General features: G+C 41.0%; 1 protein-coding gene across 2 annotated transcripts; it reads right to left on the reverse strand.

Annotated features, from left to right (window-relative positions):
* Positions 1-522: 522 nt before the first annotated feature.
* On the reverse strand, positions 523-114,868 carry GAB1 (GRB2 associated binding protein 1). 2 transcript variants are annotated; one of them, XM_008143820.3, is made up of 11 exons: positions 114,100-114,868; positions 33,703-33,997; positions 26,852-27,068; positions 22,141-22,742; positions 20,603-20,688; positions 20,104-20,407; positions 11,114-11,203; positions 9,361-9,454; positions 7,234-7,357; positions 4,659-4,781; positions 523-2,500 (listed from the first exon to the last, which is right to left on the reverse strand). In XM_008143820.3, the coding sequence occupies exons 1-11, from the start codon at positions 114,169-114,171 to the stop codon at positions 2,342-2,344; spliced, it is 2,166 nt and encodes a 721-aa protein (XP_008142042.1). In that variant the 5' UTR covers positions 114,172-114,868; the 3' UTR covers positions 523-2,341. The 2 variants fall into 2 exon arrangements, with proteins under 2 accessions (XP_008142042.1, XP_008142051.1); XM_008143829.3 differs by lacking the exon at positions 11,114-11,203.
* Between the last annotated feature and the right edge of the window lie 29,311 nt (positions 114,869-144,179).

Genomic DNA, 144,179 nt, shown 5'->3' on the forward strand with positions numbered 1-144,179 from the left:
ATAAATGAACATAAATGTGAACTTCAAACGCATTTATACTGATGAAATAAACTTTTCAGGCTTTTGGTATTGGGGGGTACACAAAATTTTATTTAAAAAAGGTTCTAGGCTAAAAATGTTTGGAAAAGAGTGCTCTACAAGAAACTGCCTTTTAATTTGATTTGTTAATACAACGTTCAACGTCTGAGACAAACTTAAGACATTTCAATTCTTAAATGCTTCTGCACAATGGGAACATTTCTACAAATCAGAGCGCTGCAGACCTTCAAAAACGGTAACTTGTAATAAAGAAATTACACTAAAAAATTCATAGTTGCTTCGACTCTTTTGATAGGCAGCTTTAAACAAGATTTCTACTTTTGAATTAATATGTGTTGTGTTTTAATCTCAAAATATGGCTCTCCTCCACGTAACACAATTTCCTATCATCACACACCAAACTGCATCGTGTTCAGGCACAGTTCAATGATTTTAGATTTTATTTCATGGTTTCATTATGAAAACAGCTTGTGCACGCCAAACTCAAACAATCTTTTTATTTAAAAATCCACCTCAAAATTCACTTCTGGGTTTTAGCCTTTGTTTGAAAAAGCAGCAAACATTTAAAAGCATCAGCTGTTACTAATCTACAATTCAACATCTTGTTATGAACATTTTTAGTTTGGAGATCGGGGAAACAAACCCATTACATTGATTAGGCACAGAACTATGGCCAGAGGCCAGGAATCAGGGCACATCTGTGTACTCAGGCAACAGAGGTCTGAACGGAGGGGGTCCTGCCTCAGCCATAGGCACTGCGATCTCTATGCCCCCTCTAACAACTGTTAGTGTATCTCAAATCAATACGTAAGAGACTGTATGTCATTTAGTTAAAAAACAAACAAACAATTCTATCTGCTTTCTAAATTACATAGCAAAGCCAAGACAGATACATATAATTGTAGCTTCACTATAATTTGTGGTCTTGATATCATGTTATAGGTGAGACAGAATTATATGATTCCTCTGGTGGTTTCACAAATCTGGTTGAAAGAGGTCCATGACTATAAGATTTCACATTAGAGCAAGACTCCAATATTTCCTGAACTGGGACAGTGAATATAAATCACAGTACAAAATCCTTATTTTATTTATTTTTACTGGAAAAGCAATAGGTGCTACATATGAGAATCACTTAGATAACATCTTTTTTTTTTAATGCAGGTATAAAATATTAATTGCATAGGAATTTAAATATAAGGCTAAGAAGAATATTAAGTAAAGTTAAAAAATCATAGAAAGGGCACTATGGTGTCAAAAGATAGAATTTCATTCTTAGAGTAATAAATCTGAATTACTGTCTAATTAAAAAAATCACAGTATGTTGCTATAACTAACAGTGAATGTCAACTGTGTCATTAATTCCAAATTGGAAATCAGGACTAACAAGAACAAGCTAAAGCTCACTGTCTAAACCTGATTGGTGTAGTAGCACATCAGTGCCTGGTACGTACCTGATTATTTACATAAACTACGATCTGCAAATAACATAAAGTTTAATACATGTTAACACGTGTGAGAGCACATCATCACCTCATGCCATCAGTGATCTGTAGGCTTACTTGGTAGTGTAATTATTCAGTCTTTCCGAGGTACAAGATCCCACCCGGCAGAATCTTTACTCAGTGAACTAAGAACACTGTAATTAACAAAATATAATAAAGTTCTACACTGAGAACTAACTGTACATGAACCAGAGAACTAGGTCCTAATACCAGTATACATATTATTCTTAGCATTTGAGAAAGCAATGAGTGATGAGTCCAACTGTACTCTGTAGTTTAATGACTTCCACCTGCAGTTTCAGGTAGAACGGTAAATTGTGACTTTACTTTCTCATCTTAACGTTACACTGAAGTTGAAAGAGAAATTTACAAACCTAAAAGTAGCTTAGTTAACTTAGTATTGCTATCTAGAGTAGTGTGAGGAAAAACAAACACTTCCCAAAGGAATTATGGTAAGGTACATTTGCGAATACCCCAACCAATGTTTTAAATGAAAAAGTGCATAAATACAGTAATACTACAAGTGTGTTAACTACGGAACCAATTTTTTTCTGGGAGCTAAACAATACTATTTCCCTACGTTTTTTTTTTTTTTTTTACAGGTCATGAACTGTTCAGATACCATAAAGCACCAGTGACAGTGTAAATTGCTTGATTATGTCTGAAAGGTCCTTTGTCTTCAATTAGAGTGTACTCCAGGATCTACCTGGAGTTTAAGTGTCAAGTCTTCTTCAGTCAAACAGGATTTATCTTTGCAATTCTGTTCTCTTTTGTTCAGACACAGCAGAGCAATATGTTCATTTCACACTCTTGGTTGGTGTTTCGGATTCTGTGGACTGTCTCCCGTCTGTCCAGGCTTCTCGGGTGCTCTTCAGAGCTAGGGTCTTCTGTTGGTCAACCACAACATAATCCACTCTCTCATCTGCTACACCACTTCCTGAGCCGCTGATCTTTTGCTAGAAAAATGCAAATTAAAAAAAAACCTCATAAATTTCCACATAGAAAGGTGTGCTTCTGAGTGAAATTTGGTCTTACGCCCTGGCTGGTGAGCTCAGTGGTTAGAGTGTCGACTTGTGCACTGAAAGGTTGTGGGTTCCATTCCCAGTCAAGGGCACATACCTCTGCTGCAGGTTCAATCCCCGGCCTCAGTCTGGGTGTGTGTTGGAGGCAGTCAATCGATGTGTCTCTGTCACATCGAAATCTCTCTCTCTGTCTCTCTCTCCCTCCTCCCTCCCTTCCACTTTCTCTAAAAATCAATGGAAAGATATCCTCAGTGAGGATTAACAACAATAACAAAAAATTCAGTCTTTAAACTCAGATAAACATGCAGAATACATAACTCTTGAAATTCTATTTGGTCACACACACAAAAATAACATCACCTCAATTTAACAATGTTGTCTGTCTCTTTACTGTACACTGTTTTTCCTTACATTTAAGATTATCATCTATAATAATTAAAGCATAATATGCTAATTAGACCGGATGTCCTTCTGGACGACCTTCTGGACGAAGCCAGGGCTGAGAGGGAAGCCCGGGTCCCAGGTGCCTGAGGGAAGCCGGCAGCCGGGGGAAGGATGGCCTACTCTTGCACAAATTTCGTGAATCGGGCCTCTAGTATATAATAAGAATTCAAACTAATGCTCCCCATCACAGATGAAATTCTTATAAAGTAAGGGATAGCAGACACCTAGTTCATCTTAAGACACACAACTTGCTTCTAGAACCTTTAGCCTTTACCTTAAGCTTAACTTTTTCAAGTCCTGAGAACATGTGTCAGTGCTTACTTTCAGAGTTGAAGAACAGTTTTTTTGAAAAGCAGTATTTTCAAGAATGACAAATTATACAGGCAAATGGGCTAACCCTCTTACTCCTAAAATACAACTAAATATTAGCTAACTTAAAACAAAAATAATAATATTATTTTTAAAAAATATATATATTTATTGATTTCAGAGAGGAAGGGAGAGTGAGAGAAAGAGATAGAAACATCCATGTTGAGAGAGAATCATTGATGGGCTGCCTCCTGCATGCCCCCTACTGGGGACAGAGCCTGCAACCTAGGCATGGGCCCTTGACTGGAATCGAACCCGGGACCCTTCAGTCCATAGGCTGATGCTCTATCCACTGAGCCAAACCAGTTAGGGCCAAAAATAATTATTAATGCATTGTTGGGCTTGCTAGACAATAAGGAAAATCCCCAAGGTGTGAGGGAAGCAGAGGCAGCAGCGATCTGCTAAATGGTAAAGGCAGTGCTGTCTTTAGGATGAATGTCAATCTCAGCAAGGTTAGGAGGCGCTGGGTGGGAGGGCATGCTGAACCAGGTCTGTTCTGTTAAGCTCAGGAGCCTTGAAGGGAACTGACTTGGTCCTAGCATGGAGCACCACTGCTTCCCTAGCAGAGGCCGATGCGAGGTTCCCACAGACAGCCTCGGCAAAATAAATTCACAGTAACAATGTATAAAACACACAAGGGGCCCTGGCCGGTTTGGCTCAGTGGATAGAGCATCGGCTTGTGGACCGAAGGGTCCCAGGTTCGATTCCGGTTAAGGGCACCTACCTTAGTTGCAGGCTCCTCCCAGGCCCGGGCCCTGGTCAGGGCTCATGAAGGAGGCAACCAATCGATGTGTTTCTCTCACATCCATGTTTCTCTCAGTCTTTCCCTCACTCTTCCACTCTCTAAAAAGCAATGAAAAAACATCCTCTGGTGAGGATTAAAAAAAATAAATAAATAAAAACAAAACACACAAGGGAACAGGCCATCAGGAGTGCGAGTTAGCAAAAACAATAAGCACAGATTCAGACCTCCAAGAACTTCAGATATTGAAATTATTGCAGAAACATTATAAAACATATATATGTAAAATGCTCAAAGAAGTTTAAAAAATAAAGAGAAAATATGAAAGATTGATAAGAGGTACAAAAGTTAGAATGAGAAGTTCTAACTAATGTCTAATCAGAAACCTCAAAGAAGAGAATTGGTATAGTTTTTCATATGGAAAATAATACAGTAACTGATAAATAATGATACGAGAATAAACTCTAGGTTTCACGTATTGACAACCGTAAACCGATTTCCCCCACCCCTGTATTTACAGAAGGAGCTTCCACTTACTTTGCGTGGTGGCGTGGATTTTCCAGAATCTAAATCCAGATCGAGGTATTCCACTTGTTTGTCTCCTTTGGGCTTGATCATAGGGCTGCTTCCTCCATCAAGACTGCTACTGCCAAAAAGGTTCTGAAAGGGCAACACAACAAAATCAACTGCCCAACACTCATGAGACATATTGCTTTTCTCCCTTGCCATCTACTAAAGCCTAAATATTTATTTCAAGAGGACACAGCTTGCCGAAACCGGTTTGGCTCAGTGGATAGAGCGTCGGTCTGCGGACTGAAAGGTCCCAGGTTCGATTCCGGTCAAGGGCATGTACCTTGGTTGCGGGCACATCCCCGGTGGGGGGTGTGCAGGAGGCAGCTGGTCGATGTATCTCTCACATCAATGTTTCTAGCTCTCTATCCCTCTCCCTTTCTCTCTGTGAAAAATCAATAAAATATATTAAAAAAAAAAAAAAAAGAGGACACAGCTTGAAAAATGTCTGCTTAGAAAATTAAATAAGTTTTTAGGATTGGGGGGAAAATAAGTAATGTCTAAAAAACTTACTTTAGAATAAGCTAAAAGTAGTATCAAATGTCAAACTTGGTTCAAACCAAGACTGGGATGTCAAGCTACTATAAGTTTTGATAGCTCAACCTGAATATTATTAAAATGATATATGTATTCAATTACATATTTACTTATTTTTAAATATATTTGTATTGATTTCAGGCAGGGAGGAAGAGGGAGAGAGAGACAGAAACATCAACGATGAATGAGAATCATCGATTGGCTGTCTCCTGAATGCCCCCTACTGGGGATTGAGCCTGCAACCCAGGCATTTGCCCTTGACTGGAATCGAACCCAGGACGCTTCAGTCCTCAGGGTAACGCTCTATTCACTGAGCCAATTATATTTTTAAACTACAGGATCCTTATGCACCTTGCCTTCAAATTAATTTTTTTTTAAAGTTCTGTATTTTATTTAAAGGCTTTCACACTGAAATTAGTTTTAGAACAAGTATGTTAATTAAAGCTTCTAGAATAATGACCCTATTGGCAAACGGTATTTTATTCCAACCATCTGGAATTTTTACCACTTCATTTCCTGTCTTCTCTTGGTCTTATCCCTTCCACCCTAATAGGATTTGTACAATAGTAGGTCTAGTCTCTAAAAAAAAAAGATAAAGAAGGGAGAAAGTGGACAGCAATTTTTGCTCAGGTTAAACAGAGTAAGCTGTGAGTTAGGGCTAAGACAACTGCTAGGAAAACAGTTTATCCCTCATTTGCAAGCAGGGCCGCTGACAGGCCGTGTGCAATGTTTTTGTGAATTAGAAAAAGATGCCCTCCTCCTCTCGGGTGTCACGGCTCTGTGCCGGGCCCCGCCGCGGGTGAACGGGACATGGTCTGGGTTGCTCGATAGCTTGTGAGTGCGGCCTGTTGTACATACTACACACGGTAGGCAGGGTGATTATGCAGTAACCAATCTGCACCACCGAATGTGATGGCTCTGTTAGTAGGAACAGATTTTTAAACCAAATTTGTCAACTATTCCTAATACAATATTGACAGTAACATGCAGCAGACAAAAAACAAGCAAGTTTGGGTACTCAGTACAAAGAGCCATTTTCCTCCTGCCTTTTTCCCCTAATTCATAAAGAAACTGATTTTTTCCCTCTAAATGAGGTGGTATTTCATTCTAACATAAAAAATCAAGCAGGAGTGTGTATGTGTGAAAATATTTTTGTATTCAAATGTGACCAGTGGAAGAACCTGTACCTGGAATTTCCCTAATTGGAAACACCTAGAATTCACAGTATCACAGCCTATGAAAGGAACCCATGCGTTCATCTGATGTACACGTTTAATCTCAGTAAGTTGTTCCCAAAATGTATTTCTCAGAATTTCTAGGTAAACTGTTTTCTAATTATTACTGGAACTGGAAATTTTTTCATCTTGAAGTATTGTTAAAATTTATGCCCCTATTTGCTCCTGATCTAATCTCAATTGGGAACAGCCTGTCACTGCGTTCTAGCCTTTAACCCAGTGTTTTCTCAAAACAGTTTAGAAAAACCCTAAGATTCCAGGAGTTATTATGAGTGTTCTGTGAATTAGAAGAATAAAATAAAAACAACTTTGTTTTCCTAAAATTATTTTTAAAATGTGCAAAATTATTGAGCATATTTTTGTTGTTATTGTTACATAACAATATTTGTCTTTAGTAATGATGTATTTGTCATTCAAATGTCAGGAGTCACATTAAGGGCTCAATTCACGAATGTTTGACTTTGGATCTGTGTATAAATGAATAGGCAGCATCCAGTATAAAATATTTTCTTGCATAGTTTCAAAAATCAAGTACATCCTATAAAAATTATAACTGGAAGCCTTTTAAAATTAACTAATTTTATTTCTACTTTTTAGATATTGATATTACACTTTGACCCTCTACTGGTTTTAGACTTTAGCATACTATTTTTAAAAAGCATTAAAAAATTATCTTTTATCCTATTTCCTTAGGTATAAAGAAATATGTCAGGATAAGACTAATAGACTGGAAGAAAGAAGAGAGAAGTAAAGATGAAGACTTTACATACCGAGTCTTCACCAGATAGGTTTGGGTTCATGGGTACATAATTCTCTTCGCTGTCATGTGAGTCGCTGCTTGAAGTTGTGCTATGCACTGAATCCGGTCGGGGAGACATGGGAAACCTAGAAGAACTAATTACAAAAATTATCATTACAAACACAAACCCTGACAGAGTTTCTAAAATCACTTCCAAAATAAAAATGAGTGACAGTTTCCATTCTTTCAGAAATTCCCATTTAAGTTTATAATAATCTATTTACACATCCTATCTAATAAAGAGGGAATATGCTAATTGGCCGTCATGCCCTCACAAAGATGGTGGCGCCCAGTCCCCTCAGCCCCACTGGGGCGGCAGGCATGTGGCATGGCCGGGCCCGCCCCCACGTGGGTCCGGCTGCTCCACGTGCCTGCCTCTGGAGTCCCCCAGTCCCTTCAGCCCCCCAGCTGCCCAGGGCTGGCCTGAGGTGCAGGCAAGCCTCAGATGTTGGCTGCCCAGCTGCCCAGGGCTGGCCCAAGGGATGACCAAACAACTGAACAAGCAGGCTGTGTGGGGTGACCAGGCCGGCAGGGGGGTTAGTGAGGGATGACCAAATGAATGAACAAGCAGGCTGCGTGGGGCAACCAGGCTGGCAGGGGGGTTAGTGAGGGATGACCAAATGACTGAACAGCAGGCTGCGTAGGGCGACCAGGCTGGCGGGAGGGTTGTGAGGGGCGACCAGCCTGGCAGTGGGGGCATTTGGGGGTAACCAGGCCAGCAGAGAGGGCTTTGGGGGTGACCAGACCAGCAGGGGTGGGCAGTAAGAGGCAACCAGGCTGGCAGTGGGGGGTGCAGTTGGGGGCAACCAGGCTGGCAAGGGGGGAGAGTTAGGGGCCACCAGGCCGGCAGAGGGGGGTAGTTGGGGGAGACCAGGCTGGCAGGGGGGGGGCAGTTCGGGGTGACCAGGCAGGCAGGCATATGAGCGATTAGGAGCCAGCGGTCCAGGATTGTGAGAGGGATGTCTGACTGCCGGTCTAGACTAGCAGTTGGACATCCCCCAAGGGGTCTTAGATTGGAGAGGGTGCAGGCTGGGCTGAGGCCCCCCTCTCCCCGTGCATGAACTTCGTGCACTGGGCCTCTAGTTTATTATAATAAAAGGCTAATATGCAAATTGACCAAACAACGGAACAACCGGTCGTTATGATGCACACTGACCACCAGGGGGCAGACGCTCAACGCAGGAGCTGCCCCTTGGTGGTGAGTGCACTCCCACAGGGAGAGTGCTGCTCAGCCAGAAGCCCTGAGCCAGGCTCCAGCTGGAGAGCACAGCGGTCCGCATCTGTTGGATATCCCCCGAGGGCTCCCAGACTACGAGAGGGCGCAGGCTGGGCTGAGGGACCCCTCTGAGTGCACAAATTTCGTGCACCAGGCCTCTAGTTTATTATAATCCAATTTTAGCATACATTCAAATGCACAACCAATATTTACAGCTACATTGCAAATGTATATTTTGGGCACCAAATGATCTGTGTAGAACAAAGAAAAAGTATTGTTAGGGATTTGGAGGATAAGTAGAAAGTCAAGAGATATAAAAAGAAAAGATTTATGAATTCCCATTGAAAATAACTATGTATACAAGAAACATGTACACATATTCAACACAGGTTGGTAACTTCATATATTCATTTCTTTATATACATTTAAATAAATCTTAATTAAATAAGTTCTGCAAGAAACTACCATATTTTCCAGATCAGTTAGTTCTTAGAAATTTCTAGCCTCATCAACCCTTTACACTCTTAAAAACTATTGAGAACTCCAAGGAACTTTTGTTTATATGGGTTCTATCTATTGATATTTACCATATTACAAGAAATAGAAAAAATTTTAAACATAAGAGTACACAAATACACATTCTATTTGCTGTCACACAATATCAGTTAATGTTATGCGGCCTCTGGAAAACTCTGGTACACACTCATGAGAGAAGAAGAGTGGAAAAAGCAATTGACAGCTCAGTATTGTAATGAAAACAGTTTTGATTTCACAGAACCCCCAAAAGGAGGCTTCCCAGACCATCCTTTGAAAACCACTGTTCCAGGTACTGTATTTTCCATTATAAGGAACAATCAAGCTATATATTTAAATGAAACTTACTCTCGAGCAAAACTTCTAGTGATGGGAGACCTAACTGGGGCTTGTAATTCTTCCCATTCCGGCAAAGGTTTTATTTCTAAAGGTGCTGGCTTGGCTGAAATAAAAGAGAGAAAAAGAAATTTTAGTATACAGAAATTTGGAAAACAAAACCAGATCCTCTCCCTATATATTTACACGTTATAGACAGAGTACATCTAAGACCAACTAGTTTTACAGATGAAACAATGTTCGTGGATGTTTATATGATTTGCCCAAGATTACACAGCTAAACAATCAGTGACAAAGTTAATCAGATGATGTTTCATGATTGTTGACTGAAAGCCTAAAGCTCTATTACAAACATGTTGCTTCTTAATTTAAGTAAATATTTTATGAAGATAAACTGATAACAAAAGAGAGTAATGTGATGCAATGCCTTCACAGTTACTCGATTTATACTTTTCATGATTTCCTTATTTTATTTTTACCTAATTTTATCCTTAAATATGGAAATTTAATCATCTATGTAAAAATGTTCCGATTCTTCAATAAGTATCAGTTATATAACTATATAATAAAATAATGTATGAAAAGAATTAAATACAAAATTTTGTTAAAGTAAAAAACAAACAAACAAAAAATGAATGACCAAATCTTCTAAATTAGTTCATGCTCAGTCTGGAAACAAAGAAAACAAAGCAATAATTATATCTTTAGACTCAAATTCAGCTCTGAGAAAAGGCCATAATCAAGCAACTACCTCTACCAAATTAAGTAAAAATAAATAAACGCTAATATCCTTATTTTTTTAAATTTATAAATGGTCTTTGCTTATTTACCTCATTATTGCAGTGACAATCGCTATGCTAGTACAAACCACAGAGCTCTTGGCCCTTCTCATCAAGACTGAAACACTTTTCAGATATTAATTAAATGAGCAGAACTAAAATAATGTTATTTGTTAATGTTAATTATATTTTAGGAAACTATTTAAACATTCTAGGTAAGTATTTTAGTCACCTTTCATCCTACTATTCTAAATTAAAGATTTTCATTTTTCCAGGTTTCCTTCTAGTCTTTGTCCATATATGTGTACTTTTAATCAGCTATGCTATAATTACCGTCAAACAATAAAATAAGTGGTCATTTTAAAGGGCTAGGTAGATTCACTGGTGCTCATAACGAGGTATTTTAACTCAAATACAAAAAACTCAATGTGATTTTCTAAAGACTAGATTGATTTAAGTTCAAGTTAAAATAATTTTGCTCATCTATACACTTACAATGGACATGTACAGAATACTGCTCTGACTGAACGTATTTCTTTAACTCTTATATTTCCTTTTTTTGAAACCCAAAGGTTAATAGCAGTCTAGTTGTCAAATTCTATGTCATGGCATAAAACAATTAATCCATGGGAATGAGTTTGCATCCTATCTCAGAACAGAAATCATACATTATATATAAATATAGGCGACGAATGGAATTCACAAGCAGCTCACAATCTTAAAGAAAACAATTGGTATTGAAGCCTAAAGGGTTAAAAGAATGCAAAAGGACAAGACTGATTATCACATATGATCAAATGTTTAACATGCTGCTGTTAATGGCATAACAAGGAGACTCATTTTATATTATGGGAAGCATTCATTAGAAATAACATGCTGGGAAGCTTTATTTACAAAAGCAGTTGGATTTAAGGCTCTATCTTTACTTTTCACAAAATAATTAAATTCCCAACGCCCCATCCAGCATGCGGTGCTAAAGTACATACCCTTTCTTCTTGTAGCAAAGTCACGTATGGTTTGTGAATCAGTTCGCTCTAAACCATGGGGTTTGGGTCTTAAAATTTTAGGACTTTGACCTAATTGGTAAAAAGAAGACTCTCTTAATATGTTATTTTTTAATGGGAAAAATGGATTCTGTAAAAAAGCAACAGAGCCCTGAGCAGAAATGTTACATCTCAAAAGCATAAACGAAAGTTCCTTGGTGGAGACTATTTCAATCTTGCTACGTATCGCTCATGCTCAGTCCACTGGAAAAAGAGGAAGCTGCATGCAACAACATAATATGCAAAGTGTTACAACAGGTGGCAGGGTTAAGTGGGATAAGTGGCCCAGTTAGTTATCTTTATTTGTGGGAAGGAGGAAAAACACGTTCCATGTTAGCTCTTCTAACATGCCTTAGAAAACTGGGTCAAATAAAGAACATTTTTAAATCCCTCAGTCAGATCTCAAGTACGTCTTTTCTTTAAAGTTTGGTGTCCTAATAAAGTACTGAGGCCTACCTCCTTTCTCAATATTAATTTGGCGGAGGTATTTTCAAAAGGCTAATCTGACCATTCCTTCACCTCCTGACCAAACCCCTTCTAGAGAAGCAGGTGGATGCTGCAGTGCTTGCTAATCCAAGACCAACATTTGTTTCCCCTGGATTCTCAGTGGCTTGTCTGGTGACATCATTTTGCACGGATCAGATGTCTGCATTCTGGAACTGCTGAGGGTCTAGCTTCAATGTAAGGATTTAAAAACACAAATTCCTTTGCCATTATGTTCTTTTCATGTAATCTCTGGCACATACAAGTAATGATGAAAAACCTAGAAAAGGCAGGGTTAATACCCAGCAGTTGGCTTCATCCTCTTTCCCACATGAAGCCTGGATGTCAGAGTAGCAGTATCATTTGAATAAGTTATTTAAACTACTCTATTCTCAATGGTACCAAATTTTCTTTTTTCATGGCATTTACAAAGCTGAGTTGACATCTATTAGATGGCAAAATAAGAACTGGATGATATCTAGCACCTTATCTACCCAAATCTAAAAGTTTCCTAAAATGTGATTATCTAGAGCCCAGCTGGTGTGGCTCAGTGGTTGTCAACCTATGAACCAGGGCACATGCCTGGGTTGCAGGCTTGATCCCCAGGGTAGGGCAAGTGCAAGAGGCAGCCAATCAATGATTCTCTCTCATCATTGATGTTTCTATTTCTCTCTCCCTTTCCCTTCCTCTCTGAAATGAATAAAAATATATTTTTAAAAATGTGATTATCTAGATTATAAAACAAACATTCTCTAATTAACCAATTTTCTAAGTTCTGCAATTAATACACTGAGTTAATTCAGAAATGATGCAGGCCTACTTTAAGATGTGAGTGCTAACATGTTGGGCCATGATCCTACCCCTAATACTAACCTATCCAGGGCCCATGCTGGTTGGGCACTTTTCTAAAACAAAAGGGCATGTCAGTTTTTTATACTTCTCCAAAATGGTGTATTTCTCTTAAAAAAAAAAAAAAAAAAAAAAGAGGCAGAGGGTAAGCTTTTCCATAAGAAAATACATTTATTTTAGAGCTGAAAGGCCTTTACAGCCCAAACCCAGCTTCTTCATTTTAGGGATGAGATATCCTTGAAGAATGAGAGGAGGTGAAGTGACTTGCTCAGGTCACACTATTCAGACTAAATAAGGCTTCCACTAGTCTCCTACCCGCTGGTGTCTTGCTCCTGTACAATCCCATTTTGCTATCCTTTTGGGAAACAGAGAATCTTAGAAAATCAGTGTTTAGAGTTTCATTTTGAACTCCTCAGTTGCTTGAGATCTTACATCGACTTGAATGCCACAGATGGTGGATGTGTGAGTGGGGTGATGTTTAAAAATCACAAATTGCTTTTAGAGCTACTTTTGGCTTGTTGGTGCTTACTCAGTGTGTTCTCTGCCCTCGTCCTTTTCTAAAAGACCCACTTTCATTAGCTCTCAGCTTCTGCCTGATTTTTCACTGTGGTTTATCTAACAGTGGGTCATTCCTTACATTTCTCAACTTTCACCCTTGGCATCTTACCTGTACTTGTGGTTAAATAATCAAGGTCACGCGACTTCTAAATCTACCTAGTTTTGATCTACTTCCATACTTCAGCTGTCTGACAGGTCACCTCCAATTATCCTTCCAACATTTGACACTGAGGTCATCATCTCTCTCCAAACCAATGCCGTCTCTCAAGGGTACTCCTTGGTTTTCTTAATAGAAAAATATGGTATTGAGTGAGATTTTTAAAGCGCCTTTAAAACATTTAAGTGTATTTTCTAAGCATCCAGAGCTTAAGGTCGATTTTAGGAGAAAAGTTGCAATGTGGATAGGTTGTACTGAACTGTGCTGAGCCACTAAGACATTTTGTTAGCTTTATTTCTCTCTATCCTTCCAAACTCAATAGAAGTCAGGCCCCATGGTGTAAATATGCTTGTCTTGTAATGTCTTCTTTTCCTTCTAGGCCAGTGGTCGGTAAACTGCGGCTCGCGAGCCGCGGTTTGCCGCTCTGTTGACTAATGAGTTTGCCGACCACTGTTCTAGGCAAATACTTGAATGCTTTTCTGATTGTTGAAGAAAGGTGTGAAAATAAATAGTAAGAAATAAGAAAGGCAAAAATGAACCGATCTGAAGATACACTGATTCTCAAATTCGGAGTGTAAACAGAGGAACTCATTTGAGCCTCAACTTTTAATCCAAGGCAGTTATGACTTGGCTTTAGCTGGACCAGGTTGGAACAAAAAAAGCGACATTTTTTTTTTCTCTTCACTTGGCAAAAAGTGCTGACCACTCGTGAAATTCCTCTTGTGTTTATCTCCCCCAGACTGTCAATCTCTGGATCATGTGTTTCTTCCTTATTTGGAGCACAGTTTGGTAAACCATAATCTCTGGTTCAGATCTTTGCCCCAGATCCTAATCTACGTATCTACAAAACCACCCGCATGGATGGTCTGCAGGCGTTGGCACTACATGTCCAGAACGGAATTTATCCTCTGACTCACCACCAACCTGCGTGGTTTCCTATACTCCTGGTTCCCACAGCAGATTTCTCAGGAGTCATTCCAGATTCCACTTTCTCACCTCCCCATATCAGGTTTACTTTATACTTATACTGACAATGTAACTGTTTGTTTTCATTCACCCGAGAATTAAAAAAATAAATAAATCTGAAAGTCTGAAGTCCTTCCTTCCTTTGCTAATGTGCACGTCAGTTACCTGGTTTTTTGGGAGTGGAACTCATACTGTGTGGCTAAACGACCTCCACGTATACTGCATGTGCCCTCAAACTTTAAAGATCACTGTAAATCCCCAAGTTGAGGGAGCACCGAGAGCCAGGAAAGGCCTTTCTTATGTGATCATCTCTAAATCAAGGCTTCGAGAACCCTGGATTTGGAAAACGAAGGCAAAGCACTCTCTGAGAAAGATGCTGACAAAGGTATGATTTGAAAATAAAATAAAAATATTTCCTATGATGTCATTACATCTTAGAATGAGCTTTCTAGAGGCCAACCTGATTGTATTATCCGCCTGTATAAAACCCTTTCATGATGTACTCAGAATAAAGCCCAAACTCATTAGCGTGGATTATAATACTCTCAGGTTCAGGCACCTGCAAGGCATTTGGCGTTCATTCCTCCATTCATACTTTCCTCTCTCCCTCCCACCCACGGCTGTGCCAGCCCCATCTCCCCTCTTTTTAAAGGATCTGGGCATGCTGTTTATTCTGACTGGAAGATCCTCCGCCACCCTCCCCTCCTCTACCATCATTTAATTGCCACTCACCCACTCAGACTTTCCTCAGGGGAGCTTAGCTAATAGTGCCAAGAGCTTACCTCAACCACAGCCCCTTCCATGCTAATTATGATAATGTGTTTACTTTTCTCCCTCCTCCACTGAAGGTGAGCTTCTTCAGGGAAGCCATCTTTCTTTCCCTGCAAGACCTAGCAGAGGGCATGGCTAAGCTGGTAGGCACGGAAACCTACCATATTTAAAAGCTGTGGTGTGCAATCTGATCAATGTCATAATTTTTTTGTTTGTCCTTTAGAGGAAAACAAGAGTGAATGAAAGTTGTTTTAAAAGTTGGTCATCCCCAAATATGGTCACGGCAGTCACACAAGGTCATTTCAAATAAGCAGATGCAATCTTTTTTTGCAAAGTCCATGAACTGTTAAATATTATTTTAATAGGTACTGCCTACATGCATTCAACTCAAAGTGGAATTGTTTATGCTCGTCTGAACTTTTACAGATTATGCTATTTCCAGTAGGCATCTCAAAATTCAGGAAAGAAAAATAATTTACATTATTATTCTCTGCTAATTCCAAAAAGTCATCAAGGTAGCATATGAAAAACTTTCCCACTTGTTTTAATGGTCTCACTGTATAGAGAATAATAATTATATTGGAAGGTCCCGAATGTTTAGGCGGGAAAAACCCCACATGTAAAGGCTATGCCGTAAAAATACACTCCACATTCACTTCCTTTACACTGTAACACCAAACAAAAACCTAACTGAAAGTCAAACTTTAATGCTTGTTTATTAAAATCTAGTTATTTTTACCAGCGTCATTCATCCATCTTCCATTTATTATAGCATAAAAGCCATTTTGAGAAAGCATGTTAATTTTTAATTACATTCAAAATCTTCTTTAGAAGGTGTCTTGATAAAAATGTTTAGAGCAAATGTATCACTGTGCCCAGAAAGGACCCACCCAAGGAAGCTCCTCACGATGCTTCCTGCACCAAAGTGACGAGCCAGACCTGCCGACACTGTAACCAAACTCATGTACAAAAACACCAGAAGTAACCCTGCACCGCTTTTCCCAAACCAATACCCTAACTAATGGTCAGAACCACTGCAGAAAGCCATGAACGGACAAAGCCAAACAAAACAAAATAAAAAGACAGCATTTGAGGCTCAAACAGCTGCTCCATCATGTTAGAAGGAGACTGTATGGGGGAAGGGGTCTAGACAAGTGCTGTGATTAAATATGGTAGATTTATGTAAAGACTGACTTTCAGAGAAGCCACGATAGATATCTTACAGAAATTTCTCAAACTTCGCAATAGCTTTTCTATGAAAATATAAACGTTTCAGTGAAAACAAAACATAATTTGTGCTGCATTTCCAAAGCCTCATCTGTTTTCCTAATATTTAATACAACACATGGAATGATGTCTTTTCCTCTAGTAATATACACAAAACTTGGTTCAAAACAAATACTATCATGACAGAAATGGTACCGGTAAAAATATAGTTACTGCAGGTTAGGGGATTGGCGAAGGATCCATGAAAATACATTAAACATACGAGTTTAGAATATCTATGTATTTCTGCAGCTTCAGTTACTCAGAAGTATTTGAAAAACTCATCTGTACTAGTAACTACAGCAGCTGACGTCTATAATTGGGGGGTATAAATAAGACTAGAATGTCACTCATTTATTGTAGATCCTTCCAAAGATACTCCAGAAACTGGCTATACTGGATGTTGAACCAGGCTCTGAAACTAACCAAGCCATATTTGATAGAATTAGGTTTGTTTATTATTATGTTTAGTTAATAAGAGATACTAGAATAATAGATTGAGTCATGTATCTGATGTCACAGAATGAGAAATTTACAACAGACTCATCTGATGCTATGATAATGAAAAGAATTTCATGACCAAATAAGACATTTGTTTTACAGTTTAAGTTCTGAAGAATAAACTTTGCTTCAAGATCTGAATTTAGGTTTAAAATGTGTTTTTCTTGAATAGTTAAAACTTTCTAAAGTAGGTTGACAATGTTTGTCCTGCAATATTAAATACCTTCTCATGCATCCTCTCTCGTATCATATTTATTGAAAAAGTAGGATAGTACTAAAGAAAAGCAAAAATATTTTCTTATTTATTTATTTATTTATTTATTTATTTATTTATTATTTTTGTTAATCCTCCCCCAAGGATATTTTTCCAATGATTTTTAGAGAGAGTAGAAGGGAGGGGGAGAGACACACAGAGAGAAACATCAATGTGAGAGAGACACATCGATTGATTGCCTTCCACATGTGCCCTGACCACGGCCAGGGATCCAGCCTGCAACCGAGGTATTGGTATGTGCCCTTGGCCGGAATCGAACCAGGGACCCTTCAGTCCACAGGCCGATGCTCTATCCACTGAGCCAAACCGGCTAGGGCAACATTTTCTTTATTACTATGATTTTAGTAACTACTATTTTGCAAAACCCATTCTCCTTGATTTTGCCAAAAACTATGTGGGTATTTATTCTGGGTGCTTTCTCAGTTCATTTTGCATCTAAGAAAAGATACCAAATAAATATTCTGGCCCATGAGCTCAGAACTGTCTCTTAACAGTTCAGCTAATTTTGTAAAAGACTGAACACAATCTCTAGAAGTCACCAAGAACCTGCTTCGTTCTGTTCTAATGTGGAGTCACTTTATGGAGGTTAATTACTCTGCCAGAATGTGCTAGAATATACTGTCACTATACACATAGGGAGGTGTAAATATACAAATATGTTATATATATAATATATCATATATAGTATACTAGTACATGCCATATTATTATGATATGCTGTCTATTATAATATGGGGTACATGAGCTCTGTTAGATCTAGATGAAACTAAAAGCATTATTTTACAACTTTTCTAACATATAAATAAGGATCTTTTCTGATTCTGCATTAAGCTTACCACATGGAATTATTAACTGTGAAATCGACCAGGAATTTTCAAACTGCATTCCGCACAGCCCGAGGGGAGGAAGGAACAGGCAGGGGGGTAAAACAGGTGGGAGTCGGAGCCTGTACCTCATCCAACCCGTACCACCTCCACATTTATGGGAGACCTCAAGATATACAACTGTGACGTTTGTCGTTAGAAAGTGTAGCTCTGCTGCTACCATGCACTGATTACAGAAAAGAACCAGTGTAGCATTAAAATGAATATTTCATAACCCCAAAGAGTTCATGACACTTGTATTTTTAATCCTTCGGCAACCTTGAGCTCAATGATAAGTATACGCATGTCCAAAAAAACTTCCACATATTGCAGGCAAAGAAGGAAACGACCAATAGTGTCTAAATAAATTTAAAGACAAAGGAGGACAAAGAGTAACAGAAGGAAAAATTATTAAATAAAAAGCCAGTGATGCTTACACCCTTTCTAAGGTAACCATGCGGATCATGGCCCTGCTTCTGCGGCTGTCTGGGTGGCATGGATGTTAGACGAGTCCGTCTTCCCAGCTGTTGGACCAAAGGTGGACCCTGGACCCAACAGCAGCCAAACTATGGCCTGGCCTACAATCCATCATGGGCTTGGTGTGAACGACAAGTGAGACCAATCTCTCTGAGTGACCTGGAGTGAGTAAATGATGAAGGAGGCAACTAGCAGATGCGGGAGCTGCAAGGGCATGTACAAAGGGGCCACGAGGCAGCATCCAGGCCACCGAGGGGCACTGTGGGCCAGAGCTCTGGGAAAGCAGAAAACCAAGTAGTCAAGCAGAGGATACAGAGTAGAGGAACACAAAGAAGGAAAGAACGTGAGAGAGAGAACACAGCCAGACGCAAAGACTTCCCACAGGACAGACACGCAGGGAGCAGGACGAAGTGACAGTACCCTGGGGGTGCCTCGGCTCCCAATCACTTTCTCACTTCAGCACAGGAGTCTCCGCACAGCAAAAGGAAACAAAACTCACTTCCTTAAGTTACTCTGAGTGAGTCTGTCTCCCTTCCCCACAACTGGTACTTAATGAGAATTAATATTAATGATCTAAGCCCAGGCTAATGAGAAATTTACACAGACATTACATGCTCTTAAAAAGCTACGTATAGCCTTAGCCGATTTGGCTCCATGGATAGAGCACTGGCCTGTGGACTGAAGGTGCCGGGTTTGAGTCCAGTCAAGGGCACATGCCCGGGTTGTAGGCTCGATCCCCAGTGGGGGGCATGCCGGAGGCAGCCAATCAATGATTCTCTCTCATCATTGATGTTCCTATCTCTTTCTCCCTCTTCCTTCCTCTCTTAAATCAATAAAAATATATATTTTTAAAAAAAGATAAAAAGCTATGTACAGCACATGAGACTTTTCAAATGTGCTGAATACCCCAGAAGTTGTGCCACTGGTCACAGCCGATATAATAACTTACTTGGTGGTCCAGATTAAGTCACATTAACAGCAATGCTGCAACACAGCTAGTGGTGAGGGTCTTAACCACTCAAACCCAAATTTTAAACCTTTAGTACATTATCACCAATTTGGCTGAAAAGTTTCTTTTCCATGGAGTTCTTGACAAACCATGCTACTTGAGAATTAATGTTACTTATGAAGGCCAGTATGAAAGAAAAGACTAGAAGCATTTATTTATTCCCCAGCAAGGAAGAATAATTTTTAAGAAGTTGTTATACAACAGAATGTTATACAACAGATTAAACAAAGCAATCTTGCTGTCAGGCACATTAATAATCGCAAGTTTGATTTGATACTATATACTCTGGTTTGATCTGCAATGTTTTGTTCTTTTAAAATAATTAAATTAGTTCTTAGAACTTAAAAGTCAAAAGATAATACACATAAAAGGTGAAATTTCTGGCTTCTCCTGATACATCAGAAGATTTGCATGTACGGGTCTGTATTACTTTCACAAGTCAACAAAGGGTTGTGGTCCAGGAGCAGTTAGTTACTCCAATTAGGGCACTCGAGTTTTTCCTAATTCTCTCCTCCTCTTCCCTGCCAATCCTTGTGAGTGCTTTAGTTTGTAACCTCTGCTGTCGAGACAGGAGATTTAAAAATCTCATGTAGGCATCAACATATAATAATTATTAATCTATAACAGCAATATCGCTTAAACAAGTTAATAACTAAGGTAATAGGAAATACTTCAGAATTTCTAGTCCCAATCCTGTTCTGGATTTAATGACAGTTCAAGGCAGAGCTAGACCCTTCTCCTATGCCCTGCTCTGCTTACCTTTTCTGTCCGGCTTGAGGTTCCTATCCACGGGGGGTGGTTCACAGTCTGCAACAGGGACGGGCCTTCTGGGAGGGGTCTTTGGGCTGGACCGGAAGCCCATATGAGCAGGAGGAGGAACTTGCATTCCAAATGAAGAGAAATCAAACGTCCCTGGGGTCATGGGCACATAATTTGCCTCCTGAATGGGCTCCGTAAAACTGCTGGAATGCTGTCTCGGCGGAGAGTTGGGATTCATCGGCACGTAATTCTCATCCAGCTCCTCACTTGATACACTTCCCACTGTCAATACATTTTTGGTTTTCTAAAACACACATACATTTCTCTTAATAAACAAAAACTACTGTCAAACAGGAAAACATAACTGCACGTCACACCTATTCGTACGGATCTGAAGGGGCTTCTATTTCATGATCTCATCTAGTCTCAGGGAAATAAGCATCAAGATTTTTTGACAATGAAATATACACTCGATCATGCCAAGGTTAGTTATACTTACAAAGTGGTTATGGAAGCCTTCAAGGGAACTAGATCTATCACTTGGAAATGTTCGTGGAATATCATAGCAGTCTTGAGAACTAGCATCTAAAATAAAGAACAAACTATAAACATTTCTTCTCACATTTGCCAGTTCTCAGGGTAATCAGGAATGACCTATTTTTTCTCTCTCTCTTTAGACACACACACATGCCGATACAAATGCACACAGACCTTAAAAAGGATGCTCACAGAATAGTATCTTGAATTGGCATGTTAAGCCACTAGAAAATGCAGGCACTTGTCACATGCTAATCAGTAACAGTATTTGATTATGACAGTGAGTGACTGTCTAAGACTGGGGTGGTGGTGGGTTATCTAAAGATGGAGAAAGATATACTTCTATTTTCTTACCTTTTGCACCACCCTGGGCCTCCATTATATCTCACTAACTTACACCCAGATTACGCAAACACTTCAAGGGAATTAGATGCATTAAATCTTTATCTTCTTTAAGACAGCTGGATAACTCCACCATCATTTTTAGGGTATGAAATTTTACACTTTGCTTTTCTGTTTTTAGGATATTAAGAATCTTAGGGTATAACCCAGACTCAACTTTTCTCCTCTCAAGCTCTGTAACTTCTGGAAGGCTCGAGGAGACAAAGTAGGAATAAATGAAGTGACGAGGAATAAGGAGAGAGAAGATTCAGAGCTTTAAAAATAAAAAACAGCAAACAAAAATCAGAGTGGCTTGATTGGGACTGATGATTACCTGCTAGACACAATGTAAACATTGCTTATCTATCAAGGAAGGAAATGGAGCCCCACAGATGTGACACATAGAAGTGGCCCTAAGGGCACAAATACAGGAAAGGGTATGAGTCTCGGAAGCTGTGTGGCTGGCCCATTTCCTGTTCCTCTGTCCCATCAGGGTCTATACCCCCCATAATATATAGAAAGAGGGAGAGAGGGGGGCAGACTTCCTGAGGCAGGAAAGAATTCCTAAGGCTATACTTCTTCAGGGATGAAAAACTCCCAACTCTTTGTCTCTCTCTCTCTCTCTCTCTCTCTCTGTCTCTCTCTCTCTCTCTCTCTCTCTCTCTCTCTCTCTCACACACACACACACACACACACACACACACACAGTCTCCCAGGAATCTACTGAGACCCTAGTATCTTTGCTACATGAGTGGGTAACTGCAGGATTGAAGAAACAAAGGACTATCATTTGGTATCCTATTATGCTTAACAGAACAAATATTCAGCCCGGCAGGCGTGGCTCAGTGGTTGAGCATAGAACCAGGAGGTCACCAGTTCAGTTCCCAGTGAGGGCACATGCTCAGGTTGTGGGCTCCATCCCTAGTGTGAGGCATGCAGGAGGCAGCCCATCAATGATTCTCATCATTGATGTTTCTCTCTTCTTTCTCTCTCTCTCTCCCTCTCCCTTCCCCTCTGAAATCAGTTAAGAATGTATTTTTTTAAAAAAGAACAAATATTCAGGAACAACATATCTTCTATCATGAACCTCTAACAGAGGAGAAGCCAAGGAGCGCTGACCTTTCCGCAGTTTGTTCAAATCCACCGTGGAGATGGTGTTACTGCGCGACGGCGGCATCCCTGCGGTGGGAACACAGTAGCTGTTGTCGGTGTCCGAGGCCGTGCGGGTGATGCTGCCCGTTTCCACAGGAGATCGGTCGTGAGCCGGGTGTGGTTTTGGTGGCCGGGGCGGAGGGATATCGGGAATAGTGTCTAGCTTTGACGTCTGTCCCAAGGTTCCTTCTGGAAATGTTCGTGGAATCTGGTAAGTGTTACCGGGTGTTGGAGGAATGTCATAGCTAATGGACACGTGCCTCATCTGAGTCTCTATGCTCGAAGTCCCCAAGGGCGTATTGAACACGTAGAGCTCTCCATCGGCCTCGGTACTCGACGGGGACGCCTTCGGCAGAACGTCGTGGGAGTAACTCCTGGGCAGGTTGTAGAGGCTGGAGTCCACGGAAACAGACACGGCGCGAGGCGGCGGGGAGTCATACATGATTTGCTGCTGGAAGAAGCCATTCAGTCCGTGTTTGCTCTGGGAGGAAGCAGGGGTTTTATGGGCAGGAACGTTATCATTGCAGTCTGTTTCAGAGGAGGTGGATTTTGCCGAATCAGCATGTGTTCTAAATAAAAATTGTTAATGACAGAAAATAAAACACGGTGAGGACATACGACTGCTTTTTAATACATATATTTATAGCTTAGCAATCAAAATTCATGGCTTTTTTCATTAGATTTGTGTGTGTGTGTGTGTGTGTGTGTGTGTGTGATCCATGAGATTGAAAGCACGAATGCTGCTCATTTTTTTTTTTTTTTTTTTTGGCTTATACACCAGGCAACCACACCGCCACCACAAAACCACCAAAAGCATTCTTCCTAATTTCTGTCCTGGACCTGCCCACACCCCCAACTCCACCTATTAAATCCACACATAAAACCACAATCCCTGAGGTACTGGGATTAGAAAGGTAAATGATTAAGGCACAGACACAAGGAAAAGCATTTCCTCTGAAGAGCATGCAAAAACGTGGTGCCAACACAATTTATCAAGGTGATCCCATTGCTCGTGAGCCACCTGTGGCAAATCTGTTGCTCTGTACCGCTGAAAGGCTAATGGTTACCAGGTACTGAATAAAGTCAGTGTGATCTACAAGGAGGGGGCAACTTGAAAGGCTTGGTATATCCTCCTTTCTACTCATTTTCTTTAACAAGCATTTAGCCAATACTGTAAAGAGGATCAAAACACACATCACAGAGTGAGCCAATTCCAAACTAATTACCGTAACCTTGAGGAATCTCACTAGAGAGTATTTTATGCTTTGGGTCCATTTTCAGTCTCTGCATTTTGTCGTATCACAAAATCTGAGTATAAGGCAAAATGAAGCTACAATCTGGACACCAGCACACTCTGTAATGTTAAACAGGATCCCTTAGCTACCCATGCATGCTGTCCGAAGTCCTGTAGGAACTTGAACGTACCAGTTTTAAAAAGGGTCTTGTGGGAGATTTTTAAGGGCTTAGCTTCCCTGATATTTTAGTAACACCTGGCTCTATGTACTCCATTTATGTTTTGGCATTCTCCTCTGCTATTATAAAGAACCCATGTTGTGATATCCTAATCTTCCTCGTCCCTCACTGATCATCCCCTTGTTCATTGACAGGTTCCTTCTTTCTGTCTCTCTGCCTAGGAATGGCCAACAGAATTCAATCCTCTCATTCGTGAGCACACACACCATTAAAAAGTCCTCCTGTCTCATGCTGTCACCTTCCAGCGAATGCTGACAACTCCCATCTATGAGTCCCATATTTTCCATCTGTTCCTATTTCTACTTGGTTATCCCAGTAGCTTATGTGTATCAAACAAAACCCAACTTTGACAGCCCTTTCCGATTTACCCTTAAAAGAAATGTCCTCATTCAGGTTCTCTAGGCTCAAAACCCAATCAGCTTTGATTCATTCTCTTTGATCTCCACCATCACTCAGGCACGAAGTCTTCCTTCCTAACCAAGTGTCCATCCCTTGCCCTAGTCCCACTGTCACCAACCCAAGTTCAGGTCTCTGCTAAGTTCTATACTACTGAACCCTCCTAAGTAAACTGCTGTACCCTAGATTCTTTTTCTTCCAATCTATGCATGGGATCATACTGCTAGGCTCGATTCCAGTCAAGGGCATGCACCTCGACTGCAGGCTCCTCCCTGGCCCGGGCCCTGGTCAGAGCGTGTGCACGAGGCAACCAATCGATGTGTTTCTCTCACATCACAATATTTCTCTCTCTCTCTTTTCCTCTTTCTTCCACTCTCTCTAAAAGTCAATGGAAAAATAACCTCAGGTGAGGATTAAAAAGTCTGTTTTTCCAAACATGGTTTTCATATCACTTATACACCCAGAGAAAATCCTGTTTAAGACCTCTATGGGTGTGGGAACTACAAAAAGCCCGAAAACTACTCCCCTTAGCATTGAGGCTTACCTGGCTCCACCTTTTATGTCCTATTTTATGTCCTACTATTCCGCAAACCAAAGCCTTTACTCCAGGCAGGCTTTCCTCCTCCTTATCTTCAAGCCAGCACTCTCATTTTCACCTCTCCTAACCCTCAAGCATTTTTATGCAAATGACTAATGATAGCCTCCCTTTCTCTTACCAACCAGGTAGAGTTCAAATTCTACTCCTCCCTGGTTAGTAATTTCCAACATATTTACACATATTCTAAAAATGTGCACTGTCAGTGAATTCAAACATGTGAGTTATAAGATGCCAGAAGCACAATGAGCAATAAACGCCCTGCCTTTGACTAGCTTATAGTTTAGTGGAGAGTGAATAAAAATATCAATCTATTTCCAAATCTATGATAAAACAGAGATATGAAGGTATACCAAGGATGCTATAAAGACCCACAGAGGCATTTAAGCCAGCCTGGGAGTTTGGGGAAATGTTTCTTACAGGTGTCTGAGCTGAGACTTGCAGGCTGAGCAAGGGTTTACAAGGCAATTCTCCTATCTTGCCTCCATCTATAAATGCTTAAAATGTTTACATGTTTTGACTTCTTCACAAGGTTTACTTGTAAACTGTGAAGGTGACTGTATCCGAGGGGGCTGTAACCTATGTAATTAGTTTGTACCTTCAGAGCATCTAACAAAATAGTGGGCACATCATAAATATTTGTTAACTGCCATTTTTGCAAAAATAATAGATGCAAAATATATTTGAGCATAATTTTGACCACAACAGGAAAGCTGTGTTAACAGTGAGATCAATTAAAGATTTTATATAAAAAGATAATGTACTGAAAACTGTCACTTAGCTGTTGGCTTTTAAAAAGTTGATACTGAAAAATAATTGTGACTCTCCGTAAAATAAAATCTTAGTTAGTAGCATAGGTAACAAAGTTGCGAGTGTGTAATTTTAAATACTCACGGCAAACAAGCAAAAATCAAGTTAGAATCTGGTATTATTAACTGGTGTTGATTTATAAATTATTTTATTTTCTCTTACAGGTAAAATCCCATTACAACAAATATATAGAAATGCATTTTTGTAGTGTTTGATTCCATTATCTTAGGGAATAGGTCACAGAAATGAATTTGTGGATCTTAAAGATTCTATATAAAATTTTTTGAACAAGTGCTTGTGTATTTCTATCCCAGTGACAGTCACTTTTTACATGCAAAAAAAAAAATCTTTTTGTTATAAAACATAATGCTTAGTATCCAATAACCCTGTTTAAAAATCTTTCACATCTACTATGCAATTCATGCCCACATTTATACTACAAATTCAGATAATAAATACACCCAATATCATTAGTTGTCACAGCTGTTAATGGCACTGACAGGCCTCCTGATCATTATTTTTTAGCTCCAACACTTGACAGGCCTCCTGATCATTATTTTTTAGCTCCAACACTTACCATGACCTCAAGCCTTTCAATTACTCAATATCAAATTCAACTATCTTACAGCTTAGAAGAGAGGGGTCTTGGAGCAGAGATGGAGATGACGGGAAAAGCAGGATTTGGGAAAGTCTTTATGATACCTCTGGTCCAGCACCGAAATCCACATACTTCTTTCTACTTAAAATTTGTAAAGGTGAAGGCTTGGGTAAGCTCCACTTCATTGCTAGGTAGGAAAATCCCCCTTTCATAGCTTTTAGCAAAATATTTGATTTCATCCAATTTCACTAAAGCTCAATTTGTATTTTCCATAGGTTTTGCTATATTGGGATTTTACCTGTATGATTTCTCACACAGATCCAAAGCAACCACAACACACTCACTGCAGTGGAATCGTTTTGCTTTCAAAATCTTCTAGTAGTAGGTATTCCTCTCCTTCTTCAGAAACAAAAGATGACCCTTGGCTGGTTTACAATCACATAAGAAATGGAGCAAGATCACCATTTATAAATCAGTGAAATCTGTTAAGCAAGTAATACTGTGAGTCTGTAACAAAGACTACGAAACGGAAGACAGGTTTCCAAAAGAGCTTCCGGTAAAAGTGTTCCTTGCCAAAGATGCTAGAGAATGTGTTTCTTCAACAAAACCTCATGAAGAACAGACATCATTAGTGGAGGAATATAAACTTGAAATATATGCATAAAAGAGAAGCCTATATGGATGGTTTCTTTTAAACCTTAAAAGTTTACAGGTAAGATTGCTAAGTGACCGTACGCACGCGCGCGCACGCACACACACACACACACACACACACACACACACACACACAGGTATATGTGGTTTACCTGGTGGGTTCAGGCTTCTTGCTTTGACAGTTGAATAGCAAGAGGTAGTCTTGAGGATCCTCCTGGATGCCAAGAGTCTCCTGATGTGGCAGGTTAATGAGCTGATATGGAGGAGGTTGGGCAGCAGAGGATGAGTCCACCTGGGCGGACGGTGGTGTTGTAATGACAGCTGACGGTAAATCCACTTGCAAGGAGCTGCCAGGGGGCTTCACAGGATCTGCGACACCAAAGTGGGGCTGTCATTCTCCATCCCATGTTAAGAATTTTATTTCTTAAGCAAAGCCACTTGAAAGTTTGGAGGTAAGTTGTTTAAATACATGGAACTAGGCTAAACCATGATCCTGTCAGTTAAAACAAATACGACCTAAACGACAACATTTATACAGAAGATAATCGTTTCATATTAAAGAGATCTGAAGAGTAGGGATCTTTCTTCCAGAGGCTGTAAAAAAGCCATGGTTAATCTTGCCTTGAACAGTCTTTAGTTTTGAGGCTCCTGGAAGGGAAGATGATCTACCATATTCTACCGTCTTTAGCACAAAAGGCAGATTTTTTCCATGATGATACAGTGCTTCCTAAGCCAACCCAACCTTCCATGGTGGCCCATGTTATTGCGTGGCGCCTGCAGGTCCATGGTGCTGCGGGTACCAGGGTCAGCTCTTGACCTCATCTTTATTCTGCTATTCATCTGTTCTACTTCTCAGCTGACTAGGGAGAACTAGTTCTAACTGGGGGATTCATGTCCAGGGAAAGAGCTTTTCTTTAAGGCATCACCTCTTCCCTCAGCTCATCATCTCATTTGCCATTTATTGAATTTATGTAAGATTTTCCATGCAAAAGGTGTCAGCAAGTAAAGAAGTAATTTATTAAGCATTTAACTAAGGGCCAGGAACTAGAAAGAAACTTTCATTTGCAAGCTCACGAAAGAAAAGACCTTCAACTAGCCATAAAAAGCAAGCCCAACCATCCCAAACAACATGCTGTGCAATGTTCTTTAAAAGGGAAGGGACACTGCCCTACCACTTTGGCTCAGAAAATGTACTATTTTCAAAGTTAAGTCTTCAGGATTATTTTATTCATGTTAATCTGACCATCTACTCAGCTCTTCATATTTTAATGTAAGCACTGCATTGTCTTAATATTCTCTAAATAAAATTACTGGCCAAAGTTAATCAACTGACCTAAAAAAGAAACTTCTGTCTTATAAAAACATGTCATTTGCCCACATTCGACTCTACAAGTAGTTGAATGGACCATGTTTGTTGCTTTTTGCCTCACCTAGGTTTCTAACTTACTGCTCTTTCCAAGTAATGTTGGGATCAAGTTTCTGAGAACCAAATATCAGTTTAGGGTTTGCTTATGTGTGTAAAATTATTTCCTGAGTTATTTCTTAATTCAGAAGGCATGAAGAGCATAATTAGCATCCATTAAAGGGCTAATAAGCTGTTGGAGCAAACTCCTAATAGAATTTTACTTAGAAAACGAATGAACACCGTAAGGAAAGTCTTAACCAGCTTTCAGTGGAGAAAAGTAGATTCGTGTGAGGAGAACCACAACTAATAAATTGGTCTGCAACTGTCCCTAGCTTAATGCACAGTTTTATCCTATTTGAAACCCTAATGCCATCACAGAAGTTAGGTTGCCCTGATAATGCCTCTAAATATTCAAAAGAATATACATGTTTTTCTAATCAAATGGCTCAAGAGCTGAAACTCAGGGAAGCAATTCTACCCTTTCTTAATGGTAAGGAGAATATTTAAAAGTTGATGTCATAGATCCGTGAATTTTGTGACACTAACATGCTATCTCTGAGCATGTGGTAATAACACTGTGGTGCTGCTCATGTCCTTGTTGGGACAGAGGAGATCCTTTTCTCTGAAGATGGGTGACATCTGCTAATAGAACATGCTCTGGGTTTCTATTGCAAAAGTGTTATCTTGATGCTCACAATTAAAGGGAAATAGGTCAAGGTTACTCAGTTTCTATTGATTACTGACTTATCTGGTCTGTTGAATAAATATTTTTTCCTGTAAAGAGAAGCACTTTGAATATATCTATGTCTAAATAACTTAGCAAATAAAAGCCCACAAAGGGTATGCATTATCATTAATGCTAAAATAATCTTCTCACTTCTGAACAGACCATTTTTTAATGTAAATCTCACAAATGGACACAAACATGAAACAACAGTAGTTGCAATTTCCAGTGAAGCAACCTGCGGTTCCTTCAGTTTATTTAGTCAAATATTGAAGACCTCTAATCAAAGCCCAATCTATTTCATGGGTTTGAAGTAGAAAAATTTTTAATCTTACTTGTCATGACCATCTCCTTCACAGATTGTGAAAACTTCCTTGGAGACGTTGAAAATAAACCTTTAGGAAGTGGTGATAAATGCCTAATTCTTATCCCAGAAGTGTCATGACATCAGAATCGCTTGTGGGGTGTTTTAGAAATCTAGGTGCCTGGGCTCCATCTCAGGAGACTCAATGAATCAAGATTTCAGGGGCAGTAGTTTGAAAATGTATAATAAAACAAAATAAACTCTCTGTTGACTTGGTCCCCAGGAAAATGCAAATTAAAACCACTGTGAGATACCACTACACATTCCCTAGAATGGCTAAAATTAATGACTGACAATACCAAGTGTTGGTTAGAATGCAGACTAATGGAAAGTCTCCTACACTGCTGGTAGAAAAGCAATTAATACAATAATTTTGGAAAACTAAAGCTACTAAATCTTCTAGCACTAAATGTGTATATATATATATATATATATATATATATATCCTATGATGTAGCAATTCCACAAATGGGTATGTACCCCAAAAACTAAGTGTCATGTCCATCAAAAGACATGTGTAAGAATGTTCACAACAGCTTTACTTATATTAACTAAAAACTATAAACGACCCAAATGTCCATCAACATTCAAACTGGTCAAAAGTTTGTTATACAGTTACACGGTGTAATGGTACATAGGATGAAGAACGGCTACCTGACACAGGGATGAATCCCACAGACTTAAGATTGGGTAAAACAAGCCAGACTCAAAGGTTTTATTTATATGAAGTTCAACTATAGGCAAAACTAATCTATGATTATAAATGCAAAATAATGGTTATTTGGGCTTTTATTCTGGGGTGGGGGAAGTTACTGGGAAGAAGCATGAGAAAACCTTTTGGGGACTGGAAATTTCCATTTCTTTTTTTTTAAATACATATTTTATTGATTTCAGAGAGGAAGGAAGAGGGAGAGAGAGATAGAAACATCAATGATGAGAGAGAATCATTGATTGGCTGCCTCCTGCTCGCCCCCCACTGGGGATCGAGCACACAACCCAGGCATGTGCCCCTGACCGGAATTGAACCCAGGACCCTTCAGTCCGCAGGCCAATGCTCTGCCCACTGAGCCAAACCAGGTAGGGCTGGAAATTTCCATTTCTTGATCTGAGTGTGCCAATTACACAGATTTCTATGTATAGATATAGATGAATATATAAAACTATATTAACTGTACACTTAAGTTCTGTGCTTTTCATAGTAGTAAGTGATACCCAAATACAAAGTGAATAAAAAGAAATTTGAAAGTTTCCTAATTAAGAATCAGGAGAGGAAGCATATGTGTATTCTTATATGTTAGTTTAACCTACTTTTATTATTATTATTATTTTTTACATATTTTTTTGTTATTAGTTTCAGGTGTACAACACAGTAGTCAGACAATCACTAACCTACTTTCCCAAAAAGAAGAAAATCAAACAGAGAATCACACTTTTTTTTTTTTAAGCCACTATTATCTGGTCCTTTTGAGCAAAGTATCTCAACTGATAAGAGGCAACTTTCTTATGGTGCAATAGAATTAGAGCAGGAGTCTTTGCGCCAAGTTAGTTAGCTGCGTACAACTCTTAGGCTGTGTTTCCCGGCACTTGTTCAGCACATTTGCCAGCTTCCAAGTCGGTGTAGAAACAAAAATAAATCTGCCCATTTCCAAGAAAAACAAAAGAAATTAGTTTCTATCCTCAAACCTACTAAATAAAAGCACTCATAGGAACCACACACAGTTCAACCAGCTTAGAATTCAAAAACAGACCCAGCATGCCAGCATTCTGAGTATTCAATAATAGCAGTGGTCACCTGGGGCAGCGGAAATAACATGGTAACGATATTTTGAGAGGTTCCTGGAATCAAAACACAGGTCAGAGTTTTCCCCTTTCCTTTTGTTTTCAGGAGAAAATTAGTTATTCTCCTAGGGACCGGGGATAGTTATTTTCTCAGACTATAATATCTAAGCAGAGTCTATTTCTTCCCATGTCTAGCCTGAAACTAGTATAATGAAATATCATTTTGTGTTATCAGTTTTAAGCCACGAGTGGGGGCATCTTCAACTCTCAGGGGGGGCAGATCTAGGTAAAAACAAAAATACCTACTTAGTAATTGGAGAGGGGAGATCTATTTGGAAGCAAGAGAATATAAAGCAACTAGTAATGGCACTGATATTACCTTGTCATATTAAACTGTATGAATGTGGTCACAAAGGATAATAGCAGTTCTTGGAGGTTTATTTTGATACAAATCTTTAAGTGTGTAGATGTTTTTAAAACAGAACCTAGCAAAGTCAGCTACTCCAAATGAATAAGGGAATTCAGTGGTTGATTTTAAAACCTTATAGCGTGAAATATTTTTGAGGCTCCCTGATACTACACAATGAAGAATTGTTCCTCTTTTACTGATTTCTTCTGAGAAACTCAAGTCTTCAACATCAGATGGTCAGACATTTCTTTTGTTGTTGTTGCTAATCCACACCCGAGGATATTTTTCCATTGATTTTTAGAGAGAGTGGAAGCGAGGAGGAGAGATAGAGAGAGAAACAATGTGAGAGAGTCACATCGATTGGTTGCCTCCCAGGGCTGTGCCCTGACCGGGAATTGAACCAGCAAACTTTAGGTGCACAGGATGATACTCAACCCACTGAGCCACACCAGCCAAGGTGAGCATTAGAAGTTCTTATTTGGGGGTTCTCAATTCTACTTGTCCCTAAATGGGCTTCCTAAAGTTAGACACTCATAGTCCTTAACTGAAAAATGTAGCTCCTCTAAGAGGGGCATCTCATTTTTTTGTTAAATATAATTAGGAGAATTATAAAGAAAACAAAGAGAGCTGGAAGAACACTTACTCAGTCTTTCAGATCAGTCGAATCTATTAAAAAAAAGACAACCAATGGGGATAGAAGTCTGCCTTTATGTCCCCCAAATAAATTCTAAATTGGAAGGCAGCAGGCAAAAAGAACATCAGCAAAAAGATTATACAATGACTTAAATTATTTTAACTAAAAATCCATCACATAACAAAACTAATGTGGTATCCAAATCCAATAATTTTCATTACAGAGTGTTTGTTAAGTAACCATTAAATAAAAAGCTATCTCATTTGTGCCTTTAACTTTAAAATCCTCCACTACACTCAAATATAGACTGTATATGCAAACAAGACAGGAAAGGAGTTTAACTGGAGTTAGAAATAATACCCCTGGCCTACTTAAAATGTGCACACATTTAGTCACTTCACAAAAACAACTGAAGCCTTAACTCCCCGCATGAAGCACTGTCTTGAGGCTTTTAATCACCAGAGCTCTGGTGGAGAGCTCTCACTCATTAGCCGCCTCCTGTCTAAACTGGATGCCTCCTTCCCTCTCCCTGCGCTGCTCCCTTGGGCATTCTGGAATCCTTACCAAGGGGTTTCCCCAACCCCGCTGGGCCAATCCCAGCCCTGGAAGGCCCTTCTCTTGGCCTGCTGACTGGGCCAGAGAGGAAGCAGCATGCTGACCTAAGCTAATTAGAGATGGTTACTGTTTCATTTCAATCCCAAACTTGATGTTGATTGTTAATACAATTTTTCCACCCCTCACTGAATCTCCAGCACTCCTAAATATAGATATTTGGAAATGCACACTTGTGAACTTGAGTATAAGCGTGAAGACAATAGGGTCAAAGACATTATTCCTGATTCTTGGCTCTGCAAACCTTACATAGGTTCTTAGTGCTGGTTTAACAAGGAAGAGAAGTGGACAGGGGATACGGAGTCAGGACAGCCATAGACACGCACCTGGAGAGGAATTCCACTTGTAAAACTCTTCCTGAGGCCTCTTCCGAGGACAAGCACCCCAAACCTCGGATCCTCAAGCCACTCTCCCCTGCCCTTTTGCAGTCAAAGAGAATTCCATTCCTCCTCTTTCTAGCCCCTAAGGCTGGAGGGTTCGGCACCCCTCCCTTATATAGAAATACTACTTCCTCCAAAAGTCCTGTGTTTTCCTCTGAGCTTTCTTCACTACCTCTTTTCCAAACCTTAAGTCCCCTCTTACCTCCGTGGTAAATAAACTCATTGTTACTTTTTCATCATGTTTTGTGATTAATTCTCATTTGCTTTTCATAGTTGTTGACACCTGCCATGGCAACATAGTTTTAAAAATAACTGAAGAACTATGTTGAGTCACATGAAAATGCTGCTTTTAATTGGTCAAAAATAGTCAAATATCAGCAATGTTATAAATTCAAAGTAACATTCATATAGGAACTCAAGAAAGGCTCTGAAATAGTATGTCTTCTTGTCACCTTCTTCTACAGGACAATTATTTAGACGCTGCCCCACAATGGTTAAATTTCTCCTTCTAAAACCTATAAAAAGTTGCTGCCCAAACTGATTAAAGGGTTTAGTTGCTTTTTCCAAATGTTATTACTATTATAAAAAAAAATCCCAAATATTACATTGTGTAACTGAAATAACAAAGAATTTTATAACCGTTCTAAAAATGCAATAACGAAGGAAAGAGGTTGAATAGGAGAATCTTGAACTTACCTTCTTCTGTAGGATTAAACCCACAGATGTCGCAAATACAGCGAACCCACTTATTCATCTCTTCCTCGCTGTCTGCTACCAAGTAGAAAATCCGGTCAATGGTGTTGATATCAAAAATGTAGCTGTTTTCAAACTCTTTTTTGTTAAATGTCAATCCAGCATCAACTTGCTGACATAAATTTAAATCAATAATGCGGATAGGCTTCTTGGCATGATCATTTTTGTAATATTCCAACACGTCGGGATCTCCAGTCAAACGGCCACTGCGTAACACAAACCATCTCCTCTTCCACGCCTAGAAACAAAACAAAAATATCGACCTCATGTTAACTTGAGAAAGTTTTCAAGAAGATGCGCATTTATCAAATCAACTTTACAAAGGCATTGTCTAGAGAAAGTCACGTACAATGTTTTCCTTGTTTCCATAGACTTATCTGCCACTCCAGTCGAGTTTACTGATGTCCAAATTAACTTAATAATGTGTATCTATACCATACATGTTTATTATATTCTATTAGGGTTTCTAATAAAATATGAGAAGATATTGATTGATATTAAAAGATATCACACTAATATGTAATATCAAGTCAACAAAACAAGGAAGATTTAGGTATTACTAACTAAAAAAAGCAGTGACTTCAACAAATGATGCTAGAAAAACTGGATAGCCACATGCAAAATATTGGACTTAGAGTCTTGTCTTACATCATATAAAAATGTACTCAAAATGGATCAAAGACTTAAATGTAAGAGCTAAAACTACAAAACATGACAAAAGCTTCATGACATTAGATTTGGCAATAATTTCTTGGATATGACACTAGGAGCACAGGAAACAAAAGAAAAAATAAGAGTAAACTGAACTACTTCAAAATTTATAAGTTTTATATATTGAAGGATATGATCAACAGAGTAAAAAGGCAACTCAAAGAACCAGAGAACATATTTGCAAACCATATATCTGAGAAGAGATTAATGTCCGGAATACATAAAGAACACCTATAACTCAATAATAATAAAAAAAAATAAATCACCCAATTAAAAAATGGACAGTGTTTAAAAAGACTCTCCAAAGAAGACACACAATTCACCAATACATGAAAAGATGTTCAATGTCACTATCATTAGAGAAATGCAAATCAAAATCATAAAGAAATACCACTTCATACATATTAGAATTACTACTATTGAAAAAGCGGAAATGTTTTATATTCCTCATAGAAAAATAAAACAGCCTAACTGCTGTAAAAAACAGTATGGCAGGTCCTCAAAAAATTCCAGTTGTAGGTATATAACCAAATGCATTGCATTAAAAGTTTCCAACAGGTATTTGTACACCTATATTCATAGCAGCATTATTCACAACAGTCAAACATAGGAAGCAACCCAAGTGTCTACTGATGATGAAATAAATACAATGTGAAATATATATATATGTATTTATTACAATGTGATATATATATGTGTATATATATCACATTGTAATAAATACATATATATATATATATGAATATTTTTCAGCCTTAAAAGGGAAGAAAATTGTGGCATATGCTATATAACATGGGTGAATGGATGAACCTTGAGATGTTATGGTAAGTGAAATAAACCAGTCACAAAAGGACAAAAATTGTACAGTTCCACTTATATGAGGTACCTATAGTAACCAAATTCATAAAGACAGAACGCCAGGGGTTGTGGGGAGAGGAGGAGGAGTTAGTGCTTAATAGTTAGAATTTCAGTTTGGGATGATGAAGAAGTTCTGAAGATGGATGGTAGCGATGGCTGCACATCAATGTGAATGTACTTAATGCACTTAAAAATGGTTAAAATGGTAAATTTTGTTATGTATATCTTACAATTTTTTAAAATAGCAATTTTTATGTATTAATATCATGCCATAAAAAGTACACATAAAGGTACTTCTTCAAAACACTTCATATTTCAAGCTATAGGTCTCTCTGTCTCTGTCTCTGTCTCTGTGTGTATGTGTGTGGGTGGGGGGCTCAGGTAAGAAGTAGGGAGGATAAAAATGGGTGTAAAATTTTCCTGGTTTTTCACCTGGAAAGTAAGCAAATAAATGGACTGTGTCTTCCTTTTGGCTAGACTGCTGTTCAGACTACATGGATAAGAGCTGTATTTTTTTTCAAAACCTCACCTGAGGATATATTTTAAAATTGATTTTAGAAAGAGAGGGGAGAGAGAGAGAAAGAGAGAGTGAGAGAGAGAGAAAGAGAGAGAGAGAGAGAGAGAGAGAGAGATGAGAGCGAAACAGTGATCAGTTGCCTCCTGCACGCACCCTGACTGGGGATGGAACCCACAATGCAGGCATGTGCCCCGACCGGGAATCGAACCTGGGAATCCAACCTGCAACCTTGGGGAAATGACAAAAAGAGAAAAGAAGGAAATGTGTCCTTTTGCTATGGCTTATGTGTCACTCTTTTGTCTTCTGGTTAACTGTCGCTTCCCATTCATTTCATTGCTTCTCTGTTGAAATGATATTGTTAAAATATACAAGGCCCCTGGAAACAAAAACAAACTGCCAAGAAATGAGTAGCAATGAATCGAGGTGCACCAGACAGATTGGGCTAGTGATTACACAGGCCTGAGTAGACATTATATAAGAGAGGAACTCTTTACAGCAGGAAATTACAGCATTAAAACACAGAATTTAGCCAAGCAGCACCTGCCACTTATTTATTTATTTTTAACACGGTCCAAATGGGAATGTTTGTCTCAGTCACAAAATGAGTCACTCTCATTGAATCTGGCACGGATTAAACTGGAAAACAAAAGCAATTACATAAACTACACACTTTAATAAGGCAGATACAAAGGTTCTCTGGATTACGGTACAAAGCACAATTTAGCCACAGAATAAAGCTGGATGCTCGATGAGAGAACTGACATCAGCACCCTTGCTAATCACAGCACAAAAGCTTCTCTATGTTTTGTCAGAGCACAGAATGGGTCCACATAAATCAGTCTTTGTTATCCGAAAATATCTGGGATTCTTACAGTTTGCCCTATTTTTATCCTTGCTGCCTTGGTAGCCCCAGAGGAAACTGTACATTGCCTCGCCAAGGCTGCAGAGCAGTAACGGACAAAAGGGGACAAGTTTTCTAGAAACTTTCAAAATCAAGCCCTCAGTGCGATTTCCCACAAAATTCATGTGAAAAAAAATCATTTTAACTACTGGACTCTCATTACAAGCAGGTTTGCCTGAGAGGAAGTGTGTGAAAATGTCCATTGTCATTTTCTACATGTACCGGTCACTGCAATTTTAAGTAAGACCTCATCAGCTAGTTTGCATTTTAAAAGCACCGTACTCTGACACCAGTGCCTCATCTCAGGATTTCAGGATTAACTTTGGCTACGACATTAACATCAAAAGAGAACAGCATGCAGAGTCCACGGATCCCAATGGACATATACTTAGATCAGGCTGCCAAACTAAATAAATACCCATAATGTTTGGAGTATATGCATTGCAATTTATACATTCCCTAAGCTCCGTGGGTACTAGTGTCTGTAGGGTAAAGCCCAAACTCGGGCAGGTCACAGGGGCCCCAAGTCTTCCCTACCTCTTCCAATCTCACTTCTTGCCTCTCTGTCCTCCAACCACATGGGAAAGGCCTGCGGTTCCCCTAACACTCAGCTTCTGTTTTGCCTCTGGGCCCTGACACCTGCTCCCCCTCCGCACAAAATCCAGCCCCTGGATTCAGCTCAGCCTCTTTGGGGCACCGTTCCTGGGCGGGACCCTCCAAGCTCTCCATTTCTGCCTTGTTCCTAGTTTATGGAGTTTGACACCCCTAACAAGAGGACTGGATCCGTGTCTCTTCACCTTTCACCTTTCTTTTCCCCCTTGCCTAGTCCCAAGTAGGTACTCAGTCCGCTGAGCATGCCAACCAAAGAGGCCAGGATAAAACAGGGAAGTTCCCACACTATCCACGCTTTATGGGGTATTGATACGACTGCTACCAGCCCAGCCCGTTTGCAATTGAGCTGACAAGAATTGTCAGGCAAGGCAGAGGTGTATAAACCATAAATTAATAATAATAAAAAATAAACCTATACAGATATGAAGGGTATCTTTAAACTTCATTAAAAAAAACATTTCTTTTAAATACTTTCTGTATTTAAGCAAATTGAATATATTAAATTTGAAGATAGACTTGTCACATTGAAGCGAGGTCTTAAGATAGGTTTATCACACACCCTACAGAGAATGGACATGTACATACATATCAGCAAGAAAGTACAGATGGAGTCCCATCCTCCCTACCCAGATGTTCCCTAGTGGTAAAAACAAACAAACGAACAAATAAATTCAATCTGCATTAGTCTCAAGCCATTATCTGCAATAATATTAACACATTCACAAAATATGCCAGTTTGCTTAAATGGCAAATGGGCTCAGTTATAAAGAAAACTTGGTAACTGCTACATACTTATTTTCTGAGTTCTCTGTGGTATAACTGACGGAGAACATGCCTGGTGTATCGCTAGCCAAGTTCCTTTAATATCTTCCCTGTACCTTTACTGTTAGAGCTCATTACTGAGGGACTAGCGAGTATATGGGTGGGCAAAAGAGAAGAGGTCAAGCGTGGTCCAGTGAATCCCAACCCTAACTGAACATAATAAATATCTGGAGAACTTGAAAAAAAAATTGGTGCCTGGGGCCTCACCTGGGGGTTCAAGTCCTGACCCAGGCATAGGTAGTTTTAAATGCTGAGCAGGTCATTCTAATGTGCCACCAAGACTGAGAACCACCATCCAATCAATAGACAGAATTAGATTGCTCCTTAAAATAGAATTAAAAAAAAAATAGATCAGAGGTCCTTTTAAGCACATAGCTAATTCCTTATCTTCTCTTGCCTTCAGCTCTTCCCAATGTGGTTTATAGCCCCCTCCCTGTTTTTGTTCACAATATGTATCCCATTAGCGAATGTTTAAACTCCTTTCTACGATTGGAAACCTCAAACCTTCTCTTTTCCTCGCCACACCTTCCCTCTGGGCTCCTGGCAACCCCCCAGCTACTGCCCTGAAATGCCTTTTGCATTGCTACCGACAAGTTTGGAACCATCTGTTATTTTTACTAAATACATTTCCCAAACTTCCAAGTGCCTGTGAATTATTTTCCCAACTAGACTTCAAGTTCCTTGAAAGTTGAGACCATTCCTTACTTTTTTTTTTTTGTATCTGTGACAGCGTGGAATGCTTTTAAAGTTTTCTGTTCATCTGAATGATCATGGAAAGCCAATGATCTTACATGAAAGGATCTCAGGGAAAAGAAAGTGAAGTCTAGAGTTGTTATTAGGGTAAAGTTCAAACTCCTTTCACAGGATGACCTACAAGGTTCTCAAAACCATACTTACCTGCCTCCCACCTCCCATCTCTCACCTCCACTGCAGCAAACACCCACATGGTTTCTTCCTTTCGCCATGGCTTTAGATTTCATTTAATTTTTAATATTTATTTTTAATCTAACCCATCCTCTCTCTCATCCAATGAGCTCCTACTCACTCTTTAAGACCTAGCCCAAGGACTCGTCTTTGAAGCTTCCCCCTTTAACTGCCCCCCCTCCAAGTTAAGGCACCTACCTGCTGCTATTCCTCTGAGCTCTCAGCACACAGGTTCCCAGTAGCTTGTTGGCAATCTATTCCCTTACGCATTTCAGAAAGAACTCTGATGACTACTACATTTAGGTCTTCAGTTGCCAAACCCTATATAGTGGAGTTTGACCTGATAATCTGAAGGAGAACAGCATTTTCTACATTCTTGAGCCAACAGCCCTTCCATTATGAAACATCAGCCCTGTAATCTTAATAACCCTACATTATCCCAGAGAACTGGGGGGAAAAGGACAGTGGGACTTTCTTATTTTGAAATCTCTTAAACGGTATTTCACAACTGATATTTCAGGAAAGAAGATCATTACTGTGAATTCTTTGGTAGAATTCAAAATGTATGTCATCTCAGAAATTTGAAGAATGTTAGGGTTGAAGATATGTGTTTCTTTATACTTGTTTTCTGAGTTCTCTATGGTGTTACTGATGGAGCGCATGCCTGGTGTAACACTTGCCAAGGCCCCCTAATCTCTCCCCTATATCTTTACTGGAAGAGCTAATCATTAAAAAAAATAGCCAATATTTGTGCAGGCAAAGAGAGGTCAGGGTGGTCCAGTGATTTTCAACCCTAACTGTGTATCTGGGGGGTTAGCCTTGGCCCGGGCATAGGGAGTTTTAAATGTTCAATAGGTAATTCTACTGTGTCACCAAGACTGAGAACAACTATCCAATCAATAGACAAAATTAGATTGCTAGATGAAAATGCTATTTTTAGTAAGATAGGTTTTAATGTAAATTCCATCAGCAGGGTAAGCTTAAATTTAAATAAATTATGAGACATCTATATAATAATAAATTGATACAAAACCTTTAAAAACCAAGACTAATCTATATATATGACAAATGTCCACAAGATAATTATTGAATAAGAAAAAAAGCATGTTGCGGAATTGTGCATATATAATTGCCTCTGTCGGAATGATTGTGTTTTTGCATACACACAACAGTACATAGTTTGTACTATGCTTAGAGGACACGTTTGGAAGGAGACATACCAGAAATGGTAACTGTGGTAATTCCAGGAACAGGAATGGTAGGTCAGACATTTCATATTTTTACTTTATATATTTTTTATAGTCTGAGTTTTCAAGAACTTCCATTTATTACTCTTATAATTTAAAAAAAAAACAAACATGTTTAAAAGCTTATACCTAGACTTGGTGGATGTGGCTCAGGGGTTAGAGCGTTGGCCCTGCACCAAGGGGAAGTGTGTGGTTCCATTCCCAGTCAAGTTCAGGTACCTAGGCTGCAAGTTTAATCCCAGCCCAGGTCGGATTTCGGATTGCATGCGGGAAGCAACCAATTGCTATGCCGCTCACACTGATAATTCTCTCTCTCTCTCTCCACCCCCTTCCCTCCCTCTCTTCCACTCTCTAAAAATCAATGGAAAAAACATACTCTGGTGAGGATTAACAAAAACAAAAGTGCATGCCTAGAAATGCTCTAAAAAGAAAGTTGTTTTTTTAAAAAATCTAGAAATGATGTACACAAAACAACAATGTTCATATACATATGGAAATGCACACTCTTCTTACTCTGCAACTAATGAATGAATTTAACCTTTCCTTTAAATATAGAATTCCAGGATACATCTGGAAGGAGTCTCAGTCAGGAAATAGCTTAGACAAATAAAGTAGAACGGCTTTGTTTTAAAGACTTGAAATTTTGGGGGTTAAAAAAAAAAAAAAAGGAAAGTTGGGAACACTTAAAATAGAGGAACAAATTTCTCCTCTTCTTCCCATAAAGTCTAGTGGTTATACTATACATACTGTTTTAATTTTCTTTACAAACCATGTCAGTACATGGTAACATACTTAGCTATTTAAATATCTAAAATAAGCACTTTGGGAATTACCTATTAAAAATATTAAATTTCCATAATAATACTATCAGGGTAAATGCTATAAAGAAAAACAAATTAACCATGCAGCAGGGACAAAAGAAAACCATTTGCTTTAAAACACTTGAGTTGTTTTCCAGGAAGCACCATCTTTTCTCATAGAGCAAAATAAGGAAAAAACAGGCTCGGTGGAAGTTTCCACTCCACCGGCTCTATCATTATGATCATCTGTTCCAAACACACACAAGCCTAAAATTTCCTGTTTTCAAACGATTGTCACCATTTTCTAGCCTAGTGTTATCTGTGCTAACTTTAGCTTAGTAATATAAACAAAAGAATACACCAAAAATAATGCAGAACAATGCCTAGATGGAAGCTAACAACCGATTCACAGACCTTTTCAATAGGAGTTTACATACATGGCCCGGACAAAAACAAATTAGCTGCACCTGAAACTATGTCATTAACAATAAAACTAACCAAAACATCAAATTCAACAGAAATATTATAGCAGCTGGGGGAAAACACTTGGGAATTTTAAATGATTATTTAATGGTGCATATAATTTACTTGTTGAAATCATTGCTAAACCCCAAAGCTCCATCTGCCTAAGTCCTGCAGAAAACAAACAAACAAAAAAGTAATGACAAACAACTCCTTAGCATTTAGTATATACCAGTGGTTGGCAAACTCATTAGTCAGCAGAGCCAAATATCAACAGTACAACGATTGAAATTTCTTTTGAGAGCCAAATTTTTTAAAATTAAACTTCTTCTAACGCCACATCTTCAAAATAGACTTGCCCAGGCCGTGGTATTTTGTGGAAGTGCCACACTCAAGGGGCCAAAGAGCCACATGTGGCTCGCGAGCCGCAGTTTGCCGACCACAGGATACAAAGTACATAGTTCTTACACCTTTTCTGGGTCATAGAACTGCTTTGAAAATCTGATAAAAGCAATAAAACTTTTTCTTGGAAAAAAGGCATGGTTTTGAAATTGTACAGTTTCAGGGGATCACAGGACTCCTATGGCACACGTTAAGAACAGTTGAAACAGACTATACTTCAATACTTCTTTCTGCAAAGAACAGTGTGGTTTGAGACATTGGACCCCCAACCAGCGAAATTTAGTTACTAAAAGTCCATAGGAAAGTAGGTCACCTCATGGAATTAACTCTCAATAGAGCATTATGGAGCACGTTGAGTATAGGTTTACTTGTAAATACTAGTTCATATCTCATCAAAATTACCAACTGTCAGGGCTATGGGGACACACTCTTAATTCCAGGGTTTTAAGTGTGTTCACCCTGCCCAGGACGAGGCTGAAGGGAGGCAGGGGCCCGGCTTGCACCGTCCTGTGTGACTGGGAATGGAGACCTATGGTGATGCACAGCTGAAGCTGTACTGGGAAGAAAGACCATCTGCCTTGTGTTCCTTCTAATATCACCCTTTCCTTCCTAACACGTGCAGTAAGAGTCAGTGAGCTCACATCAGGGTGTGGCCAGAGGAAAATGGAGTCAGGGGGTCCACTCTATCTTTTGGAATCAGAAGCCAGCTTGCCTCTGGCCTAGACAAAAGGAGAGTTAGTCACATGCAGTCTGGCCAGTTAAGAGATTGGGAGCCACTGCTAGTGATAGACAAGTATGTAGCTGGCCCTATCTTCTGTATATCTCCCTAAGAACCCGTGGAAGCAGAGGTAGCATCAATGTCCAGGCAGACTCCCACCCGTCTAGAGGTAAACAGTACAAGCACAATACAGGGCTGTGAGCATTACCAAGAGCATTCTCATGCAGGCTCGGGGTCACTGAGCCATTAATTCCATTTCTAGGAATCTCACCTAAGGAAATAATGCAAAATGCAGCTAAACATGTAGGCTTCAACTCAGTGTGACACAATCTAAACATTCTATCGTAGGTAGGCGGTCCAACCATCCCAGTTTTCCCAGTTGTCCGGATTTTAGCACCGAGAGTTCCCCATCATGAGAAACCCCTTAGCCCTGGGCAAACCAGGGCTGAGTAAATAAATTACGATACATCTCCACAAGGGAGTCTTACACAGTCATTAAAACCACACTTTTGTTTTTCTTTTCATCCTTACTCAACGATATTCTTCCATTGATTTTTAGAGAGTGGAAGGGAGAGGGAAAGACAAAAATATCGATGTGAGAGAAACACATTGATTGGTTGCCTCCTGCAAGATGGGGAGGAGCCTGCAACCGAGGTAAGTGCCCTTGACCGGAATCAAACCCGGGACCCTTCAGTCCGCAGGCCGACACTCTATCCACTAAGCCAAACTGGCTAGGGCCGTGGTCAGCAAACTGCGGCTCTCGAGCCATATGCGGCTCGTTGGCCCCTTGAGTGTGGCTTTCCACAAAATACCACGGCCTGGGCGAGTCTATTTTGAAGAAGTGGCGTTAGAAGAAGTTTAAGTTTAAAAATTTTGGCTCTCAAAAGAAATTTCAATCGTTGTCCTGTTGATATTTGGCTCTGTTGACTAATGAGTTTGCCGACTACTGGGCTAGGGCAAAAACCACACATTTGTATGGTATTTAAAAAATATCCCTTTCCCGTAGGTCTCCATGGTTCGCAAAATTTCTAAAATACTGAGATCTCGGCAATGAACTAATCTTCCATTTGGAGTTAAATGGAATCTGGTGTGGAGGAATACTGGCCACGGCTTCCTTCCTATCTTTTCTGGCTCTCCCGTCCCCTGTGCCAGACAGAGCTGACTGCTCAGGTATCCACAGCACCTTGTGCACACCTCCATCAAAGTACTCCCCTCCTGTATGTCAATCAATCCTTTGTATAGTTGCTTTCCTCCCCAAGACCCTGTCTTGTTCCATTGTAGGTGCTGAGTATAGTGTAGAGCAAGAAAAAGGACTTGGCTGCTTAAAAGGCATGTGTGTTAACTGAATAAATGAACAAATGAATGACTCCTGTTGACCCTGATGATGCCATCTCTGTTCTTCACTAACTTAGTCTTTAATAAATGGACAATACACCAAACCAATAGTGGAGCTTCTTACTGCTGTAAGTATTCAGCCATAAACCCTGCCAAATCTCTAACTCTGCAACGCTCAGTCAACAAAAAGTGAAACTTAAGGAACAAGTCAATATGATACCATGCCAATCTCTCTCTCTATCTCTATATCTCTCTCTCTCTCTATATAAAAAAGCCTAAGCGACCATCTTACTGGTAGCTATGACATGCAATGACCATCAGGGGGCAGACGCTCAACACAGAGGCATGGAAACATGGAACAGACTGATGAATTTCAGAGGGAAGGGGGAGGACAGGAAGAGATTAATGAAAGATCTTATATGCATACTAGAGGCCTGGTGCACGGATTTGTGAACAGGTGGGGTCCCTCGGCCTGGCCTGCAGGGATAGGGCTCAAACCGGCTTGGTGCATGAATCCATACATCAGGCCTCTAGTATGCTAATATTAGGAACCTACAGTACTGTGAGAATGTCCACATATTTTAGTTATATAACATTATGTTAGCATATTTATTTATACTATATACATAGTGATATATTCTATGTGTATATAAATTCTGAGACAGATATATATTCAACATTGTTGTGTGTGTGTGTGTGTGTGTGTGTGTGTGTGTGTGTGTAAGGACACTCCAGTCTTTGAGGGTAGAATGTAATACAATTGGAGAGAATAAGGGAAAATGCTATGTGTTATGAACTATGGTATCAGTGTAAATGTTTAACTAAAGAACAAGGTGTGAGAAGTTTACTTAAACATTGTTGTTTTAAGTGATAGGAAACTGATATCATATCTTAAATTAAAGTCACACAATTTTCCAGCACAGATGCAAATTCCAGTTCTAATTGCAATTTGACAGCAGTACTGTCCAACAGAACATTCTCGATGATGAACGTGGCTGTGCTGATCATCACAGTAACCACTAGGCACCTGTGGCTACAGAGAACTTGAAAAGTGGCTGGAACTGATTGTCTAATTTAATTTAATTTTGTCATGTGTGGCGAGAGCTATCATATGGACAGTACAGTTTTAAAGGCCACTTATTTGAATTGAGGAAAAAGCAGTACTAATCACTGAAGAACTGTAGTTCTAAATGACAATAAAACAAAATTGATGTTTAAAATGTGTAGTGCTACTGTAAGCTGTTGTGTCTGAGATGCGAACCATTACGTGAACCTATTTCCTGTGTTCCACAAACTTACTTTGCCCCAAAAATACATGTCACGTGGGTTGTTGTTAGTATTATTTTTTTGGGAAAAAAACATGCTTGCTTAAATAGAGATTTAAAACACACACACATAAACACCCATAACAATCTGGATTTTTTAAAATAAAAATTTATCTTTCATAAAACCCACAAATTTCTAAACTCTATTTGTTGTTCAGCTATCTAATCCAAAATAATTCTGGGGCAGAAACAGTGTCTGAAGTTTCTAGCAAAACATATAAAGACATTCTCATTTTATCCTCTAAGTTTCTTATTGAACATTCACAATTTACAGTAAAGTAAAACAACGATACATTGAAATCTGGGTCACATTTCAAAAACAACACTTACACATTAGGAACTAAAGGAAAAATACTGAAGTGCTACAAAAAGAAATTTCAAATTTCCATAACTACATAATTATAGGCAATAAGCCAAAATAATGCCTAAGTATAATTTTCTTCTCAACATAAAACTCAGTCTAAAGCTTCTAGAACAAAAGATATGTGGCAATAAAAGGTTTCCTTAAAAACACACACATACTTCCAATGAGATAAATTATGCATTCTGAAGTCACTGACTACAGAACACATTAAGTTCAAGATGCAAGGAAGAATAACCTCATCCAAAGAGAAGAACTGAGTACAGAGCTGAACCTGATACAAAAATTACTCCGTTGATAAGACATCAAGAAGATCTCCGATGCGAATAGGGAAGCCTTAGCTCAAGCACTGCTGCTAATGACCTCCCGATCCCGCCATGCAACACATGATTCTTTGGGGGAAAATGCTTTTTTATCCATGTAATATACAGATACTAATCTCATCCTCCAAGAAAAGCTGCTGTCCATTTACCTCTTTTTGTTCTCAGCACATGGAGTGCTAATCTTGCCCATTCTATGGTGTGTCTGCCCTAATCTGAGGTCAACTTTCCACCTCCCGCTATGGCACCCAAGCCTCATAACCTCTGACCCACAGGAAGCAGATACAATGGACCGAAGATAACAGCGACTGTAAGGATTTGTGTATGCATAACTTAGTGCTTGAGGAGTAGGAGATTAGGGTTGCGGGGATGGGGGAGACAAAATGACCATTTCTGCCAGAGGAATAACAGGGCCATTTGGCAGAACCCAACTCATCTCGAACTCCAAACAAAACTGTGATCCAACTCACACAATCCATAAGGGCTAAAAGGACTATGTACAGGATGTATGATAACAGACATGCAGATATACCACATGCAGTTGACACTGATCATTTACACACTTATCTGCATTACTCGGGCTAGAAACCCTGTGAGACAATCAGTCAATTCAGGGTGCTGGCCTCTGAGGTAACAGACAACTGACTGTGTCTGACTTGTCAACTTGGACATTCACTACAGTCTGTGGAAGCTAAAAATAACCACACAAACATGTTTACAGCACTTTAAAAATACAGGATCCACACTGTCTTCTAAATATAAACCATGAGTTCGGAGGGCAGGGATTGGCTTTGGGTTTTTCAGAAGCGTCATCAGGACATCCTACACTTCACCACAGAAACCCACATTTTAGTGTTTTACTTTAAATACACAGTTGGTGGTATTTAACTACAGTGAAGAAGGGGTGGGTTTGGAATGGGGAAGGCGAGCAGGAAAGGAACAGATGGTACCCTTCCCCCATTTAATAAGGGGGCGTCCAGAATACCACAAACCCCTAACTCTCTGTGGTGGGACCAGACCTTCCTCACAGTCTGAAAGGGGATATCCTGCCCGTGTTTTCCACTCCACACATCCACTTCCCAGTGTAGCTGTCCCTTTCCCTTTCCTCACTCTCAAACCTGTAGGCACTGCTGCAACAGATAACTGTAGACAGGAAGTTAGGTGGGACATGTACATAGATCTAACTTCCCCACCTCCCAACAGCTATACGAGTGTCTGCATTTTGAAAACAATAATTCTAATTGTTGTCCTGTTCCTGAAGAGTGAGATAAATGTAAATCAAACACAGGGAAAACTTTCCAACTAAAACCCGTAATTCTCATAGCAATTGGAACTCTTGGGGCGCTTGTACTAAGACCATTAAGAATTCAAAGGAGTATTTTATTAGCATTGAAAAGAAATGTCTATGTTGTCTCTTGTAAGTACTAGTATGTACAATTATTATTATGTTTTTAAATTTTATTGATTTTGAGAGGAAGGGAGAGAGAAAAACATCGGTTGCCTCCCCCATGCACCCTGCAACTTGGGTGTGTGCCCTGACTGGGAATCAAACCCACAACTTTTCAGTGCATGGGATGATGCTCTAACCAACTGAGCCACACGAGTCAGGGAAAACTGACTTTTGGATAGGATTGGTTTATATTTTACCCTCTGCCTTTAATTGTAAATCTTGAACATTCAGCAGCTGATAAAAACATAACAGAAAGGCCCTGGCTGGTTTGGCTCAGTGGATGGAGTGTCAGCCTGTGGCCTGAAGGGTTCCAGGTCAAGGGAACATGCCAGGGTTGCGGGCTTGATTCCCAGTGGGGGGTGTGCAGGAGGCAGCCAATCGGTGAGTCTCTCTCATCATTGATGTTTCTGTCTCTCTCCCTCTCCCTTCCTTTCTGAAATCAATAAAAATCTATAATAATAAAAGTGTAATATGCAAATCGACCGAACGGCCAAGCAGCAGAATGACTGTCCGGACGTCCTTCCAGACGACCTTTCGGACGAAGCTGGGGCTGCGAGGGCCGAGGCAGCCAGGGCTGCAAAGGCCTACTCTTGCATGAATTTTGCGCATCGGGCCTCTAGTAACTAACTAACTAACTAACTAACTAACTAACAAACAAACAAACATAACAGAAAGAAACCTGCAGCAAAAGATTTACCCCTATAGTTGTATGTCATAAACATCAAAAGTCTGTGCCTCTTAATTTATAGTATTGTGATGAAATCTGTATTTCTGGAGGTTATTCAATATATCCAAGTGAAGTATTCTCCAGAATAAAATCATGTAAGTCTTATAGGCATTTTCTTAACAAATTTATTTTTTAATAAACTACTAAGAGCAAATTCAACTGAAAAATCATGGGAAAATTATATATAATCCCACTACCATAAAAAATAGTTTTTAACATCTTCATCTAATTTTTATTCACATATATATAATGTATATATATGAATTAAATGTATCATATATATTAAATGTATCTTTGGTTTCACGAGCCACATTTCTAACTTTCTGAGATTTAAAATTCTCAGATTTAAAATTTTAATTCATTAGTATTTCACATTGTGAATTTTTCCAAGTATTGTTTATCATGCTAAAATTATACAAATAAAGATGAAGACCTCACTTTTATGTTTTCTGAAACCCAATTAAGAAGGTACATTTGATGACTGTAAAAACACAAGGCATTTATTCACCATGGGATTTCTTACATAGCTCAGTATCCCAGATATATTCTAGCAATTAAAATATTTAATTAACTCAAAGACGGTCCTGCGTATGCAGTTGATGCTCTAAGCAGCTAATGACTGAAGCAAGTATAGCAGTCTTCCCCTTGTCCATGGTCTCACTTGCCATGGTTTCAGTTATCCATAGTCAACCATGGTCTGAAAAATATTAAATGGAAAATTCCAGAAATAAACAATTCATACGTTTTAAATTGTATGCTTTTCTGAATAGTGTGATGAAATCTTGATCCATCCCACTCTGTCCTGCCTAGGACGTGAGTCATCCCTTTGTCCAGAGTCTCCATGCTGTATCTGTCTGCTCCCGTTAGTCACTTAGACACAACTGTCTTGGTCATCAGATGGTATCACAGCGCCTATAACTAAGGGCTCAAATAGCCCTTATCTTACTTAATAATGCTCCCTAAACGCAAGAGAGATGATGGCAATTCTGATAGGCTAGAGATAAGCCATAAAGTACTTCCTTTAAGTGAAAAGATATGTATGTATATAAAAAAAACATAGTATATATAGGGTTTGCCACCTGTTCAGGCATCCGTCTTGTAACATATCCCCTGAAAATAAGGGGAACTACTGTGTATATAATCCTCCCAACAGAAATACATGTTTACCAATAACTGCAATCTAACACTAGATAAAGTAATTTATCAAATCTATAAAGAATTTATTACAAAGGAAACATTTCATATTCCAACTTATGTTAGGCATTGTAACCTGAAGACATTCTTAGAATAAATATCTCTACTTTTGGCCAGTTAGGTATTTATGCCTTCAAAATTAAAATTTTAGGCAATCTAGTGATAGATTATCTACAATAAACACATGATGGTTTGTTCCAAAAAATAAAGAGAAAGTTGAAGAGAAACAAAATAACGCAAGTTAAAATTTGACTATGCTTTTAAAAAGAAATAAAAGCAAAAGCACCACTTTGTTGAATAATTGACCATGAAAAGGCAAAGCAATGAGATATTCATTTAAAGAATAAGATTATATAACTCTAGGCTGACTGAGGTAAATGACTTTCTGGTAACTAGATCCAATTCTTGATGGAGCACAAAGACAATAAAAATCACATCTTTAGAGACTTCTGGACAAGATGGGAGAGTAAGGAAACACTATACTCACCTCCTTCCATGACCACATCAACAGTACAACTAAATTATAAAACAACCACCTGAAGACTAGCTGAACGGAATTCTATAAATAAGGATATAAAGAAGAAGCCACATAGAGACTAGTAGGAAAGGTGGAGACTGGAAACAGGCTGGTTCCACATACACATGCGGTGGTAAAGAATCAGAAGGGATGTCTCAGCTGCAGAGAAGTGAGAGATCCCAGCTGAGAAGCGAGCGACCCCAGCTCCACACTGGGCTCCCCAGGCATCCCTCTTAAAGGGCCCATGTATCGCTGACAGATTCACTTGCTCTGAGCTCCAGCGCTGGGCAACTGCACCTTAGAACCAGAGACATATGGGGAAGAACTGAAATGTCTGGCTTCAGGTGGTAGGCACCACATCTGAGTCTCCATCAAACTTGCCCCACCTTGGTGATTCCCTGAGAACCAGTCCCACCCAACTTGTGCACCAGCCCTAACCTCTTTCAGCAGCTATTGCTCACAAGTGGCTGACCATGGTGTACCCTGTGGTCTTCCCTAAGATCTCTGAACAAGCAGCAGCTGGGCTCAGGGTGCCCTGTAGCTCTTCCTAAGCAGCTCCAAGCCCAGCATTAGTGGCAGCCAACCTTGGTTTGTAGTATAGCCACTCCCAGGTACCTTGAAGCCCAGCATAGGCAGCTACCAACCACAGATTCATTGTAGCTCCTACTAGGTGGCTCTGGGTAGGGCACAGGAGGTGGTTGCCCTGGGCCTGCAAAAGAGGCCCCAGACTCAACACACCCAGTGACCGGCTTCAGACCATATCAGAACACCACCCAATTAGTTTCACAAAAGGATGGAGTCAGCAGGCAACAGAGCCCTGCTACAGCGAATCCCAATCTGTGGGGTCAGCCCACACGCAACTCATCATCGGTTGTAGTCATGACCATTTCTCAAAGCCAGCCAGCCTGAGAGTTAATTCCACCCACAGACATGCCAACAGCAATCAAGGCTCCACTATGACTGAAGGGCACACACAACCCACATCCTTGGAATGCCTGGCTCAGGTGACCAGGAGACTGCACTATTAGGTCCCACAGGACACCTACTATATAAGGCCACCCTGCCAAGTCTGGGAGATGTAGCAGATCTAATATACAGAAACAAATACAAAGAGGCTGCCAAAATTAGGAGACCAAGAAACAAGTCCCAAATGAAAAACAAAAAAACAGAACAAAACTCCAGAAAAAGAACTAAACAAAATGGAGATAATCAATTTACCAGATATAGAGTTTAAAACACTGATTCAAAGCATGCTCAATGAACTTGGGGGAAGAACAGATGAACTCAGTGAAAACTTTAACAAAGACATAGAAAACATAAAAAAGAACCAGTTAGAAATGAAGAATACAGTAACCAAAATGAAGAATACATTAAAGAGAATGAACAGTATAACAGATAAAGCAGAGGATCAAATCAGTGATTTGGAAGATAAGGTAGTAGAAATCACCAAATCAGGACATAAATAAAATAAAATAAATAGGATAGTTTAAGGGACCTCTGGGACAACATCAAACATACCAACATTGGCATCATAAGGATATCAAAGGGAGAAGTAAGAGGGAGTAAGGATTGAAAACACATTTGAAAAAATAATGATGAAAAACTTCCCTAACCTGATGAAAGGAATATATATACAAGTCCAGGAAGCCCAGAGTCCCAAACAAGATGAACCCAAGGAGGACCATACCAAGACACATCATAATTAAAATGCAAAAGGTTAAAGACAAAGAGAATCTTAAAAGCAGCAAGAGAAAAGCAAGCGAGCTTCCATAAGACTGCCAACTGATTTCGCATAAGAAAACTTTGAAGGCCAGAGGGGATTGATACAAAATATTCAAAGTGATGAAAATCAAAGAACTACAATCAAGATTACTCTGCCCAGCAAGGCATCATTTTTAAAATCAAAGAAGAGATAAAGAGCTTCCCAGACAAAAAAAAAGCTAAAGGAGTTCATCACTACCAAACCAGTATTACAAGAAATGTTAAAGAAATGAAGGAGAAAAAGGAGGAAGAAAAGAGGAGAAAAAAACAGTAACAGAAATATGATAGCAATAACTAGATAACTATCAATAATTACTTTAAATGTAAATGGACTAAATGCTTTATACAAGGCAGAGCGGCTAAATGAATAAGAAATCAAAACTTCAGTGTCCATCAATGGATGACTGAATAAAGAAAATGTGGTAAATATATACAATGAAATACAACTCAGCCTTAAATTTTACCATTTGCAACATGGATGAACCTAGAGGATATTATGCCAAGAGAAATAAGTCAGACAGAGACAAATACCATATAATTTCATTTATATGTGGAATCTAAAGAACAAAAAAACAAAAGAGAAACAAACGCATAGATACAAAGAATAAACTGATGGTTGCCATGTGGGAGGGTGATTGCGGGACTAGATGAAAAAGGTAAAGGGATTAAGAAGAATAAATTGAGTTACAAAATAGTCACAAGAATATAAAGTATAGCGTAGAGAATATTATTGATAATATTGTAATAACTATGTATGGTGTCAGGAGGTACTAGACTTATTGGGGGGATCACTTCATAAGTTACATAAATGTCTAACCACTATGCTGTACATGTGAGAGTGATATAACACAAAATGTCAACTATAATTGAAAAATTAAGAAAAAAATTAAAACAAAAAAACCCACATCTTTAGCTAGCCTCCCAGATTAAGGGAGATACTAGTTCTCTCACTTCCAATTGCAGTCCCTAAACCAACCCTATATGACATTTTAATCTTCCTGAGCAGTCTGAAAAGAATAATCAGAAATAAAAACTGTCCAGCACTGTAGCCATTAAGAATCCCTTCGGTTCCTTTTAGTCTAGTCTCTCACCAAATGGCTTAGAGGGCAACTATAACTAATCATTTGTTTATACTCAATTGTTTAGGGTCTTTCTCTTCAAGCCTCTGTTCTCAAAATTTAACACACACAATGACTAACAAAAAGTAGAGACTCAGCAAGTGGTGACTAAGAGAGTGGATAAATGACTGAGTCTTGATGCACAGTGTAAGGTGAACCCTATGAGGATCAGCATCACAGTCATCCACAAACAATTATTAAGTAAGTGTTTAATATTAAGTGGTTTGATGGTGGAAACATGCCAGAAAAGCAAAAGAAATATTGTGACAATCAATTAACTAAAAAATTACCATTAAGTCAGTATAAGTGTTTACGCTTTAGATGTAGAAATAAGCATACTAAAAACTACTTTAGATGCTATTATATGAACTACAACTAAACAGAAAAACGTTTCCACAAGGTATGCAAAAGGAGCAGCAAACATAAGGCATAAAGTGAAGTAAATGCAATGCATTGATGTGGGTTTCCTTTCATCTCCATTCTTCTGTCTGCCCCCTAGTGGAGTCCATATGAATAGAGAAAACCTAAGATAGGCACTATAAAAATCAGGAAAAACAAATAAGAACAGAACAGAATACAAAGCACAAAGAGCTAACTTTGGACTTCTATAAAGCAGTCACTCAAGAATAGAAAAGTTAACTTATGAATTCCTATTTAACACTTTTGTCCCAAAGACAAAACTTTGTATCAACTTAGGTTCACCATTTCCTTGTGCACCTTTGGACTTTTAATCATTGCCTTTTAAGAAAAAGTATGCACCTCTAGATTGCATCTAGGTAGTAGATACCTTTCTTAATATTTAAGAAGACAAATAATTTACTGACTGCTAGTAAGCTGACATGGTCTGGCCACTTTATTTTTGGTTTTCAAGTGTATGAATAGCAAAAACAAAATCATTTCCATGAAGAAGATTCTGGAAATCTATGGATTAATTTCCACAATACTCCAAGTCAAGGAACAGGTAAAGTGAAACAGAGACAGGGGTTCAGTGATGGCAGGCGTGGCTGAGTGACTCCTCTCAGAAAGCATGCTTATCTCCATGGGGATCTGTCTGTCTAGAAACGGGTGTGGGTTTTGTCTATGATCTCATCATCGGCAACAGCCGACTCTCTAAACGGGCTGCCCATTTTAAACTACAGTTTTGTACCAACATGCACAGTTCTTTAAATATGAAGATGACAGACACGGCTACTGTGACTTATGTAAACAACCAATCACGTGACACCTCCTCCCCTTGTGACTGGTGACACACATTTGCAAGACAGTCAGCCAGGATTATACAAACTACACTGAATAAAACATCAGACAATTATCCCTGAAGGAGAAATATAAGCATTAGGCATAGTTTCTGGGCTTCAGTGACCCAGTGGTTTCATTTCTTAACTTCTAGGGCAATCAGGATGCATAATAAGTCATGATTATTGCAAACAAAATGATTTCTAGAGGGGCAATTCTAGATTTTCTCCTATGTGTAAGTACTTGAACATATAAAACTACTCCTGCATTGGCAGGAATTCTGTTTACAAAAAAAAAAAAAGTTGAAATGAAAAAAAGGGACTAAGATAAATAGAATTTACTTAATTACTATTTTTAACACCATTTATGGAAGTGCATTAGTATGATCATTCTGGCAGGTTCTAAAAGCAGTGATAAAAAAATAAATAAAATAAAAGCAGTGAGCTTCCAGTGATTTATGACAACACCTTACATGTATGCAGTATCAGCTTAAAACACCTTCAGCAACTTTTTCATGGAGGAAACAGAATAACCTAAATCAAGGGAGATAAAGTGTTCACAGGTTTATTTTAACAAGAAAATGCTCAGGATATAGGAACACAGGATTTAAAGGTTTCTGTTCTCAGACTATTGTGAGTGCTGTGAATGGCGGGAGGGATAAGGAGACAGTTGACAACCAGCTTCCTCTGTTCATTTATCTATTCCCTTTGGACAAAGCGGTCAGCCAAAGGAAGTATCAAGGAAGACAGAATAAAATTCTTGTGCTTTTAATGTTTCCCCCCAATGTCTGTCGTTGCTCAGATCTCTTACTAGAAAAGCAAGGAAGGGCAAATTTCAATCAAGGGCCTCAAAAGATCTATTGCAATCATCAAGGTTCATATGTCAGGAAGAAGGAAGGTGGGGGGAATTTCCCTGACTCTATACTTAGATATGGATTATTGGGTTAATTTTTATCTCTTGTCTGTTGTACTGCCAGATTATTTATAGAGGGTAAAAGTGGCTCAAATAATTAACTTTCTTATTTACTATATTTAGACAATGATATCACTAAGTTTTAAATACACTAACATCATGATATAATTCTTAAAGCATGTGTATACATCTAATTTAATGTTTTGGAATCTGTTCAAATTATTCATTAAATAGAGTAACAAAGGAACAGAACAATGAAGAAGCAGCTGTTTCATCACTATATCTGATTTAAAGCACGTAGTGTATTTATAGTTAAATAGAGCGAAATAGGCTACTCAAGAAAGAATTGTTTCTACTTCCAAATAATGATATTTTAAAAATTAGTGTTACATCATTACTAAAGACTTAAGTTTATGCAGGCAACACTGACTCTTCTTGTGTGCTATGACATTAAACTTAAGCATTAATCACTATTTGTAATCACACCTATTATGTTTTTGCTGGTGTGTTTAGCATCCTATCTCTCCAAGGAGACGGTAAGCATTTTCAGGATAGAGATTCTCTCTGTTTGAGTCACTCTGGTCCACCAAGCTCCCAGCCCATTAGATGAAATAACAGGTATTTACATTAAAACACTATTAAATTCATACCTGCAGGAGGTTAAAGCATCAAATTGTACAGAAGAGCGTACAGACAACACAATAAACCTACCCTGGGTATCCCTGCCCCTGGTTCTACTCCAAAGAGAAGCAAGTCCTGGTTTGGGCTCCTCTTGGTGGTTTACCCTCTCCCCCACCCCCACCCCTGGACCCCGCCCCGCCCATTCTCTGTGTTTGGGGAGAGGTGAATGTATTCCCTCCTCCTGGCTTTAACTCCCAGTTTCCAGCAATGGCTGCCAATTTCCTGACCACAGCACCCTTGGTCGTCACTCCTCCACTGTTGCAGGGATCACTGGTCTAGTGTACACAGTTTTTTAAATTACCTTTTTAAATTTCCTCCAGTCATTCCAGCCCTAAAGGTGTAAGGACCCTAATCTAAACCCAGCCCAAAGCACCATACGTAGTCTCTTCATTAAAATCAGCATTTCTTACCAGGACACTAAAAAGGACACCTCATATTTCCAAATTCTATGCTTATATATGACATCATTTTTAGACATTAACTATTGAAGTTCAGCCTTAACTGTAAGCTCTTTCCCCAATGCCTCTCCCTCCTTCTTCCCAAGGCAGTGACAGCACCAGTCCCTCAACCAGAGGGACTTCAAGCCACACAGTTAAGCCGCTGTTTTAGTTGGTCAGTCACAGAGTGTAACTTTCTTGGAACAATTATTTTCCATTCTCTCCCTTCATCTTCCCTCACACCCTCCCACTGGCTAGTTTTCATCTGTTGTATATACACTTTTACATTGTCAAGGTTAATAACATTTACATTCTGTGCTATAACCACCTCAATTTTCTATTTTTTTTTTTTTTTTACTCTAAAGGTTGAGTCTAAGAGCCTAAAATCAATAAAGGGAATGAATATACACTATCGTGACCATGGATGTGCTGTTTCCTACAATCCCAAGTAGAGGCTAGGATTGCATTTACGTCTCTATTTGTCCAGTGCCAGGACCCCCTACCTCCCAGGTCACATGAGGATAAATGGATCCCGTTTTCTATCTCATCAATTACCTGGATTGGATCGTCAACTTTTCCCAAGCCTCCTATTTTATCATTCCTTTCCCCTTTTCTAGGTGCACTCTTCTGGCTCCCACCCTGCCCTGCCCTTCTCCTTTCCTAGGAATGGGTGCTGACAGGCCTGGTTCAGGCTTTCATCTATTCATCTCCTACACTGCTTTCCCAGGGTGGCCCACCAACCCCTGCATGCCATGCCTTCCTCTATCTTAGTTTACTCCTCACTTTGTTACACCCACATCCTAAGAAAGAGTACACGGAAGGCATGCTTTAAAGTAGGCAGGAGAGAGGTTAATAACGTTTTAAAATTCATTTCTATTCGAAAGAACATTGTTTTTAAAAATTAGTATTTATTATGCTATTCTCTTAGAATAAAGGGAACAATATTTTTTAAAGCCTTCTCAAAAATGTTGAGAGTTCCCCTAAAGGCCTTAACTGTCTGAGTCATGTGCATCTAATAACATTACTGTTTACCATTTAATTTAATATTAATCCATGAAGACATGGATTTCATGTTCAATTTCCCTTTTATGTACTCAATTGCATATTTATTAAACAGAATTCATTCTTAAAATATTCTTCTTGCATAAAGACATCTAAAATGATATCAACTGGCAAGCTATATGCACCTGGGGAAGATATTTCAGTGGAAACAATGAGTAGCTATATTTCATTCATTGGTTCACTCATTCATTCATTCGTTTGTTCGCTTCTCCAAAAATGTTTATTGAGCACCTACATGTGCCACTGTTCTAGCTGCTGGAGGAATAGTTGTTCAAGAAACAAAAATTCAGCAACCTCAGTGAACTTAAATTCTAGTGGATTAAAAGTAAAACCAGTAAACAAGTAGGATTGATTTAAAAATTCTGTAATTGCTATGAAAGAAAGCTCACGTTGATCTGAAAGTCCCAACTGTACCTAAATACTCCAAAGAATGTAGGGAAGTGTTGTCACCCTCTCATAAAACACTCTCATAAAAGGTATTTTAACATGAAGTCACCACTATTCTCAGCACACTCCCACTAGGCAGTGACAATTATCAAGCTCCTAGGATCAGATCCTGGGAGCAGCAGGCTTGAAAGGTCTGTAATCTTGTCCCCTCAAAGGGTCTCCATCAGCTAATAAGACGAGTAATCAGTGTGTGGCTTCACTGTATAAGTGCCATGTGAGGCCATTACTTCGGTCCCTGGACATCATCAAATGCCAGTCCTGGAACATTCATCTCTAGTCCAATGTACATAAACAGAATAAACAACTCAAGTGAAAAAAAGAGAACAAACTACACTTCATTACACTTTCTGGTTTTTAAAACATTTTCTACATTTTGTAAACAACTACGTCTATTCTTTCCCCTACTTAAAAGAGCACATGGAGCAAAGAGGTATTCAAGAAGATAAAGGTATTTAGGGATCAACAAATGGTTTGTGATGGTTAAGGCAAGTGTCTAAAGGTAAGACAATTATTTGACCTAAAAAAATATACAAAAGAAGATGGTTTTGTATATATACTACGTGACTGGTTTTCTTAGGAAACACATCTTACACACAATATGTGTCCAACAAACACTTGATGCCGAGAAATTATTCCTGCAATGGAAAATAATCACACAAAAGGAGCCATGCTTTCTTTCCAATGGAAGCAATTATATTGGACACAATACTGAGGCGGGCTCCCAAGGGAAGGAGAGATGCTAACACTGGACATTCTGGAGTAACCTCCAGCCTCCCTCTCTATCTAAATCTTTCTCCTGCTCTGCTGACTTTCTTATTCTTGTTTCCTCTTCTTTCTCTCTCTAACCATTATCCCTCTTCTACATCTCTCATTTCCACTTTATTTCTTCTTGCACGTTATCATAAGTACACCAAAGAATTTGCTTTTTTAGTGTCACATTTAATGTCTGTTTAACTTATCTTTATCATTTCCTTTTATACTTTCAAACATATTTTTTTTTACATTTGAGTATAGGTCTGTCTTGACTTTTTTTAAAGCAGGCACTATCGAAAAGAAAACGGGCCTTCATTCTTGATGAAAGAAACAGAAAATAGTCTTTGATAAGTTGGACGTCCACCTGTTTGTTGGAAGTGAGGACTAGTTCAAATGGTCTTTCAAAACTTTCAACCACCATAATCATAATAATCATTAACATTTATCGAGTACTCACTAAGTACCAGGCATTGTTCTAAGCACTTTATGTATTAACCAAGTTCTCACCACAACCCTGTGAGGTAGGCACTGTAATTATGCCCATTTATAGATGAGAAAATGGGTCACAAAGAGATTAAATAACGTGCCCAGGGTCACACTAGAACGTGGTAAAGACAAGATTTGAACCAATGCAGTCTGGCCCTAAGACCAGTGCCCTTAACCACTTAACATTATATTAGCTGTCTATGACAGGAGGTGGCAAACTTTTTTGTAAAGGGCCAGATAAGAAATATTTTAGGTCTTGCGGGCTACAGTGGTCTCCATTTCTTCTTCTTCCTCCTTCCTCCTCCCTCCTTCCTCCTCCTCCTCCTCCTCCTCCTCCTCCTTCTTCTTTTCTTCTTGTTACAATATTTTAAAAATGTAAAGAACTGTCTTAGACATAACCAGGCCTACAGGCTGTAGTTTGCTGACTGATGGGCTATGATTTTATTATTTAATATGAGCTGTACACTATGTTTCATTTAGACAAACTGAGACAGAAGCAAAAGCGAAAGATGATAGGGGAACTTACAATCCACAGTCCACAAGCGCCCAAGAGCTCTCAATCTTGTGAAAACAGTGAAGGAAACGCAAACATCAAACCAAAGAAGTGTAGGTGCTTTGTGGACACGCTCAGGCATAGAGTTTATAGATAGGACCCAGGTGTAATTATCACAAATGGAAATTAATTTAAAAAAAACACAAAAATCTAAGTGAACTTCAGCAACCTAGTATTTCACAGATAGAAAACTCTAGATTTTCGTGTTCCTTACACATTATCAGTGGACAGAATTACTATCGTAACCTGCTCACTGATGTCTAAAAACAGCATCTGCATATTAAAGAAATGCTTTCTTCAATGTCCTTCATTAATATGAATTCATTGTTGCATTACCAAAATATTCATTATCATCAATGTCAGAAACCAAAGGAGAGAAGCTAATTAATTACTGGCTTACGACCTCTGTGGAACTTAGAAATCATGAAAATGTGAACTTTCTATCTGTATTCTTCCTGGTCGTCTGGCCAGGTCCTACTTACAACAAATCTGAACAAGTCATCACCACTTACCACCTGAATTTCTTGAAATAAGTTTCATAGGCTCAGTAGATTTCACCACAACTTAATTTTCTTCTAAGAATCAAAAGCTCTGTTTCAACAATGCCTTGATCATTTTGATAAACCCAATCAGAAAATAAGAAGTGAAGCACTTTATTTTGGCTTTTGACTCCACAAGTCAAACAGCTCAATCTACAATCCCATCTCTTAGGCAATTTACTCCTTAGAGGTAAACATTTAGACATTTGGTTCAGAGTATATATTGTTAACTGTGATTTTCGATGTGGGGAAAAAAAATCAAAATTGAGAAACAGACTCAATTCTACTTTCTTTCCTATCAACTTTGGACCACCTGTTGAAAATAAATGCAGCTATTTTCAGCAGTTAGGCAATGGGTTACTTATAAAAACCAAAACAGATGCCTGCTCTTTAAGATCACCCCGTTATCAAACATATGAGCATGACTTGCATACAAACAAGTCCAGTATATATTCCTCGCCAAGCCTGAAATTGTAAATTTTTTCATATACTATGGAGCAACTCAGGACATCATTTAATTCCCTCTTATTGTTTCTTAGCAATCGCTAAATACAGGAGAATAAAGTAACCGTGAGGAGTAATTTTATAAGCGGCTGAAAATATTTCCTGTAACCCTAGATCTTTACCCCCAACTTGGATGTCCTTAAGAATTCGTGCATTTCTCCTGTTGAGAAAAGTTGCTTACTTAATAGTTAATTTTTACCTGGGGTACGTCTACATGCAGAGACTCGTGTATTTAGCCTTTGTTTTTTCTTTGGCCAGGGTGTCAAGGCAGAGATCGTCTCAATGAGTATTTATATAATTTTCTTCTTTCCATAGCACAAAGCATGTCTTTCAAAGAGAAAACTCAAGGTGGATGTTACCCTGTACAAGTCCCCTCTTCTCTGCCTTCTTTTCTGTGCCTGGAAACAAAAACCTTGCTTCTAGAAAAGTTTCTTTAGAAGCTAGTGTACTTTGTCCTCACCAGGTCAGATAAGGGGTGAAGTTTAATTTACAGAGCAGGCAGCCTGAGAGGCAGGAAGAGCATAGCTAATCAGGGTCATTCCCACCCCTTCTACTGCTTCTGGCCAACCTTCCTGTTCTCCCTCAGGGCTTACTTAGATTTGTGATTCAATACTTGAGGGGCCCCTTTCCCCCCAAAATAATGAACAACTTACTGGAGACACAACTTCTGAGTTGCAGCTGCTCTTTAATTCCTCTACCCCTAGAACAAGGACATTTAAACCCTCACTTGAACTACTGCTTTCTAATACGTGAATAATGGTTGCATTAACTAAGCATGGTGCTGCAGACCCTCAGATGCTCACTGAAATCTATTCTTCCCATCTTCCACAGTGAAGGCTTTGTAACTGGGTACATGGCGTCCAGCTAGAAACCCCGCTTCTCAGCCTCTCTGATAGACGGATGTGGCCAAGTGACTTAATTCTCCCCAAAGGAAAGTGAGTGGCAGGAATGGATACCTTTCCTGGGCCTAGGCCTGAAGACACTGGGCATGATGCCTCTGTACTCTTTCCCTCCCCTCAAGCTGGGACACAGAAGTGCCCATGACCTTGCTTTGACTATGTAGATGGACTCTTCAATGTTGAAAGGGTGGAATAATAAGGTAGATGGAACCTGGGTCCCTGAATTTCTGCAAGGAGCATGACTGCCTTGCAAGCTTAGAATGCTTGCCTTGTGATAGTAAATGAAGCGGTATCTCCCTTAATTCACTATATTTTGGGATCACTGTTCCAGCAGTACAGGCTCTTTATCATAATTGGTTCAAGCACTACATGTAGCAATGTTCTGAGTGCCTTACATTGAGTTATCTCATTAATGTGCCTCTATTCCCATTTTCCAGAATCAGACACACAGATCTGGAGAATGCAGTTTTTTCCCCAAGGACAAAGAGTGGCAAAACAATTCAATTCAGATTTGGACGATGCAAAGTTCAAAGGCCTATCACAGGCGGTGTTTCTTAGAAGGAAGCCTAATCACTTTGCAATTGTATAATCTCACCCTACTTGAGATTTTTCTTCTGTGCTATTGATTATCTACCTAGAGTAGAAATTAGGAGCTCAAATTAAGGGATATAAATTATATTTGGCTTGTTCATAAATAGCCTTAATCTGTTTATTGAAGATCTAAATTTGTATAAATACCCCCAAACTTCAAAGGAATAAAAGACAGTGGGCCAAGATGAAACAGCCTTCTGGATGAAACTTTTTACTCTCTTTCCAAAATTCTATTATGTTACACACAAAGCCTAGGTCTGTACCTCAATCAAGCGCTGTAAGACACAGGATTAATTCAAAAGGAACTCATTTTGGCTGTGTTTCATATTATGTTTATTATGAAAGGGCCAAGAAACACTTACACAACCTTGGGGTTTTCCTTTCAGTAATATGAGGCCACACACCTTTATTCCTCCCTAATGTTTAAAACTCACACCCAGAGAGCTGCCAGGGTGCAGTACTGGGGGGCTTGACAGGGTGAAGGGGGGTTGAAACATGAGCTGCTTTTGTCTTCACATTTCACCCCTTAAAGAAATAATTTTGCTTAAGAATCCATTTACTCTTCCAGAAACCTCTTATAATGAAGTGCCAGAGTCCATTTACTTATTCATTCAACAAACATGAACTGAGCATTTACTGTTGGCTGAGTACTACGCCAGACACTGGACACAGAACAGTATGCGCAAGCAGAGGCAAGGAACAGGGGTAAAGCACACAATGGTAATGATTTTTATCCTACCTTACGCTTGCCTACAAACTCCAGAACTGCCTTACTCTTTAATAATTGCAAAACACATAGATTGCAAGGAAAGAAAACCTTTCCTTTCTGTGCTTACCTGTCAGACAGCCCTCTGTCAGGGGAGTGGGAAGGAGGAAAGCTATAAGCACTCTATGTTCCCAACATCAGCCAGTGAACTCAAAGGTGAAGCGTTACAGCTCCTGTCTAGGTAGCATCTCTCCTTCCAGTCCTTTCAGAAGGTCTGAATATATTACCAGTAAAACTCAGGTGCATCCATCTGCTTCCCGACATTGTCGCCAACTTCACCAGGTATTAATTAACAGGAGATGAGTGAACATTGGGAATTCTTTGCCAGCATAAGCAAGTATTTCATTATTTAGATTGGTCTCCTCATTGTATGCTTGGCGAAAAAAAGAACTTGGCACTCCATCGGGTAACTTTTCTATAAAAATAAAAGCTCTTCTTACATTTGATTACCGACTGTGGAAAGACGAAGCTGTGAAAATACCACCTTTGTAAGTATAATGTGAGTAATTTTAGACGGATCTTCTAGGTCAACGATTTTCAACCTTTTCCATCTCAAGGCACACATAAACAAATTACTAAAATATTATATTTGTTGCCGCTCTGAAAAAAAAAACAACGGTATAATCTTGATTCATTCACACTGGACAGCTATTGTGTTGGCAGTTGTCATTCTTTTACTTGACAATCTAAGGGAAAAGAAGTCAGTGCCCCTAAGTAGTCAGGTATTGCACGTTTTAAACATTCTTGCAGCACACCAGTGTGCCTCTTTCGCCACACACGGTTGAAAATCACTGTCCTAGGTAGTCAGTGATGTCTCTGGCAGTCAGTAGCTTTTAGAAAATGCTCCAATCCTGGCTTTCCTGCAGGGGGCCCATCTCTGCACTCAAGGAGTTCCGCTCACATGCCCCTACTGATGCCCCACAAAAGTGATGATTCCTGACTCAGTCTTGGTTTTTCAAGGAACTGTTTGTTTATTAAATTTATTGGGGTGACACTGGTCAATGTGAACATATAGGTTACAGGTGTGGGTTTCTATGTTACAAGATCTGTATATTGCACTGGGTGCCCACCACCCAAAGTCAAATCTTCTCCTGTACGAGGAACTGTTTAAAATTTCCAAATAGGACTGTATTCAAAAACGGCTTCAGATCTTAGGGAAATATTTTTAAACGTAGTGTTCTTTCACTAAAAACGAGCTAAAAACTGCTCCGGGTGAAGCCTCTGCATGACACACTCATTTTCAGCACAATCACTAGCACTCTATTTTCATTTTCCCTTAAATTCCTCCAGGTCGTAAATTACATTTTTAGTTGAGAGGCATTCATTTGTGGATGGCGATGGTTGTAGACAGCATCACGGAAACACTGGCCAACACTCACTAGATGCAAGTGTAGGCTGAGCAGCTCAGTCAGATCTGGACCCGGCCTCCGGGACCTTACAGTCTCCACAAGACTGGGAACATGCACGGAACAGCTCTAACACCACAGAAAGTCACGAGTGCCACAAATGATACAAACAACACCCTGCAAACCTTCAAGGAGGGAGAGCTAATCCGTAGGTTGGGAGAAAGGGGCCAGCTGGAAGAGGAATATAAATGGGGGCAGTACCAAAAGGAAGTCGGCATCCCCGTGTGCCCTGCTGTGAATGTGTCTATCCTGTGCCAGTACAGTCCTGGGTCCCCAACGCCTTGACAGAGCGAGGCTCAGGAGACAACTGGAGCACATGCACGGAGAGAGCAAAGTGCCGAGAGGACAGGTGTTTCTGTGAGGCAGAAGCCAGAGTGTGAGTCAGGCTGTGCAGGAAAACAGAAATTACAAGGGAGAAGACCTGGAGGGGCAAACCGAGGAGCCGGGCCTTTACCGAGTAGGTCACAGGAATGCACTGACGTCCTCTGCGGGGTTACAGGAGGTTACCCTGGAGGGTCTGGAGGAAGCTGAGGCTCTGTGCAGAGAGACCAGTGAGAAGGCCATCAGCTAAGAGCCTTCGGTCACAGTGGGACTGCAGCAGTGTCAAAGCAAGTCAGAGCGGGCTGCAGGGGGGTGAAGCACTTCCACTGTGATGCTCCACGTTAAAGATGGAAGCTCACTTCAGTAAGCAGCTTTCTCACTCCTCCTTCATCTCCACCAGGCCACTGCATGCCTGGCTCCTTAAATCTTCCCTTCAACATGACTTCTCCAACAACTGCTAGCACACCAACTCACTCTCCCATGGGGCACTAGTCTTCCAAGGGACAACCTCCTCAGGCTGCATTTCCAAGGCAGCGAGTGACTCGCCTGCTTCCCAGGTCCCTGATGGTGGCAGAGACTACCTGTTGCTCCCCTGATATTCATTTCCCCGTTTTCTCTAGGAAAACTTCTGGAAAGGGAAAGAGCGTAACTACTTTAGGCTTTGCAGGCAATGTGGTCTCTGTCACAACCACTCAACTCCGCCCACTGTGAGAGCAGCCACAGACAATTCCTAAACGAATTGGCCGTGTCCCAATACTATTTTACTCACAATGACAGGCTGATTGTCGGTTAGACTCCTGTTCTATAGTAACTGAAACTTCCACAGGGTGTCTGGCTTGCTCAAGATGACAATTTCCAGCCTTCCTGAGAGCTAGCTGTGGTTAGGGACTGTTCTGAGGAAGAGAACGTGAGTGAAAATGACTGTAGGACTTCCAGACCACTGCCCCTCCTCTCGGATGAAAAGAGATTACAGTGAGTCACCTTAGGCTGTGAAGGTGGGGCAGCACCCTCAGGATGGCATAGAAACAAGATGGAAGGGATGTGTCCATTGGGGCCCTGTCCTAGTCGGGGGCCAGATGGACTGTTTTGAGACAGGAAGAGAGAGAGATAGAGAGAGAGGAAAAAAAAAAAGAAAGCCCCCAACACTTTTGCTTAGGACAATATATTTTGGAGGATCTTTGTATAAAGCTTCGCATTTTCCAGTTTATCTCAGTGCACGCACGCAGCTGTATTCAGAACGGGAAAGCACTTTGTTGTAGGGCTATCCAATGATCGATGATCAATCACAAACCCACACTGTGGTCAGATGACTCGGCACGAATCTATCTTCATTGTGGGAACTACTATCTGAAAGCGTATTCTGTGCCATGCACTTACAAAATACAAGCTCTCACTTATCTTGAAAGCAGTTATGATGATGATCATTTTTTACAGATGAGGCCCAGAGAGATCAATGTGCCCCAAGTCACCCTGCTCCTAAGCAGCTGCCCAGATGTATTAACTCGGGGACACATGACTCTCAAACATGTTCTTCCCCTCAAATCAACTCCCTCATGTCAAGGACAAGCCGCAGTAGTCAATTCTAGGGTGAAACTTCGAGATGGCTCTGTGACTCCAGATGGCTCTGAGCTTTTCAAACTGAAAAGCACCACTAAGATCCACTGACTGACGGCTCCATTTGGTTTAATTACTACTCCCTTCTAAAAGCCAAGTAAACCAAAGCGACACAAGGTTAAATGACTTACCCAGATTCCTTTGAAAGGCTCGGAGAATGCCAGAAAGTGCATTTCATGAGACAGCCACAGGGGCTGCCAACTCGGCCCCAGCTTGGCCTCCACCTCCTCCTCCTCCTCCACTGCCCATTAGAAGTTCACTGCCTGGACACCTGCTACTCCAGGCTGAACAGAGCCTGCAAAGCAGTTTCAAATTATGCCAGCAGAGGCGAAGAGCTTAGCTTCTTTTCTCTCCAGGAAAGGGTGAGCAATGCCACCAACATTTGCTGTTTACCCTGGGCTGTCAGGTATAGCATCCGTCTCTGCTGGGAGCTTGGCACCCATCTGGGGACCATCTGGCTCCGTTTCCCTGACCGCATGGCCTTTCCTGTCCTGTACAGCCTGGAGGCTCAAGGAAAGTCAAGTTCACCCCGAAATTACAGCACAGCCAATGGCACCAACTGATCATGGCAGATAAACCCCAAATTCAGTTGTGAAAATTTTAACCTACTTCAAAATTAGTTTGGTTTCTTTAAATAGTATGTTGATTTGTGAAACCTTCATTTGTTGACTCTGTTATAAATGGCTAATTAAAAATTAATTATAATTAGTGACTGCTATACCAAAGACTGTAGTATATTTATTTAAAGAAAATGTTTTGTTACAGAAACATAGCGAAGAACAGGTAAGTCTTCCTGGAGTTAAGCACGAAATTAACACGTTCTTTGTTGATATTAAAATTAGGAAGGAAAGGCTGGGGGAAGGTCAATGGGGGGGGGCAGGAGATATATGTACTACTATATGTAATACTTTAAACATTAAAAAAAAAGAAAATTAGGAAGGAAGACCTCACTCCCCAAATGGACTTTTTTATTTGGAACATCTCTAAGTATTTCCAGAGCCAAACTATAATGGATGCCAAACTATGCAGCCATTTAAAATCATATTGTCAAAGAATAAACTGGGATATGGAAAATGTTCTCACATACACTGTTTTGTTAAAAAAAAAAAAAGCAGGTTTCAAAAAGGTTCATAGACATTCTTATAAAGGAATGCGTATGTATCTATATAAATGTGCATTGAAAATTAGTCTGGAAATAAATATGTTAACATTTCAACAGCAGTATTCCTCTGAGTGGTAAAATTACAAGTGTCTTTTCTTCCCAGCATTTTCAAAAGGTTCTATAACATATCACAAAAGTATATGTTTTTAAAAGCACTAGACTTTATAAAGACCATCATGACACCAAAGGCAGTTTTCTCCTTTCACTGTGTTCTGTAAGAGGATGTAGAATGTGGTTTGGGAAATGGTGCAAGCTATTTTATGTCCAAATCATATAAAAATCTCAGACACTCATATATTAAATGGCTCAAGTCTCAGTGTCTGATGGGGCACATTTCAGAAAGATCAGAGAGGTACCATAACATACGGAGAAGCAGAGCCACTGGGGAGAGGGTCCAGACTCACTACAACACACAGCTATTATCCACGTTTTATCTTCACTAAATTGACATTAAATGGAGTGGGGAGTGTGCAGAGCACTCAAACATCTGTGACATATCATTATGGACAAATATTTCCAGGAATTCTAATTCACAATTACTGCTTTCAAACTGATAAAAGAGCAAGAAAGAAAAACAACAACAACTGTTAAATTAAAAAGAAATATGTGCACGTCATAATTTAGCAATGGCTAAAATCAACTAGAAATCAGTTATTTCACAACAAGATTTCTAAAACCATAAAAAAACAACAACAACAACCCCACAATTAGGGAACAGAAGTCAGAATAAAGTCTAAAACAGGACCAAGTGTATCCTACCACCAGTCACGAGGCACAACAGGGTCCGAGGCCACGTATTTATTTGCAGATACTGGGGGGAAAAATCGTAATGGCTCAAGCTAACATGTCACTGGCCCAAGTTTCACACTAATGGTCATATGATCCCCCAAGTACTGTTTCTCAGACAAACAGTCTCTTCTTTTATAAAGCCAACAGCTTGTAAAAAGGCCCAAGTTAATCAAGCTCCTTTACTTTTTAAAGGATGGAACCTCTAACAGAGGAAAACAGACCTTTGAAAGAAATATTTCAGGAAAAGGTGAAGCTAGGGAGTTTCAGGAAAATGTGTGATAAAATTCCATTGCTTTTCCAAAACAACAAAAACTAGTTTCCCAAGCCTCTAATACAAAAGCAGAGCAGAACACCAAAGTGTGTTCTCAAATTACACTATTCCTAAGGGAAGCACACTTCACTTACTAGTTCAATGAATAACTCCATAGGGTTATTTTATTTACAGAGGAAAAAAGACAATATAGACTGAATAATCCCCAAGTATGTGTGTGTGTGTGTGTGGGGGGGGGGGGGGGGGTGTGGGGGGGTACCCTATAGAAATATACAGTTTCATGGAGAAAACTGACCTGCCTTAAATAAATATTTGGTTAACTGAAGAAAAGCTTTTCAATGATGAAACAACAATGGAGAAAGACATAACAAAACAGCGTTCGCCTGTGTAACCAGAGAGCAAGCAAAATGACAGTCCAAAGAGATAAAGGTTGTAGGGTAAGCGAAGAAAAACATTGCTAAGATACAAAGTAAGATTCGGATCTATTAGCATCAATGTGATGAAGACAACGAACACACCTTTCACGCAGGCTGCCTACAAGGACAGCGTCCCCGCACCTCTGCCGTCCATCATCCTGTTCATGACCAGAGTCTAGGAAAGTAAAGGGTATGCCCACAGAAACGCTGGCCTGGCCTGCACCCAAGTCAGTGACTTCAACTGCTCCACATTAATAACAAAAGCTGCGCAGAGTGGACAGGCAGGGAGAGGAAGAGATGAAAGACTGGTGCAGACTTCTAAGAGCAAATCTATCTCCCGTGAAAGAAACTGGCCGAGCACTGTTCAGAAACAACAGCCTCCTCGATGGAAAAAAGATCAGTTCTCTTTATAAAGCCTACAGTTTTTCCAGGCCAATGAAAAGAAATTATCGATTGATTTTTAGAGAGAGAGAAAAACATCGATCAGTTGCCTCCGGTACATGCCCTCACTGGGGACTGAACCCGCAACCTAGGTATGTGCCCTGTCAGGAACTGAACCCCCAATCTTTGGTGTACGGGACAATACTCCAACCAACTGAGCCAGCTGGCCAGGGCCAGGCCATGTTTTTAAAGTTTGCATTAGATTCTAACAAAAGAGGGTTTTCACTGTAATGAACTGTAGTTAACACAGAGATGTATGTGCCAGGAACCGTCCTGAGCACTTTATACAAATTGAAACAGAGGATCTCCGACAACCTGAAGAGGTAAGTGCTATTCGCCTCAGTTGACAGTTCAGGAAACTGAGGTACTGAACATGTAAGTTAGTTTTCCAAGATCACGGAGCCAGTACAGCTGAACCCAGACTACCTCACGTTAAATCCTGCTAGTGCACACAGCCCCATCCGCCTAAACCTTAGGGAGGCCTCAGTCACGGCTTCTCCCAGGGCTACATTTTGGGACTGCTCCCTGGATTGGAGGGGAAGGGCAGAGAGCTACCTTGCATTAAGTCCTTGTTTTATATCAGCCCCTTCATAAAAGATAAATGCTTTCATATATCATGTGATATCAGCATTATTACGATTATTCCCATTTTACAGATGAAAAACTGAGACTATGTAAGGGGTTAGGTACCCTGCTGAATGCTAGTGAGAGGTATCTGAATCTACATCTGTTTGTAAGAGTTCATGTTCCTGCCCTTGAAGAAAGCATTCTACTGCCCCAGTCACAGGCTCATCCCCTACATGGGCAGCCCATCCAACAGCCAGAGATGACTTCCCATATTTGAGCTGCCTGAACAACTGGAAAGAACATGGACAGTGAGGGAAGAAAGGTCAGTGAAATTCCAACACAACAGCAAAAAAACGAAACAAAAAAAACAAAAAACCCTCTCAAACCGTTAAAATTTCCCAATTAGGTAACAGAAAGCATATTTGGTGTATACATGCTCAGTACAGCTGCAGAAAATTATGAGCTATAAATATAACTGTGTATTTCTGATGTACATAAACTAAGCTTCTGTTAATGATACTACATTTTAAATGCATTGGAGGAACTATTAAAAAGAATTCTGTGGTCCAATCCCTTTGTAAAGTCAAAAGTTCCTTTATAATAATCATCCTCTAATGTACTTCCTAAGATTCTGAATATCCAAAAGCAGGTATGTTCTATTTTACAAACCTAATGAGATATATAATAATCCAAATGATCTTACACAGGCTTGGGATCTAGTTTTGCCTTAAAATTGAAGAAATGGATCATTACACATTTTCAGACTCTTTTTTCTAGCCTGTGGATCAATAAATTGCTAAGTTGCCTATTACATCCTCTCTAATAAAAGAGTAATATGCAAATTAACCATCACTCTGCTACATAAGCCATGCCCACCAGCCAAGCCACACCCACCAGCCAATCAAGGCGAGTATGCAAATTAACCCCAACCAAGATGGCTACCAGGAGGGAGGCTTGGGTTTCCCCGGCAACAGAGGAAGCCAAGCTTTCCACACACTCTGGCAGGCCCAGGCCTCCACTCAAGGATACAAAGTTTCAATTATAGAAGGTAAACAATCCAAACAGAAACGGCTGCCGGCCACGGAGCGAGCAGGAAGCTTGGCTCCACTCCAGGCTACAAAGTTTCAATTGTAGAAGATAAATAAGTTCCAGATACCAGGGCCTCTGCTTGGGTCGCCAGGGGCGTGGCTGGCCTGCAAACCACCTCAGGCCCCTTGCTCAGGCTGCCCCACGCCCCAAAGGAACCCCACCCTGATCCAGGACACCCTTCAGGGCAAACCAGCTGGTCCCCACCTGTGCACCAGGCCTCTATCCTACCTAATAAAAGAGTAATATGTAGATTGACCATCACTCTAACACACAAGATCAAGATAGCTGCCCCTATGTGGTCAAAGATCCTGCCCCCATGTGGACACAAGATGGCCACCACAAGATGGCCAGCAGGGGAGGGCAGTTGGGAGGGACCAGGCCTGCAAGGGAAGGCCGTTGAGAGGGATCAGGCCTGCAAGGGAAGGCAGTTGGAGGCAATCAACCCTGCAGAGGAGGGCAGTTAGGGGTGACCAGGCCGGCAGAGGAGGGAAGCTGGGGGCAAACAGGGTGGCAGGGGAGCAGTTAGACATCAATCAGGCTGGCATGGGAGTGGTTAGGCGGTGATCAGGCTGGCAGGCAGAAGCGGTTAGGGGAGATCAGGAAGGCAGGCAGGCGAGCAGTTGGGAGCCAACAGTCCTGGATTGTCAGAGAGATGTCCGGTGGGATTGGGCCTAAACGGGCAGTCAGACATCCCTCGAGGGGTCCCAGATTGGAGAGGGTGCAAGCTGGGCTGAGGGACACCACCCCCCTTCCTGCCCCCGTGCACGAATTTCGTGCACCGGGCCTCTAGTCAACAAATAAATTAGTGTCTACATCTTGGCCAAGAATTTCTTGAAATAAAAAGAGTGATATGTATCAAAAGCCCGGTGATGAAAATAAAAATAAAAGTATCATGAAACTATGACTCACAAAATGAATAATCATAGGGCTTTAGGATTCAATCTCTTCATTTGATGGATAAGAAAACTAAGCCCCAAGAAGTACACAATCTTTTCTAAGTCTTAATGAGAACCAGTGGAAGAAACAAAACTAGAACCCACGCACTAATATGCAATTCGGTGGGTGCTTCATGGTCCAGAATTGGCTCCCTCTAATGACTAAGATAACACAGTACTGTAAGCTCTAAAAGAGCCAGAACTGCCGTGGCTGGAGTGTCGGCCTGCGGACTGAAAGGGTCCCAGGTTCGATTCCGGTCAAGGGCATGTACCTTGGTTGTGGGCACATCCCCAGTAGGGGGTGTGCAGGAGGCAGCTGGTCGATGTTTCTCTCTTATCGATGTTTCTGACTCTCTATCCCTCCCTCTTCCTCTCTGTAAAAAAATCAATAAAATATATTTAAAAGAGCCAGAACTGTGTCATATTTTTTGTTCCTAAGATCCTACAAACTGCCTTGATTAATAAATATTACTACTTCTCCCTGTTTTGGAAGGAAGAAGTCAGAGGTGGTATAGGATGCTACCCCCTACTTCATTTCTGGTCTTTTTAGCAGATTCTAGGATCTCAGCACATAGCTGTGCAAGATCAGTGCCAAATTTACACAAGGAAAGAGGGGGCACAAGACCCAGATGTAGTGTCTTAGGACCTGCTATGAAAGGATTCATGATTGGAAGGCACAAGACACTTGCAAATCATTCACCTGTCTAGGTTAAGATCCCTCTGCTCTAAAAGTAATACGTTGTACTTCCTGACCTCTAAGGAGGCCTCTTCCAATATTAAATGTCATTATTCTGTTTAGTCCTTAAATTTATAACTTTTACACACACAAATATTTTAGTAAGCCCTTTCGACCTGCCTGTTTGGAGGGTTACTGTGAATCTTAGGGGTAGACAAGTAGTCCCCACCCCGACCTGCCCCAATGAATGAGGCAGGGAATGGGAAAGCTTTTCTCCACGAAGGCCACGGAATCCTCATTTCCTTTTCTAACACTTTCACCAGAGAAGATCCTCGGGTTTGGGGGATCAGGCCCACTGCACTTCTAGTTTTACTCCTGGATCAGGGCCCAAGGCTGGGCCTAGCACATCAAAAATACTGTTGCCGGGCTGCGCTCTCCCCAGACAGGCTGCCTCTGTTTGGTATCTGGTGAGACCTTGAGCAGAAGAGGGCCCCTCGTCAGGGTCGGCCAGGACTGTGGAGCTGGTCTGAGGCCAGAGGCACAGGTCAGAGAGAGGCCAGGGCCACTGGGAGGCCAGCCTGGAGTGTGAGCCCTGGTGTGTAATCTAAAACTCGAGGAGGTGGTTCAGAAAGAAATACTCAGACCAGCAAAGAACAGAAGGGATTTGGAGACTAGAAAACTGAGAGCATGAGTGAGAGGAGAGTGAGAGATTACCTTGGAAATGCCAACCGTCTCTAAAGAGCAAATGTTACTGTCTTCCAAGTGAGTCCAATAGCATGCATATATTGTGTCTGTAGGCTAAGCGGGACCTCATTACTGCTGTTGAGCATAAAGAGTTTTGCTACTAATACCGATGTCAAGAAAAAGAAAGGCCATGACAGAATTCTCATATATTAAGGAAAGAACCGGAACATACACTATATATGTGTATAGAACTCCACCGATTACAAATCACCTTCATGTGCACCTTCTGCTTTGATTCTCAAAACGACTTCATGACATTTGAAGAAACTGAGTCTTGAGAGTTTGATGCAATTGTCCAAGATGCTCAAACTGCTAAGAGCACCTCTTTAGGTCTGCCTGGGGCCCTTCAACCCCACCCCCATGTCTTAAAACTACTTTCCCTCCAACCCCACCCCCCCTTTAAAAGAAATCAAATTTATTCCTTATACATTTTTTTTTTTAATTTCTTTAATCTCTAGCACTGAAACACGATGCAAGTTGAATGTCATTAAACAGTGTTTGGATAGGCTGCTCATCACTGTCCCTTGTACTGCAAAGCAAGTTAGCATTCGATGGGTTAAATACATTTTGAGGGCTAGTCTGGAAACCCTGCCACCACATATGCTATACTATTGTTTCCATAGGCAGCTCTGTTCCAAGTTCCAATCAACTGACTTAAAAGAGATCTTTTGAAACACATGAACATGGCCTAAAAATAATTACCACTTCAGGAATTTCTTGGATTTCACTTTTCTTTTTCATTTCATTTAAATATATACAGACACACACAGAGCCTGTTTTCACTGAGCTGCACGGACAGTATGAAAAGCTAAGCATTTCAGTATAACAGAAGAAATTTCATAAAACTCCCACATGTTATGATTGTGGATAACATAAAGAAGTGGGAAAGTCCCCTTCAGGCCCCAAACTCTGCCAAGACATCTGACATGCTCATGTCTGCCAGGACTCCACAGTTGGTCAAGTTCAGAACCCACTTTTAGATAAATCAGCATAATATTGTAATGATTCAAAAAGCTCAGAAAGCATGTCTTGCCAGAATAATTAACTTTTTGAGGCCCTCCAGAAGATTTGTTTTCAGAATAATGTCTCCCGGCCAAGGGATTTCAAATACTAAAAGCAGAATGGCATGTTTTCAGTTATGAATTTTCAACAAATCATCCACATCCATGGTTGAAAGTTGTTCCACTGAGAACTGAGGTGCCAGGTTTAAGAAGATAAAAACTCCAGCTCATATATAAAGAGATAAATAAGAGAAGAGTTGTGATCACTGTGGCTATTACAGGACATTGGTGACCAGAACGTAGTTCTGACAACAATGCCAGTTGGGTTCTCCCTACCTCAAAGAGCAGGAATTGTGTGGACCCGGCGGCTCAGTATCCTGCCATTTTCGCTTGTGCCCTCACTCAGGACAGTCCTTCCAGGAGATTCTTGAAAAAGACAGACTAAGAATGATAGGGATCAAAACAAAAGGCAGCCTCCACGCATGAGGAACTCTGAATGGCTTAATTTCAACCCCAAAGCGTCTCAGTCTGCCGATCGTCTATAATTTTTGATGAAGGACAACATAAACCTGTTTAAAGCTGTTTGTAATCAAAAGGTACAAAGTGTGAGAACCAAATTCCCTCAGTTATTGAGATGAGTCTTAAAATAACCACAAGCAGCTAATATTTAATTTGGTGTTCTTACCTCTCGGTGAGAATTCTCAGTAAGATACAAAATGCCCTTATAAAACATAACACACAGTAGAAATATCAGGTAGGCCATTATCTCTATTATCTAGATATCAAAAGCAAGTCATTTTTTTTTTAAAAAAAGGCAAATTATTTTCTTTAAATACTCCTTTCTGTTTCTTTTTTTAGACACAAGCACTTAAAATAGTCTCATGTGAGGCCCCTACAGCTCTGCGGGGCTGGGCCAGAAGTCCAGCCATATTCTAGTGAGTTTGCTCGAATCTCGGAAATCTGAAAAACAGGTAATACACTTATTTATTTATTTTTTTTAGTGGTGCTAGCCTTTACCTTTTCTGTGATATAATCCTCAGCCCCCCTTATCTGTTTCCATAAGCCTGTTTTCTTATTTTGAGTTGTTTAAAAGCAGACTTACTTGCCCGATCTGTGAACAAACTTAAAACAGAGAAGCCTACAGTCCAAAATCAACACTACCTCAAATACCTGTATTTTTCCCTTTTGTATTCACTAATCCCCCTGGGTCATAGTTTCTTCGGGTACAGAATGGTGGTGTGTGTTGGAGTGGAAGTGGGCAAGAAGCACCAGGAGAAACAACGTGCTCCAAGATCTCTAACTTCCCTTCCAACCCCCAAATTCTGTCATCTGCTGGTTTCTCTGGTCTGCCTCTATCCCAGACATGAACTCCTGTAGAGCCAGGGTTCTTATGGAGGGGGAGGGGGCTATTTTGCCCCCTAGACCTTTGGCAATGTCTGGAGACACTTGTGGTTGTCACAGCTGAAGGTGAGCTGTGCTCCTGGCATCTAGTGGGCAGAAACTGAGGATGCTGTTAACTAAACATGCTACAATGCACAGGGCAGCCCCATGACCAAGGATCGTCCCGGTCAGCACTGCCGATAGTGCTGAGCTTGAGAAGTCCTGCTGTAAGGTAACAAACCTGGGAAACTAAATCATGTGTCATATTCAGAAAACTGTGGGGGCCATTTCCTAAAAGATTTACTCCCTTTCCTTTTCCTAGACAGGCAGTTCAAATGCTTCAATTCCTAAAAGGGAAGCAGAAAGTATCAGGACTTATTCACTGTTCCCTTTCTTGCACTACCTCCCTTTTTCTCTTACCCATACTCCTGAACGATCAATGGCGGAATGCAAGATGAATGAGCCATGGTCTCTGCCTTCCCGCTAGTGAAGGAGACAGAAAAATCAAAGTGATCGGAACTTGGGTGGAGAAAGATGCAATGCAGTTTGCAAAAAGTCCACGGGTTCTTTAAAAGACCCATTAGATACCAAAACTTCATTTTTTCGGCATATATCACTAAGAAGCCTTCACAGGCCAAGTTTTTACATAGATCAATCCCACTAGAAATTGCTCCCGAGCCACGCATACCATCTCTGTCCTTCTAAGGGATTATGTAATCAAATGTCCCTCCTAGAAGACAACAGTATTCAAAGGATTATTGTGTTTTCTGGTCCTGCAAGTCACTGGATTCTTTTCTTGTAGGGAGAGGTTAGTAAAGAAGGCCCAGAGGGCAGAGCAATGACCGCACAGTGGGAATCACCTGCTTTCTAGGATATTCTGGGACGTAGCCAAGGGAACTGTACAAGTTTTCTTCCGAACCAAGACTCTTCTGAGAGTGAGTTATACCGGGACGACAGTACAAACCAAGACAAGTGCTCACCAAAGCCATCACAGCTATGGCAGCACTTCTGAAGTAACAGCAGGTGGACAATGATGCCCACATGAACCTGGGCATAGCTGCAGGTACCAAACATAAGTGTGACTTCAACTTTTTCAGTCAACTAGAAATCTGTTATAATCCAAAGGAAAGAAACTTGATACTCAGTATAAAATCAACACGGAACACACCCAAGCAAGTGCCAAATCTGAAAAGCCTGAACATGCTCTGTTTATGAATCTCAAGTATGAGGCTCCCACAGCAGTGGGCACCAGGTGGGAGTCAGAACAACTGTTAAACGGCTTCTGGTCTTTAAGTTTAGGTGATATGCTGACCCTCCTAAGATACTGCTCCTCCAATCAGCACAAGCACATTTCTGGAACCTGCAGTCAACGCAAACCCTCAGTTAAACGTCATTTGACTTTACAGGGTTTGTCATGTTTAACCCCATCCTGGTCCATGGACACTTGTCTGTACCGGTCAAGAGACGGCCTCAGTAACTCTTCCCTTTCAAGTTACACTATCGGCAAGATGTATGGGTTCATGGGCATTTGAGCGGAGTCAAGATGTTGGACATTTAATCTAGAGAACCCTAGAAAACAGGATACCAACCTCTTTTGAAAACAAAAATATTTCCAGGAAGAATGAAGTCAATACTATCTTTTTTTTCCAACCCACAAATAAGGAGGTCTCTAAAGAAAACACTGCAGTCAGACAGGGAGCTCGCAGATGAAAAACCAAACCAAAATCATGTGCTAATGCTTTGGGCAACTACCGAAGGCTGAATGCAAGAGTTCAGTGCCTGCATGTGCGTTAGGAGGCTGGAGGGGCCTGGAAAGACCCCAGGTACAGCCGGCAGCAGTGGCAACAGCCATTCTCTCACTTTCTTTTGAGCTTATGAGAAGCAAGAGAAAAATCCTGAGGAAGATGACACAACTTTCACAAAAGTCAGAAGGCCAGTTGATGCAACTTCTATTTTAGCTCAGTGTTCTAGATTTGATCAAGAATGAGATTTAAAATGGGAAATAGTAGCCCATCCTAAAAAGAGGGAACAAAGGCCACTTTTAAATTTTAGCCACATCTCATCCTCAGGAACCAAGGGAGTGATACCTGATACGCTCTCTACCCATGAAGGTGGAGGTTCCATAGAAGAAAAGGATACATACAAAAAGGGTAAACCAAACAGGTCACCTAGGATCAATCCAAACAAAATTCTACCTTGCAGTGTTTCAAGGCCATGGTCTATTAAGGCTTGGGGGTAGGAGGGAGCAGCAATGGCTTATTGTATTTTCCAATTTCATGTCAATTACCCTAACATGTTTTTCAATAAGCCTGGTATCAGAGAAATGCCATAAATAGAATATATCGTCATCTCTCAACACTGTCTGGATGAAATGAAGAAATGTGAGATGGATGACATAAGTTTAAGTGTGCCCAGTTTTTTGAAAGGCCATCCTAGAAGAGTATTAATTAGTAAGTGGTTGTAATCTGAAGGAAAGGTCTGGTGTCATTATTTTTTTTTTTAGTTGATGATTATAATAATCACATAGATGAAGTTTGAGAATATGCTTATTAATTTTGTAAATGACACAAAGTTAGATGAAAGACAATACTGAAAAGAATCTTACTGCAGAATGTAGAATTTTGCATGGACAGCAGTGAGATGGCATTCTAATAGAGACAGATTTTGAGTCCCATATTTAAGTATAAGCATAAACTGTACAAAGAGAAATGCTGGAGATCTGGTTTAACAGTACTCTAGAGTGAGAAGTAACACAGCTGTTAAAAAATGCAATCTTCAGCTGCATTACTAAAATTAAATAACCAGATCAAGGGAAGAAAAGAGTCCACTAGGCATTACCCAGGTTGAAACCACACCTAGAGAAACAAGTTAAATTCTGAGAGAAGCACTTTAAGAGAAAATTAATTATTTCAGAAAGATCAAGTCGATTAAGAGTACAGAAATCACACCACAAAGAGAAACTGTTGAAGGTTTGGCCTGCGGAACACTCTGTGGGGGATGGGATGGCTTTTTTCAACTATTTACAAGGCCACAATGGGGACATCCCCCGAAGAAACATCCCCTGTCAATGTCCCTCTAGAATGTCAATGCAATACTCCAGGACTCGCTGGACCATAGGAAGCAGAGGAAACATGACCTCTCTCGTGTTGGGCATTCTACTTGCACAGCCTCACATGGAATTAGGCCTTTGGCAACTGCATGACACAGATGACTCATAATGAATTTCGACCAAGCTAAAACCATTGTGTTCTCTTATGAAGGTGGTCAAAGCTGTTGGTCTCAGCAATTATCACCCCTGGACATCATACTACTAGTATATTTTTGCTTGCTCAATGTCTGTCTCTCCCCACTAGACTGGAAGCTCCATAAATGCAACAGTTTTATCTTGTTCACAGCTGAATATCCAGCACCAAGAAGTCCTGATCCATAGCAGACATTCAGTAAATACATACTGAATAAACACATGACCATTAAACAACAACAAAAAGGCTATAATGGAGATAACAGCTAAAGGGAAAAAGAGTAGCCTATTTTTTGGTATGGCTCCAAAAGAGAGAACTGGTAGCCACTACAAGTTAGAGGAAGGCCAATATCAATGCAAGAGAAACCTTCCCAATATTAGAGCTGTTCAAAACAGAACAAGCTGCTTCTTGAAGTAAGACTGTTCTCCTTAACTAAAAATATTAAATTAGATGTTGGAATAATAGGAAGTCTGCCTTTTCTGGACGCCTGAACTAGGTAACCAAGTATTTTTGAGACTCATAGAAACAAGTTCTGTAGTATCAATGGGGATGACAGGGATGTCCCAATCAATACAGGAATCTCTTTTATAGCATCCGTACTGGACAGCTGCCACAACCCACTCCAGGTCCACTCTCCACCTAGGTCCATTCCGCTCTGAGCTTGGGGAGGCTGAATTGTTAAGGACGGCACCAAACGCTCACTCTTTGGCTTTTGATTGGGTTTGGCTGTAGGGAATATAGGGCGAGGAGCCTAGGATCAAGTGACTGATTTCCCTGGCTGCACCCCTACGTGTTCTCAATAGGTGGTCATTCCCCTTGACTGAAGACCTCAGCTTCTGCAAGGCAGCCATTTCTACACAGCCCTCTCTCTTGGCATTTGGTAACGACATGGGAAAAGGCAACTCTTTTTTCCTCTTCAGCTGTAGGTACTGGCCCTTGCCCAACCCTCTTACTTGCCCTTATATGCTCACTAGACTCTATATTTTGGTAAGTAGTCTTTTTATTAAATGTCCCTCAAAATACGCAACTTGAGTGTTGCCACCTGCTTCCCACCAGGCCCCTGACCAATGCCCCATCTAAGCGGGTACTCACCCAGTTTCTGTTCGAACACTTCCAGGTCAGGGAGGGAGCACCCTAGATTTTAGAGAGCTCTGTTGCACAGCTTTAATGGTTACACGTGTCTCCTTCATATTCAGCCAACTCTATCATTCTTATTCATAAGTTTTAGTGCGACTATGACAATAACACGACCTTTCACTTATTTGAAGCCAGTTTTCAAAACCAGCCACGCTAGTGGAAGACATGCAGCCCGTACAGTTTACAGTTAGTCTTGTGTCTCAGCACAACGGCTCAAGCAGCTGGATTTCCTGTGCTTCCGTAAGAGCAGTTCCCGGTTTAGCAAGCAATTTGGCTTCACATCCAATCATTTCTTCAGAAACAGGAAGCAATGTCAGGTTATCTCGCAACAATATCAGATTTTGAACACCAACGGCAGTTATCAGGAAATCATGTCTATGTTATGTTCTTTCTCCAGATGCGAGTTTGTGAAAGAACAAACACCACCAAACTTCTCTTTTCCATCTTTTATTACTGAGGCTGACCTTTTGTGGAAAGTCCTAGAGCAGTGGTCGGCAAACTCATTAGTCAACAGAGCCAAATATCAACAGTACAATGATTGAACTTTCTTCTGAGAGCCAAATTTTTTAAACTTAAACTTCTTCTAATGCCACTTCTTCAAAACAGACTCGCCAGGCCGTGGTATTTTGTGGAAGAGCCACACTCAAGGGGCCAAAGAGCCGCATGTGGCTCGTGAGCCGCAGTTTGCCGACCACGGTACTAGAGCAATAGGGTATTTTCACTGTGCGTTGATTTTTATCTCATAAAAGATTAAAAGAATGTATCATGTTGGAAAATACTGTTTCTCATTGCCATCAGAGTGGTATAGAATGAATAAAAATGCCTGGTAAGGGTCAGTATTTCTTTATATGGCCTAGGGACATAGCAAGTATTAAGCAAACAAAGATCGGGTGTGAAAAGTAGACATAAAACCAGATGAATTTAGACACAGGAAAGCAAACACTTTATAAATTATTACATAAAAAGAAACAAAACCTTTAGAACTGCACAAAATATGAAGAAAAATTCCATAGGAATCTACTGCCAAGAACTACTTATGGGCTATAATTAAAATACTTTAATTGCATATATTTATAGAAATTTGTCATATCTTTGGTAACTTAGGTGAGAATGGAGACAATGAAAGTCATAAGACTTTTATAATTCCTACTGCAACAAATTTTCAAACTGTTTAAATCTCTAAGTTTCAGACAATCTCAAGATGATGGAGTAGCATCATCTACTCCAAAAAACAGCACAGTCCTGTTTGGGGGACAACTGTTAAAGAGAAAAAACAGAAACTAAGAGAACCCCAAGATTCTGGTGCTTACCTCTTCCAACACTGGGCAGCTATCCTGCCCTTTCTCTGATATTTGAGCATATAAATTAGCATTAGAATATAAGAAATTCTTTGTCATGCTAGCAGAACCCCTGTTCACTTTTTTCTTCAAAAAACAGGGCTAACCAATACCCCTTTCTTCCTTCTCAAAGCCCTGCGGATGTGACTAAAAGCACTAGCCCAGAACCAAAGTCCATGCTGCACCCAAGAGGGGCTATGAAAGACCCTTCACCAGAACTTAAAGACCCTCATCCGAATTTGCAACTCTACCTCGGACTTAAGGCTGGTCCAAACATAGCTACAAAAAAGACGGGAGCTGTACCCTCAAGCCCTTGCACTTAGAGGGGAACTTATTCTAGTCTGCTTTATAAAGGCTTCAGCGTAACGGAAATTTATTCTTCTGGAAGAGAAAAGAAAAAAGCAAACATTTGCTGACATATCCAAATATGACACATCCAATATGAAAGTGAAAAGCAACTGCCCTCGGCCCTCCTACAAAGAGGCACTCTCCAAACACTCTCTCACTCTCTCCCTTTTAAATTTGGTGACTTCTTAGTATATTTATAAAGAAATACTATAGAAATTCCTTTCTAGAGACATTGAAAATTTCCCCAGTCCTGCTACCGAATACTGGGTCCAGTTCAACAAACATTTACTGAGTTCAAACTATGTGCCCAACAGTAGGTCACTGCACTAATAACGAGAAGGTAGGTTTTTTCCAAAAAATGGAGTTATCTTTCCTTAATTCCTAAGACTAGATATAAATTATAGCCTTAGCCTTATGACAGCTAGGTGACCTCCAATGATTTCATTTATTACTTTAAAAACAATGTATTGATTTTTGGCTATTTGCAAAGCTACTTCTGATAGCAACAGAAATGTCCCTGTCTTGTGTATTCAAAAATGAAATGAGAGATAACCAAAAGCTAAAGTTGAAAGTGTGGAAAGACAAAGAACTGCCATGCGCCTGCCACCCCAGTGGGGCTGAGGGGACTGGGCGCCACCATCTTTGAGGGCGGGCAGTCAATTAGCATATTCCCTCCTTATTGGCTGTGGGCGCTGCCATCTTTGCGATGGCATGAGGGTCAATTAGCATATTCCCTCTTTATTAGATAGGATACCCAGAATAGGCAAATTCATATAGACAGAAAGTACACTTAGGGATGCCTAAGGCTGGTAGGGGGCTGTTTAGGCGATAAGAGGAGTGACCGGCTAATATACATGGGGTTTCTTGTACATTAAGTGATAAAAATGTGGGAGTGATAAAAATGCTCTGGAATTAGATAGTGGTGATGGATGCATAGTTCTGTGAATACACTGAAAACCACTGAACTGTAAACTACAAAAGGGTGAACTTTATAGTGTGTGATTTATAGCTCAATAAAACTACTATAAAAATAAAATTAATCCTTTTTTAATATTTATGTTTATAAAGAATGTGAATAGCTAGCCTAGTGTCCTATACATATTTTTTCACTTAGACATATGTATTAACTATGTATAGAGAATACCACATATGTACAGAACATAGGACCAACAAGCAGGCTGACATCTTTTTTAAGAGTTTAAGGTTCACTGCCTTAGAACTTTCCTAAAATAAATGAATCTGTAAAAAGAAGAAAAAGAAAAATGAATCTGCTATCTTCTTAACCCCAAAACAGGTTCATTTCAAGTATTAAAAATAAATGACAAATAAGCACACGTCATGTAAAGCTTAATATTTGAACACAAAATAAAGTCATTAGTATAAGTGATTAATGTTCTTTACTATATGGTATCAAGTTTAATTTTCAAATGGCTTTTTTTTTTTAAATGTGAGGCTATATGCCATTGTATATGTTTTCTAAGACGATGTAAAAATCAATAATCACACATTTTCAGATACTGGGTTTTGTTTTGTGTTGGTGGTTCATTTATCTGTTCTTAATTATACAAAGTGGTCCTGATATTAGTATTTAAATTATTGTGTCTTCCACTAAGAAAGGGTCAAAGACTTAAGAAAGTTAACAGTGTCTTCTTCTGGGTTATATTTACCATAAATTTCTGATTTTGCATTTTGCTTTACACATGAACTTAGAAAAATTCAAGTATAAGCAAGACTTGGCTCATCACAAGCAAAAATATAGCTTAAGTAAATGTTCACTTTAAGAGTAAAAGCAAATGAAACTGCAAAAGGTAATACAACTAACTGCTCATAAAACCTTAAGAAGCTCACCAATTTTGCACCATGTGCCCATACTTGAGGCAAAATAGAAGGAAAATGACTCCCAACGTGCAGATCTATGGATTGTGAGGTGGCCTTAGCTTCTAAATCCAAATATTGATGTCTCTGTCGGAAAGGAAATTATTAGCATTTATCATATATCTATTATGTGCCAGCTATCAAGCCTTTTCCTCATTTTATATTTGATTCATTACTTTACAATAATGTCATTTTCTCCTAAAAATGAGAACTTTAGTTAAAAACAGTGGGAGGGGTAGGTGCAGGTAAAAGGGGTCAATGGAAAAAAAACAAAGAGGACATCTGTAATACTTTCAACAATAAAGATAAATAAAATTAAAAAAAAAAAACCACACCAAAACAATTTTCCAATAAACTTGCCAAAGTATCTCTACTTCTAATTTCTATAACAGTGAAACAATAATAAGTATGGATTAAACCAAGTTAATATGATAGTCCAGTTTGTTTGAATAATTCAAGATTCTTGCCAACTCTAGCTCATGAGCTCTTATCAGTAGAAGCACTGTGATGGATACCTGCATGAGTTATCATTCCATATTAAACAGAACAGTAGGAATACTTACACGATCACCAAAGCAAATTACTGAATAATTTATGAACTATTCTTTCACTGCAGCTGAACTACTCCTCAAATGTGGGTTTTCAATTTCCCATAATTACGGAGAGTGATTCCAGCTAAAGATCGATTTTTATATTGAAAGAAACTGCTAAAATGATGAGTAAGAAACCAACAAAGCAATAAAATATGCAGTTTATTGGAAGTTACTGTAAAGAAAAATAACACTCTAAAGTATATTTACAAATTCTAACTTAAGTACAAATCCAGGGGTTATCCTGATCACAATATGGAATTTTAGAAGCTAGATATAGTACCTGTTTCTCTCCGGGTCCTGGGAGGAAACAGCCATTAATTCGCTTGACAGAAACAGTTAATGTATAACTTGAATTACAGACTTTATTAAAAAGGAAAGCAATCCACCAGTAAAGAAGTTTGTGGTTCAAAACAGATTTGAAATGAACTACCAGGTAACTTTTCCAAGTTTCAGGGCAGAACAAGATTATTTCCACACAACCTAAGTCAAAACTCAGAGAGCGCAGGAAAGGCTTTTTATTCCAGGGAGTTCTAAGTATATTTCGTAAATGTCTGTAGAATTTTTTATATAAACATCCAGTTGTCCATATTCCAACTCCCAGAAAGTAGGTTTTGTTCATCAGGTGTTTATTAAGACACATGGGTAAATAATTTGGGGTAGAAGGGAGCCTCACTGAAATGTTTTTACTGATCTGAAGAAACATTGGGCACGTGCATGTGTGTGTGATGATGGCAGTGACACATACTTGCTGTAAAAAAGTTGGAAAATTACTGAAAAACATGCAGAAAAACAAACAAACAAGATTACAAGATTATTTGTTAATCCAACACCCATATATATTACCTTTGTGGAAGACTTTTCCTTTCAAAGTAATAGCCCCTACCACTCCATATTTATGTCTAGTTCATGACGTGTCTGGCTTCATTCTTTTTATGATAAAAAGCCACAATAAAATAAATGGCTGTACTCACAATACAATATACAGATGATGTATTATAAAATTGTATACTTGAAACCTATATAATTCTATCAACCAGTCACCCCAATAAATTCAATTTAAAAAAATTTTAAGTAAATTGTTGTTCCTGGATTATGCATTCTTAATAAAAAACAAACAAACAAAAAAACAACAGATCAAATTTAGAATTACTTAAAAGCGGTAAAAGTGAGGTTGTTGCTATTATTACGCATGAATGTGAATATGCCTCTTGTATTACTAAAAATACATTTAATAACAGAACCATATATGACAAGGAAAATGAGCAAATGAATAGAGCAATTCAGAACCAGAGAATTACTGAATTTTAGAGCTAGAAGTGACCTTGTGTACTATATGAGTCCGATTCCTATTTAACTAAAAACCTGGGTGTGACCTTGCCAAGATAGAGACCCTATTTTATTCACGTGTGAATCCTTCCATGAACCCCAGCATATGCCAGGCATTCTATAAATACATTTGAAATAAGCTACCATGTTTGTTGGATGAATGAAATTCATTTTAATGTAATAGTTTACAATCTCAGAAGGAAAGATTTCTGGCTCTGCTCCTTCTACAAAGAAACAGCTTATTGTCCATTTATATATTAGTAATGAATAAAAGCCTGAACGAAAGATCATGCAATGGCAATCCCCAACTAATGGAAAGGTCGTATTCCAAAAGTTTGTATGCAAGTAGACTTATTTGAACTCAGAATGCATTTTCCCATAGAAACAATGTTGTGCATAATGATTCACTTCTCTGGCCAGCCCACAAAAGCTTCCTTAAGTATACAGTTCCAACAGACTAACCACCATGCAGAAATTGCACCCTGGGACCATGTGTCCAGCACCCCATTATGGCAAACATCTTCTTGATGCTGCCCAGGAAGCAGGCTCCTTCAAGGTTAGAGAATGGGGGGATGAGTAGGAAATCATAAAGTTGTCAAGAATGATACCGGGAGAAATAACAGCTTACTCCCTCTACTGGCCTCCGTTCCTCACTCATTCACCAAGCAAGCGTATTTTGATGCCTATACATTAGGCCCTGTACTAAGCACTGGGGGACACAGCAGAGACAAAAATCAACATGATTTTTCTCCTTCTGGAGCTTATTGTCCAACAAAGGAAGACAGACATTGAAGAATTAGAAAGAAGAATGCAGTGAGGGGGAGTGGGAGGGGGGGGGAGGGAGGTTTCATGAGCAGAAAAGGAAAAGAATATTAGAAATGTCAGGCAACATTTCCCCCTTCACTTGCACTCATTTCATCATTGGGGTGAAAGGCAATGGATGAGTGACAGAAACAAATAACTAAAAAGCAGATGCATGGAGAGCTTACATGTTCATCTTCCCTACTTCAATCCCAATGCCAACTAATGCAGGGCAGAGATGACTGGCATTGATGCGGACTGGGGGAGTGCACTAGCAAACGCTGGGACTGCAGGAATGAGGAGAAGGGACTGAGAGGAATCCCATCATCCCCAGAAGAGAGGAGAAATCATGCTGCGAGCAGGAGTAGACAGCACAAGGCTGCACCTAAATCAAAGAAGGTCATTCTGCTCCAGCCCAACCAAGAAAGGCTGCTCTGGACATTCAACCTCATAGACATGAAAATCTGTTCTGACACCCCTCCAGTTTCCCACATAATCTATATATATAAAAGGCTAAGTGACCAACTGTCCGTCCGTCTGACCAACCGGCTGGTCCACATAATATGCAATGTCAGTTTAAAAATAAACATTGACTCGCGCATGCACGATACATATAAAGCTCTCACTGGTGCCAATCGCACACATGTTTTAATTTTATAATACTATATTATATATACTATTTTGACATGTAATTTTTTGCAGTAACATAATAACTGCATGAATCTTTCTTCTAATTAATTTCCTTTCAATGTGCATGAATCCGTGCACCAGGCCACTAGTTTCCTATAATCTACCCAGGAGTACTTTTACTTTTACTCCCACGCCTAAGTATTTGGAATAGGGAGGAGAAATTAAACTGTAAAAAGCCACTTTAATCACTCATACTTTCTGAAGTTTAATTGCAATGATGCTTTAAGATGACATTAGGCTCTTGATTTGCATAAAGACAAATAGGTTAGAAGATTTCACAAGGAAAGTGGAAGATTAGCTTCCATGTGGGTAGACATAAAATAACTCGCTGAGTGGGGATCAATCTAAGTCATTTCTGAGGGACAATGGCATCAAAATCAGCAAATGTGACTCCAGAATGGGAAGTAGGAAACACTCTAATCCATCTTGACTGTTCACTGTATAGGGGTAGCCCCCCAAACCAAAGCATCATTAAAAAAGGAATTAAGCCCAGATGGCGTGGCTCAGTGGTAGAGTGTCAACCTATGAACCAAGAGGTCATGGTTCAATTCCCCCTCAGGCACATGACTGGGCTGTGGGCTCGATCCCCAGTGGGAGGCATGCAGGAGGCAGCTGATCAATGATTCTTTCTCATCAATGATGTTTCTATCTCTTTCTCCCTCTCCTCTCCGCTCTAAATTCAATAAAAATATATTTTTTAAAAAGAATTAAAATTTTAAAAACAAATTGACAAATTGTATGTATCCATTGAGAATGTAAACCTAAAATACCGGGTGGTGCTGTATCACTGCGCTTCATGGTAGAATTACTTAAAAAGGGTAAGATTCAGAGAATAGTCTTTCAAATTGCAAAAGGCCACCATAACTTCCTGCTTGGCCAGTCCACTCCAGTGGCCATTTTTCCACCCCATCTTATTTTGATTCCCACAGCACCTCACTCCCAACCACACCTTCTTTCTTACACTATGATCTTTGGCTCCCCTAATAGGTCCCTACTGTAGATCTCCTCCTACCAAGTAAAAATCACTCTGTGTCTTTTCCTGTTTCCTCTTCTTTAAAAAAAATCTTAGGCAAGTTTTTTTAATAAGAGAACATTTATTTATAAAATCACAGAGGTAGAAGAAGTAATTCGTAGAAGAAATGGGCTGAGGATACAAGTTATAGAGGTAAAGGAAGGACCCTTGGAGCTTGGGAGCGAGGAAGCTAATGGTAATGCAATGGCAGTCCCCAAGTAACAGAAAGGTCGTAATCCAAAAGTCTGTATGCAAGTGACTGTGAGCTCACTAGCAGGTCCTTAATAAATTCCTTTCTGATGAAATTAGCCAAAGGGTTCTGTTGCTTACAACTGAGAATCCTGACTGATCTACCAAGTCAGGTAACATTTTATTACTTTTGGTCAAAGGCCACGGTAAGATTTACAGTGCAAACAAATAGAGCGAGATCCTCCCAGTAAGTCAGAGAGTCAGAGAGAGCTGCCAAGATGTTATTGAGCATTTCTGAAATCATTTCTTAACAAGAACAATAGGATGGCTACATCACTATGTTGTTTTAATAGTAGTATCTAGCATGATTTCTTTTTTTCCCATCAGACTGAGAAATGCAGAACACTAACTATCCCCTAAAACGCATTCAGTTACTTTCTTGCTTAAGAGGTCTAATTGCTCCCTTCAGAAAACTTGAGTTTTTATCTCCCTTCTTAATTATTCCTAAAGGAACTGTAATGTCTTTCCATTAAGCTGGCTCAGTCAGTAGCATCACCTTGTGTTAGCCTGGTAGAGAAATCTTAAATATACATATCCTGGGGGAAAAGACCAGATAGGAATTGAAAAATATAACTTTTAAAAGTGGAAATAAGTACTCATACTTTATCTTTAGTTAGAATTGATATTTCCCTTATAATAATCTAATTTCATTCACCTTGGGTAATGCATTTAATTTCCCCTAGTCACTATAAATAAACTGTATAGAAATATGTATCAAATTTTCCTTTTGCCCTATTATCATTAACTTTTACCTTTGTACTTTAAAAAATATTTTCAGTAAGACCAAATGGCTGCAGAAATCCCATGAAAAACAAAACTTTGGCACATGAGAGAATTCTTACTAACAGTAAGCAGAAGGATTCTGAGAAAAATCAACTCACAAGAAAACTTTTTTTAGTATGATGGCAGGAGTTTGGGAAAAGGGAACTTACAGGAAAAAGAGTCTGTGTTGCCAGTTATTCATTCACTTAAATTTTTTTTTTTTTTGCTATTTTTGCAATATCCAAGTAGAATTCCTTGTCCTAAACCTAATTTCATTTTCCATTTTTGTCCTCTAAAGGTCTCACAATCTTCTGATTATAAATTCCAATAGTTCATGGGCTAGCCGAGGACGAAATGCCACTGCCCATTGCTCCCTGGTTGTGAGTCTCCTTGGGGTCCCTTAGAGTTTAGGAGATGCGTGCCAGTGGGTGAAGAAGAAGGAGAAGGGAAAAGGCGTGGGTGTGCTCCTGGAAGGGAGAGCTTGAAGGCCATATCATTTTATGCAACATTCATAAAAGAGCCATTTCCTCGTCTACTCTCTAAAATCATTATTAACCCAAGATACTAAAATCAATCAATCAAGCAAGCAGGCTACAACCTGCCTTACCTACTGAAATGACAACCTCTTTTAGGATATTCCAAATTAAGAGTGACTTGTGGGGAAAAAGTAGGTTGCTGCTAAACTGAGATCTTCTAAGTTAAGGTTCCCCAGTCTTTTTTCTCAAAGAGAAGCCCTGAGATTGAACAAGTGAGAGACTGTAGAGTATCACATGGCAGCAGGAGGTCATGGCCATCACTCTAGGTCAGTGGTTCTCAACCTTTCTAATGCCACGATCCTTTAATACAGTTCCTCATGTTGTGGAGACCCCCAACCACAGAATTATTTTCGTTGCTACTTCATAACTGTAATTTTGCTACTGTGATGAATCGTAATGTAAATATCTGTGTTTTCCGATGGTCTTAGGCGACCCTGCTAGCGGTTCTCAACCCGTGGGTCGCGAATGATACTGAGAATGTTTGATGTATCATTTGCGACCCACAGGTTGAGAACCGCTGCAGTAGAGCCTAAGACCATCGGAAAACACAGATATTTACATTACGATTCATAAGAGTAGCAAAATTGCAGTTATGAAGTAGCAACGAAAACAATTTTGTGGTTGGGGGTCACCACAACATGCGGAACTGTATTAAAGGGTCGCGGCATTAGGAAGGTTGAGAACCACTGCTCTAGGTTGACCAAGCAACCTTTGACACTGGGAACCCCTGCAAATCTCAGAGAGGCCTGTATGGTGGGGGGAGGCTTTCCAGGAAAGGCTTCTACACCCACCATTAGATTCAATTCCCAGCTGGGGGCCTGCCGAAAAGTGAATCTGAGAAGGACATACTCCACACAGAAGGGGACACACAGCCCTACAGAGGGTTTCGCACACCCTCCATAAAGTTAAACAGATCAGAATGAGAATGCTCTGGAAAAGCCAATAACCCAGGAACTGGGGATGAGTTAAGGCACTGTCTATCAGCTTAACCTGGTACTGTGCAGCTCACAGAACTGCTCATCACAAAGCACGTGGAAACATCCTCTCGTTACATACCGAGGTAGGAGGGGAACTGGATTCATCTAGTTGCCTTCACTGTTCTCATGTTGGGCACAGACAGATGAAAATGGTCCAGTTTGCTGATTTCTGAGTCTGTACAGAACTCATTAACAGATAGTTAACATCTACTTTTAGTATCAAACATTCTCAGTATCAGACGGGGCATGCTGATATCATCTGGATAAAGGAGTGGTCCTCTAGCCAGGCATTACTACAGTTTCACATTTATTTCCTGTTACTCAGAGAAAAGGGAAATGACCCCAAAACGGACCCTGGGACACCTGACAGCTGGGGCCCTGTGTTACATCATTCCTCAAGTACTGTTTAAGTTCTAGTGCCATTTAAAACGTTATCACACATTTACTCCGCTCTGCAGTTTATAACAAACCTAGCAAACAGGACAAGCCAGTCTGGATTGAATAATATGTAAATAAGCCAGGCAGCTAGGGAGCCAGCTGACAGGCAGACAAGCCGGAACAATGGTACAATGAGTTAAACCTCACTACACCTACAGGCAGCCTCTTCATTCACTCTACTCTCCTAGCACTTTATGAATAAAATATGGAGAATACAAAAAAAAAAAAAAAAATAAATAAAGAAGTTCTTATTATGCATAGTTCCACAAATACCAACTTACTAAGGCACGAAAGTTAATTAAAAGGGACACAAAAGTCAATATTTACATTTCATTTAGATTTTCTTTAATCTGGTATACCTACTGAATAACTCATATTTGGACCTAAAAATATTAATGCATTATAAAGAGATTATCAGTAATTAGTATCATCTTCCCACACAAACACGCTATCAGCTTAAATGTGGGCCTAGTGCCGGAATTCAAGTTTTACTCGTGTGGCCGTATGACTTGAGTAAGTTGTTTTAGTTTCCTGCATGTACTTGTTTCATATCTACCACCCTCAGAAATGTGGAAGATGTACTAAATAGTGAAACTGGTCAATAGTTTGTAAATATTCCTATAATACAATAAACTGACACAACAGAGAAGCTCCATAAATACAATATTTAACATTTTATAATAAAAATGGAAAATACTAAAATGGTAGTCAAAGCTATTCATTAACCCTACAATGCTTCATGAATTACATGATTATAATCACCTATAAATTTTTTCTTATATACAGGCTGCTATGAATTAACTGGGGGAAAAAGTTATGAAGAATCCGTTGTAATTAGTTAAGAGCAGATAATGATTGTGTAAATATAATAATCACAAGTTAATCAGTGAAGTTGAACAAAAGCTAGCTGAAATTTAATAACTTCAGTCTAGAAATTTAAAAGCATATATACTTATATACACATGTGATTGGCATATAAAATATAAGTATATGCTCATTACAATACCTGTTAAAAAATTTAGGGCTTGGTTTAATGTACCAGAGTTCTTTCCTAGGTTCGCATTTAAAAATAAGTTTTTAACAGCTATGATCAAATTTGTGCTTTCCTGGTTTTGATACTCCCCATTTTTCTGATTTTTTAAAAAAGTCAGTCTTAAGAACTACCTTTAAAGACACAAAGCAAAAAACAAAACTCGAATCAGGGGGCGAAAACGCTCTTTTGGCAATCTTATTAAATGCATATTTAACATCATTTCAAAATCTTTGATAGGAGTGAGAATTGGTATCATCAAGCTGTATCTTTCCATTCCAAAAACTAAGCATGAGACAGGGTTGCAAACCAGCCTAAACTATGGAAACTACTTCAGGGTGGCAAGCTCCCAAGGCTTCCACAGATTCTAGATTCAAATGCCACCTCATTACATTTTCTGCCATACCTACCCACCCCTCACCGCAATAGGTAAATGACTCTCCCAATGTTGGGGGGAGTCAAGGTGAATGGTTTTTTAGAAAGCTCCCTGGTGATTCTGATATTCCCCTGATCTGCCTTCAAATAAGAACGAGAGAAGCAAGCAGATGCACTGCTTCATCTTCTCACTCTTAAAACCTGATTAACACCAGAATATCTGAGAACCCCTGGTTTCTACTGGCTACTCCTTTCACTAGCTTTAGAATCTAAAGTTGTGGTTTTCATCCAGACAGGTGTCAATGCAAAGTCAAAAGAATATTTCTGACAGATGCAGAGACAGGCTGTAAACTAGAAACCTTGTAAAGAACATTTCTACAGAGTTGAGCCAGGCTGGCATCTTTATGATCTGAGCATCTACTAGGTAAGAGTTGACTCTACAGGCACCCTAGTTCAGCCTGTCTGTCCTGTTCCAACCATTTGTGTTCACAAGATAGGCTTGCAGAAAAGGTTCCCGAGCTAGGCTCCCAGAAAGAGCTTCAGGACTAATTCTGCAAAGACAAAAAACCGGCTGAGTAGGAACTCACACTCATCCAGGAGAGATTACCAAAAGCTATTTTTGAGACAAGTCTTCTGGTACATATTCTAAAAAAACACAAAAAGGTGGTGAAAAGGGAAGATCCAAGATTTTTGCAGAATTTTTTAAAATGTTGGGAGAGTAAGGGAAATACCCTAAATAGGATCTTTTAAAATGTTTTCCCTCCAAGAAGAAAAAGTAAGCATTTTATAGGCTCAAATCTCTACACTCCTCTCAGAAATTCCCACTGCTCACTCCTCATAGCCTAGCTTAGTTGGCAAATATTCAAATACTATTATTCAAAATATGTTAATAAGGCTAACAGGGTGCTCCCATCACGTAGCCCCACCCTCCCTTTCTTTGTGTGAACTGAACCTGTGCAGGTTAAAACAGGTGTGCCAAGCACTTGCTAAGTGAGATTACTGACTGCTGGCTCAAACGCTGCCAATTTTAAATAAGCATTTACGGAGAATGGCTTTGCTCAAATGTATGCTGTCTTCAAAAATGAATGTTGTGATGGTCAAGTCACTCCCACTCCCATATGACTCTATTGGTGTCAAAACCTAAGTGTTGATGATTTACATTTTCAAGTACTATATTCAAAGTACTTTAAAATTCCAAGCCCCTTTACAAGTATTCTTTCTAAAATAATTCCCCAGTGAAATACTTTTCAGTCTACAAATGAAGACATAGAAGCAGTAGTTATACATTGTGTAGATAATGATAACTGGAATCAAAAGCAGAACTCAGATATCTAATCACTTAACACAACTATTCAACAATTATCTCTTTAGCACAATGTCAAGTATTTCTTTTGTGAACCACAAAGAAATCACAAAGCGACTAGTTACTCACTTTTGGTACATATTCTAAAAATCTCCCACAAAATCAGACTATTTTAAAATTTTCCTTCCTCTCTCTGCCGGCCTCCCCCCAAAAGCATTTACTTGTTTCTTCATCCACACAGACATTCCACACATAGTCTGAATTTTAAAACTCAGGCTCTGCAGCTTCACTTTCAGTGGGACAGAAAGTGCTGGTCCCAAAAAAAAAACCCCTCAACGTCTCCCAGTTCCTAAATACCTTCCCGTTCCTAAATTAGCCCCCAGATCACCAGACCTTAAGAAGGAAACCAGGATCCAGTATCTTAAGTTTAAAAGTTAAAGGGAGGTTGGAAGGAAGGTATAAATGGGACTGCACGCTTACCCAGGGTGACTCATTCTCATATGCTCAAGATTAAACTGAGCACTGAACCTAAGATCAGGAAAGAATTTTTCCTCGGGCCAGAAAGGGGTGTGGGATTTCCAAATGCGCACTAAAGCAAGATCTTCTGTGTGGATCAGGTGAGCAAATCCCACATAATTAACTTCCTACTACCGGGCAGAAGCAAAAACAGGTGAGGTGCATACCTTCCCAATAAGTGTTGGTAAATTTCATGTTATGTGTTTTTATCCACAGTTAAAAATAAAAAAGAGAGAGATTGGCGTGAACTTACTGTATTGGCATTGCTCTGAGGGGCAGTTAAAAATGTTCTTATAATGTCACGTGTTTAAATTTTAGAAATTACACCAACCCACGGAAGAAGGAGGTGGGTGTGGCAGATTGGGAATGGCAGAGGGCTAGGCGGCAGGAGCTTGTGTTCACATCTACATCTGCCTGCTGAAAACAGCTGGTGCTGGACTCAGGGTATTTCCAAGGCCTCAATTCCCTAGGGCCTCATTTCGCTATTAAGAATAGGAACAGTAAAAAAAAAACTAAGTAAAAAAAAGAATAGGAACAGTAAAGAAAGTTTTTCTCTGTTCATTCACTTAAGAAAAACTGGCCTTCATCTTCCTCGAGTCATCTTCTTCTCTTTAACTATTTCAATAAAAATCTCGAAAGTTATGAAAATTTATTCTGCTTTGGAAATACATGGTTTAGAAACACAACAGATTCTATTTGAAAACAGACATGGATGCTTTCAAGGTTAGAACCTTATTTGAAAGATGACAGTATTTCAATAGCCATGCTACATTTTCCCTTAGTAAGAAACATGGGTTCCTCAACATACAACTATTTCTCCAACTTGGGAATAAAAGCCACATTTGCTAAAAAATTTAGTATGCAGACAACCTATCATAAAAGACTATCTTTTAGTTGTTTAAGAATCACTGAAGGCCAGAGCTCCAGTCGCGCAATCGGTTAGCGCGCGGTACTTATAAGAATCACTGAAATAAGTAGTAGGGAGATATTAAACATTTGTATGTTCTGAACGTTAAAAATTATACCTTGAAACATAGGAATAATCAGAGTACCAAAATCTATGCATTTTAAGTGAACCTGTGTCTATTTTCTATTCAAATATAAGTAAAAATACAATTATTATGAAGCTAAATATGTGTATTAACTTTAATGATAAACCTTATATAATTATTAAATAAACATTTCCCTTTATTAACTTATGCAAAGAGCAATAAATCTGCTCACTTATTTTATAACTTTTTTCTGTACGTTAAACCCAAACCAGAATATGTTAAGTTAAAATATTCCCACTGAGAATTTATAAGCTATATTTTTTATGCTGCATGTGGATGACTACTTAACGTACGGTTCTCCGTCAAAGCATTTATACTTGTTGTTAGCCAATATAAATATTCATTGGAAACATCTACCACCATGTTAAACAACATATGGGTTAGAATAAATTGTAGAAAAAAATCTGAAAAAATTAACTAAAAATAGTAAGAAGAAAAGAGGTTTACCAAGTGTATGGTTTAGAAAACATATGCAAGCAAGAAAATAAGGTTACCGGAAATGAAGAGAGTTAATCGTGAGCCTAGCCTTCATTCTTTGTTCAGGATAGAAGTCACAGGAATCTAGCCATTCCTGGTTGCCAGAGTAAATGGTTGCAGCTGGTTCTGGGTCTCCACCACCATCAGCAACAGCCCTTCTATTATTCACTTCAGGAGCAAAGTGATCTACTAACCAAATGTACTTGGACTGTCAGTGTAATAAGAGGGTGTGGTAGAGACTTCATATAATAACAATAATGAGGGACTTCCGGTCAAGATGGCAGAGTAGGGAAAAACAGATAAAGAGCTTCCCGGACAAGAAAAAGCTAAAGGAGTTCATCACTATCAAACCAGTATTACAAGAAATGTTGCCCAGCTTGCATGGCTCAGTGGTTGAGCATTGACCTATGAACCACGAGGTCACAGTTTGATTCCTGGTCAGGGCACATGCCTGGATTGAGGGCTTGATCCCCAGTGTGGGGTGTGCAGGAGGCAGCCGATCTTTCTCTCTCATCATTCATGTTTGTCTCTCTCTCCCTCTTTCCCTCTCTTCCTCTCTGAAATCAATAAAAATACATTTTAAAAAATAAAAAGAAATAATGAAAAAGAAATGTTAAAGGGACTTATTTAAGAAGGAGGGAAAAAGATTTTAAAATATGAATAATAAAATGGCAATTAACTACATACCTATCAATAATTACTTTAAATATAAATGAACTAAATACTGCAATCAAAAGATTTAGGGTAGCTAAATTGATAAGAAAACAAGACCCTCACATATCTGTCTACAAAGAGACCCACTTTGATCGAAAGACACACAGCCTGAAGGTAAAGGATGGAAAAAGATATTTCATGTAAATGAAAAGCAAAACAAAAGGCTGGGGTAGCAATACTTATATCAGATGAAATCAACTTTAAAACAAAGGCTATAACAAGAGACAAAAAGGAACTAGCAATTCCACTTCTGAGTATGTATTCAAAGAAACCCAATTCGACATGTACATCCTTATATTCAATGTAGCAAGAAGTGGTGGCAACCTAAAGGTCCATTGATAAAGGAATGGATAAAGAAGAGGTGGTACATATACTAGTATAAAATGGAATATTACTGAGCTATAAAATCTTGCTACTTGCATCAACACGGATTGACCTAGAGAAAGTAATCTAAGTGAAATAAGTGAGACAGAGAAAGACAAATACCATATGATTTCACTTATATGTGGAAACCAAGAAACAAAATAAAGGAACAAACAAAACAGAAACAAACTCATGGATACAGAGAACACTTTGATGGTTCCCAGATGGGAGGAGCTGGGGGGATGGGTGAAAATAGGGAAGGGATTAAGATGTGCAAACTGTCAGTTATAAAAACAGTTATAGGGCTGTAAAGTACAGCATATGGGGTATAGTCAATAATCCTAATATATAAAAAGCCAGGGGCTGTCATGACCGAAACAACCAGACGGACGACCGAACAGCAGGCTGCGTGGGGCGACAAGGCCGGCAGGAGGGTTAGTGAGGGACGACCAAACGATTGAACAGCAGGCTGTGTGCGGCAACCAGGCCGGCAAAGGGGGCAGTTGGGGGCAACCAGGCCAGTGGGGGGAGGGGCAGTTGGGGGCGACCAGGCTGGCAGGGGGGCAGTTGGGGGTGACCAGGCTGGTGGGGGGAGGGGCAGTTGGGGGTGACCAGGCTGGCAGGGGGGCAGTTGGGGATGATCAGGCTGGTGGGGGAGGGGCAGTTGGGGGCGACCAGGCTGGCAGGGGGGCAGTTGGGGGTGACCAGGCCAGTGGGGGGGGGGGGGCAGATAGGGGTGATCAGGCCAGCAGGCAGAGGTGGTTAGGGGTGATCAGGATGGCAGGGGGGGGCAGTTAGAGGCAATCAGGCAGGCAGGCAGGTGAGCAGTTAGGAGCCAGCGGTCCTGGATTGTGAGAGGGATGTCTGACTGCCGGTTTAGGCCCAATCCCCGGGGATCGGGCCTAAACCAGCAGTCAGACATCCTCCGAGGGGTCCCGGATTGGCGAGGGTGCAGGCTGGGCTGAGGGGACCGCCCTCTCCCCCCCCTTCCCCCACCCCCCGTGCACAATTTCGTGCACTGGGCCTCTAGTATTGTAATAACTATGTATGGTGTCAGATGGGTACTAGACTTATTGGGGTGATCACTTCGTAAGTTATATAAATACTAATCAGTATGTTGTATAACTGAAACTAATATAATATTGCATATCAACTGTAATTGAGAAATAAACAGTTATAAAAAAATAATATCAATAATGATACTCAGCACTTACAAAGGAGATAGGAAGATCCTATAAGAGCTTGTGGGCAGATGGGCGTAGCATAGTATCTAAGAGGCTCAAGTAAAAGAAATGGAGAAGAGAGAGAGCATGGAGGATTGCAAAAAGAAAGGGAGGGAGGAAAGATTAGCAAACTAGTGATGAAATGGTCTGCAGTATAATCTAGGTTCCTAGCACGGAAAAGGAACACTTTGACACAGAGATGGCGAGGGTGGAGTAAAGGTAAAAACGAACACTTTGATGAAGAGATACAGCAGTTAGTGAATGATTTAATGAAAGCTAATGATAGACATTTTTATAAGTAACTCCCCAAATTCCTCTTACTTTAGGCGAGGAGTGTGTCAAGATCTTTCTGCAAGGTAACTGAAAAAAACCGTAAAGTACCCCTAAGGAAATAATATGTCGAAAAATATGATAGCTTTCTAGAAACAAAGTTCAGTGGATAGTTGAATATAAAACCCTTTACTTCAGTCCTCTGCTGGGATTAAGCAACAATTCCTACTTCCCAGATGGGAGGAGGAGCTGGGGGGATGGGTGAAAATAGGGAAGGGATTAAGATGTGGTTCCATGTCTCGACCAACTTTTTAAACAAGAGTCTGTTTTGCCTGACTCTCTCTTTTGCTTTCTTTCTCTAAAATGGATTTTAAAATCAAAGTTTAGGTTAAAAGAGATAAATAAAGAAGAGGTGGTACGTATATAAAACTAGAGGCCCAGTGCACGGATTCATGCATTGGTGGGGTCCCTCGGCCTGGCCTGTGCCCTCTCGCAATCCAGGACCCCTCGGAGGGTGTCGGACTGCCGATTTCAGCTCGATCCCTGCAGGCCAGGCCGAGGGAACCCACCTGTGCACGAATCTGTGCACTGGGCCTCTAATATGCATATAAGATCTTTGGTCCTGCCCTCCCTCCTCCCCCCTTCCCTCTGAGATTCATCAGTCTGTTCCATGTTTCCATGCCTGTGCGTTGAGTGTCTGCCCCCTGGTGGTCAGTGCACGTCATAGCTACCGGTCAAATGGTCGAACAGTCAGAAGGTCACTTAGGCTTTTATATATATAGATGGGATATTACTGAGCCATAAAAGAGAACAAAATCTTGCCATCTGCGACAACATGGATTGACCTAGAAGAAGTTATGCTAAGTGAAATAAGTAAGACAGAGAAAGGAGGGGAGTGGGGGGGAGCAAGAGAACTTCTTTAGTCAAGTACAACTACTTTGGTACTCTCACAAATCAAAAACATCTCAACTAACCAAAAATGTGGGCCAACCAGACATGTACTATAAAGACAATGGGGAAAGAATGTTTGAAAGCATAACTAGTCCAGGAAATCTGGACTGTATTTCAATAATATGTTTTCAGATCCAATAACCAGAAATCTGGTAAAGAGCTAATCAACCCGCTTTCATTTCTCCTCTTCATTTTTAAGTCAATCATAAGCTCGATCCAGGAACATACACTCTTTTTAAAATCAATACCTACATAATTCCTTCCTTATTTAATAAAGACTTTGAGTTTCTTGCCAATAGTTACTTTCTCATAGTCTAAACTTTCTAAAAATTCCCTTTCACTTTTGTCATCCTCTAAATATGTCATTGGGAGACAGTTTGATCTAAATCACTGCTAGAAAACATTAAGCACATATCTTTTTAATCGTTATAGCATATTTCCCTTATCTCACAGAAGAGAGGCTAAATTACTTTCTGAATTTTGGTTCTTATCTCCCTCTTCCACTCTTTGTATGAATTTGCTTCCATTGGATTTTCTTCCTTCTCTCTTTTTCCCTCCATGCTCAACTCAGGATTTCTCAAAGTATAATTTAAGGACCACCTACATCAGAATCAGCAGGGGTGTGGATTAGAAAATGTAATTTCTGGGCTTCTACCAAGATTTACTAAAAATATCAGAAGGTGGGTAGGGCTGATGAACCTTTGTTTTACGTACAGGTTAGGGACTATAGTCAAGAGTATTGTGATAACTTCGTACAGTGACAGCTGGTTACTAGATTTATTGCAGTGATCACTTCAAAGGGTTATAAATGTTGAATAACTATGTGCACACCAAAAACTCATTTACTATTGCATGTCAAGTATACTTTAATTTTTAAAAAGAGAAATGAATGAAAAGAACTGGGGGTGGGGGGGTGGGGGGGCAGGATCTTCACTGAAGTTTTGAGGACTACTGACCCAAACCCTTGACTCTCCCCAAACCAAAGGACATAGGGACTCTGCCAAGCTATAAATTAAGTACCATCAGAGCATCTGAAAAGAGAGAGCATGGTGGTGGTTCTCTCTTCACTTTCCTTTTAAAACACAGACAGAAGAAGCAAGAAAGCATAGAGAGTACATCAGGAACTGAATGTGAGACATCAGCATAAATGCAGACCCGTCAGCCCTGCTCTGTGGCTACTGCCAATTACAGTAGCCAGCCCTGCAAGAGGAGCGAATACATGTAATTTATGAAAAGTAAACAAGCTGGACGGCTTGTGAACAATGAATGGTGATATTCAAGCCAAGAGGTAATAAAAAACATGCAGAAATGACTCAGCATCCCCCCTCCCCACCCAGACAACAATTGGTTGTACTCCAGCTAGAATTAGCAAGGGCAAAATGAGTATTTGGGGTAATGACTTCAATGACAACAGACGGTTTGAGAGAGATTTTGCCGATCATCTAAGCCCGTGTGAAAGGGTCACACAGCACTAACCTCCGGTGTTCAAAAGCTCAGTCACCTTGCTGACTGCTTTTCGCAACCTTATTGAAGTCAGAAAAGTAAATGTTCGGTTCCAGTGTTACAACACAATCCTGTACCTGGATTATGGCTTTCAAAGGCAACCCGGGGAAATGAACTAAATGCATAGTACAGATACAGGAACCAAGCGTTATGAAGGATCCCCCTACAGAAATGTTCCGCAACTTCAGCACCATCGGCACCCTGCCCTGGTAATTGTTTGTTGTGGGGCAGTCCTGCACACTGTGGCAGGTTTAGTAGCCTCCCCGACCTTTACTCACTAACAGCCAGTAGTACCCCTCTTTGTGACAACTAAAAATGCCTCCAGACATTGCCAAATATCCCCAGTAGGGGCAAAACCACCTCCCCACTCCCATTAAAAAATACAGAAAGTGGACACAGACAATGCGGTGGTGAGGGCCTGGTGTGTGTGTGGGGGGCAGTGGCGGGGGGAAGGACCGGAAAGGGCTGGAAGAGGCTAATGGGGGGGGGGGGGATGAGGACCTATGTAATACTTTCAACAATAAAGATTAAAACACACACACACACAGAACATCATGAACACTCATAGAACATACTTTTCACATCATGATTTTTGCTCTTAAATATATACGTGTGTGTGTGTGTGTGTGTGTGTGTGTGTGTGTGTGTGTGTATTTAGTCCCATTACCAGGGACTAAAATGCAAAATCTTACTATTGTTTTAGTAAGCTATCCAAGCCATTACAGAAGTGCCACATTACAAAATAACTGAGTGGGCTCCTCACCCTTCCTGGTCACAGTCAGTCAGTTGACTCTCCAAAGTATTTATGTCCATTTAACAGGAGGTACAGTGCTAGGGCCCATGAGGCTTATAGGAGCCCAAAAAAAATGCTTTAATATTAATTTCTTTTAAAATCAGAATTAACCTTTCGCACTCGGATGTTGAGTGTGACTCGACACGGTTAGCATTAGAATAAAGGAATCGAGAAAAAAGCAAGCGAGTGCAAAGGGTTAATATTAATAATGAATACAGGGAGTCCAAAATTTACGACGGTTTAACTCTGAATTTCTCAACTTCATGATGGTGCAAAAGCTACCCACCTTCAGTAAAAACAGTACTTGAATTTTTTTCCCCCTATTGATTACTTTTGGCACTTTATTGAAAAACATCTTTTATCAGTAAATGTGTTTGCTATGCCAGCAAGCCAAAACTAAGAAGAAATATTTTTCTTTCCTTTCCTTTCCTTTCCTTTCCTTTTCTATTGTCTAAAGTTTTACATATGTCTCCTTTTTAGTACTTCAAATTTTGATCTTTTCCCAGACGAGCGATAATCGGTAAAATACACTCTCATGATGCTGGACAGCGACAGCGAGCGCAGCAACCCGTCAACCAGGCGATCAGCAGGGTGAACACCCCTCACTCTGCAGGGGACCGCGCTGCCGGCGATTCTGGAGATTGTGTTCTGAGCACGTTTCACGTAGGCCAGGCCAAGCTATGGTGTTCAGTAGGTTGGATGAATTAAGTACATTTTCAACCTGATGTATTATACATCTGGATAATAATAATAATAAAAAAGATACAATAATAAAACCAGCTTAGAACATATTCATCTTCATACTGGTACAGTTGCAAAATGTAATGTTTATTCTATCGTTTTAGAGGTGGGGGAGGGCGTGAAGGCAAAAGTACCAGAGGTTCGAAAACATCACAATGTGGCCCCGCCATCTCATGGGGAAATAAGCAATTAAAAGAAGCAAGTATAATCAGGTGTGACGGGGGTTGTGCTGAGAATCAAAGGACAATACAGATGCTCCGGCCCACTGTGTGTATGTGTGAGATTGAAGGCGGTGGCGGGAGTTCAGGGGAGGCTCGTTGGGCTTTCTTGAGGGCAGAAGAGCTTCGAACTGAGGAATGGTATTATCAGATCTGTGTTCAGAAAGGCCACTCTGGATGCCTTGATAAGGGCAGGTTGGGGGGAGGGGCAAGAATGGAAGTAGGAAGACCAAGTGGCTATCGCAGCAATCCAGAAGAAAGGCAAAATAGCTTTGGCCACAGAAGGGCCAGTAAGTATAGAGATATTTGGGAGGTAAACTGACGGAATCCGGTCACTGAGTGTGGAGAAGGAGGAAGGGACAACCAAGAAAACCTTCTGGCTGAAGCCACAAGACGAGAGATGGTGGTGCGACGGACAGAGGGAGCAGTAAGAGGACCAGGTTAGGGACAGGCTGGGAAGACCTGCTGTGGACCTGCTGCCTGAGTTGCTGTAGGCTCTCTAAGCAGTGACACGGATCGCAGCAGATCCGCAGATATGGAGGGAGAAAAGGGGAGAGATAGAATCTTGGAATCATCAGCCTATATATACATTCAGAGGCATTTCAGATCCAGAGATGGGCTTTAAAGGTTAGAAAACGTGCAAGGTTATAATAACGTTTGCATCCAGGTTTGTAAGGATTCTGCAGAAACTGAGTGCCCAGAGCTTTTATCAAGTTTTCAGAGTTCGTGAACTCACAACAGATGAAGAACCACTAACAGTGCGAGATGGGAGAAGAGACCATCCAGGGAGAACACTAGAACCCGCAGGAACTCCAACACGTAAGGAAACCGGAGCCCGGCATCAGGAAAGAACACATTTTGAGAAGAGGGGTTGGTCATTTCCACCAGGAGTTTCATAAAAAAATAAGAACCGAAAAGTTCAAATCTAGCTCTGTTCGATTTGACAAGAGTGGTGTTAAAGGAGTCAGACTATATTCTGTTTTGAAATGAGTGGCAGGTGAGGAAGAAGGGACAGCCAAGTGCACAAAACTCACTCGAGAGTCTGGCTGGAAAAGGGAGGAACAGAGTCTCCCTCCAGCCCCATCTTTGAAAACTGAATCTGTCTTTTAAGGTCCTGGTGAAATCTCTCTTACCACCTTCGTTAAGCCCTCAGAGAGTCCCTGAATTCACCTCCCTCTGCTGAATTCTTCTGGAGCTTCGTCTCACACACTCCTGATCATAATATAATTTGCAGCACTCAATGCATCCTAAGTCCCTGGCAGCACATAAGCTCCTGAAGCGTGGAGACAGTGCCCTCTTGGTCCTCTTCTTCTGAATTCTTCTCCACAGACACCCCCTCAGTGACTGAAGGATCTGACCCGAGTGGTGAGACATGTGGCCCTGCCACAGCACCGGGTTACCTTGTCTGACCTCCGACAAATCAATTGTCTCCCAGAGGCCAAGTTTTATTCCCTGTGAAACATGGAGGCTGGACTCAACTAGGGCAGGAGGAGGTATGTATAACTGGAAAAGATATTCAATATAGCTATTGTTTTGGTGATACAAATCATAGAAAGTAAAAACTGGATTAAAAGTCAAAGGACATTCAGCCCTAGTTGGTTTGGCTCAGTGGGCAGAGTGTGGGCCTGCGGACCAAAGGGTCCCAGGTTCGATTCTGTTCAAGGGCATGTACCTTGGTTGCAGGCTCCTCCCCGGCCGGGCCCTGGTTGGGGCACGTGTAGGAGGCAACCAATCAATGTGTTTCTCTCACATAGATATTTCTCTCTGTCTACTCCTTCACTTGCACTCTCTCTAAATATCAAAAAAAAATCATCCTCAAGTGAGGATTAAAAAATAATAAAAATAAATTATAAAAAAAATGTCAAAGGACATTCAAACAGTACCTTAGAGAGAAATGGGTTACAAAAGCTTGAGAGTCATTGGACAACATGATTTATGCTTTTAGGTTTAAACTTCTATAATTATTTGGTCATGTGGTTCAAGAGATTGTGCAAGGAACCCTGTGGCTCATTTTAGACACAGAGGACAAATGCCATCTTTGTCCTCTGGAAATTAAAACCCTATTACAAACACCAAAGATTGATAAATGAAGCCCCAATTTTCTTTGTAAACAAAGTATGTGTATACTTACTGGTACACTTTCTACTTTGTATACTGTGGGTCATTATAAAAATCATCTACAAAAATATTTTTTAAAATATTGCTTTTCCTGTTTTGACTACTTGTTTAAATGAAGAGATCAGAAAAAAAAAATACTATTCAACAGCACCAATTTAATTTTGCGCCACTTTCTTTGGAAATAAATGAGCTCTATACCCAGTGAAGGTAACTCAGAAAGCTTTGGCTGTATGAAACAGCATCACTAGGAACAAATTAGCTTCCCAAATATTTTGCATTCTTACTAGTTCAGTATTTCCTTTTACCTTTACTTCAAGCATTTAAACCTGAAATTGTCAGGGAGAACGTGTAAAATCCAATACTCTTCCACAACTTCAGGGTCAATTATAACTTTGCCACAGGGAAGGAGGTTCAGATAATACTTCCCCTCAGCGAAATGAGGGGATCACTCCTCATCAAACTCAACTAACAGCACTGGAATTCAAAACACAGGAGGTATCCTTTTACCAAGTGTTTCTCTTCCCAAAGTCTCTTCCCAGAGTCAACGATTAAAACACTTCCCTCCTGCCAATCAAGTGGGTCATCCCTCCAACCAGAAGCACTTTCATCTTGGCTACTGGGAGACTCTGGCCAAGGCACTGATGGGAATGTGTGATGGGCTGAGCTGAGAGAAAGCAAACCAGGTACTTAATTCTTTAATCAGGTAGTCATCTCAGGGAGGAGTTCTGCGCGTCAGAAAGTGGCCTAACCACATTTCCCAATACAGTAGTAACTTAAAACTGAACTTCAGGAGAGGAAAACAATCTACATGCCTGTGGAACAATATCATTCCTAGTCTCGATTACCACGTTAGCGGGCTAGAGATGCCTCCCCCTTTTAGAGAAAAGGTGAAAGAATGTGTGTGTCAAGATTCTGACACACATACTTTGTGATGCTGGTGGCCAGGCTTATGTCACAGAGGAAGACGTGGAAACAAAGAGGAAAAGAGCCAGAGGGGAGGGATCCAGGGGACAAAGAATGCTTTTACCTTTCACCCACTTTAAAAAGTTAGCAATTAGAACTTTATAGCAATTGGCTAGCTGGTGCATGAAATAATAAAGATGACAACAGAAACAGATTGAATTCTCAACCTCCTCCTGATGCTGTTGTCCTACATTTTCATTTCACGAAAGTGAACCTCTTAACTAACATTACCTTCACCTGCCTATGTCGTGTGTACTAGCTAAACAATAATGACAAATATGCAATGCAACCAAGCAACCTGAGAGTTAAAAAGCTTTGATGTTGCCCTAACCGGTTTGGCTCAGTGGACAGAGCATCGGCATGCAGGCTCAAGGGTCCCAGGTTCGATTCCGGTCAAGGGCATGTACCTTGGTTGCGGGCACATACCTGAGCAGGAGGCAGCTGATTGATGTTTCTCAACGGACATGTCCTGCCCTCATTAGACTAGATGTCTTCCTGTCACTTTTCAAATGTAAAATGGAATTCTGATGTTTTCCTTTCTATGTGTGATGTTCTTAAAGAAGAACATATAAATACTGTGTTCAAAAACATTTAAACTACATGAGTCAAAACAAAGTAAAATAAATAAAAAAAAGGAAAAGAAAAACAATGAACAGGATAGTTAAAGCAAAGTTTAGTATTTTTCTTCCTATAAAAATAATGACCTAAAATTTTTTACATTTAAAAGAAATGTTTGGACTCTCAGTATATTGTTTTTAATTCATGGAACAATGTAGCCATGTTTTTTTCCTTTGGGACATTGTTTTGTTTTGTTTTTAACACACAGGGAATTACCTAGGCCAAGTAGGAATTCAAAGTAAAAAGCTGGGAGAAAAAAAAACAAAACAAAACCAAAAGCGCCACCGTTAAGAAAAACTCATGGTAAATTTGGCATTCTTTCCAATATGTAAAAATAAAACTCAGCTTAGAAATATGATAAAAATGTCTGAAACGTGCACTCAGGAAAGAAGAATTAAATGGTAGAAAAAAATTAAGATAACTCACATTTCCTCTTCTAGAAGCTCTTTTCTTTGCAACTTACAGCTTCATGTGCAGTGTGCATATAGGAGCTCTGCTAAAAACAACCACATGGAAAATTTTTGCTCCAGATAACACTGCAGCACGGGGCTTGGCAGCTACAAGTTGTAATCAGAATGCTCCGAGAGCTAATGTAACAGAGATAACTACCTCACATGCATTTCAGTGCACAGGCTCAGCTGTTTTTTTACATAGCAGGCTGTGTCCAACTTCATACGCATTCAGCAATGAGAATTTTCCTCTCAGGTAGGGAGAATCTTGCTCCTATGAGTAAAACAATTGCTTAAAATATAAAAGAGTCTTTTTTTTTTTTTTTCTTCCCCAGGTAAGGCATTCTCATGTTATATACATACAAGCCTGGAATGGTCAAAAACTTCCAGTTCCTAGAGTGACTTTTCCCAGTAAATTCCACAGGCTTCAATTCCACCTACAATGCATTAAGGTTCTGCAGCCTCTAAGCTGGCAACTGAAGAGGCTACTTATTTAATGGATGTAGAAATCAGTACAAAGAGCCACGTTCCCCCAGGAGTAATCGAAAGAAGAAAAGAATGCCAACGCTATTTGTGCTTGTAGCAGAAGAGGGGGGCGGGGGGGAGAAGGGGAACTGGGACTTGATAAGTTTCCTTTTTTTTCTAGTGGACAGAGATAAAAGGAGTCACGGAAATGTGGTGACTGCAATTCAAGTTCAAATGGCAAATTCAAATGGAGCTCTAACTTCGTGGAAATCAGCCACCGTGTTAATGCAAGGAATGTGAAATGAGAGAAACCCCTCCATCAACAGTCAGCTGGGGGTTTAATGTGATCCAATGGGGTTATTCTCTTTCCTGCAGCGCTAGCTGGCACTCCCACAGCTGGGCTAAGATGGCTTCCAAAGTCCAAACTAAGAGGCTAGCCCAAGGCGGGCGCTGGCCCTCCTGCTGGAACTCAGAAGCAAATGAATCAAAGGCTCTTTTATTCTCCCTCCCACCAGAACATGCTCCCTCTCTGTTGCAAGCTAAACGCTTGCCAGAATGAATTATTTAGCTCAAAACAGACATAAAGAAATCTTCACTAACACATGTCCCTTGGAATGTTAATGAGTTCAGGTGACCAAACACGGCGCTTTGTTTGTTTCTAGTCTGAGACGTAAAATTCACTTGCGGTCCGGATCCCATCAGGAGCATTAGGTCACAGCAGAAACAGAAACTTCTGGAACCCCACATACAGCCCCATCCAGACTCGGTGTCTGAACCTGAGGTGTTTGAAGCCATTCTCCTCATGAGTGTATCTGATCTCAACACAAATTCTTCGCTCTTCCTTGAAAATAAGACTTCCCTTATGACTTTGCTATTTCTACCAGCAGTATCTCAATTCTCCCAAGAACCGAGCCTAAAATTCATTTCTGAAGTTTCCCTGGCAGCCTCCCACCCCCTACCCCCTCAGTCTGAACTGTTAAGCAATTATTATCTGTATCATTTCATTTGGCGGTTAATCATATATGGCCTTATAACATGTCTTATAAAACCATTTATATGTACGTGCATTAATTACAGTTTGTCTTCACAAATAGATTAGAAACTCCTTAAGGGCAGGGCGTGGGCCTTTCCCTCCATTGTATTCCCCGCACGGCACAGTGCAAAAGCTCCAGAAATACCTGTTCATTTACTTATTCAGTCCACAGAGATTTGTTGCGCTTACCTGGTGCTCAGCACCCGGCACAGAAACTGCCTGCCTGGTGCTCAGTGAGCCTGCATTTCTATTAAGCAAAACACCCAGAGTCCCCAAAGAACCTCTGCTTGAGCAGTTCCCAATAGAGTCACTGAACTATTTAAAAGGAAACAATAAATAATACTTATTTCCCCAAAAGGCCTATTGAGAAGCTCCTCATTTGCCTCTATCTCCCAAGGAAATGTCTGACAGGATGAATGTAAAACCTGCAAGAGTTTAGAACGGAGATCTATTACCCACCCCTCCGCATTTTATAGAAAAGGAAACTGAGGATTCGATGGGGCAAAAGATCACCTGGGCAGTGGCAAAGTCAAGTCAAATTCTGGGTCCTGACACTCAGTCCGGGGTTTCTTACACGGTAGCACAATTTACCCAAAACCGTTGAAAATAAAGTCTACCCGTTGCCTCCTTTCTCCTGTATTAGTACCTGTAAGAAAATCAGAATGCTGGCACTTAATGTTTTGCATCTATCACCTCTTAAAATCCCTCAATCTGCAAATTGTCAAGACTTCATCTATATTTTTCATGTTGACTCCAAAAGGCGGAATTTTATTTAGCCTTAAAAAGTGCTTTGTTATTATATTTCCTTCAGATTTTTAAAGCAGACTTATAATAACAAAACACTGAAAGAACCAATTCAGCTGTCAGCCAGATTATCCTAGTCTCTTGACATATTATGTTTTGTTCAAAGAGGATCTTTTTTAAAAAATTTAAAAACAAATTTTTAGAACAGCAGAACTCTAAAACTACCTTCCAAACAGATATACCTTCCTCATGGTAATTTTGAATCGCAAAAGACAAGCAGATTTAGGAACTCAGCCAATTTCACATGGAGTTTTGTACTCATCGTTAAGCCCAGGCACAATGAAAGAATTAGCTATCATTAACTATCATAAAGGCTTAATGCAATTGGTAGTTGTTGATCTTTGTTAATAGAAACAATGTTCAGGCCACAACGGAAAAGGTAAAAACAAAAACAAAAAAAAAACACTTTTGGAATTTTAATGGGATGTTTACTAACATGGGGATTGCAAGAAAAAAATTTTCTTCAACAGAATAATTTTGTTACTCATTCACTGTAAGCAAAAGTTCCAGAATCCATTGATTGCTTCTGTTAGTTGCCAAAAGGGGCAGGAAGAGCTTCCAGACATCTCTGTTGTAGTGACACGACCTAACAGAGACTTAATGCTTAGCACAGATCCCAGGTTGTCCTTGAACCAAGGAGATGTTGCTACTCTGGCTGCCCATGCCCCTCTCCGTGTAAGATGTCAGGTGCCCACCCAGAGGAAGAGGCTATTTCTGTTTCTAGGCCCATTTCCAGTGCTGGGGCGGGGGTGGGGGGGTGGGAGGGGGTGGGGAATATGTGTTCTGGAAGACCAGACAAGAACCATCCTCTTAAATGACAGCTGAAGAGCAGCAGAAGCCAAGCTCAGTGCAGATTATATACCCGAGAACTGGCTGAGTTCTTGCTCCCAGGCTGGCTGGCAGCTAACAGGCCACCTTGTCCAGGCCTCAGAAGCAGGTTCTCCTGCTGAGATTGCACACCTGCCCAATGCTGACAGCTGGGCCATGGAGGAGCCCAAACTTGGTGTCCAGGCTTAAGGCAGGCCAGAGGGCAGCTCCTCCTGCAGAGAGATGGTGATAGCCAGCTGGCGTGAATCAGTCCTTTGTTTCCAGACTTACATTTTATCTCAGCTAAAATTTCAAGTTCTGATGAAAAGTCCACCATTATTTCAAGTGGCTGGTTTGTCTTTATTTTATTTATTACTTTAAAAAAAAATACATTTTTATTGATTTCAGAGGGAAAGGGAGAGGGAGAGATAGAAATATCAATGAGGAGAGAGAATCATGGATCAGCTGCCTCCTGCACACCACCTACTGGGGATCGAGCCCATCACCCAGGCATGTGCCCTGACTGGGAATCAAACTATGACCTCCTGGTTCATGGGTCCATGCTTAACCACTGAACTACACCCGCCAGGCAAATGGCTGATTTGTCTTTAAATAACTCTTTAAAAATCTGAGCACATCTGTTGAATGCATACTACCAAGAGTTTGTTTTCTGTATCCCTTAGTGGTGGTGATCTGTATATGATTCCAGTCAGGTCCTTAAAAGTGAAAAAGCAGTTGTTTAATATATAACGAAGGACAAAAACAACATAGTAGCGGCAAAACTGAAAAAAAAAAAGCATGTAAAATTTCACCTCCATCTTAGTAGACTTTAAAAATTTCAGAGAGAATAAAACACATATAAGAGATTCTTACCCTTTTTCAAATAAAGATAGAAAAGGTTACAGAGACAAAAGGCTAAGGAATCCACTAAGGACTCCAGGCTTTCACTTACTTTCTTTTATGCCACTTTCACTTGGTTTAGGAAATTTAAAAAAAAAAAAAAAGCTTCCTTATCAGATGAACACACCAGCATGCAAAAATAATACTGCTTGAGTGTCAACAGTGAACATAAAATGAAGTTGTAAATGGAATGCATTGGGGCCATAACTTGAGATGACTTTAAAGATAAAACTGTCACTTAATAGCTCTTTCGGGTCATCTTAATGTTGGGACTACCCTGTAAATACTATAAACAAGACAACTGTCAAAGTCCCATGGGCCAAACGTTTCCCAAAAGAATCAATGCTCAAACTCCTAACTCCCTGAAGTCCTATTTAACAAGTACCGTGCATCCAAGTATCTTTTCACAGCAGATCCATTCATTCAAAACCATTATCAAGCCCTTGCTGGGTAGCTCAGTTGGTTGGAGCTTTGTTCAGGACACCAAAAGGTTGCAGGTTTGATTCCAGGTCAGGGCACATACCTAGGTTGTGGGTTCAATCCCAGCAATCAATCGTGTTTCTCTCTCACATCTCTCTTTCTCTCTCAAAATCAATACACATATCATTGGCTGGGGAGTAAAAATAAAATAAAATTATTAAGCAACTGTTTGCCTGTTCGGTGACCAACAAAGTTTCCTTCTATCCAGAAAACAAAGATTTCACATGAAAAGAAAACAAGCATAGGAAATGCATAAATGCATGCCTATATCTTTGAGGATCAAAGCTACTTTAGCAAAAGCAATCTAAACTGGATACCAAAGCCAAAAGATCAATAATCTGAGATTTTCAAAATATTCTGGGCAACCAACGTGACAGCTAAAATACACACACAAGCTGCATTTTAACTTGTAACACCCTTGTCACCCTCTTGGACCCCTCGATTCTGACAGCCAGCCTGCCCACTGTCTTCCTGGGCCATCTCCATGTACTTCACTCGTGTGTAAAGAAACACTGATAGCCCAGCCGGTTTGGCTCAGTGGATAGAGCATCAGCCTGTGGACTGAGGGGTCCCAGGTTTGATTCCGATCAAGGGCACATGCCAGGGTTCAGGTTTCAGACTCGATCCCCAGTAGGGGGCGTGCCGGAGGCAGCCGATCAATGATTCTCTATCATCACTGATATTTCTATCTCTCCCTCTCCCTTCCTCTCAGAAATCATTAAAACTATGTTAAAAAAAAAAAAAACAAAAACACTAATATTACACCAGGCAAGAAAAACTCAGCCTCCCTCCAGCTGTTAGGCAGATTGTCCCCCCTGTGGAAATCACAATTTAGGGAGCCCACTGTTTCTAAAGTATTCCCAGGGTTTCAGACTACACTGAGCTTTTCCCTCCAAACATCTATTAAAAAAAACAACAGTACTCAGCTTGGGCACACAGTCAAATTCACTCTGCATGGTCTGCTCACTATACTTTGTCTCACCTCCCCATAGACTCGGAAAGCCCCTTGAAGGGTCTTGTTCCTTTAGCAAGGCTCGCCTAAGCCACACTCCACCTCCTCATGGCATTCTGAGCTCATATTCATATGGACTCCTAGAAAATTATAATCTGAAAGGACCTTTAGAGACGGTCTAGTCTGAATTAACCAATCAGTCGGGCAGAACCAGGTTCAAATTCTGCCTCTGGCACCTTCCAGTCATGTAGACTGTTTTCTTATCTGTAAAACAGAAACAAAGCTACCTCATAGAACTGTTGGAATGATCAAATGAAATAATTGACTTTTAAAAATTTTGGACTTTCCTTTTTTGGGGGGGTTCCTGTGAAGACACTCTTTTTGGATGATTTTCTTCCTGGTTTATATTACATTCAATTGCAAGCCCAAAAGGCAGGCTTTCCTTGTACTGTGTTCACTAGTCTTATGGTGCCTAGTCCAGTGCACAGCATCTTTTGAGAGAGCCACAGACCAGCCATGTGAAAGAATGCATCAAACCTCTATTATCACTACCAATTTCAGCAAATGTATGGTTCTTAGTTCCCCCAAGAACCCACTCACTTCGGAGTAGGTGTTTCCTAAATGTGCCTTCTCAAAACAAATACATCTCTTTATCTCTCATCTCCCTCTTCTTGCCCGGGGTGGGGGTGGGGGACACCCACGGCCTCTCTTAAATTTTTGGGACAAAGTTAGCATCTCTACCAGGATATTAAGGCAAACTGCCATAGGTGAGGTGAAGAGACAGAATTTAGAGGGATTCAAAAATATCTGGAGAATTTTCTTAGGATTTGTGGCATCAAGTCCTTAAATGAGAATTACTTGTCTAGAACAAATTCTGGCAGAGCGTAGGAAACTCACTGGCCAGTTGTCAGTGAAGCTACTAGGAAGTATTGCACTTCACTCCGTTTTGTGCAAGCAAGCAGTTACTAAAAGGATGAACTTGATTCTGATACTTGGGTATAGATATCCTTCAACAAGAAACACGTTCCTTTAGAAGTGTTGGCCCCTTGGCAGTAAATGTGCATTAAAGGGGGCATAAATTTTGCTTTTGAAATGTATTTTACTAGGAAAATTTTGCTCCATATGCCAGGGCAAAAGTGCCATTTCTTTCCTTTGCGGGGGTGAGGGTGGGGGCGGGGGGGGGGAGGGGGTGTGTGTGCAACGACCAAAGAAACAATGAGGGAGGAGCGAATAAGATCCCAGACCCCTGAAGAAGACACAAATTTCCACCAAAGCAGGTTGGCTCTTTCAAGGAATATTTTTCCTAACAGTTAAAACGGTTTAACACATAATCGGCATCTTGTACCAATTACACCAACACCGCTTAAGCAACTCCGGTGGCCTGGGAAAAGACCACAGCAATCCTTACGAGCCTCAGCTGTCCCCTCCCTGCGGGGCTTGACAGCGTGTCCCAGGCGCCCAAACGCCGGCCGCCAGGCTCCCCCCAGCGCCTTCCTCTCGCAGCAAACCGCCAAGGCTCTTGGGCCAAACTCCCAAGTCGCTGGATTCAAACCGCGAAAACGTGAACCCTGCTCAGCAAACGGCAGGGCGCGGAATAACTTCTCATTCTTTCTCTTTTTGCAGACTTGAGATACTTGTTGTCTAACTGCCAACTTCCCAGGTCCACAGCCCTCTTCCCGGAACCCACACCAGGAGAAAGCAAGAGGGTGTGCAGACCAGAGAGCCGGTGACTTAATACAACCTCTGCGGTTTTCCCACTGCGGGGAATTGAGCGCACGGCAGCCCCGTGAGGACTGGATGCAAACAGAAAGGAAGGAGAATGCTCTTCTCCCCGGCCCTGCTAAAAGAAGTGATAAAAGCCAGCGGGCGTTTAGCTGGGAATCCCGGGCCCTCTCCCGGGCCGCTGGGGCCCGCAAAAGCAGGCGTCTGGACTCTGGACGAAGAAAGTTACCCAGCAAAGCGGAGGTTCTGGGCGTGAGGGTGCAGATCGGTCCCAAAGGGGCCGAGGGGAAAGAGATGGGGACTAACCAGTCCCGCGCGCGGCCGGCTGCAGCCACCGGCGAGCCGGCCCGGGAGAGGGGCCGGCGCTCAGGCTCGCGGAGCCCCTGCAGCCCCTGGAGCCCCTGGAGCCGTACTTACATAACGCTTCAACTTTTTCTCCGGGGGCGACTTGCGGAGCCATCCCGAGCAGACCACTTCGCCGCCGCTCATGGTGCGCGCTCCTCGGGCTCCTCCGGCCCGGGCAGCCGAGGGGCAGGCTGGCGCGCTCCGGACACAGCCGACGCCTGCCGGCAGAACAGCAGCGGGGGGGACCTCGCTCTCCGGCTTTGCACCCCAGTCCGACGGGGTGGGCGGGGTGGGCTGGCTTCGCGGCGCGGCTCCGCGTCCGAGCCTCTTCTCCGCAGGTCGGCGGACGTGAACAGACGCGGGCTGTGCCACCGAGGCCGACACCTCGGGGCAGGGGCCGCCGCCCGTCCAGGGCACTTCGGCCTCCCTTCAGTGCGTCCGCCTCGCCGCCAGGCGCCCGGTCCCGCCGGCCCTAAGAAGCGATCGGGCTCCGCGGGACTCTGCCCCGGCGCCGAGCCGGGGCCTCGGTCCCCCTGCGCTCCGCCCCCTAAAGACCGTACCTCCCCAGAGCGATTTCCGAAACGGACACTACGCTGCACGCGCACAAACACACACTCTCACACACACACACACAATGCCCAGCGCGGCGCCCACTCCGGCTCTCCCGCTCCCGGTTTCGGGTGCGCCCCGGGCGATCCTATTCCTCCCCCCCTCCCCGGGGGAGGGTGGGTCACTTCCCCGCACACCCGGGAAGCCGGGAGGAAAGGGGAAGCCGCGAGGGTCCCGTGGACAGCGGGCACAGGGCAGGTCCCGGGTCCGCGGCGAAGCGCGGGGCGGAGCGGGGCGGCGGGAGCGGGTCCCGCCGAAGGGTGGGTTCGTGCTCGCGGCCGCGGCAGAGGGCGGGGAGCGGCGGAGGAACGAGGCGCTCGGCTGCTCGGCTCCAGGGATGGGTCCCACTGTCCCGCGCCCTCGCGCTCCTCCCGCGCCGCCTCCCCCACCCGGGGCGCGCGGCAGGTTCTGAGCCGCCCGGCCCCCGGCCCGATCCCTCCCTCTCCCGGCCTCTGGGTTCCCTCTTCCTCCCTTTCCTCCTCCCCTTCCCACGTTCGGGCTGGCTCCAGTTTCAGCCCAGACTTTCTCTGAAACTCCGCCCGAGCGCTTCCAGCCAAAACAACAAGGGCTGGGGAGGCGGCCACTGGCGGAGGAGGGAGCGCGGGAGGGAGGGAGCCGGAGTCCTCGAGGCACCCTGGGATTTGTAGTTCGGAAAGCCGGAGCGGGGTCCTCGGCCGCGGGGCGGCGGCGGCGGCTGCTGAGCCCCTCGCCGGCTCCTCGGGGGAAGGCGGCCGAGGCCGAGGCGAGGGCATCGCGGCCAGGGCTTGGGCGCTTGGTGGAGTGAGGAACGTTAGAATGTTCTGTCGGGTTTGCAATCTTGGCGCACAGGGTTTGTTCGGAGTCTGCACTGTGCACGGGATCTGAAGTTTGCGGAGTTTTCTCCACTTGACAGCCTGCAAAGCAAAGCGGCCTGGAGGGAGACTGCCCCGGAAACCGAAGGGCAGGGACCGGGAGGGCAGGGCGCGGGGATGAGCGCCATTGATACCAGCCTGGAGGGGCGAACCACCCGGGCTCCAGCTGGATGGTCCCCGGAGCAGCCCTGCCAGTGTGGTGGGAGCGCTTAGATATAGGGGCGGCGGGGGGGCGGGCGGGGCGGGCAAAGGGTTTGATTTGAATTTATCTTTGGGACAGTTTAAAGCCTCACACTGTCTCTTTGTTCCCAGTTTCTCCTACTTGACTGTATTTGTTTCAAATCGACTCTTGAGATGTTGGACTAGAAAAGGGAAACCTCCTGGACGTTCTATGTGCCTACTTGTGTGTGTTTTACAGTTATGATACCTGATCCTGGGTTTAACATGATCCTGTAATAGAAATATCTTTTCAAACGTACTCATGAAAGACAAAGCCCTAAAAGAAAATTTAGAAGGTAATCGCTATAAAGGTGCTAAAAGTATTAGGAAATAAATGGATATTTCTGGAAACAATTGCCTTAGGCATTTTCTTATTAACACGTTCATATCCAGGAGTTCCTCTGAGTTTGAAAATGTACAATTATAGCAAGAAATTAGTTGCTGGGGGTGGTGTCATACAAAGGTCCCTGCGCTAACTGAGATAACATTCCGATGGTTACAGAGGATAGTAAACAAATGTAAGGTCTACATAGTTCAGATTGTGAAAAATATGCCCTGGGGAAATAAACACAGTAAATGGAAAGAATAAAGAAGTAGGACTAGGTCAGATAGAAAAGAGGGAAGTATTCCTCGAAGAGGCATTTAGCCAGATATTTGAAAGATATAAGGGAGGAGAAGCAGACTTGTTTTGAGGAAGAATAAAAGGCATAACCACAAGGATGACTGCAAAAGAAAGAAGAAGCGAGGGGGCTTGTTGTAAAGGCTTTTTAGAAAACAAGTGAGGGTAATTTTTATGGTAGCTGATAAAACAAAGCAATTCTTTCTAAGATGTGAATACGAATTTGCCACAAGTTGTTCAAATGAAAATATGTCATCAAATTTGTTTTTTACATATCCCATAAGTAATGTGTCAGCACACTGAGTCAAAAGTATTTATAATTAGCATTAGTAAGATTAGTCCATCGTTGGGTAGTTAACTGTTGACTTTCAAAAATTTACTACTCTCTCACTCCAGTTATAAAATTCATTTTAATGAAAAATTATAATATATCTTATATGTTTAGCTTTTGGAAGTTCCAGTATATTTTTTTAATATTTCAAATAAGCGATTCAATCATCTCATTTCTATATAAGAAATCTTTAAGTTTTCCCTTTGACTGTTGTTTTAGATTAGTATTTGACTGTTGTTTTAGATTAGTATTTGACTGTTGTTTTAGATTAGTATTTCTACAGCTCAAATAAAACTTGAGGAGAGGTTGAAAATAGGTATGTTTCTATGTATGCATTTTAGAAAGGAAATTTGCATTATTTTTACATTACATGCCATTTTAGATTTTATATCTTTATACCGTAAAAGGATGCTGGTGCCCAGCCGGTGTGGCTCAGTGGTTGCGTGTCAACCTATGAACTTGGAGGTCATGGTTCGATTGCAGTCAGTGCATATGCCCAGGTTTCGGGCTCAATCCCCAGTGTGGGGCATGCAGGAGGCAGCCGATCAATGATTCTCTCTCATCATTGATGTTTCTATCTCTCCCTCTCACTTTCTTTCTGAAATCAATAAAAAAAAATTTTTTTTTAAGGTATGCTGAAAAAAGCTATCTACATTATAAAAAGCCAGTGGCCAGAACGCGGAACACCAGAACGACCAAATGAGCAGTCACCAGGAGGTGCATTGATGGGTTCCGCCACGGTGGCGGGAGGGGCTCTTGGTCCCGCCGAAGCGGCGGGTCTGGGTCTCACGCGATTTCACACGCTTAAATTTCATTCATACAACAACTATTTATGGAATGTCCTAGTATGATCAAGTCCCTGAAGACCCCAGATACTATAGGGAGGAACAGCCTGACCTGTTCTGGTACTGCTCTGTCCTACAGAAAAACATCGTACAGGTGATTAACCCCTAATTTTCACAATACAGTTAATACGGAATGTGAAAGAAAACAGAGTCTTATTTGGGTGTGTAACAGGATCTACCCCCTGGAAGGAGAATGGACAGGTTGGGAAAGACTTCCTTTGGGAAAGACCTTACATTGAGATCCTCAGGATGAGTAGAAGTTGGCCAGGCCAAATAGTGGAGAAGAGTATTTCAGACAGAAGAGAAACTATACAAGTCCTCAGGCTGGAAGTGAAACCCAAAATGTGGGATGTTGAGTCCGAATGAAGTCACGTACTAAAACAGCCGAACGGAGGTTTATTGGGAGAAGCCAGGCCTGGAAAAGGTGTAGTTGGGTTTCCAGGAGCAGCCCAGTGTCCAGAACTTCCCTTTCATGTTACAGTCAGCAGTAGTTCAGCATCCAAGCCAATAAAGTCTATTAGTCCATTATGGCCATGTGGACAACTGCCCCCCCCCCCCCCCAGGCCTCCCAGAAAGAAACATCAAGAACCCATTGCGTGTGGGGGAGAAGAGGGAGGGCGAAAGGAAGCGCTAGTCTTTTAATTCAGCGGGTGGAGACAGCCTTGCTAGCTCCTGATTGGTTATCTGCATGCTGTCTGTCTTAGCATGATCCATACATTTTAAAGTTCATGGCTCTTGTGCGCACCCTTCCTTCCCTGCCTAGTTGGGGTGTCTTAGTAATTCCACCTAGTTGGGTTCTTGGGTTTTACTTCCCCTTCCTGTGATCCCGCCCCTAACTACCTAGCTTTCTTCTGTCTCCTCAGAAGGAGCAACCAAGTACTGAATGAAGGCAGCAGTCAGGCGAGTAAGAGGGACACTGGGTGACAGGGTGAGGTTCCAGAGGCAGGCCAGGGAAAGATTGTGCAGATCCTTGAAGATAATCTCAAAGTTCAGACATTTCCTTAGAGCAAATGGCTGTTATCTCCAGTGACTTTCGAATCACATCAAATAATCACCCATATGGCCTTTATCATTTACCTCTAGCATCCCACTTTATGTATCTTCTAACTTGATCTTTCCGGTTCTTAAGTAATCTTTCTTCTCAACAGCTTTTGTAGCCTGTTGATACCTCCATTTTCTCATGATCCATCAGACCTCTTCTTTCTTTATTCTCCCCCTTTTCCACTTTAAATTTTATGGTCCATATTTTTACTACATGCTCCCAATTCACAAAACCCCAACTCTGAATGAACCCAACTCTATGTTCTTCTGCATCCCAGCAGCCAAGTGATGTTGGAGCAAATTATACAAAAGGATGAGTGATCCACTAAATATTCATGTTTAATGTCTTCAAATAGATCCTCAGCTATCTGCAAGGGCAGATCTTGGTTTTCTGGAGCTTATATGGTTTGGGGAGTCCTTTTAAAGAAAAAGAATATACAATCACAAATATAACATTAGGGTGAATATGTATTTAGAATGAGAAAATAAACAAATTATTGGAGCCTTGGAGATATCTGGACAGTCTACTTTATCTAGACAGTCTACTCTCTGCAGTAACTTTTTTTTAAATAACAGCTTTATTGAGATTTAATTCACATACCATAAAATTCACATTTTTCAAGCGCACAATTTCGTGGTTTTAGTATATTTACAAAATTCTTCATCTTCATCACTAGTTAATATTAGAATATTTCATTGTCCCAAATAGAAACCCCATTCCCATTTGCAGTCACTCCCCATTTCCCCACCCCCCTCAGCCTCTGACAACCACTGATCTTTCTGTTTCTATGGGATTTGCCTCTTCTGATCACTTCATAATGGAATCATACAATTTGTGACCTTTTGAGACTAGTTTTTTTCACTTTTTGTCAAGGTTTATTGATGTTGTGGCATGTATCAGTACTGCATTTCTAGTGTTAAAGAATATTTCATTGTGTGGATATATCACATTTTGTTTATCCATCTATCAGTTGATTAACATTTGAATTGTTTTGACTTTTTGGCTATTATGAATAACTAGAGGCCTGGTACACGAAATTAGTGCATGGGGGGTGGAGGGTGTGTCCCTCAGCCCAGCCTGCACCCTCTCCAATCTGGGTCCCCTCGAGGGATGTCCGAATGCCCGTTTAGGCCCGATCCACCGGGATCTGGCCTAAATGGGCAGTCGGACATCCCTCTCACAATCCAGGACTGCTGGCTCCCAACTGCTCGCCTGCCTGCCTTCCGAATTGCCCGTAACCGCTTCTGCCTGCCAGCCTGATCACCCCCTAACCACTCCCCTGCCAGCCTGATTGATGCCTAATTGCTCCCCTGCCAGCCTGATTGCCCCTAACTGCCCTCCCCTGCAGGCCTGGTCACCCCTAACTGCCCTCCCCTGCTGGCCATCTTGTGGTGGCCATCTTGTGTCCACGTGGGGGCAGCCATCTTGTGTGTTGGAGTGATGGTCAATTTGCATATTACTCTTTTATTAGATAGGATGCTTACAATAACTCTTAAACCTTCTTCAGATAGCTCAAATTTTCAAACTCTCCACCTTCCCCATCAACTGATCATCTTTCTTATAGCTTCACCAGAAAACCAACGTTCTCCAATGGAAACTCCTTTGACCTTTAGCCTTTAAACATAAAACGTGCAAACCTACGTACTATCTTCACTCCTTCTCTCCTTCCTTCCTACAGCAAATAGAGGACATTTTATATTCCTTTTCAGCTATCAGCTTTTTACTTTTCTTTCACATCCAGACTATAGTTTCTATTTCTAGTTCATCTTCCATCCCTCCTCAATCTGTTTCATTCTGGATACCATCCCAATTTCTCTCTACACTTTCCAAGGTCAAAACTCTCTGTACTCTCTGCCCAGCCGGTATGGCTCAGTGTTTGAGTGTGGACCCATAAACCCAGAGGTCACTGGGTGGGTTGTGGCTCCATCCACAGCAGGGATCCTGCAGGAGGCAGTTGATTGATGTTTCTATCATATCAATGTTTCTTTTTCTAAAAACATATTTTTAAATTGATTTCAGAGTGAAAGGGAGAGGGAGAGAGAGACAGATAGAAATATCAATGATGAGAGAGAATCATTCGTCGTCTGCCTCCTGCACACCCCACACTGGGGATCAAGCCCTGCAACCCGGGCATGTGCCCTGACTGGGAATTGAACCATGACCTCCTGGTTCATAGGTCGACACTCAACCACTGAACCCACAGCTGGGCTCTCACATCAATGTTTCTATATCTCTATCGCTCTCCCTTTCACTCTCTGAAAAAATAAATAAAAACATTAAAAAAAAAAAAACCTCTCTTACTCTTGGTCTCTTAGACATTGTAGTATGCTGAATCTGAGCCTGCAGATGTCTTGGCAGGCTTCTTTTACTGGTCCTTAGCATTCTGAGGTCTAGCCCACCTCTCTTCTCATTCTGTACTTTCTCACGTATAGTGAGATCTTGTCTTTATCTATATAGTATAGACACTTCACTAATTTCCATCCCCAGCCCAGTTTTCTCTCCTGAGCAACTAACTTATAAATCCAATTGTCCTCTTTTTATGCCACTTGGACCTATAAAATCAACAAAATTAGAATCATGCTCTCCTCCCAAGCTCTCAGATCAATGCTCTGGAGATCCCCACTCAAGTGGTCCCTTCAAGTCTTCAGCTAAATATTGATCAGCAGAAGCAGGTGAAGAAACTACTTAAAAATGGGGAAAGAACCACTGGGAAGGATTACAAGGAAAAATCACCGGAGAATCACACAGGGTAGAAATAGTTCCTGTTCTCCCAGCCAGAATGAAAAAATCATCATTCACAAGGCACTGTAAAGTACTCTAAAGGATTTTGTCTCAATAGTGGCACAAAATTAGCCCTAGACTAAATGCTGTTGTGATCTTTCCTAAGAAAACTTAACACCCCAACGGATCAAGCTGTTTCCAAGTAACTTAACCATTTCCTAAACAGGAGCTCAGTGTATTTATAGGGAAACAAAAATACCCAATGCTCAGCAAAAAAAAAAAAAAAAAAAAGTGCAATGTTTGACATCCAATCAGAAATTTAAAGGGAGAAGTAAGTATGACCCAAAATGAGAAGAAAAATCAATTGAAGCCAACCCAGAAATGACACAGATGATAAAATTAGTTAACAAAATTAGAACAGTTGTTTTAACTATATCCCATGTTCAAAAAGCTAGAGGAATGACTTAACATATTAAGCAGAGATATGAAAGATATTACAAAGGCCTAAATAAAACTTCTAGAGATGAAAAAAAACAAGGAATGACATGAAAAATATACTATATGCAATTAACAACAAATTAAGCAGTGCAGAAGAAAAGATTACTGAATTTGAACATATAACAATATGAAACAGAACAAAAGATTGAAAATAATGAATACAGCATCAATAAAAATGTGCTCACTTTTAGTGGCCTAATATTCATGTAACTGTACCCCAATAAACAGCTTACATTGCAACTTAAAAAAAAATATTCGTGTAACTGGAGTCTCCAAAAGAGGCATTGAAAAATATTTGAAGAGATAATAGCCAAAAATTATCCAAATTTGTTGCAACAGTAAATCTATACATTCAAGATACAACATTACTGGGATAAGATATACTGAGCTCATAAATCACAAGACAATATCATTAAGTTGTCAGTTTTCCCCCAGCTTGATCTATAAATTTGATACAATTCCAATCAATTCCTAAGCAAGCTTTTTTTTTTAATTGGTAAATTAATTCTAAAAGTTATATGGAAATGCATGCAAAGGACTTAAGACAACTAAAAACAACAAAGTTAAATAACTTATATGATCTGACTTCAAGACTTATATAAAGCCACAATAATAAAGACAGTGTAGTATTGATATCAAGATAGACAAATGGATTGATGGAACAGAATAGAGTCCAGAAATAGACTCATACTTATATGGTCCATTGATTTTTGACAGAGGTGCACAGGCAATTCGAAGAAGAAAGAATGGTCTTTTCAATAATTGATGCCAACGCAATTGGATATCAAAACACTAAAACAATACAAAACAAAACAAAAACAAAAACAAAAAACATTTTCTATGCACACTTGCAGCACAGGCACAAATGTACTCAAAATGGATCATAGACCTAAATGTAAAATCCAATAGAAATAAAACTTCTGGAAGAAAACAGGAGCAAATCTATGTGACTCTGACTTAGGTAAAGATCTTTTAAATATGACACCCAAAGTATAACCCATGAAAGAAAACAAAAAGATAAATTGGACTTTATCAAAATTAAGAATCTCTACTGTTTGAAAGGCACTGTTGGGGGGTGAAAAGAGAAGCCACAAATTGGGAGGCCATATTTCCCAATATAATATTTGATATAGGACTTGTATCCAGGTAATATAAAGAACTATCAGAACACAATAATAGGAAAATATGGACATTTATGATTTGTTCATATTTCTGCATTTATGTTATGCTTCAATTTTTAAAAAGTTTATTTATTATAAAAAAACAATTATATATACATTTATCATGGTGCAGAATTTTGCGACATCTTGGCTCTGTTTCAGAATAAAGTCTCCGCCACTTTTATTTTGGGAGATGAATCCTCTTACTGTGCTTTTCCAGGTGGTAAAACAATTTTCTCAGAAGTTTCTCAGAAAGCTGTTTATTATTTTTATAAGTGAGGGATGTGCCTATTTTAGCTTCAAAGAAATCAGCAACCTCTTCCAGACAGGAAATTGCTAGGGAAATGAAACTAGATTGTTCAGAATGTTAAAGCAGTTAGATTCTAGTGGGGTGGTGCCTTGCTGTGCTAGCCAATTTGCCTGATCCGCTCATGTGCTTCTTGCCTTCTCAAGCCCACCAGTGTGGATTCTTTGGTCATAGTTGCATTCTTCAATGCTATTGTCTCTGGTGATACCATTTGACATATGGTAAAACAATTGATAAGCTGTGCCAAGCCAATTGGATTCACTCTTAAAGAATTTGAGACAGAGACTCTAACTGGTTAGTGAGGGGCCATGGAGCTGGGAGGTCTTAAATTTCTCCAATAAGGAGAAATGAGATGTCTGCTGGGGGAAAAAGACCTGAATGTTCAAAAAATACCAGAAAGGCAGAGAGACAATATTGGTTTCAACCTCTAAAAGGGCCCTCCCTGGAATTCTTGCTCTTGGGATCCATGAGATCCCATGCATTAAGTCAAAACTCCCCTTTTTATTTTATTGTTTAAAAATATTTTTTATTGATTTTAGAGAGAAAGGGAGAGGGAGAGAGAGATAGAAACATCAATGATGAGAGAGAATCATTGATCGGCTGCCTCCTGCATGCCCCCCACTGGGGATCAAGCCTGCAACCCAGGCATGTGCCCTGACCAAGAATTGAACCGTAACCTCCAGGTTCATAGATTGATGCTCAACCACTGAGCAACACCAGCCGGGTGAAACATCCCTTTTAATTTAATGTAACCTGTGTGGTTTCTACTGTTTGCATCCAAATGTTTCCTGTCCAAAAAAAAAAAAAAAAAAATGTGGCAAGTAAAAAAATCGAAGTAAAAATCTGGGTTACAGTGGAAGAAGGGAAGAATCCTATCATGTAGAATCTTCGGTTTGCAATAAAAATTTGAAGTTTCCAAATCAAACTTTTCCCCCATTTCACAAATTTATTTTGTGAGTTAGCCACTTCATCTTTGCTTGGCCATTTCAAATCTTCTTTTCCCTCCTCCCTGCTTTTCTTCTTTTCTTCCTTCAACAAATATATTAACCAGGCACTATTCTGGATGCTTAGAATTAAGCAAACCAGACAGAAAAATCAAAGACAAAATCCTCTGCCTTCATGGAGCTTATATTCAAGTAAGGAGAAACAGATAATAGAAAAGAGCATAAGTAGTTTATATAGTACTAGAGGCCCAGTGCACGAATTCATGCCTTGCTGGGGTCCCTAGGTCTGGACAGCGATTCATGCCTTGCTGGGGTCCCTAGGCCTGGCCGGTGGGGCAGGACCGCGGGAGGTTGGGCATGGGAGTGCACTGACCACCTGTGCTGAATGTCTGCCCCCTGCCGGCCTGGTCATCCCACGCAGCCTGCTTGTTCAGTCGTTTGGTCGTCCCTCACTAACCCCCCTGCTGGCCTGGTTGTAGGCAGCCATCTTGTGAGGGTGTGAGTGTCAATTTGCATATTACCTCTTTATTATATAGGCTGTTAGAAGGTGATAAGTGCTCTGAGAAAAAAAGAAAGTGAGTAGGGTAAGGAGCGTGGAGAGTAACAGTGGTGATGGGGCAGGAGAAATGCAATTTAAAACAGGATGGGCCTCACTAAGAACATGCCATTTGCAGAGACTTAAGCAGGTGATGGAATTTAAGGAACTGAGGAATCAGACTGAGCTGGAGGGAAAGTTGTAGGAGATGATGAGGTGGGAAGCATAACAGGGGCCAGTTCATGTGGAGCCTCGTAGGCCAGTGCAAGGACTGTAGCCATTATTGTCAGTGAGCTGGGGAGCCATTGCAAGGTTCTGAGCAGAGAGACATACTATGACTTACGTTTTAACACAACTGGCTCCTAGTGTGAGAACAAATTACATAAGGGAAAGAAAGGATAGATTCAGGGACATTGTGATTATCTCACACCACTGAGTCAAAATCTGTGTTCTTGTCAATTTCATACATTATTCTAAACTCAGTCTAAAGTATTTGAAAACTTAATTACTTTTGCTTTTGAAAAATGCTTTATCTGATTATAAAACTAGCCACATATGTTCCTGGTAGGATAGTTGAAAAATACAGGAAAAAGTAAGAACCATCCATTATACCACCTCTAAAGAAACACATTTTCAGTTTTACATAGCATTCCAATCTTTTTATTATACATACATTTACTAGTAAATATTTTAATACCCTTCTCCAACAATTCTTTAGCTATTTGAAGGCAGATATTTGTATTTTCTCCCCTGAATATTTAATTTTCTAGGCCAGGCTTTCTTATTTAGGGATTCATGGGTATATTCCAAGATTTTAGGAACCTCTTGAAAACATAAACAAAATTGTATGGTTTTGTATAAAGAAAAACATAAGTTTCACCCAGGCAATATTGCTCAGTGGTTGAGCGTCGACCTATGAACCAGGTCAGGGCACATGCCCAGGTTGCGGGCTCAATCCCCGGTAGGAGGCGTGCAGGAGGCAGCTGATCAATGATTCTCTCTCATCATTGATGTTTCTATATCTCTCCCTCTCCCTTCCTCTCTGAAATCAATAAAAATATATTTAAAAAATAAAATAAAAGGGTTTCTAGCAAATAAAAAAATTTATAACAAAAGAAAAAGTAAGTTTTTCCAACTTTTCAAAGAGGCCTGTGACATCAAAGAAAGTTAAGAAACTGATACAAAACTTTTTGGGTATTTGTTTGCCACAGAATGATTCATTAATCATCTTCATCTTAATTCATAGGGGTGGATTTCTAGCAGCCATATTTGTGTAAAGTTCTCCATTCACTTGGTCACTGTTCATAGGGATAGTAGGCACTTGACCCATTCTACACTAAGCAGAATTCTTTCTACTGGGGACCTGGATCTGGGATCATGAGAAAGCCAGTTTCTGTCAAGAAGACTAGGGATTAGAGAAAGCTGTCGCACACAGAGAGAATAATGAAGTAGAAGGAAGAAGCAGAGAGCCTATATATATATATATCTCAGTGACAGTCCATGTCCTCGCTCTAACTCTTGGATTCTGAGGCACTCCTGTTTCAAGGGGTGATATTCAAAATATTTAAAGCCAGTACTCTATATGAGTTCACTCATGTGTGCAATCTAATGAACAAGATAAACTAACAAAGAAAATAGAAACAGACTCATAGGTGTAAAAGGTGAAAGGATTAAGGAAAAAAAAAAAACCCAAAACTCATAGACACAGACAATAGCATAGTGATTACCAGAAGGAACTGGGGGTGGGGAGGTTTGTGGAAGAGGATCAAGGGGGGATAAATGGTGGTGGAAGGAGACTTGACTTGGGGTGCAATATACAGATGATGTATTATAGAATTGTACACCTGAAACCTATATAATTTTGTTAACCAATGTCATCTCAAAAAATTAAATAAATAAATAAATGTTTTAAGATATATTATTTAAAAACAAATCAATAAAGCCAGCACTCTATGAGAACCAATGAATCAGAGCAGATGCCAGAGATAAACAACTACTGTAGTCCGGCCAGACCTACACATCTCATCTGAATGGCTTCCCTGTCTATATCATTAGGATTCATAACCCCCTCTTTGCCTAAACTAGCTGCGTTTTCTGTTGAACCAAAGGAGTTTGAATTGCTCTCACTAAACAGTTGTCCCAACAATGTTAACAATGCCCCAACACTCTCCGTGTGAGTGTTGAGCCCAGACCTCTTCATCTTAGTCTGCTTTCCCCTGAGTTGCCTGTGGTTGTGAATGACCCTCTTCTAGAACGGGGAGGTCACAATTGAGCAGTCAGCTGTTGCCTGACCCATTGAAGGTGAGTCTACTGAGATTATTGCCTTGCGTGATTTGGATAGGATCCTATTAATGCAGCCCACAAGAGGATTAGCTTTTAGAGCAGCTAAGTCACATCACACTGAACTTACGATCAACAAAACCACCCCAGTCTTTTCACATAAAATAGTCAAGCCATTTCTTTCCATCACCTGTATTTATGAGGTGGTATTTGGAACCCAAACTTAGGGCTATTAAATCTCATTCTTTTGATTTTGAATCAACGTTCTAACCTCTCAAGAGCTTTGAGATCATATTCACCATCTCTCCTAGCTTTGTGTCACCCACAGATGCGAAAACTTTGCTCGATTGCACCCTAGCGTGATTAGGCTTGTCTGAAACCCAGTCTGGGGGCATACTCAGTCAGTGACTGGAGTCTCAACTGGGTATTAGATGTTGCCCAATCTCTAGAAGGCTGGACTGTGGTCAGACAGCTGAGCTGGCAACAGGTATTTTTGTGTGAGGCTCTGAGATGGGTTTTAGGAGGTGTCAGAAATCTGCAGCCAGGGACAAGCTGATTTGGAAACCAAATGGAATAACACGTATTGGAAACAATTGCAGGTATGAATTGCAATAATCCAGCAGGGAAGGAGGGGGAGCCCAGCTATGCTGATAGAGGTCTCAGCCCAGAACTGCTGTTTGTCTATGTGAGTGAATGACTTTCGTTGCCTCATTGGCCACACTGACTTGGCCCTTTCCCTCATCTCGGTATTCCTCCAAGTTGTTTGATAAAACCTGGATATTTCAAGACCTATAAATCCACAAAGAGCTGAGGGTGAGAAATACGAGAGAAAAGGAGATGCTGAATCTAGATAGGAATGAGAATCCAAGGTTCAAGTCTGAGAAGTGGGCACAGGAGCCCCTGAGAGCGTTTTGCTGTGATGGAGACACTGAGTGCCAGCTCTTCCACCTCAGACTTTCAACGCCCTCACCCCCCAGCTTCCAGTTTAAAGGGTATATTTTCCCGAAATCAATGTCTGTGTTCATCGAAAAAGTTATTTTGCACAAATTGTAGCTGATGATTTAGTCACATGTTTCACTGCAGGTTCTCTTTTCTTTCTTTTTACAAAATGTTAAATCCAGAGATTTCCTCATTGAAAAACATTGATGTATTTGTCTGGAAATAGTTACATCTTTGAATTCCTGGATAAGTGATTAATTATTTTCAGATTGTGAGCTGCATAACAAAACGTTAAAGCTGGCAATGAGCAAAAAATAAAACAAAAACCATAGTTATTATCTTATTACAATTGTGAGCCATTTGGGTTCAATAAAAAGGAAGTTAATATGTTTAAAATGTGTACACTACTGTGATTTCCAAAAAATGGTATTGCTTTCTAGTGTAGTTTTGATTATTTCAAAAGATTTTTATGCAATTATTAAACAAAGACATCATATTTTGTAGTGGATTAGAAAACTATTATAACCTGTTTATACGTTCTCAGAATTTCTTTTTAAATTTTTTTCTGAGGTCATTTAAACTTAAGCACTAATGTATTCCAAAAATGATCCTTAAAAAAAAAAAAAAAATCTTGGCATTTAGATGCCTGAATACCAACAGGATAGAAAGATAGAGAACCTGACTTACAAAGACACCTCCTCTGGTGCCTCTAAGAGAAGTAGGGTCTCTGAGGCCTGCTGGAGATGCCTGTCACGGCAAAGAGCAATGGCCTCCGTCCATTGTAAAACTTTATAACAGAGACCTTAACCAGGACAGAAATTGGAAGGCCTGTGGGAGGAGCTAGGACCTGTGGGAGTTCTCAGGCTGTCATCACCAGGGTCCTACAGGAAGAACTCTATGCTTTCAGCCTGGCTCTAAGGTTGTAACAGCCTCTTCCCTTGACTTTCTCTTCCCCTCTGTAAAGTGTTTCCTCCATCTTTGTTCAGTTTGTTCGCAAGGCTTGCCATGACTGCACGTACCAGATTGCAATCCTTTCTTGTTCCCAAATAAAAATCCTTTTTGGTGATAGAATACTTAGTTGTCTTTTGTTTTATGGTTGATACCATGATGAAGGCACAACCATGAGAAGGTGAGATGTGGCCCCCAGAAACCCATTCACCATCCCCTGTTCACACAGCAAACAGTGGGCCTTCTCGGTGTTAACTATCCTTTTTTCCCTCCACAGTGGGATGAAGTGTGCTGTGTTTTCCCCCCAGTTCCTATTTGCTATGTGCAGTAACAGAGTTTAGGAGATTACCGGTTGGCTTGCAAGGGTGGGGAACCTTTTTTCTGCCCAGGGCCATTTGGATATTTATAGCATCACTTGAGGGCCATGCAAAATTATCAGTTTAAAAATTAGCCTGCTAGATCTGGGCAAATGTTTCATTAACTCACTCCTAATGCCTTGGCAGGGCCAGGCCAAATGATTTCATGGGCCTTATACGGCCCGCAGTCAGACGTTCCCCACCCTTGACTTAGAGGCATATATTTCTTTTGTAGACTCCAGTTTGAGAACTGGAATTTCCTTCTAGGAAACAGGACTTACTCAGTTACTCGTTTGCACTTCTTGTAATAGACGCCCCTGTGTGAGGCAATACTAAAAGGAAATTTTGTGAAATCTCTGCCATCAAGAAGCTTATAGTCTAGTAGGGTTAATCTCCAGTTTGTCTAAGTTGTTAGGAAAGAATCCTTGAATCACTTCTTCATGTGGCATCCACTGTTTTCATTGTCTTTTTATATAGAGTGCAACTAAATGTCCTTCATTCCTAAAAGATCTGCATAGGCCCTTTAGATCCTTCAATGTGTGTGTGTGTGTGTGTGTGTGTGTGTGTGTGTGTGTGTGTGTGTCTCTGTGGGGGGGGGGGCAGGGGGGGAGTGAGCGGTGTATCTAACAGTTTCTTATATGGGTAATTGGATGGAAGATAAGATAATGCCACTAACTGAAATAGGGAATATATATATATTTTTAAATATATTTTATTGATTTTTTACAGAGAGGAAGGGAGAGGGATAGAGAGCTAGAAACATCAACCAGCTGCCTTCTGCACACCCCCACCGGGGATGTGCCCGCAACCAATGTACATGCCCTTGACCAGAATCGAACCTGGGACCCTCCAGTCCGCAGACCGATGCTCTATCCATTGAGCCAAACCGGTTTCGGCAGAAATAGGGAATATTTTAAACCATGCAAGATTAAACTAAATTAAACTAAGTTATTTACTACAAGATTTTATGCACTGAGCGTATCAAGGAAGTGGATATAACGTGCAATGTTTTCTAAAGGCAGATTAACCCTCTCCTTTTTGTTTTCCCAAGAGAATAAACAACGGTGCAAGGCATCATCATTGTATCTTACCATCATCATCATCATCATCATCAACAACAACATCTAAAATAGCGGCGAGACAACAGACCTACCAGAAAATAGAAGAGAGGATGCTGAGCAAAACTGGTAGAGAAAGAATCCCAGGTGTTACCAAGTTCGTTGATGCTTTTGGTCCTTTGTATTCATTCACCCTCCGATGAGTCGGGCTCATTTTTGCCTCATCCAGGGACCAGCTGAAGGGGATGGAGCAGGTAAGAGCTGAGGCTACAGAGTGAGGTAGATCTTGGCTTCAGTCTTGGCTCTACCACTTCCTGGCTGAGTGACCCTGGGTAAGTTATCTAACCTCTCTGATCCTCAGCTTATTCATCTATACCCGCAGTTCAGAATATCTACCTCACTACTGTTGAGATAGTATATAAAAATCTTCTTTAAAATAGGCACTTTGTAAATGTAACTTCCTTTTCCTGCCTCCCTTCAGGAGGAGCGTGACTTAGTCAAAGCCCCACGCTGAAGGCGCCAGTTCTCAGACCCAGGTTTCCTTGTCCGGGGTTTATTTTACAGTATTTGCCTTACAGGCATTAAAAAAGCACCAACTCCTAATGGGCAGCAAACTGAAACATGTTCAAGTTTTATTCTCTAAAATGTTGAGAACCTCTGTCAAATCAGGGTCTTCATTTCATCCTGGTCCTCTTCCTTTTCTGTCTCTAGAAATAACCTGTTTAAGGCCAAAGAGATCCTGGCTGGTCGCCTAGATTCAGCTCTTTTTGGCCCTGCAGTTTGACCCCTTTTTTTCCTCTCTGGACCTCAGAATCTCAAGTCCCTTACAGCTCTAAGCCCACATGAAGATTAAATTAGAAAACAAAGGTTCTTGTTCCAGAGAACAAAGTGCCTGTCAAAATCCATTTTCCTCTTCTTCCTCAGTAAGAGAACTCCATAGTAGTTTCCTCTCCCCCGTTACCTGCATTTTGCTTTCTGAGGTTCAGTTACCTACAGTCAACCAGGGCCCAAAAATATTACTTGGGAAATTCCAGAAATAAACAATTCATAAGTTTTAAATTTCACGCCGTTTTGAGTAAGGCGATGAATCTCTTGAGTCCCGCCCAGGACGTGAATCTCCCTTTGTCCAGCATCGTCATACTGTAGACACTGTAGACACTTCCTACCGTTAGTCATTCAGTAACCTTCTTTGACTATCCTGGTATCACAGTGCCTGTTCAATTCACCCTTATTTTACTTAATGGCCCAACGTGCAATAGTAGTGATGCTGGCAATCAGGATCTGCCACAGAGAAACCGTAAAGTGCTTCCTTAAGTGAAAGGATAAGTACAGTATCATTAGATATTTTGACAGAGAGAGACCACAATTCACATAACTTTTATTACAGCATATTATTATAATTGTCCTATTTTATTTATCGGCTATCATTAACCTCCCACTGTGACTAATGTTTAAATTAAACTTTATCGTAGATATGCATGCGTAGGGAAAAACAGCATATTTATGGTTCAGTACTATCCATGGTTTCAGGCATTTACTGGGGATCTTGGAATGTATTCCCCTGAGATAAAGGGGTGCTACTGTAATTTTATTTGGAAAAGCAGAGTGCCCAGCTAAAAACTACTTTCCCAGCCCACTTTGCAGTTAGATGGCCATATGATTATATTCTGGCTAGTGAAATGTAAATAGGAGGTTTTAGTTGAGATTCTTCTGGGAAGATTTCTAAACGAGATGGATAGCTGTCTGGTTCAGATGTAATGGCTGGAGCTCCATCTTATATTATGAAGTGAACTTGAGGAAAGAAGCAACATGATAAAGAGGCCTGAGCAAAGAGGAATAAGGATCCTGGGTCCCTCAGACCGTGAGTCATAATACTGCCCTGGCTACCCATTGCTTTTTAGAGAGGGGAACAGGGTGGGGGGAGGCGGGGGGTGGGGGGAAGGAAGGGAGAGAGAGAATGAGAAAGAGAGAGAGAGGAGAGGGAGAAAATATATTCTATTTTGTTTAAACTGTAGTATTTCAAATCCCTATCATCAGCAACCAAACGTAGTTCCTGGCAATAGCTTGCAGATGCCACTCTCCCTCCCCTCAACCAGAAAGCTGATCTTTTTATACAACTAACTAGAGGCCCGGTGCACGAAATTCATGCACTCATGGGGGGAGGGGACCCTCAGCCTGGCCTGTGCCCTCTTGCAGTCCGGGAGCCCTTGAGGGATGTCCAACTGATGGCTTAGGCCCGCTTCCCCCAGGGAGTGGGCGGCGCTGCCATGGAGGCGGGAGAGGCTCCTGCCACTGCCGCTGTGCTCGTCTGCCATGAGCCCAGCTTCTGGCTGAGCAGCGCTCCTCCCCCTGTGGGAGCGCACTGACCACCAGGGGGCAGCTCCTGAATGGAGCATCTGCCCCCTGGTGGTCAGTGCTCATCATAGAGACTGGTAGTTCCGCTATTGGGCCGAAACTGGCTCTCTGACATCCCCCAAGGGGTCCAGGATTGTGAGAGGGCACAGGCCAGGCTGAGGGACCCCACTGGTGCACGATTGGGGCTGAGGAGGGACGCGGGAGGTTGGCCAGGGACGCAGAAGGTCGACCAGCTGGGGAGGGACTGCGGGAGGGCTCCAGGGTGTGTCCAGCCCATCTCGCTCAGTCCCGATCGGCTGGACCCCAGCAGCAAGCTAACTTACTGGTCAGAGCGTCTGCCCCATGGTGGTCAGTGCACATCATAGCGAGTGGTTGAGTGGCCTTAGCATATCATTAGCATATTATGCTTTGATTGGTAAAATGGACGACTAGACGACCAGACACTTAGCATATTAAGCTTTTATTATATAGGATGGGTGACTTAAGGCCTTAGCCCAGGAGTCCTCAAACTTTTTAAACAGGGGGCCAGTTCACTGTCCCTCAGACCGTTGGAGGGCTGGACTATAGTTTAAAAAAAAAAACTATGAACAAATTCCTATGCACACTGCACATATCTTATTTTGAAGTAAAAAAACAAAACGGCAAAAACACCCGCATGTGGCCCGCAGGCCGTAGTTTGAGGACACCTGCCTTAGCCAGTTTGGCTCAGTGGATAGAGCATTGGCCTGCAGACCAAATGGTTCCAGGTTCCAGTCCAATCAAGCGCATGTACCTTGGATGCAGGCTCCACTGCAGCCCAATTGAAGTGTTTCTCTCACATTGATGCTTCTCTCTGTCTTTCCCTCTCTCTTCTACTTTCCCTAAAAATCAATGGAAAATATCCTTGGGTGAGGATTAACCAAAAAAATTTTTTTTAAATAGGTAACTTGCCCTAACTGGTTTGGCTCAGTGGATAGAGCATCGGCCTGTGGACTGAAGGGTTTCAGGTTCGATTCCGGTCAAGACATGTACCTTGGTTGCAGGCACATCCCCAGTAGAGAGTGTGCAGGAGGCAACTGATCGATGTATCTCTCTCATTGATGTTTCTTTTTTTTAAATTTCTTTATTGATTAAGGTGTTACATATGTGTCCTTATTCCCCCATTACCTTCCTCTATCCTCCCCCACTCATGCCCTCACCCCCCCTGTTGTCTGTGTCCATTAGTTAGGCTTACATGCATGTATACAAGTCCTTTGGTTGATCTCTCTCATCGATGTTTCTAACTCTCTATCCCTCTCCCTCTCCTTCTCCCTTCCTCTCTGTAAAAAAAAAATGAATAAGATATATTTTTAAAAAATAGGTAACTTATGGAAGAATTAGGTAGGCCTCTGCTAAGCACTTTATGTCAACTCATGTAATTCTTAGAATAATCTCATGAGTTAACCATTATTATTTTCATTTTACAGATGAAGAAACTGAGGCTATCTAACTTGCCCAAGGTTATATAGCCAATAAGTGGTAGAGCTGTGATTCAAATCCAATTCTGTCTGCCTCTAGAGCTCATACTTTATTTTTTTAGCCTGGGCTGGGGAGGAGCCTGCAACCGAGGTATGTGCCTTTGACCAGAATAGAACCAGGGGACCTTTGGTCCACAGGCCGATCCTCTGTCCACTGAGCCAAACCAACGAGGGCTAGAGCTCATGCTTTTTGATCTCCACACCAGGGTATGCTAGCTGCTATTATCCTGATTTGACATTTATCAGTAGTCCAAATCATAATATTGTTTGCTCTGTCTCAATGCACTTTTACTTAGAGAAGAAAAATAAAACACCTTTTTTTTAGAGAGGATCTGAGTATTTCAGTAGGTCTGGCAATTATATTTCACTTTGACAATTAAGTAGACCCCTTGGATTAGCAATTTGGTTTCAAGATTACTCCCACCTGACCGTGCTGAATGTGTACTGTGTGGAAAGCTGAGGACCAGCCCCTGGATCTGCCTTGCTCAAGCCAATGTGCTGTGTCTCTGAGGTCCTGTGTTAAAGAAAAGGCTCAGCCTTTCCAATTTCCCCACCTTGTGACTCTAACAGCTGGATCTTCTTGCTTGCCGCTCTTTGGTGGTGAAAGTGGAGAAAGGCCTGAAGGTGCAAATCTCATCAGCAACCTGAACCCCAGGAATAAACATTAGGATAGAAAAATGAATTGGAGAAATTTTGTTTTCCAGAACTGCAGTAGTTTTTGAGATGGCAGGTGCGCCTTGGTCAGGGGCCCAGCTGTACTTCCCAGGAGGCTTCATGGAGTGTGAGTTGTCCCTGAAGGTGGAGTGTGAGGGAGAGGCTGAAGCAGGCCGAGGCGGCAGTGTGGAGGTTGTGCAGTCACTGCTGTGGGGAACCCTAAATGCTAATCTCAGGAGAGGCCTGACATGAGCAGATTTGTTGGTAGTTCCGTGGACAAGGGGCAGAATTTTGAGCCCATGCCTGTAGGACATGTGTATTCATTTTCTAGGGCTGTACCAAAATACCACAAATTAGATGGCTTCGTAGAACAAAGAAAATATATCCTCTCACAGGTACAGAGCCCAGAAACCCAAATTTAAGGTGTCAGCAGGTTTATTCTTCTTCTGAAGGCACTAGGGAAGGGTCTCTCCTAGCTTCTGGAAACCTTAAGGGTTCCTTTTATGTAGATGGCTGTCTTCTCCTGTTGTCTCTTCACTTCATCTTCCCTTTGTGCACGTCTTTCTCTGGGTCCAAATTTCCCCTTTGTAGAAGTAATTCAGTCATGTTGGATTATGGCCCGTCTTTATGACTTCATCTTAACTTGACTACATCTGCAAAGACCCTAGATCCAAATGAGATCATATTCTGAGGTTCTAGAGGTGAGAACTTCAACATGTTGTTCCTGGGAGATGTAATTCAACCCGTAACAGGATGAAAACCAGATTACAGAAACAGATGTAGGAGCAAAGATAGAAGGAATTAAGAGGTTAATAGGCCAAGAATTCTTGGGAAAATGTTAGGAGGCCCTGGGCTCATACAAGCTGTAATTGTGGGAATTCAAACCAAGTTTACCTAAATCTCCAAGGGTTAGGGAGACTTGTTCATAAGATCTGGGCTGTAGAAGATCAGGAAAAGGCAAGGGCACTGCCCCCCGGAAGGGAACACCCTCTTTAACGAAGCTGCAAGAATCCTCACACTGTGGGGTGGATTCACTGTCTACAAGGAAGCCCATCTCACAATTCAATTTTCACGTATTTTGAATATTGATGTTAAGGTTCCTTTCCAGCTGCCACCAGGAAATAGTAACCAAAAATATAATCTGGCATCATGTTACAGCAACATCATTAAAGTACAGAGCGGGGAAGGGGGAGATAGCTGATGTATTTGTACTTAAATAAATGGAAAGGAATCTTGAAAAAAGAGAGTTGGAAAATAATGTGGGTTTTTTTTTTTTCAGGGGAAGGGGGAATGTTATTTAAGGTAGAGGGTGGTGATTCTAGATCAACAGTCTCCAGTAATTACTCCCAATGAAAATAGTTATTTTTCAGCCACCCAGTGTCCCTGCCTCTACTGCCCTCAGGGACTCAGATAAGCTGCTGATCTCTCCCCCCAAGAGGCTCAGCTCCAGTTGCTTCCCAGAACAATTCTGACTTGAGGCAGGAATCATTCCAATAGCCCAGGGTTCCCTCAAACCAGTGCAAGTTTATCGCATATGCTATACCCAAACTCTGGTTCTGTGCTACAAATCTGTGCTGTGCTGACCACCAAGTTTCATGATTTGTAGTTTGCTCATGTGTGGGGCTCTCACCCCAATTATGGGGTTGTTACCTTCACATTTTTGAATTTACACGCACACACACATCCTTCCCCACTCCCTGATTCATAAGCCCATTTGCAAGAACCATGCATCTATTTTGGGTTTCATTTTGAATTCCCATCTAACACATTCCTTAACCCTGTAGTCCTGCGGTGAGTTCTGGGATCTGGCCTTGTGTGGCTATTTCCTTCTTCCTAGTGGCCATGGCCATGCAAGTTTCCACATGCCTTTTGCCTTGTGCCTAGATTTTAGGGCATTTAACCTAGATTCTCTGTTGCTATGCTAGTCTATCTTTTGGGATTCCTGTTACTTCCTCTGGGATCCTCCCTTGATCTGATAATAGAGTGTCATCTTATATTTGTTCACTTATCACCTTGCTTTGTCCAGTTGGTCCAGCTCAGGGATCAGCAAACTTTCCTTAAAGGGCTACATCACAAATGTTTACAATTTGCAGGTCCTATGGTCTATGTTGCAATTATTCAGCTCTACTATTGTACACACAGGCAACCGGAGACAAAGTGTAAACCAATGGGCATTACTGTGCACCAGTATATCTTTATGGGCCACTGCTTGATAACCCCTGGTCTAGTCTATAACTTGTGTCTTTATTGCTTAATCTTCCACTCTCTTACTCCCATCTCCTCCTCTCTCATCCCCTTCCCTTATATTGCTGAGAGTAAAGCAACATGCCTTGATATCAAATCCTGAGATAGGACACTAATTATCACTGGTTATAACAATAGAACTTAGTCTTTGTACTTGAGTAACACGTCTAAGTTTCAGTGTCCACAGGGCTTCTTCGAGAAGGCAGATAGATTAAGGTCCCAGGTGGTTAATATTTTAATCAGACATCATTAGGCCATTTCTGCTGCTTCTTCCCTACAAACTAGGACACTGCCTTTACTCTCAGATACAATCTAGGTAGTGGTGGTAGTTGCCACTAGTTACCTTAACTAACAATATTCCTTCCTTATTCCTTGAATAAGAACTCTTGCTTTTTTGTTCAGATACGGCAGCAGTGTGTTCCGGCAGGGTATACCCCTCCCACTGTAGGGAATGACTTTTCACCTGGAATTCATATTAGATTATGTCTGGGTAATGGTACCTGGGGAAAGTCTCCCTGGGGCTTCTAGGAAAGAATCATTCTCTGTGATAACAAAGAGAGACATTAGGAGAAAGCCATGTCCCTCTCTCCCAGTTCTTCATTGTCATTGCATGAGAATAATATTCATGTAGTTATTATACGCTCTTGGGACCATGACCATGACGGGAGACATGATCAACACTTTAATGTCGGAGGAAAATAAAAATGGAGTTGTTTGATTATGGTGTGCTGCCCCATCCTCTCCGAGTAGCACAGTATATGCTCCATATTAACTTTTTAAAAATCTGAAAGAGGCCTAGCTGGTTTGACTCAGTGGATAGAGTGTCAGCCAATGGACTGAAGAGTCCCAGGTTCAATTCCAGTCGAGGGTACGTACCCCGGTTGCAGGCTCAATCCCTGGCTCTGGTTGGGGTGCATGCGGGAGGCAACCAATCCGATGTGTCTCTCTCACATCGATGTTTCTCTCCTGTGTCTCTCCCCCTTCCTTCTACTCTCTGTAAAAATCAAAGGAAAAATAGCCTTGGGTGAGGATTAACAAAGCAAAACAAAAATAATACATTTTAAAAAATTGGAACGATCACAAATTCTGAAATACATCTGGCCTGATGGGTTTCAAATAATGGATCGTGAACCTGTACTATAATTTGTATCCTGCCTGGGGTAATAAAACCCCATTCCTAGGGTGAAAGTGCCCCCACACCTCAGGAGAGCATGTGTTCCATATGTTAACAAGGAAGCAGCCTTTCTCTATCCAGCACCTCCCTAGAGTCCTTACCTCACTACATTCAAGCCCACAAAAGAGAAGAAATTGCTGGCTACAACCTGTGAGAATTCAGTGGTAGCTTCTTCCTAGGCCCCATTTGTTTTGTTTTGTTTTGTGTTTTTTTTTTAAATATATTTTTATTGATTTCAGATAGGAAAGGAGAGGGTTAGAGAGATAGAAACATCAATGATGAGAGAGAATCATTGATTGGCTATCTCCTGCACGCCCCCTACTGGGGATCTAGCCTGCAACCTAGGCATGTGCCCTTGACCGGAATTGAAGCTGGGATCCTTCAGTCTGCAGGCCGATGCTCTATCCACTGAGCCAAACCGGCGAGGGCGGCCCCATTTGTTTTTATGAGAAAACCCTGTACAAAGGCACAACTAGCTGGGAGTCACCTTCCTGCTTCGAGATACTGTGGTGGAATGCAGCGCGGCGGTGTGGGCTCAGAGGTCAGCTCTCTCTCTCCTGACTTGTGTGCAGATCAGCCTGAACTATGCAGTGATAATATGTGACTTATCATTCTCACTGAGGCTCCTCATTTCAACAAATTTCCCCATTTTATCATACAGAAGAAAAATCACTGTATGTGCTTGGCTGCTAAAATCTGTTTTAATAAGGCCAATGTACTTCGGGGGGCCTACAACAAACCTCTAAGGGCAGTAAATTGCATCTTGGAAAGGCAGGCTTTTTGGAAATGTGTCTGCCTCAGGACTCTTGGGGACTTAAATGCAGAGGGATTTGCAAGGTTTGCATTTTTCATTCATTAAGGCTGTGCTGCTGCCAAACTTCCCTTCCTGTTAGTCACACAGGGAAGAGGGCTCAACACAGCGGGGTTGTTATAAATTATTGTGTGGCTCAGGGCAGCCCAAATGTAATACCAAGGGGGCCGTAGATCCTGGCACAGGTTTTGTGAACGGTTTCTGAGAAATCCAAATGTATTGAAAAATCACATGTTTACAGAGGAGTGAAAGACTCAAGGTTATCTTTAAATTCAGCAGGCCAAGAATTAAGCTTGTCCTTTATCTAAACCAGTGTGAGAAACCCAGAATTAGATGACTGTGAATAGTCTATTTTTGTGGCATTCCATAGAAAAATTACAATTAAATGATTATTTAGTCTTGATTCTTACCCCCCACCCCAACCCAGCACCCCCTATTCCCTATTACACACACTTTTTGTTGGATCCCTTTGAGGATTTGAACAAAGCTCTGGACTTTCTGACCAGAAATTGCCCACAAACATACACATAATTGTATACAATTTCAGGAGGTTCATGGGTCCTCCAAGACTCATTCAGGATTAAGAATCCCTGCTCTTTATACTAGAAGCTCCTCAGCGGTAACAATTAAGTCTTATTGTTATGTCTAATTACATCTAATCTGCATTGCATCCCTCTTGTTCCTGCCTAATACCCCATTACTTACTCAGAAATTCTAGTGTTTCCTGACAGGAACTACAGAAAAAAAATACTGAAAAAGAGTTAACCTCCTTTCTGGCTGCAGAATTGTCCTGAACCAGCTTTGCACTTAGGAAACATTGAAAATGCAATTGCTGCTGCTGAGAACCTCCTACTAGCTGTCTAACTTCTGCTTCCTGTGGATTTGAAAGGTCCTCCTTTGTACTTACATTTTCCGAGAACTATACGATAATATGTCCCTCTGGGCGTCACACTGAGCAGTTCCAGCGTGTGCCATTCGTACATGTCCCCAAGTGGCCCTGAATGCTCACGCAATACTGGTAGTCCTGCCTTTGTTGCGTCCTCACTGTGCTAAGGAAGTGTATTATCTTCACAGCACCTGGCAAGTTCAATGTGGTCTCCGGTATTCACTTGAGGAAACAAAGGCCAAGAAAGCCAGAGTAATCTGCTCAAAGCCATAAAACCCAAATTGCAGTCACAGTTAGAACCCAGTTCTATTCTGGCTTCAAGACCCTGTACTTCACTACTACACTTATCCTCTCCCATGGATTTGAGAATTTGCCAAAGAAAATAGGATTAGAAAATGGATGGGGAAGCGATCCATGATCCTAGGGAAAAATTCCCAGGAGATGTATCTGAGGGTCTTCAAGACATTGGAGCCCCGTGCATGCTAGCCAGTGTGCCCACTGACCTGTGATGGGATGTGCTTGGGATAGCATCTCTGGGAACAGCTTTTTTATTGGATAAGAGTGGAAGATGAATTGTTGAGGATTATGTAGGGTGGCCCCAGGAAAAACTAGAAAGCAGGTGGACATTGTTAGTTCTCTTTCATTCTCTGTTATCACTTGGGTAGCTCCACTCTTTTCATAGATAAAAGCGCATTGACATGGGGGGTTTGGGTGTCTTCTCACTGATCTGTAGATAAGTGGCAGCAGTTTGCTGTACAGGCTTTTGAGGCTAGGTAACAAAGGTGGCGGCATACAGGAAGAGGGTCTCATAGAGAAGGCTGGGAGATTCAGAGCCTGATACAGGTGTGTGTTGAGGATGGGAGGGTGGGGTTGCAGGTATTCAGGAGAGGCAGGTGTGCAAGCTACCTAAAAAGAAACGTATTTCTTTTTTCTCAGGTCTGATTCATCTAGGAGGTGCCCCTGGGGAAACCTGGTTGGAGAAGGATTCATCCTCTGGTCCAACAGCACTAATCATATCATCTGAGTCTCAGCTCTGCTCCCTGAGCCTCTAATTGGTCTCTTCCCTGGGAAAATCAAGAGGTTGTGGGCAAGCCCTAGCCAGTTTGGCTCAGTGGATAGAGTGTCGGCCTGTGGACTGAAGGGTCCCAGGTTCGATTTCAGTCAAGGGCACATGTCTGGGTTGTGGGCTTGATCCCCAGTGGGGGTCATGCAGGAGGCAGCCAATCAATGATTCTCTCTCATCATTGATATTTCTATCTCTGTCTCCCTCTCCCTTCCTCTCGGAAATCAATAAAAATATATTAAAAAAAAAAAAGAGGTTGTGGGCAAAACCAAAGTCTGACTAGTTAGTGAGGAAGCTAGAGAAGAAACAGGTACTATTCAGTTTTATACTTCCAAGCTGGACCTTGCGGAATAGATTGTCACAGAGTTTATGTTTTAACAAAGATGAACTAGAAGAGAGTTACCTGGCTGGAACCAAGGTTGGCAGAGTGAGCAGGATAGATGGGAAGGAAGAGGGGGGAGGCTGTGTGGGAACATACTACACAGAAATCTTCAGGATAGAAGCATGGGAGCCAAGGGCAAGCCTCTCCTTAACCTCACACCATCCCTGGAGAGTGGCCAAAGTCTCCTGGAAACTGTGCACACTGCCCCAAATGGATTTCGCCTCCTTGTCAGCAGGTCAGGCCTTTTGGGAGCACTGTCCCTCTGTACAGAAGGCTGGGCCCCTGACCCCTGATGGGCAGTGGTGGTGTGGGAAAAAAGCCTCTCCAGCATGGTGGGCAAGCTACCCTTGCTGTAACATGAACTACTAAATTAGTAGAATTAAAATGCCCTAAGAGTGATCAGGCAACAATAAATAACTTAACATACAGAATCTTTCCTAATTGCTATCTAAACCAACATTTTGACTGGGGTTTAAAAATTAGGCTGGTCTACATTGTTGCTTGGAGAGGACTACAAAGCCACAGCCTACTAGTCTGTTGTTGGAGGCCCCAGATGTGAAAAAAATAACAAACTATTTTTTTTTTTTTTACTAATATAAAGCTTTAATATAGACATTGGCAAGCAAGTTCAGTATAGAAGATGAGCAAACAATTTTGCTTATCTGAAATCGGGTCTCCTATTACTTCCTTTTCTGATTGGTGAGCACTAGCCTATCTATGCCCACTCATCCCTCTAGACAAGTATTCTCATCTCTGGGCTGGATCACAGCTGCCTGAAGGAAAAGTGCAAGAACAATAACCTGAATTTCATATTCAAAGCAAAGCAGCATAAGACTCCAAGAGGACGGAAAGACTTTAAGAAGTGCCTTTCTTGGCTCTGGCTGGTTTGGCTCAGTGGCTGGAGCGTCGGCCTGGGGACTGACGGGTCCCAGGTTCGATTCCAGTCAAGGGCATGTACCTTGGTTGTGAGCACATACCCAGTGGGGAGTGTGCAGGAGGCAGCTGATCGATGTTTCTAACTCTCTATTCCTCTCCCTTCCTCTCTGTAAAAAATCAATAAAAAATATATTTAAAAAAAAAAAAAGAAAGAAAGAAGTGCCTTTCTTGGAAGAAACCAAGATGGCAGCATAGGTAAACACCTAAACTCCTGCCTCGCACAACAATTTCAAAACTACAACTAAAAGACAAAACGGACATCATCCAGAACCACAGGAAAGCTGGCTGAGTGGAAATTCTACAACTAGAAGGAAAGAGAAAAGCACACTGAGACTCAGAGGAGCTGCAGAAGGCAGAGGTACTGAGATGCGCGTGCGTGCGGAGAGGGCGGACAACTAAGTACGTGGCTGGCTTTCTCAATTGGGAGGGAGACACAAGCTCCTGAGTGCTCTGAACTCCAGTTCTGGGCAAGACTCTGGGGACCCAGACTCATTCAAGGAGAAACTGGACTGTCTGGCAGCGGGCGAAACTCGAGGGTGGCTTTCTCTCAGAGGTGCTTGCAGCGATTACCGCGGGACACTAAGACCCAGGGGCCTCTTAGGGCAGGGATGACGGGGAAACCAATGCTGTCTGCTCTGCCCTGAGACTCCGTCCCATCCAAGCTGAGCACAGAGGCTTTTGCAAGTCTGGTCTCATAAGGGTGTCTCCAGCACAGAAGTTCTCCCATCGTAGACACAGCTGATCCTCACAGCCAATTGGCCTGGAGGTCAATTCCTCCCAGTGATACCAACAACAATCAAGGCTTAACTACAACAAGACTGAGCACACAGCCCACAAAGGGGTGTACCAAGAGTGTCCACCTCAGGTAACTGGGGAGGCTGAGCCACTGGGCCCTATACGACACCTAGCACACAAAGCCACTCTATCAACTCAGGGAAGCAGCCAAAATGCAGAGACAAAGAAACAGATCACAAATGAAAGAAACGGAGGAAAGCAAATGACTGGATATAGAGTTCAAAACCACGGTTATAAGGTTTTTCAAGAATTTCCTAGAAAAGGCCGATAAATTTAGCAAGACCCTCGAGGATATGAAAAAGGACCAACTAGAAATTAAGCATACACTGACTGAAATAAAAAATATTATACAGAGATCTAACAGCAGACTAGAGGATTGCAAGAATCAAGTCAAAGATTTGAAATACAAAGAAGCAAAAAACACCCAACCGGAAAAGAAAAAAGAATCCAAAAATATGAAGATAGTGTAAGGAGCCTCTGGGACAACTACAAGTGTACCAACATCAGAATTATGGGGGTGTCAGAAGAAGAGAGAGAGCAAGATACTGAAAACCTATTTGAAGAAATAATGACAGAAAACTTCCCCCACCTGGTGAAAGAAATAGACTTACAAGTCCAGGAAGTGCACAGAACCCCAAACAAAAGGAATCCAAAGAGGACCACACCAAGACACATCATAATTAAAATGCCAAGAGCAAAAGACAAAGAGAGAATATTAAAAGCAGCAAGAGAAAAGCAGTTAGTTACCTACAAGGGAGCACCCATATGACTGTCAGCTGATTTCTCAACAGAAACTATGCAGGCCAGATGGGAGTGGCAAGAAATATTCAAAGTGATGAATAGCAAGAACCTACAACCAAAATTACTCTACCCAGCAAAGCTATCATTCAGAATTGAAAGACAAAGAGCTTCACAGATAAGAAAAAGCTAAAGGAGTTCATCACCACCAAACCAGTATTATATGAAATGCTGAAAGGTATTCTGTAAGAAGAGGAAGAAGAAGAAAAAGGTAAAGATAAAAATTATGAACAACAAATACATATCTATCAACAAGTAAATCTAAAAACCAAATGAATAAAAAATCTGATGAACAG

This window comes from Eptesicus fuscus, chromosome 6 (genome assembly GCF_027574615.1).
Source record: "Eptesicus fuscus isolate TK198812 chromosome 6, DD_ASM_mEF_20220401, whole genome shotgun sequence".
Lineage (NCBI taxonomy): Eukaryota > Metazoa > Chordata > Mammalia > Chiroptera > Vespertilionidae > Eptesicus > Eptesicus fuscus.

Bases quoted from the DNA above. Each gene is read 5' to 3' on its own strand.
- GAB1 (XM_008143820.3), bottom strand. From the start codon at position 114,171: ATGAGCGGCGGCGAAGTGGTCTGCTCGGGATGGCTCCGCAAGTCGCCC. The intron at 33,998-114,099 runs GTAAGTACGGCT...TTTTGTTTCTAG, and splicing joins AGAAAAAGTTGAAGCGTTAT to GCGTGGAAGAGGAGATGGTT. The intron at 4,782-7,233 runs GTATGTAAAGTC...TTGCCCTTTCAG, and splicing joins ACCTATCTGGTGAAGACTCG to AACCTTTTTGGCAGTAGCAG.